General features: G+C 65.0%; 8 protein-coding genes across 9 annotated transcripts in view; 5 read left to right on the top strand and 3 right to left on the bottom strand.

Annotated features, from left to right (window-relative positions):
* HNRNPA1 (heterogeneous nuclear ribonucleoprotein A1) overlaps positions 1 to 14,866 on the top strand; it is a 39,778-nt gene extending 24,912 nt beyond the window's left edge. The window contains exon 12 of the transcript XR_009275820.1: positions 14,825 to 14,866. The gene's annotated coding sequence lies outside the window, so the exon portion shown is untranslated. The remainder of the gene's footprint in view (positions 1 to 14,824) is intronic.
* The window catches only part of ZNF385A (zinc finger protein 385A), an 18,844-nt gene extending 3,217 nt beyond the window's left edge, over positions 1 to 15,627 (bottom strand). Inside the window, 8 exon segments of the mRNA XM_058822005.1 lie at positions 7,418 to 7,511; positions 8,550 to 8,716; positions 9,777 to 9,983; positions 10,597 to 10,750; positions 12,665 to 12,760; positions 14,538 to 14,652; positions 15,247 to 15,367; positions 15,549 to 15,627. Coding sequence (XP_058677988.1) covers positions 7,418 to 7,511; positions 8,550 to 8,716; positions 9,777 to 9,983; positions 10,597 to 10,750; positions 12,665 to 12,760; positions 14,538 to 14,652; positions 15,247 to 15,367; positions 15,549 to 15,627 — 1,033 coding nt within the window.
* A 5,607-nt stretch (positions 15,628 to 21,234) lies between these two features.
* On the bottom strand, positions 21,235 to 46,172 carry ITGA5 (integrin subunit alpha 5). Its single transcript, XM_058822039.1, is given in 35 exon segments — positions 21,235 to 21,336; positions 22,438 to 22,560; positions 23,132 to 23,233; positions 25,030 to 25,143; positions 25,967 to 26,035; positions 26,874 to 27,023; positions 28,441 to 28,543; positions 29,518 to 29,598; positions 30,847 to 30,926; positions 31,722 to 31,814; positions 32,797 to 32,876; positions 32,879 to 32,955; positions 33,523 to 33,587; positions 34,181 to 34,318; positions 35,228 to 35,326; positions 35,328 to 35,398; positions 35,819 to 35,874; positions 36,321 to 36,425; positions 36,522 to 36,567; positions 37,080 to 37,212; positions 37,214 to 37,272; positions 38,278 to 38,381; positions 38,383 to 38,438; positions 38,440 to 38,491; positions 39,214 to 39,266; positions 39,591 to 39,647; positions 40,032 to 40,075; positions 40,166 to 40,210; positions 40,502 to 40,627; positions 41,082 to 41,127; positions 42,364 to 42,425; positions 43,166 to 43,292; positions 43,795 to 43,907; positions 44,882 to 45,012; positions 45,950 to 46,172. Coding segments are annotated over 35 exon segments (3,162 nt in total). The 5' UTR covers positions 46,168 to 46,172; the 3' UTR covers positions 21,235 to 21,252.
* Positions 46,173 to 58,363: 12,191 nt separating this feature from the next.
* NCKAP1L (NCK associated protein 1 like) lies at positions 58,364 to 76,517 on the top strand. Its single transcript, XM_058822132.1, has 31 exons — positions 58,364 to 58,465; positions 58,858 to 58,968; positions 59,540 to 59,632; positions 60,241 to 60,297; positions 60,373 to 60,515; positions 61,345 to 61,435; positions 61,549 to 61,686; positions 62,168 to 62,216; positions 63,087 to 63,240; positions 64,138 to 64,194; positions 64,935 to 65,031; positions 66,378 to 66,487; positions 67,159 to 67,291; positions 67,381 to 67,462; positions 67,633 to 67,691; positions 68,015 to 68,160; positions 68,656 to 68,788; positions 68,868 to 68,987; positions 69,719 to 69,858; positions 70,358 to 70,489; positions 71,223 to 71,441; positions 72,588 to 72,718; positions 72,802 to 72,899; positions 73,176 to 73,263; positions 73,362 to 73,444; positions 73,702 to 73,782; positions 73,870 to 73,963; positions 74,201 to 74,317; positions 74,866 to 74,975; positions 75,457 to 75,546; positions 76,395 to 76,517. The coding sequence occupies exons 1-31, from the start codon at positions 58,364 to 58,366 to the stop codon at positions 76,515 to 76,517; spliced, it is 3,381 nt and encodes a 1,126-aa protein (XP_058678115.1).
* Positions 76,518 to 83,304: 6,787 nt separating this feature from the next.
* PDE1B (phosphodiesterase 1B) lies at positions 83,305 to 94,009 on the top strand. Its single transcript, XM_058822093.1, has 16 exons — positions 83,305 to 83,443; positions 84,340 to 84,475; positions 87,325 to 87,438; positions 87,518 to 87,703; positions 88,292 to 88,358; positions 88,999 to 89,115; positions 89,587 to 89,727; positions 90,618 to 90,718; positions 91,395 to 91,520; positions 91,601 to 91,702; positions 91,787 to 91,907; positions 91,982 to 92,063; positions 92,163 to 92,289; positions 92,375 to 92,505; positions 93,149 to 93,259; positions 93,417 to 94,009. The coding sequence occupies exons 2-15, from the start codon at positions 84,345 to 84,347 to the stop codon at positions 93,241 to 93,243; spliced, it is 1,641 nt and encodes a 546-aa protein (XP_058678076.1). The 5' UTR covers positions 83,305 to 83,443; positions 84,340 to 84,344; the 3' UTR covers positions 93,244 to 93,259; positions 93,417 to 94,009.
* A 1,796-nt stretch (positions 94,010 to 95,805) lies between these two features.
* Positions 95,806 to 102,827, bottom strand: PPP1R1A (protein phosphatase 1 regulatory inhibitor subunit 1A). 2 transcript variants are annotated; one of them, XM_058822221.1, is made up of 7 exons: positions 102,683 to 102,827; positions 99,227 to 99,287; positions 98,342 to 98,379; positions 98,179 to 98,242; positions 97,458 to 97,607; positions 97,207 to 97,379; positions 95,806 to 96,192 (listed from the first exon to the last, which is right to left on the bottom strand). In XM_058822221.1, the coding sequence occupies exons 1-6, from the start codon at positions 102,761 to 102,763 to the stop codon at positions 97,207 to 97,209; spliced, it is 567 nt and encodes a 188-aa protein (XP_058678204.1). In that variant the 5' UTR covers positions 102,764 to 102,827; the 3' UTR covers positions 95,806 to 96,192. The 2 variants fall into 2 exon arrangements, with proteins under 2 accessions (XP_058678204.1, XP_058678203.1); XM_058822220.1 differs by having other exon boundaries at positions 95,806 to 96,167.
* Positions 102,828 to 115,588: 12,761 nt separating this feature from the next.
* LOC131569861 (cell surface glycoprotein 1-like) lies at positions 115,589 to 117,996 on the top strand. Its single transcript, XM_058822175.1, has 3 exons — positions 115,589 to 115,768; positions 115,932 to 117,152; positions 117,848 to 117,996. The coding sequence occupies exons 1-3, from the start codon at positions 115,699 to 115,701 to the stop codon at positions 117,856 to 117,858; spliced, it is 1,302 nt and encodes a 433-aa protein (XP_058678158.1). The 5' UTR covers positions 115,589 to 115,698; the 3' UTR covers positions 117,859 to 117,996.
* Positions 117,997 to 126,254: 8,258 nt separating this feature from the next.
* NEUROD4 (neuronal differentiation 4) lies at positions 126,255 to 127,238 on the top strand. Its single transcript, XM_058822176.1, has one exon. The coding sequence runs from the start codon at positions 126,255 to 126,257 to the stop codon at positions 127,236 to 127,238; it is 984 nt and encodes a 327-aa protein (XP_058678159.1).
* Positions 127,239 to 131,997: the final 4,759 nt, after the last annotated feature.

Below are 131,997 nucleotides of genomic sequence, written 5' to 3'. Positions count from 1 at the left end.
GTCACCGTCCCTGTCACCATCCCTGTCACCCTCCCTGTCACCATCCCTGTCACCGTCCCTGTCACCATCCCTGTCACCATCCCTGTCACCATCCCTGTCACCATCCCTGTCACCATCCCTGTCACCCTCCCTGTCACCATCCCTGTCACCATCCCTGTCACCCTCCCTGTCACCATCCCTGTCACCATCCCTGTCACCATCCCGTCACCATCCCTGTCACCCTCCCTGTCACCATCCCTGTCACCATCCCGTCACCATCCCGTCACTGTCACCTCTCCCTGGAGACTGTCACCCCCCAGTGCTGAGGTGTCCCCCTGTCGCCATGTCCCTGTGTCTGTGTGTCCGTCTGTCACCCCTGTCCCTGTGTCCCCGTGTCCCCCCTGTCCCCCATATCCCCCTGTCCCCCTGTCCCCGTGTCCCCATGTCCGTCTGTGTCCCCGTGTCCCCATGTCCCCATGTCCGTGTGTCTGTCTGTCACCCCTGTCCATCTGTCCCCTCTGTCCCCCTGTCCCCCTGTCCCCGTGTCCTTGTGTCCCCATGTCTGTGTGTCTGTCTGTGCCCCATGTCCGTCTGTGTCCCCGTGTCCCCATGTCCGTGTGTCCGTCTGTCCCCCTGTCCCCGTGTCCCCCTGTCCCTGTGTCCCCGTGTCCCCATGTCCGTGTGTCCCCCTGTCCCCGTGTCCCCCTGTCCCTGTGTCCCCCTGTCCCTGTGTCCCCGTGTCCCCATGTCCGTGTGTCCCCCTGTCCGTGTGTCCCCCTGTCCCCGTGTCCCCCTGTCCCTGTGTCCCCGTGTCCCCATGTCCGTGTGTCCCCCTGTCCCCGTGTCCCCCTGTCCCTGTGTCCCCGTGTCCCCATGTCCGTGTGTCCCCCTGTCCCTGTGTCCCCCTGTCCCCGTGTCCCCCTGTCCCTGTGTCCCCGTGTCCCCATGTCCGTGTGTCCGTCTGTCCCCTCAGGGTGATCCTGGAGAGCGACCCCCAGCAAGTCGTGCACCGCGTGGCCGTGCGGGTACGGGGCTGCACCGGGGGGTCTGGGGGATTTTGGGGGGATTTGGGGGGATTTGGGGATTCTGGGGGGTCCCAGGGGTCTGGGGGGTTTGGGGGGTTTCAGGGTTTTTGGGGGTGATTTGGGGTTTTTGGGGGGATTTGGGGGGACTTGGGCTTTCAGGCTTTTGGAGGGATTTGGGTTTTTTTGGGGGGGATTTGGGGTTTTGGGGTTTTTTTTTTTGGGGGGGGGGGGGGGTTGGGGGGATTTGGGGGTCTCCGGAGTTTTGGGTTTTTTTGGGGGGTTTCTGAGGGGTCTGGGGGGCACCACAGGGGGGTCCTGGGTGCCCCCCCTGCCCCAGGCACCGACTGTGTCCCCCCCCGTGTCCCCCCCTGTGTCCCCCCCTGTCCCCGCTGTCCCAGGGCGAGGACGTGCCCCTGACGGAGCAGACGGTGTCACAGGTAGGACCCCAAAACCCCCTGAGACCCCCCCAAAAAAAATCCCTGGGACCACCCCCCAAAAAAAATTCCTGGGACCCCCCCAAAACCCCCTGAGACCCCCCCAAAAAACCTCCTGGCACCCTTAAAAACCATCTGGGACCCCCCCCAAAAACACCCTGGGACTCCTCAAAACCCCCTGGGACCCCCCCCCCCCCAAAAACCCCTGGGACTCCCAAAACCCCCTGGGACCCCCCCCCAAAACCTCATGGGCCCCCCCAAACCCTAACCCAGGACCCCTGTGGACCCCCTCCAAAACCCCCCCGGGACCCCTCAAAAACCTCCTGGGACCCCCAAAACCCTCGCGGGGGTGTCCCCAGGTGTGCCCCCCATCCCCAGGTGTGCCCCCCATGTGTCTGTGCCCCCCCCAGGTGTGCCCCCATCCCCAGGTGTGCCCCCCAGGTGTGCCCCCCAATCCCCAGGTGCGCCCCCCGTCCCCAGGTGTGCCCCCCATCCCCAGGTGTGCCCCCCATGTGTCTGTGCCCCCCCAGGTGCTGCAGTCGGCGAAGGAGCAGATCAAGTGGTCACTGCTGCGATAGGGGGGGACCCCCAAAACCTCCTGGGACCCCCCCGGGACCCCCAAAAAACCTGGGGGCTCCTGGGACCCCCCCCCCCCACCCCAAAACCTCCCAGGAATCCCCCGGGACCCCCCCCAGAACACCCTGGGAGCCCCAGGAGCTCCTGGGACCCCCCCAAAAACCCCCCGGACCCCCCGTGCCCCCCAACACGCCGTGCCCCCCCAACACGCCGTGCCCCCCAACACGCCGTGCCCCCCACTCGCTGTGCTGCTGCTGCTGCTGCTCTGTGCCCGCGCCGCCCCGGGGGTCGCTGGGGGGATTTGGGGATTTTTGGGGACATTTGGGAGGATTTTGGGGGTCCCCCCCCCCCCCCCCGCCCAAGAAGGGGGCGTCCCCCGGGGTGTCCCCAAGCTGCCTGGGGGGACACAAGGGACACAAAGGGGGGGTGTGGAGCTGGGCCTGGGACACCCCTGGGGACCCCAAAACCCACCCAGGACCCACGTGGGGACCCCAAAATCCATCAGGGACCCCCTTAGAGACCCCCAAAACCCACCCAGGACCTCCCTGGGGACCCCAAAACCCACCCAGGACGCTCTTGGGGAACCCCAAAATCCATCAGGGACCCCCTTGGAGACCCCCAAACCCACCTGGGACACCCCTGGGGACCCCAAAATCCACCTGGAGACCCCCAAACCCACCCAGGACCCTCTTGGGGAACCCCAAAACCCACCTGGGACCTCCTTAGAGACCCCCAAAACCCACCCAGGACCTCCCTGGGGACCCCAAAATCCACCTGGAGATCCCCAAAACCCACCCAAGACCCACGTGGGGACCCCAAAATCCATCAGGGACCCCCTTGGAGACCCCCAAACCCACCTGGGACCTCCGTGGGGATCCCCTAAACCCACTTGGGACTGCCTTGGGGACCCCAAAATCCACTTGCAGATCCCCAAAATCCAACTGGGGACCCCGAAACTCACCCAGGACCCACGCGGGGACCCCAAAATCCATCAGGGACCCCCTTGGAGACCCCAAAACCCACCCAGGACCTCCCTGGGGACCCCAAAATCCACCTGGGGACCCCCTTACAGACCCCAAAATCCCCCTGGGGACCCCAGAACTCACCAAGACCCCCTTGGGGACCCCCAAAATCCACCTGGGACCCCCTTAGGGACCCCAAAACCCATCCAGGACCCTCTTGGGGAACCCCAAAATCCAACTGGGGACCCCAGAACTCACCAAGACCCACATGGGGACCCCCAAAATCCACCTGGGACCCCCTTGGGGATCCCCAAAATCCACCTGGGACCCCCTTGGGGACCCCCAAAATCCACCTGGGACCACCTTGGGGATCCCCAAAATCCACCTGGGACCCCCTTGGGGATCCCCAAAATCAACCTGGGACCGCCTTAGAGACCCCAAAACCCACCCAGGACCCTCTTGGGGAACCCCAAAATCCAACTGGGGACCCCAAGATCCCCCTGTGAGCCCCCCAGGACCCCCCAGACCCCCAGAGCCGGAGTCAAACCCGGTCGTTTATTGGGGTGAAGCTGGGGGGGGGACACGGGGTGGGGGGGGCAGGGGTCCCCCCAAACCCCCCCCCACCCGCTATTGCTTTGCTGAGTCACAGTTTCACTGGGGGGGGCCCCAAATTGGGGAGGGGTCAGTGCCGAGAGTGGGGGGGGGAAACCCAAAATTTGGGGGGTTCAGTGCCGGGGGGGGGCCCGAAATTTGGGGGGGGGGGGGTCAGTGCCAAGGTGGGGGATGCCCAAAAATTGGGGGGGGGGTTCAGTGCAAGGTTTGGGGGGGCTCTGGTGATAAGGGGGGGGGGGCACAGTGATAGTGGGGGGGTGCAGGATTTTGGGGTGGGGGGGTCACAGTGATGGAGGGGTCCGGGATTTTTTTTTGGGGGGGGTCACAGTGATGGGGGTTGCAGGATTTTGGGGTGGGGGGAGTGCAGGGGTTTTTTTGGGGGGGGTCACAGTGCTGGGGGGTGCAGGATATTTTTGGGGGGGTGCAGGATTTTTTTGGGGGGGTGCAAGATATTTTTTTGGGGGGGGGGTCACAGTGCTGGGAGGGGTTTCAGGGTTTTGGGGGGGGGTTCAGGATTTTGGGGGGCTGCAGGATTTTTGGGGGGGGGGCACAGTGCTTGTGGGGCTGTACCATGTGTGTGTGTATGGGGGGGGTCATTATTTACAGGGGGGGGTGCCCCGCCCCCCCCCCACGTTATTGCAATGGGCTGGGCCCAGAGAAGGGGAGGGAATGGGGGGGGGGGGCGATTTTTGGGGGGCCCCCCCGGGGCTGTGCGGGGCTCGGTGCCCTCAGTGCAAGAGGTCATGGCTTGGGGGGGCTCGGGGGGAACTTGGGGGGGGTCCCGGGGTGGATTTTGGGGGGGTCTGGGGGGGCTCCATCCCTCGAGCCGTCGCTGATTGCTGAGCAGATCCCTGAGGTGCCGGGGGGGGGGGGGGGCTTTGGGGACCCCTCCCCCATCCCGGGGGGTCCCGGGCCCCGGGGTTTGTGCGGTGGGGCCGGGGGGGGGTCCCGGGGAGGGGGGGGGCGGGGGGGGGGCTCGGTGTTTTCCTGCCAAATCTCCAAATTCCAGTTAAAAAATAAAAATAATCGCTGAGCCCGGGGGGAGGGGAGAGAATGGCTGGGGGTGTTGCTAGGAGACGGTTGCTAGGAGATGGTTGCTAGGAGATGATGGTTGCTAGGAGATTACGGTTGCTAGGAGACGTTTCCACGTGCAGCTCTGGGTGCAGGCGGTTGCCAGGTAACCGTTGCCATGGGCAGCCCTGGTTGCCAGGTAACGGTTGCCAGGGAGCCGTTGTCAGGGAATGGTTGCCATGGGCAGCCCTGGTTGCTAAGTAACCGTTGCCTGGTGACCGTCACCGGGCAGTTGCTCACTAAACGTCGCCGGGCGACGGTTGCCAGGCGGTTCCTTGTTGCCAGGTAACGGTTGCCAGGCACCGGCTGTTGTCCAGTTGTCCCGGCGGGGGGGGGGGGGTGTGTCCGGTTCCAGGATTGTCCCAAGGAATGTTCCAGGCTTTGGGGGGGCGGGGGGGGCGTTCCCAGGGGCTGTTCTGGGGGGGGGGGGGGCGGTCCCTGTGTCCGTGTGTCTGTCCCTGTGTGTGTCTGTCTGTCCCATGTCCGTGTGTCTGTCCCTGTGTCTGTGTCCGTGTGTCTGTCCCCGTGTGTGTCTGTCTGTCCCATGTCCGTGTGTCTGTCCCTGTGTCTGTGTCCGTGTGTCTGTCCCCGTGTGTGTCTGTCTGTCCCATGTCCGTGTGTCTGTCCCTGTGTCTGTGTCTGTCTGTCCCTGTGTCCGCGTGTCTGTCCCGTGTCCGTCAGTCCGTCAGTCCGGTGTGAACAGCAGCGGAGAGCGTCCCGGTCGGAGCGGTCCCGGTGCCGGGCGCAGCAGGGCTGTGTCTGTCAGTCTGTCTGTCAGTGAGTGTGTCTGTCCATCAGTCCGTCTGTCAGTCCGTCAGTCAGTGAGTGTGTCAGTCAGTCAGTCAGTGCCGTGTCCGTCAGTCCGTCTGTCAGTCAGTCTGTGAGTCCCATGTCCGTCAGTCCGTCAGTCAGTCCGTCAGTCCGTCAGTCCGTCAGTCTGTCAGTCAGTCAGTCACTGCCGTGTCCGTCAGTCAGTCAGTGTGTCAGTCAGTCAGTCCGTCAGTCCCTCCCGTGTCCGTCAGTCCGTCGGTCAGTCGGTCAGTACGGCGTGAACAGCAGGGGCGCGTGCCCGGCTCTCAGGGGTCCCGGTGCCGGGCGCAGCAGGGCGGGCGCCAGGGGGGGCGCGGGCAGCAGGGCGGGCGCGGGGGGGGCGCAGCGCCAGGGGGGGGGGCGGCGATGGCGGCGGCGGCGGCCGCGAGGGCCAGGGGGGGCGGGAGGAGCCCCCCCCCCGCCAGGGCCTTGGGCAGCTCCTTGGGGAACGGCAGCGGCGCCTGGGGGGGACGGGAACGGGAACGGTAATGGGGGGGGGGCCACGGGTACCCCCAAACAGCCCCCCGGGCACCCCCAAACAGCCCCCCGGGCACCCCCAAACAGCCCCGGTAATGGGGGGGGCCACGGATACCCCCAAACAGCCCCGGGCACCCCCAAACAGCCCCGGTAATGGGGGGGCCACGGAAACCCCAGACCCCCCCCAAACAGCCCCGGGCACCCCCAAACAGCCCCGGTAATGGGGGGGTCCCCACGGATACCCCCGGGCACCCCCGGACACCCCCATTTAGGGGGAGCCCCCATTGATACCCCAAACACCCCCAGCTCGGGGGGAGCCTCAGAACCCCCCCCAAACAGCCCCGGTACTGGGGGGGTCCCCAGTGATACCCCCAGCCCCCCCCCAAACCCCCCTACAGACCCTCCCCACCCCACAAACCCCCTTTAGACCCCCCCAGGGCCCCCCCAAACGCCCCTATGGACCCCTCAGGACCCTCCCCCAACCCCACAGACCCCCCCAAACCCCCCCATAGACACCCCAGGACCCCCCCAATCTCATAGACACATCCCAGGACCCCCCCCAGAGCCCCCCAAAACCCCACACAGACACCCCAGGACCCCCAAACCCCCCTATAGACCCCCAAACCCCACACAGACCCTTCCCCAAACCCCCCCAGTGGATCCCCAGACCCCCCAAACCCCCCATAAACCCCTCCAGACTGCCCTATAGCGCCCCCAACCCCCTATGGACCCCCCAAACCCCCCATAAACCCCTCCAGACTGCCCTATAGCGCCCCCAAACCCCCTATGGACCCCCCCAAACCCCACACAGACCCCCCAAACCCCCCATAAACCCCTCCAGACTGCCCTATAGCGCCCCCAACCCCCTATGGACCCCCCCAAACCCCACACAGACCCCCCAAACCCCCCATAAACCCCTCCAGACTGCCCTATAGCGCCCCCAAACCCCCTATGGACCCCCCAAACCCCCCATAAACCCCTCCAGACTGCCCTATAGCGCCCCCAACCCCCTATGGACCCCCAAACTCCCCTATGGACCCCCTATAGCCCCTCCAAACCCCACACAGACCCCCCAAACCCCCCTATAGCCCCCCCAAAACCCCCCTATAGACCCCCAGCCCCCCCTATAGACCCCCCAAACCCCACACAGACCCCCCCAGCCCCCCCTATAGCCCCCCCAAACCCCCCTATAGACCCCCCAAACCCCCCTATGGACCCCCCAAACCCCCCTATGGACCCCCCAAACCCCCCTATAGCCCCCCTATAGCCCCTCCAAACCCCACGCAGATCCCCCAAACCCTCCTATAGCCCCCCCAAAACCCCCTATAGACCCCCGAACCCCCCCTATAGACCCCCCAAACCCCCCTAAGGATCCCCAGACCCCCCATAAACCCCCCATAAGCCCCTCCAGACTGCCCTATAGCCCCCCCAAACCCCCCTATAGCCCCCCCAGCCCCCCGTTGCCCCCTCACCATCTCGGGGGGGCTCCGCGGTTTCTTGTGGCGCCCCAGGAGCGGGTTCGGCTTCCCGGCCACCCCGTCCCGGTGCCGGCGGCTGGAGATGTGCTGGGGGGGCACGGGGGGGTCAGCGCACCCCGAAACCGGGGGGGGGCACGGGGGGGTCTGGGGGAATTTGGGGATCACTGAGGGGGCATGGGAGGGGTCAGCGCACCCCGAAACTGGAGGGGACCCCGGGGGGAGCACGGGGGGTCAGAGCACCCTAAAATCGGGGGGGACCCCGGGGGAGGTCTGGGGGGCTTTGGGGGTCCCTGGGAAGGGCACGGGTGGGGTCAGAGCACCCCAAAACCGGGGGGTGATCCAGGTGTGGGGATGGGGGCGGTCAGAGCACCCCAAAACACGGGGGGACACAGGTGGGGGTGTCTGGGGTGGGGGTTTGGGGGCGGTTTGGGGGTCCCAGGGTCGGTTTTGGGGATCCCTGGGGGGATTTGGGGTCAGTTTGGGGGATTCCAGTGGGGATTCGGGGTCAGTTTTGGGGTTCCAGGGTCAGTTTGGAATCCCCGCTGGGATTTGGGGTCACTTTGGGGATTTGGGGTCCCGGGGGATCCCAGGCTCAGTTTGGGGGTCAGTGTGGGGTCTCCCCCCAGGATTTGGGGTCAGTTTGGGATCCAGGGGGATTTGGGGTCTCTGGGGGCTCCCAGAGGGGATTTGGGGTCAGTGTGGGGTCACTTTGGGGTCAGTGTGGGGTCACTTTGGGATTTGGGGTCACTTTGGGGTCACTTTGGGGTCCCAGCAGGATTTGGGGTCACTTTGGGATTTGGGGTCAGTGTGGGGTCAGTTTGGGAATTTGGGGTCAGTTTGGGATCACTTCGGGGTCACTTTGGGAATTTGGGGTCAGTTTGGGATTTGGGGTCACTTTGGGGTCAGTGTGGAGTCACTTTGGGGTCAGTTTGGGAATTTGGGGTCACTTTGGGATCACTTTGGGGTCCCAGCAGCATTTGGGGTCACTGTGGGGTCCCTGTGGTGTCCCTGTGGGGTCGTTTTTGAGATCTGGGGTGACCGTGGGGTCCGTTTGGGATTTGGGGTCCCCTGAGGGTCACTGTGGGGTCCCGGTGGGCTCGTTTGGGGGTTCTGGGCCCCCCGCACCTGTTTGAGCTGCAGCTCGGAGTTGAGGCGCACGTTGCAGATCTGGCAGTGGAAGGAGCGCTCGGGACCCTCGGCCGGGGGGGCGCCCCCCGAGCCCCCCCCCCGCGGGAAGGCGCGGATGGGCCCCAGCCCCGAGCGGGCCTCGAGCAGGGTCTTGTGCTTGGTGCCTGGGGGGGGACACGAGTGAACCCCAAAACTGCCACCACAACCATCCCTGGGACCCCCAAACCATCCCTGGGACCCCCAAACCATCCCTGAGACCCCAAACCATCCCTGGGACCCCCAAACCATCCCTGAGACCCCAAACCATCCCTGGGACCCCCAAACCATCCCTGAGACCCCCAAACCATCCCTGGGACCCCCAAACCATCCCTGAGACCCCAAACCATCCCTGGGACCCCCAAACCATCCCTGAGACCCCAAACCATCCCTGAGACCCCCAAAACTGCCCCATGGGCCCCAGCCCCGAGCGGGCCTCGAGCAGGGTCTTGTGCTTGGTGCCTGGCGGGGACACAGGGCTGGACCCCACGGGACCCCAAAACTGCCCCGGGACCCCCAAACCCACAGGGATCCCCCCGAGCCACCCCGATGTCCCCACAGTGTCCCCACAGTGTCCCTGATCTCCCCGGTCACCTCAATGTCCCCAATGTCTCTGACGTCCCTGGTACCCTCCCTGTCCCCAGTGTCCCCAATGTCCCCAATCTCTGTGATGTCCCGTGATGTCCCCAATGTCCCCACAGTGTCCCCAATGTCCCCAATCTCTGTGATGCCCCCAATGTCCCCACAGTGTCCCCAATGTCCCCAGTGTCCCTAATATCCCCAGTGTCCCCAATGTCCCCAATCTCTGTGATGCCCCCAATGTCCCCACAGTGTCCCCAATGTCCCCAATCTCTGTGATGTCCCCAGTGTCCCCAGTGTCCCCACAATGTCCCCAGTGTCCCCAATATCCCCAATGTCCCCAATCCCCCCAGTGTCCCCAATCTCTGTGATGTCCCCAATGCCCCCAATGTCCCCACAATGTCCCCAATGTCCCCAATGTCCCCACCTTTGTTGTGGGCCTCCAGCTGGCTCAGGGAGTTGACGGCCACCTTGCAGAGCCCGCAGTACAGGAGTGGCTGTGTCCCCAATGTCCCCAATGTCCCCAATGTCCCCAATGTCCCCAATCCCCCAATGTCCCCAATCTCTGTGATGTCCCCAGTGTCCCCACAGTGTCCCCAGTGTCCCCACCTTTGTTGTGGGCCTCCAGCTGGCTCAGGGAGTTGACGGCCACCTTGCAGAGCCCGCAGTACAGGAGCCGCTTGGCCTTCGCCCTCTCCTCCTCCTCCTCCTCCTCCTCCCGCGGCCCCCCCGGCTCTGCCCCCCCCGCGGGGGGAGGGGCGGGGGGCGAGGGGGGCCCGGGGGCTCCGGGGGCGGCGGGGGCGGGGGGCTGCTCCCCTGGGGGGGGGGGGGGGAAATGGGGTGAAATGGGGGGAAATGGGGTGAAATGGGGGGTTATGGGGGGTTATGGGGGAATTTGGGGGGGATTTAGGGGGGTTATGGGGGAATTTGGGGGGGGATTTGGGGGGGTTATGGGGGAATTTGGGGGGGGATTTGGGGGGGTTATGGGGGAATTGGGGGGTTATGGGGGCTGCTCCCTGGGGGGGGGGAATGGGGTGAAATGGGGGAATTTGGGGGGGATTTGGGAGAGATGTAGGGGGGTTATGGGGGAATTTGGGGGTTATGGGGGAATTTGGGGGGTTATGGGGGGCTGCTCCCCTGGGGGGGGGAATGGGGGGGGATTAAACAGGTATTTGGGGGGGTTATGGGGGAATTTGGGGGGGGGATTTGGGGGGGTTATGGGGGAATTTGGGGGGGGATTTGAGGGGATTTTGGGGGTTATAGGGGGATTTGGGGGTTATAGGGGGATTTGGGGGGATTTTGGGGGTGAATTAGGGGGATTTTGGGGGTGAATTCGGGGATTTGGGGGTTATAGGGGAATGTGGGGGGATTCTGGGGGTGAATTCGGGGATTTGGGGCTTACGGGGGGGCTTTGGGCCCCATCACCCACCTGGGCGCTCGGGGGGGTCCCCGCCCGGGGGGGCCGCGGGTCCGGGCGGCTCCGGGGGCTCCCCGGGGTCCCCCCCCCGGCGGGCGCGGGCGGCCTCGAGGCCCTTGAGGCGACGGGCGTGGCGATTGCCCTGGTAGTGAGCGGCGGCCTGGCTCTGGGGACAGGGACAGGGACATGGGACACAGCCGGGGACAGCCTGGGGACAGCCTGGGGACAGCCCAGTGACAGTGACACAGAGCCCCATTGCCCTGGCTCTGGGGACAGGGACAGGGACAGGGACACTGTGACACAGCCGGGGACATGGGCACAGCCCAGTGACAGTGACACAGAGCCCCACTGGCCTGGTAGTGAGCGGCGGCCTGGCTCTGGGGACAGGGACAGGGACAGGGACAGGGACACTGTGACACAGCCTGGGGACAGCCTGGGGACAGCCCAGTGACAGTGACACACAGTCCCATTGCCCTGGCTCTGGGGACAGGGACAGGGACAGGGACATGGGACACAGCCAGGGACAGCCTGGGGACAGCCCAGTGACAGTGACACAGAGCCCCATTGCCCTGGCTCTGGGGACAGGGACAGGGACACTGTGACACAGCCGGGGACATGGGACAGCCTGGGGACAGCCCAGTGACAGTGACACAGAGCCCCATTGGCCTGGTAGTGAGCGGCGGCCTGGCTCTGGGGACATGGGGACAGGGGACAGGGACAGGGACACTGTGACACAGCCGGGGACATGGGCACAGCCCAGTGACAGTGACACACAGCCCCATTGCCCTGGCTCTGGGGACAGGGACAGGGACAGGGACATGGGACACAGCCAGGGACATGGGGACAGCCTGGGGACAGCCTGGGGACAGCCTGGGGACAGCCTGGGGACACTGTGACACAGCCGGGGACATGGGGACAGCCTGGGGACAGCCCAGTGACAGTGACACACAGCCCCATTGCCCTGGTAGTGAGCGGCGGCCTGGCTCTGGGGACAGGGACAGGGACAGGGACAGGGACACTGTGACACAGCCAGGGACAGCCTGGGGACAGCCCAGTGACAGTGACACAGAGCCCCATTGCCCTGGCTCTGGGGACAGGGACAGGGACACTGTGACACAGCCGGGGGCATGGGGACAGCCTGGGGACAGCTGTGTGACAGTGACACAGCCCCATTGCCCTGGTAGTGAGCGGCGGCCTGGCTCTGGGGGGACACGGGGACACTGCCAGCGTGGGGACAGTGACACAGAGCCCAGGGACAGTGCAGGGACAGAGTGACACTGCCAGGACACGGGGACAGTGACACTGCCCTGGGACACATGTGGGGACAGTGTGACATCCCTGGGACAGTCACACACAGGGCCCGGGGACAGAGTGACACCCCCGGGACAAGGGGACAGTGTGGGGACAACGTGGGGACAGTGTGACATCCCTGGGACATGGGGACAGTGTGGGGACAGAGTGACACCCCTGGGACAAGGGGACAGTGTGGGGACAGCGTGACATCCCCAGGACATGGGGACAGTGTGGGGACAGCGTGGGGACAGTGTGACACCCCTGGGACACGGGGACACCCCCGGGACACAGCCCAGGACACTGTGACACCTTGGGGACACTGTGACACCTTGGGGACACTGGCACACCCCCGCTCACTGTGTCACCCCGTGGGGACACCCTGGGGACCCCCAAGTGCCAGCGCTCAGCACTGGGGGGTCCCCAGGGTCTGTCCCAGTTTTTTGGGGAGGGGTCCCGGGGGTCTAGCCCGGGTTTTTGGGGGGTGGTCCCAGATTTTGGGGGGTGGTCCCTGATTTTGAGGGTGGTCCCAGATTTTGGGGGGTGGTCGCTGGTTTTGGGGGGTGGTCCCAGATTTTGGGGGGTGGTCCCTGGTTTTGGGGGGTGGTCCCAGATTTTGGGGGGTGGTCCCTGGTTTTGGGGGGTGGTCCCTGGTTTTGAGGGGGTCGCGGGGGTCTAGCCCGGGTTTTTGGGGGGTGGTCCCTGGTTTTGGGGGGTGGTCCCAGATTTTGGGGGGTGGTCCCTGGTTTTGGGGGTGGTCCCTGGTTTTGGGGGGTCCCGGGGGTCCCACCTCGGAGTTGAAGCGGATCTGGCAGACGCTGCAGGCGATCACCGGGCGCCGGGGCTTGGCCAGAGCCCCCAGCCCCCCCTTGGGCAGGGCCTCCATCTGGGGAGGGGGCACAGAGGGGGGGTCGGCACCCCAAAATCACCAAAATACCCCCAAAAAACCAAAATAAACCCAAAATATCCCCCCAAAACTCCCCGTGTCCCAAAAACCCCCAAAATATCCCCCCAAAACCGCCCCCAGCCCCCCTTGGGCAGGGCCTCCATCTGGGGGGGGGCACAGAGGGGGGGTCGGCACCCCAAAATGACCCAAACCACCCCAAAATGACCCAAACCACCCCAAAATGACCCAAACCACCCCAAAATGACCCCGCAAACCCCAAAATCCCCCGAAATCGCCCCCGCTCCCGTTCCGTTCCGCAGCGCCTCAGGAATCCCGCCCTGCCCAAGCCCGGGGGACCGGGAGGGACCGGGAGGGAACCGGGACCGCCCCCACCCCCGGCTGGGGGGAATTTGGGGGTCCCGGGAGCCCCCCCGAGAGGTTTTGGGGGTCCCGGATCCCCCGCGGGTGATTTTGGGGTCCCGGGGCAGGTTCGGGGGGTCCCGATCGCACCGAGCCCCGGGGGGGGTCCCGGGGGGTCCCGGGGGGGGTCCCGACCCCTCCCGTTATTGGGGGGTGTCCCGGGGGGTTCGGGGGTCGCGCGTTCCCTGTCCCGGGGGTGATTTTGGGGGTCCCGGTGGGGTTTTGGGGGTCCCGGGGGTGATTTTGGGGGTCCCGGTGGGGTTTTGGGGGTCCCGGTGGGGTTTTGGGGGTCCCGGCACCGCCGGTTCGGGGCGGGGGGGGTGGAACGGGGGGGGGGGGGGGTCCCGGTACGGCGGCCGGGAGGGGGCGGGGCCGCTCCGTGTCCCCCCCCCACCGCCCCCGGACCCCGCGCGCCCCTCGCGGGCACCGGAGCGAAACCCCCGGAACCCCCCCGGTACCGGGACCCCCAAAAACAACCCCGGGACTCCCTAAAACAGCCCCGGGACCCCCCCCCCCGCAATCCCGAGCACCGGGACACCCAGAACCTTTCGGTACCGGGACCCCGGAACCCCCCCCGGTACCGGGACCCCCAAACACAACCCCGGGACTCCCTAAAACAGCCCCGGGACCCCCCCCCCCTATCCCGAGCACCGGCACCCACCGAACCCTCCGGTACCGGGACCCCCGAAAACAGCCCGGGACCCCCTCGGAACCTCCCTGGGACCCTGCCCGAGACCCCCCCCCATCCCAGCAGCGGCACCCCCGAACCTTTCGGTACCGAAATCCCCGAAACCCCCCGGGACGGGACCCCCGAAACAGCCCCGGGACTCCCCAGAACCCTGGCCGGGACCCTCCCGGGACCCCCTCCCCAATCCCGAGCACCGGCACCCCCGAACCCGCCGGTACCGAGACCCCCGAACCCTCCGGTACCGGGACCCCCGAACCCGCCGGTACCGAGACCCCCGAACCCTCCGGTACCGGGACCCCCGAACCCGCCGGTACCGGGACCCCCGAACCCTCCGGTACCGGCACCCCCGAACCCTCCGGTACCGGGACCCCCGAACCCTCCGGTACCGGGACCCCCGAACCCGCCGGTACCGGGACCCCCGAACCCTCCGGTACCGGCACCCCCGAACCCTCCGGTACCGGGATCCCCGAACCCGCCGGTACCGGGACCCTCGAACCCGCCGGTACCGGCACCCCCGAACCGCGGCCGGGCTCAGCCCCGCATCTCCCCCGGCCCCGCCGGTACCGGGACCCCCCGGTCCCCCCGGTTTCCCCGCGGTTCCCCCTGTCCCTCCGCGGCCCCGGGCCCGTTCCTTTGCCCGGTTCCCGCCCGGTTCCCGGCCCCGCTCACCGCGGGCAGCGGCGGCAGCAGCCGGAGCGCGGCGGCGGCGGCGGCGGCGGCGTCGGGCAGGAGGAGGCGGCCGGGGGGCGGCCCCAGCGGCGGCCCCGGGGCCCGCAGCATCGCCCTGCGCCGGGGGGGCGTCACGGGGGGCGCGGGACCCCCGAAACGGCCCCCAGGGACCCCCCCGGGGCACCCCCGGACCCTCCCCCCCGTTCCGGTCCCGGTTCCTCCGCGGGGTCCCCGGCCCGCACCGGGGGATGCGGGGGGGGGGGGCTGGGGGAGCTGCGGGACCCCCCGGGACCCCCCAGGACCCCCCGGGACCCCCCAGGAACCCCCCGGGACCCCCCAGGAACCCCCCGGGACCCTTCAGGACCCCCCGGGACCCCCCAGGACCCCCCTCCCGCCGCCCCCCGCGCGTTCCCGGGTCCCTCCCGGGGGTCCCCGCACCGGAGGATGGGGGGGTTGGGGGGTTGGGGGGGGGGGGGGCAGGTGAGCTCCTCGGGACCCCCCCCCCCCGAGGGCCTGGACCCCCAAACCCCAAAGGCCCCAAACCCCCAAAGACCCCAAATCCCAAACCCAAATCCCCCAAACCGCAACCCCCCCCAAAGCCGAGATCCCGAAAATCCGAAACCCCAAACCCCAAACGCCCAAAACCCCCCAAAGCCCCCAAAGCCCCCAGCCCCCCTCTCTGCGTTATTTGGGGGGGGGTCTCCGTTACCTGCGGGCCCCCCCGGCCGCTGTCGCGCGCGGCCCTGCGGGGCTGTCCCTGCGTGTCCCCCCCTCCCCCTCCCCCCGTGTCCCCTCCCCCCTCGGGGGCTCAGCAATGGCGGCGCTCGGAACTGGGGCACGGGGGGGGGAGGGAGGGGGCGGGGCCTCCCGCGCGTGTCGCGCCCCACGCGTGTCCCCTCCCCCCACCGCGCGTGTCCCCTCCCCCCCCGCCCCCCCCCAAACCGCGCTGTCCCCTCCCCCCCCCCCCCCACTCCCGGACCTGTCCCCCCGTTCCCCTCCCCCCGCGCTCGCTCACGTCCACGCGCGCGCGTCCCCGCGTCCGTCCGTCCGTCCGCGCGCGCGCCCCCCCCTCGCGCCCCCCCCCCCCCATCGTGCGCGTGCGCGCGGCGGGCGGGGTCGCGCACGTGTCGGGACACGCGCGCGCGGGGGCGGGGGGGGGGGGGAGGGGCGACAGGCGCACCCCGGGAGCGTGGGAACCGAGGGGGCGGGGGGGGGACCCCAAAAATCACAGAGCCCGAAAATCCTGGGAACCCAAAATTGTGAGATCCCAAAATTCAGAGAGCTCAAAACTCGGAGAACACAAAATCTGAGACCCCAAAATTGTGAGATCCCAAAATTCAGAGAGCCCAAAACTCGGTGAACACAAAATCTGAGACCCCAAAATTGTGAGATCCCAAAATTCAGAGAGCCCAAAACTCGGAGAACACAAAATCTGAGACCCCAAAATTGTGAGATCCCAAATTCAGAGTCCAAAATTCGGAGAACACAAAATCTGAGACCCCAAAATTGTGAGATCCCAAAATTCAGAGAGCCCAAAACTCGGAGAACACAAAATCTGAGACCCCAAAATTGTGAGATCCCAAAATTCGGAGAACACAAAATCTGAGACCCCAAAATTGTGAGATCCCAAAATTCAGAGAGCCCAAAACTCGGAGAACACAAAATCTGAGACCCCAAAATTGTGAGATCCCAAAATTCAGAGAGCCCAAAACTCGGAGAACACAAAATCCAGGGAACCCAAAATTCTGAGATCCCAAAATTCACACACCCCAAAAATCAGAGCCCCCCAAAAATCCAGGGACTCCAAAATTCTGAGAACACAAAATCCAGGAAACTCAAAATGCAGGGACCCCAAAATTCGGAGAACATAAAATCCAGAAATCCCAAAAATCCAGAGACCCCAAAAACCCAGAGTCCCCCAAATTCTGAGAACACAAAATCCAGGGAACACAAAACTCAGAAACTCCAAAATCCAGAGACCCCAAATTCAGAGGATCCAAAATTCAGAGACCCCAAAAATCCAGGGACCCCAAAATTCAGAGAACCTAAAATCCAGAGAACCCAAAATTTAGAGACCTGAAATTCAGAGAACGCAAAATCTAGAAACCCCAAAATCAGAGAACCCCAAACTGAGAGGCCCCGAAATCAGGGCCCCAAAAATCCAGAAATCCCCAAAATCCAGAGACCCCAATAACCCAGAGTCCCCAAAATTCTGAGAACCCAAAATCCAGGGAACTCAAAATTCAGAAACTCCAAAATTCACAGAACCCAAATTCAGAGAACCCAAAATTCACAGACCTCAAAATTCAGAGACCCCAAAATGCAGGGACCCCAAAATCCAGAGAACCCGAAATTCGGAGAGCCCAAATTCAGAGAACCCAAAATTCAGAGACCCCAAAATGCAGGGACCCCAAATATCCAGGGACCCCAAATTTTTTGAGACCCAAAATTCAGAGAACCCAACATTTAGAGACCCCAAATTCAGAGAACACAAATTCAGAAACCCCAAAATTCACAGACCCGAAAATTCAGGGAACTCAAAATTCAGAGAACACAAAATTCAGAGAATACAAAATTCAGAAACCCCAAAATTCAGAAATCCCAAAAATCCAGGGACCCCAAACCCCAGAGAACCAAAAAATCGGAGAACCCAAATTCAGGGCCCCCAAAATTCAGGACCCCCAGAGACCCCAAAAGACTTTGGGGTCTCTGAATTTTGGGTCTCTGGGGGTCTCTTTGTGGGGTCTCTGGATTTTGGGGTCTGTGAATTTTGGGTTCTCTGGATTTTGGGGTCTCTGATTTTGGGCTCACTGAATTTTGGGGTCTGTGAATTTTGGGGTCTCTGGATTTTGGGTTCTCTGGATTTTGGGGTCTGTGAATTTTGGGGTCTGTGAATTTTGGATTCTCTGGATTTTGGGTTCTCTGGATTTTGGGGTCTGTGAATTTTGGGGTCTGTGAATTTTGGATTCTCTGAATTTTGGGGTCTGTGAATTTTGGATTCTCTGGATTTTGGGGTCTCTGATTTTGGGGTCTCGGTGGTGTTTGGGGGGCCGGGGGTGTCGATGATTGGTGAATTTTCGATGAATTATCAGTGAATTATCAGTAAATTATTGATGAAATATCGGTGAATTATCCGTGAATTACCGACGAATTACCGATGAATGATCGATGAATTATTGATGAATCATTAATGAATGATTGATGACTCGGTAATTAATTATTGACACCGGACGAGTCCCGGCTGCTAATGAGGTGTAATTGAGCCCCGGCAGTGTCCGGGGCAGCGGCCGTGACCGCCGCGGTGCCACCGTGTCCCCAAGTGTGTCCCCACGTCCCTGTGTCCCCAAGTGTGTCCCCACGTCCCTGTGTCCCCAAGTGTGTCCCCAAGTGTGTCCCTTTGTCCCCATGTCCCTGTGTGTCCCCTATCCCTGTGTCCCTGTGTCCCTTTGTGCATCCCTGTGTGTGTCCCTGTGTGTGTCCCCTTGTCCCCATGTCCCCGTGTGTCCCCTTGTCACCCTGTCCCCATGTCCCCGTGTGTCCCCTATCCCTGTGTCCCTGTGTCCCTTTGTGTGTCCCTGTGTGTGTCCCCATGTCCCCGTGTGTCCCCTATGCCTGTGTCCCCCATCCCTCTGTGTGTCCCTGTGTCCCCAAATGTGTCCCTGTGTGTGTCCCCTGTCCCCGTGTCCCACTGTCCCCGTGTCCCCGTGTCTCCTCTCCCTCTGTCCCCAAGTGTGTCCCCTGTCCCTCCGTGTCCCCAAATGTGTCCCTGCGTGTGTCCGCTGTCCCCATGTCCCTGAGTGTGTCCCTGTGTCCCCCATCCCTGTGTGTGTCCCACTGTCACCGCGTCACCGCGTCCCTCTGTCTGTCCCCTGTCCCTGTGTGTGTCCCCATGTCCCTGTGTCCCTGTGTGTGTCCCACTGTCACCACCGTGTCCCTCTGTCTGTCCCCGTGTCCTCCTGTCCATGTGTGTCCCCATATCCTCATGTCCCCCTATCCTCATGTCCCCGAGTGTGTCCCCCTGTCCCCGAGTGTCCCCGAGTGTGTCCCCCTGTCCCTGAGTGTCCCCCTGTGTCCCCGAGTGTCCCCCTGTCCCTGAGTGTCCCCCTGTCCCCCCGAGTGTGTCCCCCCCCCGTTCCCAAAGGGCCCTCCCTGTCCCCAAGTGTCCCCTGGTGTGCCCGATACCCCCGCGTGTGTCCCCTGTCCCCTCGTGTCCCCTCGTGTCCCCAGGGTCCCTGTGGGTCAGACTCGTTTATTGGGGGGCCCCGAGGGCGCCCCCCCCATAATTAAATACAAACCGAAGCCACGCCCCCCCTGCCCCCCCCCCGCCATAGTGCAAACCCCCCGTGACACCGGGGACACCTTGGGGACACCTTGGGGACACCCTGGGGACACCTTGGGGACACCCTGGGGACACCCAGGGACACCCTGGGGACACCGGGGCCGGGCTGTGCCCCCAGCTCGGGGTCAGTGCAAAGTGAGGTGCCCGGGGGGGGCGGGCAGTGCAGGGAGGGGACACCGGGTGGCACCGGGTGACAGAGGGTGACGGAGGGTGGCACTGGGGGGCAGCGTCCCCGGGTCACGCTGGGACAGGGTGACGCCGTGACACCGTCCCCAGGTGCCGCCCAGGTCCTGTCCTGGGCGAGGTGACAGCGCCGGGGACACGTCCCGGTGTCACACGGGTGTCCCCAAGGTGTCCCCATGGTGTCCTGGTGTCCCCATGGTGTCCCTGTTGTGTCCTTGTAGTGTCTCTGTGTCCCCTGCAGTGTCCGTGGCGGTGGCAGCTCGGTGTCACCCATGTGCCACCAGTTCCCAGTCCTGTGGTGACAATTCCCAGTCCAGTGGTGACAGTTCCCACCGGTGGTGACAATTCCCACTGGTGACAATTCCAGGTCCAGTGGTGACAGTCCCTGGTCTGCTGGTGACAGTCCCCGCTGGTGACAATTCCTGGTTGTTCCCAGTTTGGTGTCCCCAAACCGGTGGTGGCAGCTGTGCCTTGGGGACGCGTCCTGGTGCAGCGCGGTGACAGTTCCTGGGACAGTGTCCCCAGCTCGGTGACAGTTCCTGGGACAGTGTCCCCAGCTCGGTGACAGTTCCTGGGACAGTGTCCCCAGCCTGGTGACAGTTCCTGGGACAGTGTCCCCAGCCCGGTGACAGTTCCTGGGACAGTGTCCCCAGCCTGGTGACAGTTCCTGGGACAGTGTCCCCAGCCCGGTGACAGTTCCGGGGACAGTGTCCCCAACTCGGTGACAGTTCCTGGGACAGTGTCCCCAACTTGGTGACAGTTCATGGGACAGGGTCCCCAGCCTGGTGACAGTTCCTGGGACAGTGTCCCCAACTCGGTGACAGTTCCTGGGACAGTGTCCCCAGCCCGGTGACAGTTCCGGGGACAGTGTCCCCCAACTTGGTGACAGTTCATGGGACAGGGTCCCCAGCCTGGTGACAGTTCCTGGGACAGTGTCCCCAACTCGGTGACAGTTCCGGGGACAGTGTCCCCAACTCGGTGACAGTTCCTGGGACAGTGTCCCCAACTCGGTGAACATTCAGTGACAGTGTCCCCAACTCGGTGACAGTTCATGGGACAGTGTCCCCAGCTCGGTGACAGTTCTGGGACAGTGTCCTGAGCCTGCTGACAGTGTCCCCAGCCCGGTGACAGTTCATGGGACAGTGTCCCCAACTCGGTGACATTCAGTGACAGTGTCCCTAATGCAGTGACAGTTCCTGGGACAGTGTGCCCAGCGCAGTGACAGTTCTGTGATTGTGTCCTGAGCCTGGTGACAGTTCAGTGACAGTGTCCCCAGCCCGGTGACAGTTCATGGGACAGTGTCCCCAGCCCGGTGACAGTTCTGTGTGTGGGGGTGGGCGCCGTGGGTGTCCCCAGCCGGGGGCGTGGAGTGGGGGACGTCACCGACGCGGGTGACATTGGCCATGCAGGTGACATTGGCAGTGTGGGGTCCCCAGCACTGGGGACATCCCTGGCCGTGCAGGTGACACCGCTGGTGCAGGTGACATTGTCCTTGTAGGGTCCCCAGCCGTGCAGGTGACACCGTCCTTGCGGGGGTCCCCAAGCCATGGAGTGTCCCCAAGCCGTGAGATGTCCCCAAGCCATGGGGATGTCCTGAAGCCATGGAGTGTCCCCAAGTGCGGGGATGTCCCCAGGCCGTGAGATGTCCCCAAGCCATGGAGTGTCCCCAGGCCATGGATGTCCCCAAGCCATGGAGTGTCCCCAGGCCATGGATGTCCCCAAGCCGTGAGATGTCCCCAAGCCATGAGATGTCCCCAAGCCGAGGGTGCTCCTGGGCTGTGGGGTGTCCCCAAGCCATGAGGTTGTCCCCAAGCTGAGGGTGTCCTTGGCCATGGATGTCCCCAAGCTGTGAGATGTCCCCAAGCCGTGGGATGTCCTGAAGCCATGGGGTGTCCCCAGGCCATGGATGTCCCCAGCCCGGGGTGTCCCTGTCACCGTGGGGTCCCCAGCTGTGGATGTCCCCAGCCGTGGATGTCCCCAGCTGTCACCGCAGAGTCCCCAGCACGGGGACAGGACAGGGTGTCCCTGTCACCGCAGGGTCCCCAGCCGTGGGTGTCCCCAGCTGTCACCGCAGAGTCCCCAGCACGGGGACAGGACAGGGTGTCCCTGTCACCGCAGGGTCCCCATCCCGGCTGTCCCCAGCTGTCACCGCAGGGTCCCCAGCCGTGGGTGTCCCTGTCACCGCGGGTCCCCTCAGGCCTCGGAGGCCGCCTGGGGTTTCAGCTGCGCCTTCTCCATGGCGGTGCCGTAGGGCCCCGAGCGCTTGAAGAACCCCAGCTGGGGGGGGGACGGGGACGGGGGGGGGGGGGGGTCAGGGGGACCCCGAAATGTCCCCGGGACCCCCCAGCGCCACCCCCCGTGTCCCTGTGCCCACCCCGGGCTCACCGTGTCCCCTCTGTCCCTCCCTGAAGCCCCCAGCGTGTCCCCAGTGCCCCCCAGTGCCCCCCGTGCCCCCCGAGCTCCTCATGCCCGCCTTGCAGAAGCCCCCAGACCCCTCTGACCCCCCCAAATCCCCCCAGACCCCCTGAAATGCCCCCAAATCCCCCCAGACTCCCTCATATCCCCCCAGAGTCCCCCCAAATGCCACCCAGATCCCACCCAGAGCCCCCAGCCCCACCTTGCAGAGCCCCCCCAAATCCCCTGCAGACCCCCTCAAATCCCCATCAGATCCCCCCAGCCCCACCTTGTAGAGCCCCCAGACCCCTGTGACCCCCCAAACCCCCCCCAGCCCCCCAAAATGCCCCCAGCCCCACCTTGCAGAGCCCCCCCAGCCCCCTGTGACCCCCCAAACCCCCCCAGAGCCCCCAGCCCCACCTTGCAGAGCCCCCCAGACCCCTTTGACCGCCCCCAAACCCCCCCCAGGCCCCCAAAATGCCCCCAGCCCCACCTTGCAGAGCCCCCCCAGCCCCCCCAAACCCCCCCGTTGCCCCCAGCCCCACCTTGTAGAGCCCCCAGACCCCTTTGACCCCTGTGACCCCCCCCAAACCCCCACAGAGCCCCCAGCCCCACCTTGCAGAGCCCCCCCAGACCCTCCCAGCCCCCTGTGACCCCCCCAGCCCCCCCAAACCCCCCCGTTGCCCCCAGCCCCACCTTGTAGAGCCCCCAGACCCCTTTGACCCCTGTGACCCCCCCCAAACTCCCCCCCAATGCCCCCAGCCCCACCTTGCAGAGCCCCCCCAGCCCTCTGTGACCCCCCAAACCCCCCTAGAGCCCCCAGCCCCACCTTGTAGAGCCCCCCAGACCCCTTTGACCCCTGTGACCCCCCCCCAAACCCCCCCCAATGCCCCCAGCCCCACCTTGCAGAGCCCCCCCCAGACCCTCCCAGCCCCCTGTGACCCCCCCCAGCCCCCCCAAACCCCCCGTTGCCCCCAGCCCCACCTTGTAGAGGCCGTAGCAGAGGAGGCCGAGCAGGAGCAGCCCCAGGAGCACGGCCAGGACCACCGCCCACACCGGGACCCCCCCGCCCGCCTCGGGCCGGGCCCGCGACAGCGCCGTCACCACCTGGGGACAGCGACAGCGCCACCTTGTGTCACCCCCGCGCCGCCCAGTGCCACCTGCCTCGGGGCAGGACCTCGCCAGCGCTGTCACCACCTGCCACCCCAGACCCCAGTGTCACCCGCGGTGTCACCCCAAACAGCCCCGTCCCCTCCATGTCCCCTCAGTGTCCCCAGTGTCCCCTCAGTGTCCCCAATGTCCCCTCAGTGTCCCCAGTGTCCCCTCAGTGTCCCCAATGTCCCCTCCGTGTCCCCAGTGTCCCCAATGTCCCCAGTGTCCCCAATGTCCCCAGTGTCCCCTCAGTGTCCCCAGTGTCCCCTCGGTGTCACCTGCAGGCGGTGCCGGGGGTGGCTGTGCGGCCGCACTCTGTAGGGCAGCTGTGACACCCCCAATGTCCCCAGTGTCCCCTCAGAGTCCCCAATGTCCCCATGTCCCCTCAGTGTCCCCTCGGTGTCACCTGCAGGCGGTGCCGGGGGTGGCTGTGCGGCCGCACTCTGTAGGGCAGCTGTGACACCCCCAATGTCCCCAATGTCCCCTCAGTGTCCCCTCAGTGTCCCCAGTGTCCCCTTGGTGTCACCTGCAGGCGGTGCCGGGGGTGGCTGTCCGGCCGCACTCTGTAGGGCAGCTGCAGCACGCGGAACTCGGCGTCACAGCGCAGGGACAGCGGCCACAGCTCCCGCTGGGACAGGGGACAGTGTCGGTGTCACAGGGACACACGGGGACACAGGGACACACGGGGGACAGCGTCAGTGCCACAGGGACACAGGGACAGTGTCAGTGCCACGGGGACACACAGGGGACACATGGGGACAGTGTCAGTGTCACAGGGACACACAGGGGACACACGGGGGACAGTGTCAGTGCCACAGGGACACATGGGGACACAGGGACACACGGGGGACAGCGTCAGTGCCACAGGGACACAGGGACAGTGTCAGTGTCACAGGGACATGGGGACACACAGGGGGACACACAGGGACACAGGGGACACACAGGGGACACAGGGGGACAGTGTCAGTGTCACAGGGACACACAGGGACAGTGTCAGTGTCACAGGGACACACAGGGGACACACAGGGACACACGCGGGACAGTGTCAGTGCCACGGGGACACAGGGACAGTGTCAGTGCCACAGGGACAGTGTCAGTGTCACAGGGACACACAGGGACAGTGTCAGTGTCACAGGGACACATGGGGACACACAGGGACACACGCGGGACAGTGTCAGTGCCACGGGGACACACAGGGACAGTGTCAGTGTCACAGGGACACACGGGGACACACAGGGACACACGGGGGACAGTGTCAGTGCCACGGGGACACAGGGACAGTGTCAGTGTCACAGTGCCACGGGGACACAGGGACAGTGTCAGTGTCACAGGGACATGGGGACACACAAGGACACACAGGGACACAGGGGACACACAGGGGACACACAGGGACAGTGTCAGTGTCACAGGGACACATGGGGACACACAGGGACACAGGGACAGTGTCAGTGCCACGGGGACACACGGGGACAGTGTCAGTGTCACAGGGACACACAAGGGACACGGGGACACACAGGGACACAGGGACAGTGTCAGTGCCACGGGGACACACAGGGGACACACAGGGACAGTGTGAGTGTCACAGGGACACATGGGGACACACAGGGACACAGGGACAGTGTCAGTGCCACGGGGACACACAGGGACACACAGGGACACAGGGGACACACAGGGGACACAGGGGGACAGTGTCGGTGCCACAGGGACACACAGGGACACACAGGGACACAGGGGACACACAGGGGACACAGGGGGACAGTGTCGGTGCCACAGGGACACACAGGGGACACGGGGACACACAGGGACACAGGGACAGTGTCAGTGCCACGGGGACACGTGGGGACATCCCCCCAGTGCCAATGGGACACGCAGGGCACACAGGGGACACAGAGGGGACACGGGGGACAAAGGGGACATCCCGTCAGTGCCACCGTCACTGCCACAGGGACGCACGGGGGACACCCAAGGTCCCTTCATGGGGGGTCCCGGGGGGTCCCGGGGGGTCCCAAGATTCAGGACAGGTTCCGGGGGGCTCCCAGGGACTTTGTGGGGGGTTCCCCGGGAATTTGGGGAGGGTCCCGGGACCCTGAGGGGCTCACGGTGGTCCCAGGGCTGTGTTGGGGTCCCAGGGCTGTTTTGGGGTCCCGGGGGGGGTTCGGAGGGGGGGTCCCGGGATGTTTTGGGGTCCCAGGGCTGTGTTGGGGTCCCAGGGCTATGTTGGGGTCCCAGGGCTGTGTTGGGGTCCCGGGGGGGGTTGGGAGGGGGGGTCCTGGGATGTTTTGGGGTCCCGGGGCTGTTTTGGGGTCCCGGGGGGGGTTCAGAGGGGGGGTCCTGGGATGTTTTGGGGTCCCAGGGCTGTCTTGGGGTCCCGGGGGGGGGGGGCCTGAGTGTTTTGGGGTCCCTGGGGGGGTTTTGGGGTCTCACCTGTCGCGGGGGGGGGCTCCTGATGCGGAAGCTCAGGCGCAGGGTCACGCGCTGCTGCCGCTGCAGCGCCCCCGAGGGGCAGCTCAGCCGGAAACACTCGGCCTCGGGACACACCTGGGCACAGGTGTCACCGCGGGGCACCGCGGCCACCCCCAGAGTCACCACGGCCACCCCCAGGGCCACCACAGGCCACTATGGCCACTCCCAGGGTCACCGCGGGGTCACCATGGGGCACCACGGGTCACCATTGGTCACCTCCGGTCACACCCAGGGTCACCACGGCCACCCCCAGTGTCACCACGGGCCACCGCGGGCCACCACGGCCACCCCCAGAGTCACCACGGCCACCCCCAGGGCCACCACGGGCCACCGCGGGTCACTATGGCCACTCCCGGGGTCACCGTGGGGCACCACGGGGCACCACGGGTCACCATTGGTCACCTCCGGTCACCCCCAAGCCACCCCCGTGTCACCACGGGTCACCCCCAAGCCACCCCCAGGTCATCCCTGGTCACTACTGGTCATCTTCTGTCACCCCTGGTCGCCCTCAATCGCCACTGGTCACTCCTGGGTCACCCCTTGGTCAGCCCCGGTCACCCTTGGTCACCCTTGGTCACTCCTGGGTCACTCCTGGATCACCCCTGGTCACCCCTGGTCACCCTTGGTCACCCCTGGGTCACCCCTGGTCACCCCTGGTCACCCCTGGTCACTCCTGGGTCACCCCTGGTCACCCTTGGTCACTCCTGGGTCACTCCTGGGTCATCCTTGGGTCACCCCCGGGTCACCACTGGTCACTCTTGGTCACTCTTGGTCACTCTGGTCACCCCCCCTGCCACCCCCCGGTGTCACCGCAGCGCCCCCGCCTTGGGGACACTCGGGACAGTCCCGTGGGTGTGGCAGGGGACAAGGGGACAGACAAGGGGACGGTGACACTCACCAGGCTGTCCCCGGTGTCCCCGGTGTCCCGGCGCTGCAGCACGTGGGGACCCGGGCTCTGCTCCCGCTCCTGCAATGGGGACAGGGGACAGCGCTGGGGACAGGGCTGGGGACACGGGGACAGCGCTGGGGACACGGGGACAGCGCTGGGGACAGGGCTGGGGACAGCGCTGGGGACATGGGGACAGCGCTGGGGACAGGGCTGGGGACACGGTGACAGCGCTGGGGACACGGGGACAGCGCTGGGGACAGGGCTGGGGACAGCGCTGGGGACACGGGGACAGGGCTGGGGACAGGGCTGGGGACACGGGGACAGCTCTGGGGACAGCCCTGTGCCAGCCACCCCCGGCACCTCCCAATGTCCCCAGTGCCACCCAGTGTCCCCAATGTCCCCATTGTCCCCACCGTCCCTCGTGTCCCCATTGTCCCCATTGTCCCCATTACCCCCATTGTCCCCCCTGTCCTCAATGTCCCCGCTGTCCCCAATGTTCCCATTATTCCCAGTGTCCCCATTGCCCCCATTGTCCTCCCCCATCCCCAATGTCCCCCCGGTTCCTCCTTGTCCCCATTGTCCCCATTGTCCCTATTGTCCCCATTGTCCCCATTGTCCCCGTTGCCCTCCCTGTTCCCGTTGTCCCCATTACCCCCACTGTCCCCAATGTCCCCATTACCCCCACTGTCCCCCCACTGTCCCCATTGTCCCCCCATTGTCCCCGTTGTCCCTGTTGCCCCCACTGTCCCCACTGTCCCCAATGTCTCCATTGTCCCCAATGTCCCCATTGTCCCCATTACCCCCCCTGTCCCAAATGTCCCCAATGTCCCCAATGTCCCCATTACCCCCCCTGTCCCCACCGTCCCCACTGTCCCCACTGTCCCCATTGTCCCCCCACTGTCCCCGCTGTCCCCACCAGCCCGAGGGGGTCGGTGCCGTGGCTGGCCGTGCAGTTGTGCAGCCCCTCGTGGCCGGTGACGTAGAGCAGGGGGTGGCCGCGGTGGCCCAGGGGACAGCTGAGCTCCAGCGTGCCCTGGCTGATGGCGCCGGGACCCTCGTTCACCACCTGGGGACACGGGGGGACACCGGGTCAGGACATGGGGACACAGGGTCAGGACATGGGGACACGGGGACCCCCAGGGCACTGGGACCCCCGTTCACCACCTGGGGACACGGGGACACTGGGTCAGGACATGGGGACACGGGGTGGGGACATGGGGACAAGGGGTGGGGACACCCCCGGGGCACTGGGACCCTCGTTCACCACCTGGGGACATGGAGGGACACAGGAGGGGACACGGGGTCAGGACATGGGGGGACATGGAGGGACACAGGAGGGGACACGGGGACACGGGGTGGGGACAAGGGGACCCCCAGGGCTCGGGGATGGTGGGACAGCCCTGATTTGGGGACACGGGGACCCGCAGGTGAGGGACCGGGGATCACAGGATTTGGGACATCAGGACACCCAGGGTTGGGGACATCAGGACTCCCAAGTTGGGGACATTGTGACGCCAGGGTTGGGGACACAGAGACCCTGGGATTAGGGACACAGGGACCCCAGGGCTGGGGACATTGTGACCCCGGGGTTGGGGACACAGGACCCCAGGTTGGTGACGTGGGAACCCCAGGGTTGGGCACATGGAGATCACAGGATTGAGGACACAGAGACCCCGGGGTTTGGGGACATTGTGACCCAGGGTTGGGGACACAGTGACCCTGGGATTAGGGACATAGGGACCCCAGGGTTGGGGACACAGAGACCCCGGGGTTTGGGGACACAGGGACCCCAGGTTGGGGACATAGGGACCCCAGGGTTGGGGACACAGAGATGCCCGGGGTTTGGGGACATTGTGACCCGGGCTGGGGACACAGTGACCCCAGGTTTGGTGACATTGTGACCCCCATATTGGGGACACAGAGACCCCGGGCTTGGTGACATTGTGACCCCCATATTGGGGACACAGAGACCCCGGGGTTTGGTGACATTGTGACCCCCATATTGGGGACACAGAGACCCCGGGCTTGGTGACATTGTGACCCCCATATTGGGGACACAGAGACCCCGGGCTTGGTGACATTGTGACCCCCATATTGGGGACACAGAGACCCCGGGGTTTGGGGACATTGTGACCCCCATATTGGGGACACAGAGACCCCGGGCTTGGTGACATTGTGACCCCCATATTGGGGACACAGAGACCCCGGGCTTGGTGACATTGTGACCCTATTGGGGACACAGTGACCCCAGGTTGGGGACATTGTGACCCCCATATTGGGGACACAGAGACCCCGGGGTTTGGGGACATTGTGACCCCCATATTGGGGACACAGTGACCCCAGGTTGGGGACATTGTGACCCAGGGTTGGGGACACAGTGACCCCAGGTTTGGTGACATTGTGACCCCCATATTGGGGACACAGAGACCCCGGGTTGGGGACATTGTGACCCGGGTTGGGGACAGGTGTCCGCGTGTCCCCACCTCGTAGACGTGCTCCACGGGTGGCCCCAGGTCCTGCAGCCGCTGGGGGGGGTCGGGCCCCCACCCCCCCTCGGGGATGGTGACAACGTCGGGCCGGGACACCCTGCGGGGACACCGGGGGGGGGACAGCGCTGTGTGTCACCTCCTGTCACCTCCTGTCCCCTCCTGTCACCTCCGTGTCACCTCCGTGTCACCTCCGTGTCCCCTCCTGTCCCCTCCTGTCACCTCCGTGTCACCTCTGTGTCCTCTGGGTCACCCAACCCACGGTGGACAAGGAGGGGACACTCAGAGCGTTGGGAAGATCTCAGGTGCCCTCGTGTCCCCTGCGTGTCCCCAGTGTCCCCAGGCTGTCCCCATGTCCCCTGTTGATGTCCCCATTGTCACTCACCCCAGCACGGACACCCTCATTGTCCCCATGTCCCCAGTGTCCCCAGTGTGTCCCCATGTCCCCAGTGTCCCCTGTTGGTGTCACTCACCCCAGCACGGACACCCTCGTTGTCCCCATGTCCCCAATGTCCCCAGTGTCCCCATGTCCCCTGGCTGTCCCGAGTGTCCCCAGTATGTCTCCATGTCCCCAGTGTCCCCAGTGTCCCCAGTGTCCCCAGTCGGTGTCACTCACCCCAGCACAGACACCCTCGTTGTCCCAATGTCCCCATGTCCCCAGTGTCCCCTGGCTGTCCCCAGTGTCCCCAATGTCCCCTGTCGGTGTCACTCACCCCAGCACGGACACCCTCGTTGTCCCAATGTCCCCATGTCCCCAGTGTCCCCAGTGTGTCTCCATGTCCCCAGTGTCCCCTGGCTGTCCCCAGTGTCCCCAGTGTCCCCTGTTGGTGTCACTCACCCCAGCACAGACACCCTCGTTGTCCCCATGTCCCCAATGTCCCCAGTGTCCCCTGGCTGTCCCCAGTGTCCCCAGTGTCCCCAGTGTCCCCTGTCGGTGTCACTCACCCCAGCACGGACACCCTCGTTGTCCCAATGTCCCCATGTCCCCAGTGTCCCCAGTGTGTCCCCATGTCCCCAGTGTCCCCAGTGTCCCCAGTGTGTCCCCATGTCCCCAGTGTCCCCAGTGTCACTCACCCCAGCACGGACACCCTCGTTGCCGCCCTCACCGCCAGCGCCACCGGCACCACGGCGCTCTGCGAGTTGTTGGCGTTCTTGCTGCGGGGGGGCGGGGGGGCGTCACGGCCCAGACCCCTCCCCCCAGGGACCCCCGACCCCTTTAGGGACCCCCGACCCCTTTAGGGACCCCCGACCCCATTAGGGACACCCCCAGGGACCCCCGACCCCCTTTAGGGACCCCCGACCCCTTTAGGGACCCCCGACCCCTTTAGGGACTCCCACCCACCTTGGGGACATCAACAGGGATCCCCCAACCCCTTTAGGGTCACCCCTGGGACCCCCACCCAATTTAGGGACACCCCCAGGGACCCCCCCCCCACAATTTGGGGACGTCCCCAGGGTCACGAACCCCCCCCCAAAAAACCTCTGACAGGGACCCCTCCACTCCGGGTGCCCCCCCAGCTCCTGGGACCCCCCCTTGGCTCCCCAAATTGGGGGTGCCACCCCCCCCGTGACCCCCCTAAAATGGGGGTGCCGGGACCTCTGACCCCCCCCCCCCCAAACCCCAAAACTGGAGGTGCCGGGACCCCCCTGATCCCCCCAAACTGGGGGTACCGCTCCCCCCGACCCCCCCGAGTTTGGGGTGCCCCACTGTGCCCCCCATTTTGGGGTGCCCCCCATTTTGGTGTGACGCCATTTCAGGATGCCCCCAATTTCGGGGTGTCGCCATTTCGGGGTGCCCCCATTTCAGGATGCCCCCAATTTTGGGGTGCCGCCAATTCGGGGTGCCGCCATTTCGGGGTGCCCCCCATTTTGGGGTGCCGCCATTTCAGGACGCCCCCAATTTTGGGGTGCCCCCATTTCAGGATGCCCCCATTTTGGGGTGCCCCCAATTTCGGGGTGCCCCCCATTTCAGTATGCCCCCAATTTCGGGGTGCCCCCATTTCAGGGTGCCCCCATTTCAGGATACCCCCATTTCGGGGTGCCCCCATTTTGGGGTGCCCCAATTCAGGATGCCCCCAATTTTGGGGTGCCGCCATTTCGGGGTGCCCCCCCTGTGCCCCCATTTCGGGGTGCCCCCAATTTTGGGGTGCCCCCATTTCGGGGTGCCATCATTTCAGGGTGCCCCCATTTCAGGGTGCCCCAATTTCGGGGTGCCCCCATTTCAGGGTGCCCCAATTTCGGGGTGCCCCCATTTCAGGATACCCCCATTTTGGGGTGCCCCCATTTCAGGATGCCCCCGATTTTGGGGTGCCCCCATTTCGGGGTGCTGCCATTTTGGGGTGCCCCCATTTCGGGGTGCCCCCATTTCAGGGTGCCCCCATTTCGGGGCGCCCCCAGCCCCACCTGCGGATCTGCAGCTCGAACCGGACGCTGCTGCTGTTGTCGCTCAGGTGGGGGAGGGTGAAACGCAGCCCCCCCCAAATCTGTGGGTGGGTGGGGGTCAGCCGGGACCCCCCCCCCCCCCAAACCCCCATAACCCCCCCTAATCCCCCGGAGCCCCCCAAAACCCCCAAAATCTCCCAAATCCCCCCAAAATCCACCCAGACTGCCCTGAACCCCCCAAATCCCCCCAGAACCCTCACAAATCCCCCCCCAAAAGCCCCTCCAGACCCCCCAGACCCCCACAAAACTCAAATCCCCCCCAAGCCCCTCCAAGACTCCCCCAAAACTCCCCCAAAGCCCCTCAAAACCCGCCCAGACCCCCCCCAAAACCCCCCTAAAACCCTCCCAAAGACCCCCCCAAAACCCCCACAAATCCCCCCAAAATACCCCCAAAACCCCCACAAATCCCCCAAACTCCTCCCCAGACCCCCCAAATCCCACTCCGGACTCCCCCAGACCCCCCCAAAGCCCCCAGACCCCCCCCAAAACCCTCCCAAAGAGCCCCACCAAAGTCCCCCAGCCCTCCCCAAATCCCCCCAAACCCTCACAAATGCCCCCCAAAAACGCCCCAAAAACCCATCCAGACCCCCCCCAAAACCCCCCAAATCCCCCTCCAGACCCCCCCAGACCCCCCAAATCCCCCTCCAGACCCCCCTAGATGCCCCAAAGCCCCCAGACCCCCCATAAAACCCCTCCCAAAGCCCCCCAGACCTCCCCAAATCCCGCCAAACCCTCACAAACGCTCCCCCAAAACCCCTCCAGACCCCCCCAAGAACCCCCCCAAACCCCCCCAAATCCCCCCCCAGCCCCCCCCCGAAGCCCCCAGCCCCACTCACGCTGGCCCCCGCCTTCATGGGGTTGCCCAGGTCGCAGACCAGGGGGCTCGAGCCGTTGCCCCCCCCCAGCTCGCAGCTCAGGGCAGAGAAATTCTGGGGAGGGGGACAGAGAGAAATTGGGGGGGGGGGGGTCGGGGGTCAGCGGTGGTGAGTGACCCCCCCCCCCCGGACCCCCAATTCATCCCCCCCCCCCATATCCCCAGACCACCCAAGCCCCCCCCAAATGCCCTCCCCTCAATATCTATGGCCCCCTCCCCACCCTCGGGGTGCCCCCCCTGAACCCCCAAAGCCCCCAAGCCCCCAGACCCAAATGCCTGCAGCCCCCTCCCCACCCTCGGGGTGCCCCCCTGAACCCCCAAAGCCCCCAAGCCCCCACCCCCAAATGCCTGTGACCCCCTCCCCACCTTCGGAGTGCGCCCCCAGCCCCTCCAAACCCCCAGACCCCAATACCCACGGCCCCCTCCCCATCTCCAGTGTGCCCCCCCAGTCCCTCTAAACCCCCCCAAGCCCCCCCAAGCCCCCACCCCCAAATGCCTGTGACCCCCTCCCCACCTTCGGAGTGCCTCCCCAGTCCCCCAAACCCCTCCAAACCCCCAGACCCCAATACCCACGGCCCCCTCCCCCCCCCTGGCGTATCAACACAGCCCCCCCAAGCCCCCACCCCCAAATACCTGGGACCCCCTCCCCACCCTCAGGGTGCCCCCCAGCCCCTCCAAACCCCCCCAAACCCACCCAAACTGACACCCCCCAATACCCACAGCCCCCTCCCCACCGTCACGGTATCAACCCAGGACCCCCAAGCCTCCTCCCCACCTTCAGAGTGCCCCCCCAAAACCCCTCCAAACCCCCAGACCCCAATACCCGCAGCCCCCTCCCCATCTCCAGTGCGCCCCCAGCCCCTCTAAACCCCCCCAAACCCCTCCGAACCCCCAGACCCAAATGCCTGCAGCCCCCTCCCCACCCTCTGGGTGCCTCCCCAGCCCCTCCAAACCCCCCCAAACTCCCTCAAAGCCCTCCAAACCCCCAGACCCCAACACCCGCAGCCCCCTCCCCATCCCTGGGTGCCCCCCGGTGCCCCCTCACCCCGTGGGGCCGCAGCACCCCCGAGTAGAGCGCGCCCGGGGGGGGGCGCAGGTGCAGCTCGGCCTCGTAGGCGCCCCCCTCGCCCACGTTGCGCGCCAGGAACGTCACATTGAGGGGGTTCCTGTCCCCCAGGAACACGGCCCGGCGGTCCCTGGGGACATCGGGGACATCATTGGGGACATCATTGGGGACATCCTAAACCACCCCCAGGAATGTCACATTGAGAGGGTTCCTGTCCCCTGGGGACATCGGGGACACTGGGGACATCGGGGACATCATTGGGGACATCATTGGGGACACTGGGGACATTGGGGACATCATTGGGGACATCCTAAACCACCCCCAGGAACGTCACATTGAGGGGGTTCCTGTCCCCCAGGAACACGGCCCGGCGGTCCCTGGGGACATCATTGGGGACATCATTGGGGACATCACTGGGGACATTGGGGACATCATTGGGGACATCCCCATAGCCCCCCAGGAACAGCGCCCAGTGGTCCCCGGGGACATCGGGGACATTGGGGACATTACCAGGGACATTCACAGAAACCCCCAGGGCCAGCCTGGGCACAGCCACACCTTCCTGGTCCCGCTGTGTCCCCACCCATGTCCCCCCGGTGTCCCCACCCATGTTCCCCCGGTGTCCCCACCCATGTCCCCCCGGTGTCCCCACCCATGTCCCCGGTGTCCCCACCCATGTCCCCGGTGTCCCCCTTACGCGCTGGCCTCGAGCTGCAGGTCGGGCACGCAGACGTTGTCCTCACAGTCCAGCTGGATGTGGGCCTGGGGACACGGGGACAGCACGGGGACATCAGAGGGGACAGCACGGGGGAAAACATGGGGACATCAGAGGGGACACGGGGACAGCAGAGGGGACAGCACAAGGATATCAGAGGGGACAGCATGGGGGACATCAGGGACAGCACGGGGGACAGCATGGGGGCATCAGAGGGGACAGCAGGGACAGCACGGGGACATCAGAGGGGTGATGGGGACATTGGGGACATTGGGGTGATGGCAGACATGGGGGACACAGGGACACTGGGTGGCACAGGGTGACACAGGTGACACACAGGTGACACACAGGGTGACACAAGGTGACATAGGTGACACACAGGGTGACACAGGGTGACACAGGTGACACACAGGGTGACACAGGTGACACACAGGTGACACACAGGTGACACACAGGGTGACACAGGGTGACACAGGTGACACACAGGTGACACACAGGTGACACACAGGTGCCGTACCTTGGCCTCGAGGCGCATGCGCACGGCCGGGGACAGCAGCGGGGACAGCAGGGGTGACACAGGTGACACAGGGTGACACACAGGTGACACAGGTGACACACAGGTGACACACAGGTGACATACCTTGGCCTCGAGGCGCGTGCGCGTGGCCGGGGACAGCAGCGGGGACAGTCCCGGCGGGGGAGGGGACACGGCCGGGTCCAGGGCCAGGCTCAGCGACACCGGGATGGGCGACAGCTTGTCCCGGAACTCAGACTCGTTCTGGGGACATTGGGGACACCGTGGGGACATTGGGGACATTGGGGACACTGACAGGGACAGGGACATGGGGACACCGGGATGGGCGACAGCTTGTCCCGGAACTCGGCTTCGTTCTGGGGACACTGGGGACACCATGGGGACATTGGGGACACCATGGGGAGACCATGGGGACAGCTTGTCCCGGAACTCGGACTCGTTCTGGGGACATTGGGGACACCGTGGGGACACCATGGGGACACCGGGATGGGTGACAGCTTGTCCTGGAACTCGGCTTTGTTCTGGGGACATGGGGACACCATGGGGACTCCATGGGGACAGGGAGGTGACACAAGGGACCCAGAGGTGACAAAGGGGCTACCCAGAGTGACACGGGGGTGACATGAGGGGACCCGGGGCGGTTTTGGGATATTTTGGGCTGTTTGGGGTTTTTGGGCAGTTTTTGGGGCAGTTTTGGGGCAGTTTTTGGGGCAGTTTTTGGGGTATTTTTGGGCAGTTTTTGGGGCTGGTTTTGGGGCAGTTTTTGGGGTATTTTTGGGCAGGTTTTGGGGCAGTTGTTGGGGCAGCTTTGGGGCAGTTTTGGGGCAGTTTTGGGGTATTTTGGGGCAGTTTTGGGGGCAGTTTTTGTGGTATTTTTGGGCAGTTTTTGGGGCTGGTTTTGGGGCAGTCGTTGGGGCAGTTGGAGTATTTTGGGGCAGTTTTGGGGCAGATTTTGGGGCAGTTTTGGGGGTATTTTTGGGCAGTTTTTGGGCAGTTTTGGGGCAGTTTTTGGGGTATTTTTGGGCTATTTTGGAGCAGTTGTTGGGTTTTTGAGGCAGTTTTCGGGGCGGTTTGGGGGCTATTTTCGGGGCAGTTTTTGGGGTATTTTTGCGCAGTTTTTGCGCAGTTTTGGGGGTGTCGGGGCCCCCTTACCCTGAGGAACACGGGCAGCGTGCGGCAGCGCGGGCTCCCCCCGTTGGGCACCTCCAGGCTCAGGTTCCGCGTGGGGGAGGGGGGCGCCCCCCCCCGCGCCCCCCCCCAGGAACAGCGCCCGCCGCGCCCCCCCCGGCCGGGCCCCGTCCACGCTCAGCTCCAGCGCCAGCCCTGGGGACAGCGAGGGGACACAATGGGGACACGTCAGGGACATGGCAGGCACACTGCCCTGGTGTCCCCGTCCTGTCCCCACGGCTGCTGTGCCACCCTCGGGGACATGGGGACACCATGGGGACCCGGCAGGGACAGTCCTGGGGTCCCCGTCCTGTCCCCACGGCTGCTGTGCCACCCTTGGGGACACCGCAGGGACACAGGGACACGACCGCCGGGGTGTCCCCTGGGGTGTCCCCATTTGTCCCCTCCATTGTCCCCGTCCTGCGATGTCCCCTTTGTTCTCTCCATGTCCCCTGTGCCCCCACCATTGTCCCTCCCTTGTCCCCCCCAGCATCCCCTCCCCTGTCCCCCCCAATGTCCCCCATGTCCCCCCCAGTGTCCCCCATGTCCCCCCCAGTGTCCCCCATGTCCCCTCACCGATGGGCCCGGGCAGGTGACGTCCGGAGGCGTTGAGGCAGAAGGTGACATTGATGCTGGGAGGGGACACACAGGGGTGGCACCGTGTGTCCCCTCAGTGTCCCCTCAGTGTCCCCCTCCCGGACACCCAATGACCCAGCAGTGTCCCCAGTTCCCCCTGCAGTGTCCCCAATGCCCTGTCCCCATGTCCCTGGGAATCCCAGTGTCCCTCCCAGTGTCCCCATGTCCCCTCCCGGTGTCCCCCATGTCTTCTCCACTGTCCCCGCCCTGTCCCCAGCTGTCCCTGGTGTCCCCCTGTTGTCCCTGTAGTGTCCCCTCTCTGTCCCCTCCGTGTCCCCTCTCTCTGTCCCCTGCTGTCCCCACAGCTGTCCCCGCTGTCCCCCTGTTGTCCTCACAGTGTCCCTGCAGTGTCCCCCACCGTCCCCTTGCTGTCCCCACCCTGTCCCCTCTTTATCCCCTCCCTGTCCCCTCCCTGTCCCCTCCCTGTCCCCCTGTCACCCACCAGGACACGTGGTGGCCGCTGGCCAGGGCGCAGCCGCGCTCCTCGGGGTTGAACATGGAGGGGACGATGGCCAGGGTGGCGCTGGCGTGGACAATGGGGCGGCCCCTGGGGGGGACAGGTGACAATGGGGACATTGGGGACAATGGGGACATTGGGGACAACGGGGACAACGGGGACATTGGGGACAATGGGGACACTCACCTGTAAACCACGGCCGCGTCCGCCCCGAAGGCGCCAACCAGGAGATCTGTGGGGACGGGGGGGTCACCGAGGGGACACAGGGGGACATTGGGGGGCAGGGGGACATTGGGGGGACATGGGGACAGGGACGGGGACCCAGGGGGGGACAAGGGGGAGTGACACAGGGGATGACAGAAGGTTACAGGGATGACACACAGGTGACACAGGGGTGACACAGGGGTGACACAGGGGTGACACAGGGGTGACACACGGGTGACACACAGGTGACACAGGGGTGACACATGGGGTGACACACGGGTGACACACGGGTGTCCCCGTCCCTCACCCGGGTACCCGTTGTGTGGGGGTGACAGGGGTGACACAGGGGTGACACAGGGGTGACACAGGGGTGACACAGGGGTGACACAGGGGTGACAGGGGTGACACACGGGCGTCCCCGTCCCTCACCCGGGTACCCGTTGTGTGGGGGTGACAGGGGTGACACAGGGGTGACACAGGGGTGACACAGGGGTGACAGGGGTGACACAGGGGTGACACACGGGCGTCCCCGTCCCTCACCCGGGTACCCGTTGCCGTCCAGGTCGCTGTCCCCGCGCAGCGCGGCCCCGAAGAAGTCGGGCTGGCCCCGGGGCGCTCCCGTTCCCCGCAGCACCTGCGCCGGCCGGGGCCGCAGCCCCGCGCCCCCCCCCCCGGAAGATGAACACGAGCCCCCGGCGCCCCTCGGCCCCCAGCGGGGCCCCCACGGCCACGTCTGCGCACGAGGAGGGGGGGGTCAGCGGGGGGGGCACCCCCAAAACCCTCCCGGAGCCCCATAGACCCCCCCATAACCCCCCCCCCGTGCCCCCCCATAAACCCCCTGTAAATCCCCCCAGTTTCCCCCCAATAACCTCCCACTAAACCCTTCCATAACCACCCCATAACCCCCCCCCCCAATTCCCTGTTTCCCCCCCTCTGTCCCCCCGGTACCGTTGTCTCTGTCCCGCTCCCGTTCCCCTCCCGGTACCCCCCACGCTCCCGGTCCCCTTGCCCCCCCCCGGTCCCGGTGCCCCCCCCCGTTCCGGTACCGTTGTATCCGTCCCGGTCCCGTTCCCCTCCGGGTACCATTATTTCCCCCCGGTACCATTGTAGCCCGCCCCAGGTCCGGGTCCTGTTTCCCCCCCCCCCCCGGTCCCGTTCCCTCCCCCCGGTACCATTTCCCTGCCCCGTTCCCCGTTCCGGTACTGTTGTATCTGTCCCGGTACCGTTCCCCCCCCCCCCCCCCGGTCCCGGTATCGTTGTATTCGTCCCGGTCCAGGTCCCTCCCAGTACCATTGTAGCCCCCCCCATTCCCGGTACCGTTGTTCCCCCCCGTTGCCGGTACCGTTGTATCCGTCCCGGTCCAGGTCCCTGTGCCCCCCACCCCCGTTCCCGGTACCATTGTAGCCCCCCCCGGTCCCGGTCCCGTTGTATCTGTCCCGGTCCCGTCCCCCCCCCCGGTACCATTGTCCCCCCCCCACCCCCGTTCCCGGTACCATTGTATCCCCCCCCCCGTTGCCAGTACCGTTGTATCCGTCCCGGTCCCCGTTCCCCCCCCCGTTCCCGGTACCATTGTAGCCCCCCCCCCGGTGCCGGTACCGTTGTATCCGTCCGGTCCCGTTCCCCCCCCGTTCCCGGTACCATTGTATCCCCCCCCCATTGCCAGTACCGTTGTATCCGTCCCGGTCCCGTTCCCCCCCCGTTCCCGGGTACCATTGCAGCCCCCCCCCGGTGCCGGTACCGTTGTATCCGTCCCGGTCCAGGTCGCCGAGCGCGGCGATGGCGCTGCCGAACCGCCCGAACTCGTGCGTGCCCGTGAGGGCGGCGGGGGCGGCGGGCGGGGCCCCCCCCCCGCTGCAGGTACAGGTACACGCGGCCCAGCTCCCCGCGCCCCCCCCGCGGCGCCGTTGGTACGGGCCATGAACAGCGGGGCCCCCACCAGCAGGTCCGTGAGTCTGGGGGGGCACGGGGGGGGCACACAGTGAGTTTGGGGGGGGTCACTGAGCCATTGGGGGGGGTCACTGAGCCATTTGGGGGGGGCACACGGTGAGTTTGGGGGGTACAGAGTGAGCTGGGGGGCCCCCACCAGCAGGTCTGCGAGTCTGGGGGGGCACACAGTGAATTTGGGGGGGGTCACTGAGCCATTTGGGGGGGGCATACAGTGAATTTGGGGGGGGTCACTGAGCCATTTGGGGGAGCACGGGGGGGTTCAGGGTGAGTTTAGGGGGGGCACTGAGCCATTGGGGGAGTCACTGAGTCATTTGGGGGGGTACACGGTGAGTTTGGGGGGTACAGAGAGAGCTTGGGGGGCCCCCACCAGCAGGTCCGTGAGTCTGGGGGGGCCACTGAGTGAGTCTGGGGGGGGCACTGAGCCATTTAGGGGGGGCACGGGCTGAGTTTGGGGGTGCACTGAGCACTTTTGGGGGGCACTGGGGGGGCCCCCCGAGTGACTTTTGGGGGTGAGGGAGGGGGCACAGAGCAATTTTGGGGGGCACTCCTGGGGCACGGAGCCATTTGAGGGGTCCCGGGGGGTCCCAGGGCTCCCAGGGGGGGTTCCTGGGGGTCCCGGGGGTTCCCAGGGGTGTCCCGGGGGTCTCAGGGGGGTCCCAGGGGGGTCCCGGGGGTGTCCTGGGGGTCCCAGGGGGGTCTCTATCAGGGGGTCCCGGGGGTCCCTCACCCATCGTTGTTGACATCGGTGGCGGCCACGGCGTAGCCAAAGTACGAGGCCATCTGGGGGGGGGGGGGGGGGGGAGGGGACAAAACGGGGTGAGGAGGGGCCAGAACGACACCCCCCCCCCCCCCCAAATTCTGTGTATCCCCCCCACCCTTCCATGGGGACCCCACACCCCATTTTAGAGCCCCCCCCCCCATTTGAAACCCCCTTCCCCCCTCCCTGGGTGTCCCCCCCACTCCCCACCTCGGGTCCCTTTTGGGACCCCCCAAATCCCCCCAGAATCCCCCAGGTCCCTCCCAGGACCACCCAGACCCCCCCCCCAAGACACCCCCAGGACCCCCCAAGACCCCCAAATCCCCCCCAGACCCCCCCGTCCTCACCTGCTCCCCCGAGAAGTTGTACAGGGACTTCATGTTGGTGCCATTGAGGATGGTGACCTGGGGACACCGAGGGGACACCGAGGGGACACTGAGCCAGCGGGGGGGGGGGGGACACGGGCACTGTGACCCCCCCCCAGTGTCCCCCCAATGTCCCCTTTGTGTCCCCCCCGTGTCCCCAGTGTCTTCCTTGTGTTCCCCCCTATGTCCCCTCCATGTCCCCTTTGTGTCCCCTTTGTGTCCCCTTTGTGTCCCCTTTGTGTCCCCCCGTGTCCCCTCCATGTCCCTTGTGTCCCCTTTGTGTCCCCTTTGTGTCCCCCCCGTGTCCCCAGTGTCTTCCTTGTGTTCCCCCCATGTCCCCTCCATGTCCCCTTTGTGTCCCCTTTGTGTCCCCTTTGTGTCCCCTTTGTGTCCCCTTTGTGTCCCCCCCGTGTCCCCTCTTACGTAGCCGTAGGTGAGGTTGCCCTTGGGGACACCGGCCACGAAGTCTGTTGGGGACAAAGGGACAAAGAAGGGACACTGTCAGGTGTGGCCAGGGGTGGCCGTGCCACCCTCGCGTGTCACCCGCTGTCACCCACCTTGCGTGGTGTCACCGCTGAACTCCCCGACTGTCACCGAGTAACCTGGGGGGGGGGGAGAGAGAGAGAGTGTCACCTGCGTGTCACCCATGTGGCTGTCCCCGGTGTCCCCAATGTCCCCAATGTGTCCCCAGTGTCCCCAATGTCCCCAAGTGTCACCCATGTAGCTGTCGTCGTGGCTGGGCTCCGCCTGGCGCGTCTGGAGCTGTCCCTGTGTCCCCGTGTCCCCATGTCCCCAGTGTCCCCAATGTCCCCAATGTCCCTGTGTCCCTGTGTCCCTGTGTCCCCCAGCTGTCCCCAATGTCCCCAATGTGTCCCAATGTCCCCAAGTGTCACCCATGTAGCTGTCGTCGTGGCTGGGCTCCGCCTGGCGCGTCTGGAGCTGTCCCGGCACCTCCTGGATCAGGTACTCGGGGAAGTTCCCGGCCGTGATCTGCTCCTGGGTGGCCGACATCACCTGCCCTGGGGACAGGGGACACCTCAGCATGGCTGGGGACACCGGGGACAATGGGGACACTGCCCGGGGACACCTCACACCGACATCACCTGCCCTGGGGACAGGGGACACCTCAGCATGGCTGGGGACACCGGGGATACTGCCTGGGGACACCGGGGACACCCCATCACCTGCCTTGGGGACAGGGGACACCTCAGCATGGCTGGGGACACCGGGGACACCCCATCACCTGCCCTGGGGACAGGGGACACCTCAGCACCTTTGGGGACAGGGACAGGGAAAACAGGCAGGGGACAGGGAGGGGACAGGGGACGGGGTGGGCAGTGGGGACACACAGGGGGGAGTGGGGGACAAGCAGAGGACAGGGGGACAGGTAGGGGACACACAGGGGACAGTGGGGGACACCCAGGGGACAATGGCGACACCCAGGGGACAGCCCGGGTGGGGCGGGGGTCTCACCTTGCCAGAAGAAGCTGCCGGGCCCCCCCAGGAGCACCCGCCCGGTCTGCAGAGACACCGGGACCCCCCCTCAGTGGGGCTGGACCCCCAAAATCCCCCCAAAACCAACACAGGACCCCCCCTCAGCGGGGCTGGACCCCCAAAACCCCCCCAAAACCAACACAGGACCCCCCCTCAGCGGGGCTGGACCCCCAAAACCCCCCCAAAACCAACACAGGACCCCCCCTCAGCGGGGCTGGACCCCCAAAACCCCCCCGAGATCCCCCCTGAACCCCCCTGAACCCCCCAATCCCCGAACACCCCATGAACCCCTCCCTGGACTCCTCCGAACCCGCCCGGGACCCCCCAAAAACCCCAACCCCCCCATGAATCCCCCACGAACCCCTCCAAAGCCACCCGGGACCCCCCGTGAACCCCAACAGAACCCCCCCAGGACCCCCCCAAACCCCACAGGACCCCCCGAAAAACCCCAACCTGAACCAGGAGACCCCCAAAACCCCCCCAAAACCCCCCCAAAATTCCCCCTAGGACCCCTCGAAAAACCCCAACCTGAACCAGGAGCCCCCCCAAAAACCCCCCAGAACCACCCCAAAACCCCCCCAAAATCCCCCCCAGGACCCCCCGAAAAACCCCAACCTGAACCAGGAGCCCCCCCAAAACCCCCCAGAACCACCCCAACCCCAAATTCCCCCAAAATCCCCCCCCAGGACCCCCCGAAAAACCCCAACCTGAACCAGGAGCCCCCCCAAAACCCCCCAGAACCACCCCAAAACCCCCCAAAATCCCCCCCAGGACCCCCCGAAAATCCCCAACCTGAAGCAGGAGCCCCCCCAAAAACCCCCCAGAACCACCCCAAAACCCCCCCAAAACCCCCCCAAAATCCCTCCCAGGACCCCCCGAAAATCCCCAACCTGAAGCAGGAGCCCCCCCAAAAACCCCCCAGAACCACCCCAAAACCCCCCAAAATCCCTCCCAGGACCCCCCGAAAATCCCCAACCTGAAGCAGGAGCCCCCCCAAAAACCCCCCAGAACCCCCCAGAACCACCCCAAAACCCCCCCAAAACCCCCCCAAAATCCCTCCCAGGACCCCCCGAAAAACCCCAACCTGAAGCAGGAGCCCCCCAAAAACCCCCCAGAACCCCCCAGAACCACCCCAAAACCCCCCAGAATCACCCCAAAACCCCCCCAAAAGCCCCCCAAGGACACGCCGAAAAACCCCAACCTGAACCAGGAGCCCCCCCAAAAACGCCCCCAGGACCCCCCAGGACCCCCCCAGTCCCACCTGTGTGAAGTCGGCGCTGAAGCCCCCCTGGCAATAGCCCTGCCCGGCCGCCGAGTTCAGGTCTGGGGGGACACGGGGGGGGTCAGGGGGTCCCGGGGGTGTCACCCCCTCCCCAAAGACCAGGCAGGGCTTGGGGGAACCCAAGGGGTCTGGGGGACACAGAGCTCTGGGGGTTTTGGAGAGTTTTTTGGGGGGGTTTTGGGGTGGTTTGGGGGTTTTTGGGATGTTTTGGGGTCCCACCTGAGCGGCGGGAAGGACTGGGGGTGTTGGAGGGTTTTTTGGGGGGGGTTTTGGGGCGGTTTTGGGGGTTTTTGGGGCGGTTTTGGGGTCCCACCTGAGCGGCGGGGAGGACTGGGGGTTTTGGAAGGTTTTGGTTGTTTTTTTTTTGGGGGTGTTGGATTTTGGGGTGGTTTTGGGCGTTTTTGGGGTCCCACCTGAGCGGCGGGGAGGACAGGGGGTCTTTGGGGTGTTTTGGGTGGTTTTGGGGGGGTTTAGGGCAGTTTTTGGGGTCCCACCTGAGTGGCAGGGAGGACAGGAGCTCCCGGGGGGTTTGGGGGGTTTTTGGGCAGTTTTGGGTCCCACCTGAGCAGCAGGGATGACAGGGGTTTTTGGAGTGGTTTTGGGGTGGTTTTGGGGTGGTTTTGGGTCCCACCTGAGCGGCAGGGATGACAGGGGGTTTTGGGGTGGTTTTGGGGTGTTTTTGGGGGTTTTTGGGGCAGTTTCGGGTCCCACCTGAGCGGCAGGGATGACAGGGGGTTTGGGGGTGGTTTTGGGGTGGTTTTGGGGTAGTTTCGGGTCCCACCTGAGCGGCAGGGCGCGTACTCCACGAACTTGGAGAAGTTGCCCAGGGACAGGAAGCAGGAGCCCACCGGCTCCCGCGCCCCCCCCTCCTCCTTGGGGGGGCTCCAGCTGTACAGGGGGGCGCACGCCTGGGGGGGGGCACAAAGGGGAGGGGGGCACCGCGGGGTCACCACACGGTGTGCCCGGTGTGCCCCGGTGTCCCCAGGGGTGTCCCCAATGTCACCGTACCAGGATGGAGCCGTTGTGTCCCCAATGTCCCCCATGCCCCTCCAGTGTCCCCGGTGTCCCCATACCAGGATGGAGCCGTTGTGTCCCCCCCGGTGTCCCCAGTGGTGTCCCCAATGTCCCCATTGGTGTCCCCATACCAGGATGGAGCCGTTGTGGGCCCTCACGGTGGCCCCAGTGTCCCCAATGTCCCCAATGTCCCCATTGGTGTCCCCAAGGTACCAGGATGGAGCCGTTGTGGGCCCTCACGGTGGCCCCAGTGTCCCCCCAATGTCCCCAATGTCCCCAATGTCCCCATTGGTGTCCCCAAGGTACCAGGATGGAGCCGTTGTGGGCCCTCACGGTGGCCCCAGTGTCCCCCCAATGTCCCCAATGTCCCCAATGTCCCCAATGTCCCCAAGGTACCAGGATGGAGCCGTTGTGGGCCCTCACGGTGGCCCCGAACCACTGCAGGGATTTGAACTCCACGGGCTCGGCGCCGTCGCTGCTGTTGCCCCCAAAGTCGTGGGTGCGGGTCCCTGGGGGGGGCACAGGGGTCAGGGGACCCCCAGGGACCCCCCCAGCCACCCCCACCCCCCCCCACTGTGCCCCCCAAGCCCCCCCTGGATCCCCCCCCCATCCCCAGGTTGATCATTAACGGAGCCAAGGCCATCGGGGGGTGGGGACAGCGACAGCGACAGCGACGGGGGACGGTGACACGGTGACACGGTGACACAGTGACACGGTGACACGGTGACACCGAGCTGCCCGGGGGCGTCCTGGGGGTCTCTGGGTGCCACCGCTGTGGCTCTGTCCCCTGGGGGTGTCCCCAACCCTGTCCCCACATGCCAGACCCCCTTCTTTGTCCCCATTCCTGTCCCCCGCCCACGGCCTGGGACTGTCCCTGTTCCTGGGGTTTGTCCCTGTCCCTGTTCCTGGGGGTCCTGTCCCTGTCCCTGTCCCTGTCCCCATTCCTGGGGCTCCTGACCCTGTCCCCATCCCCATTCCTGGGGCTTTGTCCCTGTTCCTGTCCCCATTCCTGGGGGTCCTGTCCCTGTCCCCATACCCTGGGAATTTGGTCCTGTCCCAGTCCCAATTTCTGGGGGTTTGTCCCTGTCCCTGTCCCTGTCCCCATTCCTGGGGCTCCTGACCCTGTCCCCATCCCCATTCCTGGGGCTTTGTCCCTGTCCCTGTCCCTGTCCCCATACCCTGGGAGTTTGGTCCTGTCCCAGTCCCAGTTTCTGGGGGTTTGTCCCTGTCCCTGTCCCCATTCCTGGACGTCCTGACCCTGTCCCTGTCCCCATCCTCGTTCCTGAGTGGAGCTGTCCCTGTCCCCATTCCCTGGGGGTCTCCAGTCCCCTCCACATGTCCCCCCCATTCCAGGTGAGTCTCATTCCCCCCTCCACGTCCCCCCAAGTCCCCGTGTCCCCAGTGCCCCCCCCCGGTGTCCCCAGGTGTCCCCGGTGTCCCCAGGTGTCCCCGGTGTCCCCAGGTGTCCCTGGTGTCCCCTCACCGATGTGGTCGAAGTCGATGGGGGCGCAGGCGCCGCCCTGGGGGGGCCAGGGGCAGTGGAACACGGCGCCCCCCTGAGTCACGTTGGGCTGGCTCGTGTTGGCCTTGGGGGCGCCCACCAGGACGCTGACACTGGGGGGGACACGGGGGGGGGGGTGGTGACACCGCGGGGACACCGCGCTTGTCACCCGCGGGGCACCGGGGGGGCCGCAAGGCCGTGCCTGGGCCCCCCCCCCCCAGATGTTCGGGACCCCCCCGGATGTTCGGGACCCCCCCAGATGTTCGGGACCCCCCCCCCCAGGTGTTCGGGATCCCCCGAGCCCCCCCCAGAGCCCCCCGGGGGCAGCTCCCGGCTCCGGTTACAGGAAACGCTCCGGGCTCGGGGCAGGGGGGCCCGGGACCCCCGGCGGGGCCGGCGCGGGGGGGACACCGGGGAACACCGGGGGGACACCGGCGGGACACGGGGGGACCGGGCTCGGCCCCGCTGGGACCCCCCGGACGGGCCGGACCCTCCCGGTTCCCGTTCCCGGCCCCGCTTCCTGCCTCCCATTCCCGGCTCCCGTCCCGGTTCCGATTCCGGTGTCCCATTCCCGTCCCCGCTGCCCCGGCCCGGTCCCCGTTCCCGCCCCGCTCCCCGGCTCCCTCAGCCCCGTCCCGCTCCCGGTCACACTTTCGGTCCCGGTTCGCACTTCCCGTTCCCGTTCCCGCCGCCCCCGCCCGTTCCCGTTGGCCCTTCCCATTCCCGGTGCCGCTGTCCCGTTCCCGTTATCCCGCTCCGGGGCCGGCCCTCCGAGCCCCGCCCCGCTCCGCGGCCGCTCCCCGTCCCACCGGGGCCGCTCCCGCTCCCGGTGCCCGGTTCCCGTCCCTCTCCCGGCCCCGTCCCTCGGTCCCTCCGTCCCTCGGTCCGTCCGTTCCCGTCCCCGCCGCCCCCGCCCCGTCCCGTCCCGGTTCCCCGCGGGCGCTCCCGGTTCCCGGCGCGGTTCCCGTCCCGGCGGTGCCGCTCCCGGTTCCCGGCTCCCGGTTCCCCGTTCCCCGCTCGGTTCCCGGTTCCCGGCCCGGTTGCCGGTACCTGCGGGGCTCGGGCAGGTAAAAGTCCAGCGCGAAGCCGAAGAAGGAGCCGGGGGCCCCGCGGAACACCACGGGCCGCGACGCCTCCAGGTTGAAGGCGGCGACCGGCGGGAGCAGCAGCGGCAGCAGCAGCGGCAGCGGCACCGGGAGCGGCACCGGCAGCGCCACGCGGGGCCCGCAGCGGCGGCGGGGCCGGGCCGGGGCCGGGGCCGGGGCCATGGCGCTCGGGGCTGCCCGGGCTCGGCGCTGCTCCCGCTCCGAGTCCCCTCGGAAAGTGCCCGGGGGGGGCCCGGGGCCGCCCCGCCCCGCCGTGACTCACCGGGGAGGAGCCTGAGCCCCGCCGGGCACCGGCACCGGCACCGGGGACACCGGGGGGAGCGGGACGCGATGGGGATAAGGGACAGGAGGGACGGGGGCACCCCGAGGGGAGCGGGGCGGAGCGGGGACAGCCCGGGGACAGAGGGGACAGCGGGCACGGGGACACCCCGGGGACACCCCGGAGACACCGGGACACGCCGAGGACAAGGGACAGAGGGGACAGCGGGCACGGGGACACCCCGGGGACACCGGGACAACCTGGAGACACCGGGACAGAAAGGGCAGGGACACCCCGGGGACACCGGGACACTCCAAGGACACCGGGACATCAGGGAATGGGACACCCAGGGGACAGCGGCACAGAAGGGAATGGGACACCCCGGGGACACCGGGACAGAAAGGACAGGGACACCCCGGGGACACCGGGACACTCCAAGGACACCGGGACACCCTGGGACAGCCCGGGGCCGTGGGGACATCAGGGATGGGGACACCTGAAGGACACCCGAGGGACATCAGGGACACCCTGAGGGCAACGGGACAGTGGGGATGGGGACACCCGAAGGGCACAGGGACGCCTTGGGACAGCGGGACACCGGAATGTGAGGGACATGAGGGACACTGGGACACAGGGATGTGAGGGACAGGGACACTGGGACATGAGGGACACTGGGATGTGAGGGACAGGGACATGAGGGACACTGGGACACTGGGACACTGGGACACCGGGGTACGGGGACACGGGGGTTTCTGGGACATTCTGGGGACACTGGAACACAGGACACCGTGTGGGGACACGAGCGGGACAGGCACAGGGGACACGGGGGGACACTGCAGGGCAGGACACGGGGGACAGGAGCGGGCCAGGCCAGGGGGTGGCAGGGCCGGGGACACCGAGGGAGGAAGGGGACAGGGCGGGGGACATGGGGCGAGGAAGGGGACACCGAGGGAGAAGGGGACACGGAGGGAGGAAGGGGACACCGAGGGAGGAAGGGGACACCGCGGGGGACGGGGGGGGGCCGGATCCCGGCGCCGCTTCCTGGAAGGGAAGAGCGGAAACGGGGCCGGGGCCGGGGCCGTTCCCACGGAGGGGTGGGACCCCCCCGGGGGGACACGGGAGGGGGGGCAGGACCCCCATGGAGGGGGGGGGACAGGACCCCCGGGGGGGGACACGGCGCTGGCACCTCCGTGGGGGCACATGAGGGGACAGTGGGACCCCCCCCCCCAGAGGGGACACGCGGGGACACGCGGGGACACCCCCGGCCCCGTGCGGGGCGCGTGGCCGCGTGTGCAAGGGGGGGGGGGGCGGGGGCGTGCGCAGGGGGCGTGCGCGGGGGTGGGAGTGTGCAAGGGGGCGGGGGGCGTGCGCAGGGGGCGCGCAGGGGCCGGGGTCGGGGGCCTCGCCCGGCAGCCGCCGCATTCCAGCGCCGCTGAGGCAACGGCGGCCGCGCAGCTGGGCCGGGCCCGGGGGGCTCCGGGGGGCTCGGGGGGACACCTGGGGACACCCCCGGGGACATCCCCGGGGACACCCCCGGGGACCCCCCAGGGCAGCGCCGGCCGTGCCCGGGGTGGGGGTGGTGGCACGGGGGGCGGGTTTGTCCCCGCTGTCCCCGCTGTCCCCGCTGTCCCCTGTGCCCGCCGTGCCCCTCTGGGGACAATGGGGACGTTTCCGTGCCCGGGGGGAAGTGGCGGGCGGGAGGGGGAACAATGCCCTGGCGCCGGGGCCTTTCCTGCCCCGCACCGGGCCCGGGCACACGCGGGCGGTGGCACCGAGATCGCGGGTGGTGACACTGGGACCGCGTGTGGTGACACTGGGACCGTGTGAACACGCGTGTGGTGACACGGTGACCGTGTGTGGTGACACTGGGACCGTGTGAACACGCGTGTGGTGACACCGTGACCGTGTGAACACGCGTGTGGTGACACGGTGACCGCGTGTGGTGACACGGTGACCGTGTGAACACGCGTGTGGTGACACGGTGACCCTGTGCTTGGTGACACGGTGACCGTGGGCAGGCGCGTGTCCTGGCTCTGTCCCCCTGTCCCCAAGTCCCTCACACCCACATCCCTCTGTCCCCACATCCCCAAATTCCCAAACCCCCAAATTCCCAATTTCCTAAACCCTCAAATCCCCACACCCCCAAGTTCCCACACCCCCGTGTCCCCAAATCCCCAAATTCCCGAATCCCCAAATTTCTGAATCCCCAAATTCCCAAATCCCTGAATCCCCATTGTCCCCCCACCCCAGGGCCCCATCCCAGGGACATCCCCCAGACCCCCCCTCCACCCCCGGGGCTGTCCCCAGTGTCCCCCAGCCCCATTTTAGGGGTTACACCCCCAGCCCCCCCCCCGAGGGTGTCCCCATTGTCCCCCAGCCCCATTTTAGGGGTTACACCCCCAGCCCCCCCCCCCCCGAGGGTGTCCCCCAGTGTCCCCCAGCCCCATTTTAGGGGTTACACCCCCAGCCCCCTCCATCCCGGGGTTGTCCCCAGTGCCCCCTCCCCTCTGTGGGCCCCCCCCCGCCCCCGTCCCGGTCCCGACGCGCCCCTGAGTCACCGGGGGGGGCCCGGGGGGGCCGGGCCTGACTCACGGGCGCCTCAGCCCCGTTTACAGCCCCGTATATAGCCCGGGACAGGGCCCCGTACATAGCCCGGGACACGGCCCCGTTTATAGCCCGTACACGGCCCGGCCGGCGGCGGGGCCACGTCACCCCCCGCGCCCCCCCGGGCCCCCCCCCCGGGGCGCCGTGACCCCCCCCGAGCGGCCGGAGCCGCGGTGTCCCCCCGGTGTCCCCTCGGTGTCCCCCCGGTGTCCCCTCGGTGTCCCCGCTCTGTCCCCCCGGTGTCCCCGGGGGGCGCGGGGGGGTCGGGGCTGGCCCGGAGCCCGGGCGGGCGCGGGGGGGGGCGCGGGGGGGGCCCCGGCATCGGCGCTTCCCAAAAAGGCGCTGGAGAAGCCGGGGGGCGGGAGCGGGGCCAGCCCGGGGGGGGGGACACGGGGGGGACACGGGGGGGACATGAGGGGACACGGGGGGGGACAGGAGGGGACACGGGGGGCGGGAGCGGGGCCAGCCCGGGGGGGGGACACCGAGGGGGGACGCGGGGGGGACATGAGGGGACACGGGGGGGGCAGGAGGGTACCCACAGTGAGTGTGAGTGTGGCTGGACGCTCTGGGGACACGTGGGGACATGGCTGTCCCCGTGTCCCCATAACCCCATGTCCCTGTGTCCCCATGTCCCCAAATCCCTGTGTCCCCATAACCCAAAATCCCCGTGTCACCGTGTCCCCACGTCCGTGTCACCGTGCCCCCATAACCCCATGTCCCCGTGTCACCATGTCCCCAAATCCCCGTGTCCCCATAACCCCAAAATCCCTGGGTCCCCATATCGCCGTGTCCCCGTATCACCATGTCCTTGTGTCCCCATGCCCCCAAATCCCTGTGTCCCCATGTCCCCATATCCTTGTGTCCTTGTGTCCCCAAATCCCCATGTCCCTGTGTCCCCATAACCCAAAATCCTTGTGTCCCCACAACCTCAAATTCCCGTGTCACCGTGTGCCCATGCCCTTGTGTCCCCATGTCCCCAAATCCCCCTGTCCCCATGTCCCCAAATTCCTGTGTCCCCACAACCCCAAATTCCCATGTCCCCATGTCCCCAAATTCCTGTGTCCCCAAATCCCCGTGTCCCTGTGTCCCCATATCCTTGTGTCACCATGTCCCCAAATTCCTGTGTCCCCACAACCCCAAATTCCCATGTCCCCATGTCCCCATGTCCCCAAATTCCTGTGTCCCCATGTCCCCAAATCCCCCTGTCCCCACAACCCCAAATCCCCGTGTCACCATGTACCCAAATCCCCGTGTCACCATGTCCCCAAATTCCTGTGTCCCCACAACCCCAAATCCCCTTGTCCCCATGTCCCCAAATTCCCGTGTCACCATGTCCCCAAATCCCCTTGTCCCCATGTCCCCAAATTCCTGTGTCCCCATGTCCCCAAATCCCCCTGTCCCCACAACCCCAAATCCCCGTGTCACCATGTCCCCAAATCCCCCTGTCCCCATAACCCCCAATTCCTGTGTCACCGTGTCATCCCTGTGTCCCCAAATCCTCATTTGGGGTCACCCCCGTGATCCAATGGGGCATTTTGGGGCCAAATCCGGGATTTTCCTGCTGAGGCAGCAGGAGGGGATTTAGGGGCGCTCCCCCCTCACTGTTTTGGTGTGAAATGTTGACTTTTGGGGTGTTCCCTGTTTTCCCCACAAATTTCTGCCTCAGGCCTCTTTTTGGGGGGGTCCCAGCAGCCCCAAAATCCGTGAGAATCCACCAAAACCCCCTCGTGTGAACCCAAAACCCCCAGAAATCCCCCCAAAACCCCTCGGGGGATTTGGGGACAGCAAAGGTGACAACGAGGGGGAGGAGGTGACAGAAATTTGGGATGGCCCCGGAACATTCCAGAACCTCCCTGCCCAGGGAATTCCCGGCCCGGGGGACGGAGAGAGGGAAAAACAAAAATCGCCATCCAAAAATGGGTGGAAAAGCGGGAGCCGCCTGTTTGTTCCCGATTTTCCAACCCCCGCCCGGATCCGCCCCGGCAGGAAAAACTCCCGGGCCAGGCCCGGGACACGCAGGGAGAGGCGGCAGAGCTGGGAAAAAACAGGGAAAAATAGGGGAAAATAGGGAAAATTGGAAAAAGCTGGAAGAAATTGGAAAAAATGGGAAGAAATTGGAAGAAGTTAGGAAAAAGTTAGGAGAAGTTAGGAAAAAGTTGGGAAAAAAATAGGAAAAATAATAGGAACAAAATAGGGAGGGAAAAAAGGGAAAAATAGGGGAGGAAAGGGAAAAAATAGGAAAAAAAAGGAAAAATAATAGGAAAATATAGGGGAAAAAAGGGGGGGAAAAAAGGAAAAAAGAGGAAAGAAAATAGGAAAACATAGGGGAAAATAGGGGGGAAAATAGGAACAAAAAAAGGGAAAATATAGGGAAATAGGGAAAAATTGGGGAAAAAAGGGAAAAATCCCGCCTGGATCTGGGTGGGATTTTTGGGGGTCCCACTCGGGGTTTAGGGTGGGATTTGGGATGGGGTGAGCGGGTAAATCCCGCTGGGAGGGTCCTGGTGGAGCTGAGGGGGGCAGAAAATCCCCCCAGAAAAGGATTTCCAGGGGATTTTGGGGGAAATTCAGCGGGATCGGGCAGGGAAGGGGCCGGGCCCGCTGCAGATGTTGGGATCGGGGCGGGGGTGGCGATCCCGATCCCGATCCCGCCCCGCAGCTGCGATCCCGGAATTTCCACAATTCCAGAACATTCCAGACACCCCCCCCCCCAGCCGGACCCAGCGGGGCGAACCCCTTGGGAAGGATAGAAAGGGACGAAAAGGGATAAAAATGAGAATTTCCCCCCCCCCCCCCCCCAAAAGGCGGGAGCGGGAGCGGGGGGTGGCGGCGGCGGAGGCGGCGGTGACACAGAAATTCCCATTTCCACTTTTTCCGCCCCAAATCCGGCGGCTCCGAGCGGAGGCAGCTCCGGCCGCGGGGGGAGGGAAAGGAGGAGGAATTTGGGGAGGGGGGGGCGGGGGATGGGTGGGGATCTCCCCCCCCATCCTGGGGGTCCCGGGGGGGGGTCCCGGGGGTGGGGACGCTCTGGGACAATTTTTGGGAAGGGTTTGAGGATTTCCAGGTGTGGGGGGGGTCGAGGTGGGGACCCCCCCTTTGTCGTCCCCCCCGCCCCCCCCCCCAGGGCGGGTCCCCTGTCCCGTTAACCCGGGCACAAAGGGGGGGGGGGGGGGACTTTGCGCAAGATGCCCCAAAATTGCCCCCCCCGAGCCCAAAATCGCGGCCGGGAGCGGCGGATCGGGGGCAAAGGGAACGGGGGCAGGGGACGGGAGGGGACAGCGGGGACAGGGACACGGGACAGGACAGGGGGTGACAGGGACACGTTGAGGGAGTGGGGACAGGACGGGGGGTGACAGGGACATGGGGGGAGCGACAGGGACACAGAGAAGGGGGTGACAGGGACAAATCCAGGGGGTGGGAACAGGACAGGGGGTGACAGGGGGACACCGGGAGGGTGACAGGGACACGTCCAGGGGAGTGGCAGGGGGACACCAGAGGGTGACAGGGACACGGGTGGGTGGCAGGGACACGGGGGGGGGGAACAGGACAGGGGGACACCGGGGTGTGACAGGGACACATCGAGGGCGTGGGGACAGGCCGAGGGGGGACAGGGACACTGTGGAGGGTGACAGGGACACGTCCAGGGGAGGGACAGAGGGACACCAGAAGGTGACAGGGACATGGGGAGGGTGGCAGGGACACATCGAGGAGGGTGGCAGGGTGACAGGGACACCAGGGATGCGACACGCCCAGCCCGCGGTGACCAGCACGAGGGAAGGGGCAGTCGAGGTGACACCCCCGGTCCCCGCATTGTCCCCGCATTGTCCCCGCACGGGGGGTGGCGCTGTCGCAGCGTCCCCGCTGTCCCCACGCGCGGTGTCCCCGCAGCTCCCGCTCTATTTTTTATTTATTTCCGGAGATATTTGACAGCCGGGGGGGGCCCCCCCGGGCCCCGCGACCCCCCGGTTTCCCCCCGCCGTCCCCGGCCGGGACCGCCCCTGCCCCGAGCGGGGTCCCGCTGTCCCCAGGCGCGGTCCCGCTGTCCCCAGGCGCGGTCCCGCTGTCCCCAGGCGCTGTCCGGCTGTCCCCAGGCGCGGTGCCGCTGTCGCCGGCCGCGGCTTCCTCAGCGCCAGCCCCTCCGGGGGCGCGGCGGGGTCGGGGCTGGGGGACACGGGGGGCGGGGGGGTCATTTGGGGTGGCCTGAGGGGGGGGACAGCCCAGTGTGGCACTCGGGGACATTCACACACCCGAGTTTGGCACTTGGGGACACAGCTGTGACACTCAGGGACATTCACACACCTGAGTGTGACACTTGGGGACACACAGACACACCTGAGTGTGGCACTTGGGGACATTCACACACCTGAGTGTGGCACTTGGGGACACACAGACACACCTGAGTGTGGCACTTGGGGACATTCACACACCCCAGTGTGGCACTTGGGGACAGTCACACACCTGGATGTGACACCTGGGGACACACGGACACAGCCGAGTGGGGCACATGGGGACACATGGACACAGCTGTGACTCTCGGGGACATTCACACACCCGACTGTGGCACTTGGGGACACACAGACACACCCCTGAGTGTGGCACTTGGGGACACTCCCACCCCTGAGTGTGGCACTTCGGCACATACAGACACAGCTGTGACACTCGAGGACATTCACACACCTGAGTGTGGCACTTGGGGACACACAGCTGTGACACTCGGGGACATTCATACACCTGAATGTGACATCTGGGGACTCTCCCACACCCGAGTGTGGCACTTGGGGACACTCCCACCCCCTAGGTGTGGCACTTGGGGACTCACAGACACAGCTGTGACACTCGGGGACATTGACACACCTGAACGTGACACCTGGGGACACCCCCACACCTGAGTTTGGCACTTGGGGACATTCACACACCCCTGGGCGTGGGTGGCACTTGGGGACACTCCCAGGTCCCTGAGTGTCCCCATCGCTGGTGCCAGCGCTGTCCCCAGGCCGTACCTGTGGCAGGGGACGGGCAGGTCCCCCTTGGTGACCTGGAGGATGAACGGGGGCGGCTCCTCCAGCTCCAGCTCGCTCAGCTCTGCACGGGGACACCGGGGGGACAACGTGGGGACAGGACGGGGACAGGATGGGGACACCGTGGGGACACCATGGAGACACCGTGGGGACAGGATGGGGACACCGTGGGGACACCATGGAGACACCGTGGGGACAGGATGGGGACAAAATGGGGACACCATGGAGACACAATGGGGACAGGATGGGGATAGGGATGGGGACACGGCGAGGACAGGATGGGAACAAAATGGGGACACGGCAGGGACACCGTGGGGACACCATGGAGACACAATGGGGACAGGATGGGGACACCGGGGGGACAACGTGGGGACAGGACGGGGACAGGATGGGGACACCGTGGGGACACCATGGAGACACCATGGGGACAGGATGGGGATAGGGATGAGGACACGGCGAGGACAGGATGGGAACAAAATGGGGACACGGCGGGGACACCGTGGGGACAGGATGGGGACATGGCAGGGACATGGTGGGGACACAGTGGGGACAAAGTCGGGACAGGACGGGGACATGGCAGGGACAAAATGGGAACATGGCGGGGACACCATGGGGACAGGGAACATGGGGACATGGTGGGGACAGGGATGGGGACAGGGTGGGGACATGGCGGGGACAGTGTGGGGACACCGTGGGGATGAAATGGGGACATGGTGGGGACATGGTGGGATCCGGTGGGGACACAATGGGGACAAAATGGGGACAGGATGGGGACACCATGGGGATACTATGGGGACACTATGGGGACAGGATGGGGACACTATGGCGACACTATGGCGACACTATGGGGACAGGATGGGGACAAAGTGGGGACACCATGGGGACAAAATAGGGACAGGGATGGGGACAGGACGGGGACACGGTGGGGACACGGTGGGGACAGGGTGGGGAAAAAATGGGGACATGGTGGGGACATGGCAGGGACAAAATGGGGACAGGGTGGGGACACCAGGGGGACACAATGGGGACAAAATGGGGACACGGTGGGGACACAACAGAGACACCATGGGGAGACCATGGAGGCATGATGGGGACACCAAGGGGGACATCATGGGGGACACCATGGGGACACGACAGGGACACAGTGGGGACACCATGGGGACACAGTGCCAGCCTGTGGGGACACAATGGGGACACCGGGGGCTCTGGGGACACGGCGGGACCCTCACCTGCGTCCCAGTCCTCCTGGCACGGGGGGGGCTGCCAGGTGTGGGCAGTCTTGGCCATGTCCTCCTCGGGGTCTGCGGGGACACAGGGGACAGCGGTGAGGGGACACAGCTGGGACACACCTGGGGACACACCTGGGGACACAGGGGACAGCGGTGAGGGGACACAGCTGGGGACACACCTGGGGGGACACACCTGGGGACACCTGCGGGCACACCTGAGGGCACACCTGAGAGCATACCTGGGCGCACCTAGGGGGACCCGGAGACACGCTTGGGGACACACCTGGGCACACCTAGGGACATCTGGGTGCACACCTGGGTGCACACCTGGGGGTACCTGGGGGCGGCACCTGGGGGGCCACACCTGAGGGCACACCTGGGGGCACCTAGGGACACCTGGGCACACGTGGGGGCACACTTGGGGGTACCTGGGCACACCTGGGGGTACCTGGGCACACGCCTGGGCACACCTGAGGGCACACCTGGGGGCACCTAGGGACACCTGGGCACATGTGGGGGCACACTTGGGGGTACCTGGGCACACCCGGGGGTACCTGGGCACACGCCTGGGCACACCTGGGGGTACCTGGGCACACCTGGGGGTACCTGGGGGGCACACCCGGGGGTCCCGGCCGTACCTGGCGGCAGCTCCAGCGGCAGTTTGTCGGGGCACGAGGCCACGTGGGCGCGCAGGAGCGCGCGCGGGACGCGGTGGCGCGCGTTGAAGGGACACGTGGCCAAGGTGCGCGACACCTGCGGGTTGTTCTGGGGACAGCGACACGGGGGGCGGGGCTAAGGGGGGGCGGGGACACCGAGCCCCGCCCTGCGCCCCAAACCTGAGCCCCCGCCGAGGACCCGCCCAGACCCCGGCCACAATTCCTGCAGAGCCCAGACCCCAATTCCTGCAGACCCCAGACCCTCAAAGACCCCAGACCCTCCCAGACCCCGACCCCAATTCCTGCAGATCCTGACCCCAATTCCCGTAGACCCCAGACCCCAATTCCCGCAGACCCCAGACCCCAAACCTCTGCAGACCCAGACCCAAATTCCCGCGGACCCAACACTCCAATTGCCACAGACCCCAGACCCTCCCAGACCCCGGCCCCAATTCCCGCAGAGCCCAGACCCTCCCAGACTCCAATTCCTGCAGACCCCAGACCCCAAACCCCTGCAGACCCCAGACCCTCACGACCTCCCTTTGGCATCTCCCGGACCCCCAAACCGACCCCTCGCAGGTGCCGAGCCCCGGCAGGTTTTGGACCCCCGGCCCCGTTCCCGCTGTCCCCCCGGGCTGTCCCCCTGTCCCCCTGTCCGTCCGTCCGGCGCTCACCTGCTGGCAGCGCACCAGGTGATAGGGCAGGCGGGACTCGCGCACCTGGTGGCTCCGGTCGTACGGGCACTGCACCACCGCGTCGGGGTCCATGCGCACCCGAGCGGCCCGACGGTACCGGGCTCGGTACCGGTTATGGCCCACCGGGCACCGTTCGGTACCGCCGGGCACCGTTCGGTACCGGTTATGTCCCACCGGGCACGGTTCTGTCCCGGTTCGGTCTCACCGGCCACAGTTTGGTCCCAGCGGTCCCGGTTCGGTCCCGGTTCGGTCCCACCACTCCTGGTTTGGTCCCGGTTCGGTCCCGGTTCGGATCTAGTTCGGTGCCACCACTCCTGGTTTGGTCCCGGTTCGGTCCCGGTTCGGATCTAGTTCGGTCCCACCACTCCCGGTTCGGTCCCGGTTCGGTCCCGGTCCGGTCCCAGCACGGTTGGCTCCGTCCCGGTCCGCTCTCACCAGTCCCGGTCCGCTCCCACCAGTGCCGGTTCCGTCCCGGTCCGCTCCCACCAGTGCCGGTTTTGCTTTACGGCAGCGCCGCCGTTACCGCGGCAACGGGCGCCGCTCCCGGGTCCTCCGAGCCGCTGGGGGCGCTGCGGCGCCGCCTGGAACGCGCGAAAAACAAAATTGGGAATTTCTCGCGTTTTGGTTGATATTTTCTGCCCCAGATGTGCAGGGTGTCTCTGCTTGCGGCTGGAGAACGAGTCTGGACTCTTCACTTTTCGGTCTTGGGGTTGTTTATTAATTCTTATCTATAAAATTTCCTTTCTGCCCAGCCAAGGTCAGCTCAGCGGGGCAGCCGCAGGAACACTGACTGCCCCCGAGGCGGTGCCGTCCTTTTATACCAAAAACTACGTGCACAATATTTACACTTAATCCCCTATACCCATCACCCATGTCAGACAGTGAACTTTTATTCTAAACCAATCCCAAAGTGCCAACGTCACAGCAGAAAATGGAGACCAAGAAGAAGAAGAAGAAAGAAGGACAGGACACCCCCAAATTCCTCCATCTTGTCCCCAAAACCCCCACACCAAAAATCCAAAAATCTGCATTTTCACCCTCTGATAATTTTATTTTTACACCGTTCAGACCTGTGTGACTTTTTGGATAAATGAGACCCGTTTGGGGATAAAAGGGACACAAAAAGGGGCACAAATGGGAGTGAATTTGGGTTCCATGGGCCCAAATAGTTTCTATATAAGGCCATGACCCCCACATAGGGCCCTGACCTCAGTATAGGGCCCTGATTGGGGTAAAATGGGCCCAGATTGGGGTCACCTGATTGGGGATAAATGGGACCCAAAAAGGAGCACAAAGGGGACCCAAAAGGGGCAGAAATTGGAGTGAATTTGGGCTCCATGGGTCCAAATTGTTCCGATATAGGGCCGTGACTCCCATATAGGGCCCTGACCCCAATATAGTGCCCTGACCCCAGTATAGGGCCCTGATTGGGGTAAAATGGGCCCAGATTGGGGTCCCCTGATTGGGCATAAATGAGACCCGTTTGGGGATAAAGGGGACCCCAAAAGGGGCACAAATGGGAGTGAATTTGGGTTCCATGGGCCCAAATTTGTTCCGATATAGGGCTGTGACCCCCATATAGGGCCATGACCCTGATATAGGGCTCAGACCCCGATATAGGGTCCAGATACCAATACAGGACCCTGAGTTGGGGCTGTCAGAGCCCCAGATGGGGCTGATGGTGGCATTGGCCACCACCCGTGTCCCCATCGCCGCTGTCCCCATCCGCGGTGTCCCCATCCGCGGTGTCCCTGCGGTGTCACGGGGCGGTGGCAGCTCCGTCACGTGTCCCCAGTGGCCCCAGCGCAGCCGGGCCCAGCCCAGGAAGGGGAAGTTGGGGTTTGGGGCCTATCTGGGGACTCTGGGGGTGCCACCGAGGCGCCACCGAGGTGCCACCATGGCCCTGCCCTCGGTGTACGGGGACAAGCTGGCCGAGAAGCTGACGCTGCTCAACGAGCGCGGTCGGGGGGTCCTCGTCAGGGTCTACAACCTCAAAAAGGTCTGGGGAGGGGTCCTGGGGGTCCCCAAACCCCCCCGGCCATGGGGAGCAGCTGAGGGGATTGGGGGGAGTGAGGGATGGGGGGATTTGGGGGATTTGGGGAGGGGGCACAGCCCAGGAGGGGATTTAGGGGGGATTTCAGGGGGTCCTGGGCAGGGAGGGGCTTGGGCAGGGGGGGTTTGGGGGGTCCCAGCCCTAAGGAGGAATTTGGGGGGTTCCAAGCTGGGGAAGGTTGGGGTAGGGTGGGGTTTGGGGGGGTCCCAGCCCGGGAGGGGTTTGGGGGGGATATTATGGGGAGGGGGTCTCATTTTCAGAGGTTTTTGGGGGTGTCCCAGCCCCAGGGAGGGGATTTTGGGGTCATTTCGGGGGGTTCTGACCCGGGGGTCCCCCAGACGTGCTCGGACCCCCGCACGCGGCCGGCGTTCCTCGGGGACAAGGCCATGGAGGCCTCGGCCAAGTTCATCCTGAAGAAATTCCCGCACCTGGACGTGCGCAGCAGCACCGTGAGCCGCTGTCCCCATTGTCCCCGTGTCCCCATTGTCACCGTGTCCCCACCCCTGTGTCCCCCCTGTCCCCACTATCCCTGCGTTCTCATTGTCACCACCCCTGTGTCACCACCCCCTTGTTCCCACCTCTGTGTCCCCACTGTCCCCGTGTCCCCATTGTCACCGTGTCCCCACCCCTGTGTCCCCCCTGTCCCCACTATCCCCATGTTCTCACTGTCCCCACCCCCACGTCCCCTGTGTCCTCTGTGTCCCAGTGTCCCCACTCCTGAGTTCCCATTGTCCCCGTGTCTCCACTGTCCCCGCCCGTGTCCCCGTGTCCCCACGGTCACTGTCACCGCTGTCCCCGTGTCCCCACCCCCCGTGGGATGTGCCACCCCCCCCTTGCGTGTCCCCTCCGTCACCCATCCCTGGGTGTCCCCCTTGTGTCACCCCCACCCTGTGTGTCCCCAGTGTCACCTCACCCTGGGTGTCCCCTTTTCTCACCCCACCCTGCTGTCCCCGTGTGTCACTGCCACCCCTCTGTCCCCGTGTGTCACCCACACCGCTGTCCCCCCCCGTGTCCCCGCAGCAGCACCTGGGCCCGGTGCACAGGGACAGAGGGGACATCGTGCGGGCGCTGGCCCCGTTCTACCAAACCTTCCTGGACGTGCTGGAGTTCCGGGTGAGCCGGAGGGGACACGGGGGACACAGGGGACACGGGGGACACTGGAGGACATGGTGGACACAGGGGATAGGGGGACAAAGGGGACATGGGAGACAGAGGGGTCACGGTGAACGCAGGGGACAGAGGAACATGGGGGACATGCGGGACACTGGGGACATCAGGGGACACAAGGGACAGGAACATGGTGGACATAGGGGATAGGGGGACACGGGGGACAAAGGGAACATGGGGGGACACGAGGGGACACAAGGGATAGGGGGACATGGGGGACACAGGGGAGAGGGGACACAGGGACAGAGGGGACAGAGGGAACACTGGGGGACACAGGGGACAAAGGGGATGGGAGGGACAAAGTTGACTCAGGGGACGGGGGACATGGGGGACAGAAGGGTCCCTCGGAGCCAGGAGGACGGAGGGGACATGGGGGATGGAGGGAGTCCCTCAGGGCTGGGGACACAGGGGACACCGGGGACACAGGGGACAGGAGGGTCCCTCAAAGCCAGGAACACAGGGGACACAGGGGACACGAGGGGCAGAGGGGACACGGGTGTCCCTCAGGGCCGGTGACACAGCAGTGACACGCCACGCTGTCCCCTTGTCCCCAGGACCACGTCTACGAGCTGCTCAACACCATCGACGCCAGCCAGTGCTTCTTCGACATCGTGAGTGCCACCCCGAGCGCCACCCTGCTCTGTCCCCGCTGTCCCCGCGCCCTGACGCTGTCCCCTCCCCTGCAGCACATCAACTACGACCTCACCAAGGGCTACCTGGACCTGGTTGTCACCTACGTGTCCCTGGTGCTGCTGCTGGCGCGCGCCGAGGAGCGGCGCCTGCTGCTGGGGCTCTACCAGTGCGCGCACGAGATGAGCCACGGCGCCAGGTGCCACCGCTGTCCCCAGGGCCACCCTGCTGTCCCCAGACTGTCCCCAGGGCCACCCTGCTGTCCCCAGGACCACCCTGCTATCCCCTGGGCTGTGTCCCCACCAGGGCTGTCCCCAGGCTGTCCCCAGGGCCACCTGCTGTCCCCTGGGCTGTGTCCCCACTCCTGCTGTCCCCAGGGCCACCCTGCTGTCCCCAGACTGTCCCCAGGGCCACCCTGCTGTCCCCAGGGCTGTGTCCCCACCGGGGCTGTCCCCAGGCTGTCCCCAGGGCCACCTGCTGTCCCCAGGGCTGTGTCTTCACTGGGGCTGTCCCCACGCTGTCCCCAGTGCCCTCCCTGCTGTCCCCAGGGCCACCCCAACTGACCCCATGCTGTCCCCAGGGCCGTGTCCCAAGCCCAGGGTTGTCCCCACTGTGTCCCCACGTCTGTGGCCTCCTTGGGGTTGTCCTGGGGTTGTCCCCACTGTGTCCCCAGTGCTGGGGCTGGCCCTGGGGCTGTCCCCACTGTGTCCCCAACACCAGGGTCGACTCTGGGGTGGTCCCCAGCGTGTCCCAGACTTGTGCCCAGTGCCAGAACCGGCCCCAGGGTTGTCCCCAACGTGTCCCCAGTGTGTCCCCAACACTGGAACCAGCCCAGGGGCTGTGCCCAGTGTGTCCCCAATGCCAGAACCGGCCCTGGCACTGTCCCCAGTGTGTTCCCAATGTGTCCCCAGTGTGTCCTCAACACTGGAACCGGCCCCGGGGCTGTCCCCAACGTGTCCCCAGCATGTCCCCAGTGCCAGAACCGGCCCCAGGGCTGTCCCCAGCGTGTCCCCAATGTGTCCCCGCAGCGAGCCCAGCTTCCCCCGGCTGGCGCAGATGGTGCTGGAGTACGAGCACCCCCTGAAGAAGCTGCCCGAGGAGTTCGGGCCCCACACCAAGGTGGGTCGGGGGTCCCCGTCCCCAGCACGGCCGTGTCCCCAGCAGTGACATCTCCCGGCAGTGCCACCCCTGGTGCCCGGCCGGTGTCCCCACTGTGCCCCCGCTGTCCCCAGGCCGTGAGCAGCGCGCTGCTGTCCCTGCGGGCCCCGTTCCTGCGGCGCTGCCGGGACGCGGAGCTGTGGCGCCAGGAGCAGCTGCTGTCCCTGCTGGGACCCGCGGGGGACATGCTGAGCCCGGTGACCAGTGACAGCGTGAGTGACACCTGTGGGGACATGGGGACATGGGGACAGGCTAAGCCCGGTGACCAGTGACAGTGTGAGTGGGGACATGGGGACATGGGGACAGGCTGAGCCTGGTGACCAGTGACAGCGTGAGTGACATGGGGACGTGGGACAGGGGGACAAGGGGACAGGCTGAGCCCGGTCACCAGTGACAGCGTGAGTGACACCTGTGGGGACATGGGGACATGGACATGGCTATGGGGTGTGGGGACATGGGGACATGGCTATGGGGACATGCTGAGCCCGGTCACCAGTGACGTGTGAGTGGGGACACGGGGACAGGCTGAGCCCAGTCACCTCTGACAGTGTGAGTGACATGGGGACATGGCACATGGGGACATGCTGAGCCTGGCCATCAGTGACAGAGTGAGTGACACAGGGACAGGGCTGTGGTGGCACAGGGGCACCGGGGGCTCGGGGCACAGTGACGCGGTGGCACTGCTGTCCCCAGATGGCCTGTGAGTACCTGTCCCTGGAGGTGATGGAGCGCTGGATCATCCGTGAGTGCTGCCACTGCCTCAGTGTCCCCAACCCCTCCCGGGCAGTGTCCCCAACCCCTCCTGGCAGTGTCCCCAACCCCTAGCGACCATTTTGGGGTCCCTGGTGTCCCTGTCGTGGGGCTGTCCCCATTTTGGGGTCCCTGTCCCCGTTTTGGGGCCCCTGTCCCCATTTTGATGTCCCTGACCCCCTGTCCCCCCCAGTGGGGTTCCTGGTGTCCCTGTCCCCATTTTGGTGTCCCTGTCGCCATTTCTGGGTCCCTGTCCCCATTTTGGGGTCCCTGTCCCCATTTCGGTGTCCCTGTCCCCGTTTTGGTGTCCCTGTCCCCGTTTGGGGGTCCCTGGTGTGCCCCTGACCCCGTGTCCCCCCCAGTGGGGTCCCTGGTGTCCCTGTCCCCATTTTGGGGTCCCTGTCCCCGTTTCGGTGTCCCCCTGACCCCGTGTCCCCCCCAGTGGGGTCCCTGGCGTGCCCGGGTGCCCTGGCTGTCCCCATTTTGGGGTTCCTGGTGTCCCTGTCCCTGTTGTGGCGTCCCTGTCCCCATTTTGGTGTCCCTGACCCTGTCCCCCCCCAGTGGGGTCCCTGGTGTCCCTGTCCTGGGGCTGTCCCCGTTTTGGTGTCCCTGTCCCCGTTTGGGGGTCCCTGTCCCCGTTTTGGGGTCCCTGTCCCCGTTTGGGGGTCCCTGGTGTGCCCCTGACCCCGTGTCCCCCCCACTGGGGTCCCTGGTGTCCCTGTCCCCATTTTGGGGTCCCTGTCCCCGTTTCGGTGTCCCCCTGACCCCGTGTCCCCCCCCAGTGGGGTCCCTGGTGTCCCTGTCCCCATTTTGGGGTCCCTGTCCCCGTTTCGGTGTCCCCCTGACCCCGTGTCCCCCCCAGTGGGGTTCCTGGCGTGCCCGGGCGCCCTGGGCACCCCCCCGTGCCAGGAGCTGTGGCGCCAGGCCCTGCGCGGGTCCCTCTTTGTGCCCCTGGTGCGCGACGAGGCCGTGGCCGTGCACAAGGTCACCGAGGAGCTGCTGGGGGGGCTCAAGGGGTGAGCGTGGGGACACGGGGGTGGCACTGCCTGGGGGGTGGCACTGCCAGGGAGGGATGGGGACACCGGGGGTGGCACTGCCAGGGGTGGCACTGCCTGGGGTGGGGACACTGCAGGTGGCACTGCCAGGGGGGTGGCACTGCCTGGGGTGGGGGACACCAGGGGTGACACTGGCAGGGGTGGGGGGGGACACTGCAGGTGGCACTGCCAGGGGGGTAGGGACACTGTGGGTGGCACTGCCAGGGGGGTGGCACTGCCTGGGATGGGGACACTGCGGGTGGCACTGCCAGGGGGGTGGCACTGCCTGGGGTGGGGACACTGCGGGTGGCACTGCCAGGGGGGTGGCACTGCCTGGGGTGGGGACACTGCCAGGGAGGGATGGGAACACCGGGGGTGGCACTGCCAGGGGGGAGAGAGCATGGGGACACTGCAGGTGGCACTGCCAGGGAGGGATGGGGACACTGCAGGTGGCACTGCTGGGGAGATGGGGACACTGTGGGTGGCACTACCAGGGGGTGGAGAAGATGGGGGACAACGGGGGGTGGCACTGCCCGGGGCGAAGGGGACAGGGACACCGATGGTGGCACTGCCCGGGGGGACAGGGACACTGAGTGACACTGCCAGGGGCGGACGGGGACACTGCGAGTGACGGTGCCCAGGGCGAGGGTGGCACTGCCTGGGGGGGTAACGATGGGGGACACCGGGAGTGGCACTGCCCGGGCAGGGGGTGGCACAGCCGGTGCCAGGGTCTGGGGGCTTCACTGGAGACACTGTGCGTGCCAGGGTGCGGCTGGGGGGTGTTCAGGGGGATTTGGTGGTGCCAGGGGGGTACCAGGGGGGCTGGGTGGTGTCCGGGCCTGGCACAGGGCGGTGCCAGCTCCAGGTGCCCCTCGCCAGGTACGGGAAGCGCGTGGCCGACGTCAAGGAGTGCCGAGAGCACGCGGCGGCGCACAGGTGCGGGGTTTGGGGGGTCCCAGGGGGGTCCTGGGGGGTCCTGGGGTCTTTGGGGGGCTGGGGGGATTGGGGCCATGGGAGATCCCAGAGCACCCCAAACCCGGGGGGTTCCTGGGGGATTTGGGGGTCCCGGGGGGTTTGGGGGTCCCGGGGGGTTTGGGACCATGGGAGATCCCAGAGCACCCCAAACCGGGGGGGTTCCTGGGGGGTTTGGGGGGGTCTCAGGGTCTTTTGGGAGCTGGGGGGTTTGGGACCATGGGAGGTCCCAGAGCACCCCAAACCCGGGGGGGTCCCTGGGGGATTTGGGGGTCCCGGGGGGTTTGGGACCATGGGAGATCCCAGAGCATCCCAAACCGGGGGGGTCCCTGGGGGATTTGGGGGTCCCGGGGGGTTTGGGACCATGGGAGATCCCAGAGCACCCCAAACCCGGGGGGGGTTCCTGGGGGGTCTCTCCCCGGTTTCACCCACATCGCCCCCTTTGCCCTTTGCTGTCCCCTGGGGGTGTCTGGGGGGGGTCTCCGGGGTGACCCCGGCCGTGACCCCCCCCTTGTCCCCATCCTGACGCCCCCAAATCCCCTCAACCCTTCCCCATCCCCATGAGACCAGCCCTGATCCCTGCGCTGGCTCCTGTCCCCTCCTCGTGTCCCCTCCGTGTCCCCTCCTGTCCCCTCCGGGTCCCCCCGACCCCAGAGACCCCCGGGGACCCCCAAACGCCCCCAAACCCCCCCCGTGCCCCCCAGCCCGGCGCTGCACCGGGGCCGCCGCTCGTTCCTGCGCGGGGCCGTGCGGGAGCTGGCGGCGCTGCTGGAGGATCAGCCCGGCCTGCTCGGACCCAAGGTGCGGATTTGGGGGGGTTTGGGGGGGTTTTGGGGGGGTTTATGGGGGATTTTGGGGGGTTTATGGGGGATTTGGGGAGTTTATGGGGGATCTGGGGGGGTTTTGGGGGGATTTTGGGGGGTTTATGGGGGATTTTGGGGGGATTTTGGCGGGTTTATGGGGGATTTTGGGGGATTTTGGGGGGTTTATTGGGGGTTTTGGGGGAATTTTGGGGGGTTTATGGGGGATTTTGGGGGTTTACGGGGGATTTGGGGGGATTTTGGGGGGTTTACGGGGGATTTGGGGGGATTTTGGGGGGTTTATGGGGGTTTTGGGGAGTTTATGGGGGATTTGGGGGGTTTACGGGGGATTTGGGGGGATTTTGGGGGGTTTATGGGGGATTTGGGGGGATTTTGGCGGGTTTATGGGGGATTTTGGGGGGATTTTGGGGGGTTTTGAGGAAGTTTTGGGGGGGTTTTGAGGAAATTTTGGGAGATACTTGGGGGGCTTAAGGGAGGGGGGGTTTGAGATGTTTAGGGGGGATTTTGAGGGGACATTTGTGAGATTTGGGGGGATTTTGGGGGGATTTCAGAGATTTGGAGGGGATTCGGGGAGATTTTGGGGGGATTTGGGGGGAATTTCAAGGGGATTTGAGAGATTTTGGGGGCATTTGAGACATTTGGGGGGATTTGGGGGGATTTTGGGAGCATTTGAGGAAAGTTGGGGGGAATTTGGGGGGATTTTTGAGGGGATTTTGGGGGGATTTGAGGAAATTTTGGGGGGATTTTGGGAAAGATTTTGGGGGGCTTAGGGGGGATTTTGAGATATTTGGGAGTGGATTTGGGGAGATTTTGGGGGCATTTTGGGAAAGATTTTGGGGGATTTAAGGGGGATTTTGAGGGGGACTTGAGGAAATTTTCGGGGCATTTTGGGAGGTTTTGGGGGGATTTTGGGAGACTTAGGGGACATTTTGGGGACACTCGAGAGATTTTGGGGGGATTTTGAGGAGCGTTTGTGAGATTTTGGGTGCATTTGGGAAATTTTTTGAGGGATTTGAGAGGTTTTGGGGAGATTCGGGGAGATTTTGGGGGGGATTTTGGGAGAGGATTTGGGAGCTTTTGGGTGGGGTTTTGAGGGGCGTTTGAGAGAATTTTGGGGGCGTTTCAGAGACTTTGGGGCTTTTTGTGAGATTTTGGAGGATTTTGAGAGATTTTAGGGGATTCGCAAAGATTTTGGGGACATTTGGGAGGGGAATTTCGGGAGATTTTGGGGGAAATTTCGGGAGATTTTGGGGGGGATTCTGGGAGGTTTTGGGGGAAATTTCGGGAGATTTTGGGGGGTCCCGACCCCCTTGCCGCCCCCCTCAGGCCCTGCTGGTGTTCGTGGCGCTGTCGCTGTGTCGCGACGAGGTGAGCTGGCTGTCGCGACATGCCGAGCACGTGACCAAGAGCAAGAACCCCGAGGACTTCAGCGACAGGTGGGGACAGGGAGGGGACCCCCCGGATTTGGGGGTGTTCAGCGATTTTTGGGGTGTTCGGGGGGCACTGGGTGGATTTTTGGGGGGGGGGGTCCTTGTGGGTTTCTGAGGACGTTCAGAGGTTTTTTTTGGGGGTGTTCGAGAGTTGTGGGGGGGTTCAGGAGATTTTGGGGGGTTCGGGGGAGCACTGGGTGGGTTCAGGAATTTTGGGGGCGTTTGGGGGGCACTGGGTGGATTTTGGGGGGTCCTTGTGGGGTTCTGAGCACGTTGAGAGGATTTGGGTGGGTTCAGGAGTTTTGGGTGTTTTCAGAAGTTTTGGGGTGATTTGGGGGGCTCGGGATTTTTGGGTGGGTTCGGGGGGCACTGGGGGGGGTTCGGGATTTTTGGGTGGGTTCGGGGGGCACTGGGGGGGTTCGAGGGCGTTCAGGGTGGGGTTCTGAGGGTGTTCAGAGATTTTGGGGGTGTTCAGGAGATTTGGGTGGGTTCGGGGGGCACTGGGGGGGTTCGAGGGCGTTCAGGGTGGGGTTCTGAGGGTGTTCAGAGATTTTGGGGGTGTTCAGGAGATTTGGGTGGGTTCGGGGGGGTTCAGGAGTTCCGGGGTCACTCGGGGGGTCCCTGCTGCCCCCCGGGGGGGTTTCGGGGGGTGTCTCTGACCGCCCCCCCCGGCGCAGCCGCCTCGCGGAGCTGCTGTTCGCGCTGGAGCAGCTGCGGGCCCTGGTGCGGCGGCACCTGTGGCTCCTGCGCCGCTACCACCGGCACTACCTGGCCCGCTTCGACGCCCTCGTGCTCAGCGACGTCATCCAGGTACCCCCTGGGGGTCCCCTGAGCCCCCCTGTGCCCCCTGAGCCCCCCTGGGAGTCCCCTGAGCCCCCTGAGCCCCCCTGTGCCCGCAGAACCTCTCGGTGTGCCCCGAGGAGGAGTCCGTGATCCTCTCGTCCTTCGTCAGCTCCCTCTCGGCTCTGGCGGCCAAGGAAGGTGCGGGTTTGTCACATCCCGGCCCGCGTTGTCCCCTCACCGTGTGGCCGGTGCCACCCCAACTCGGTGTCCCCGCTCTCCCGGGAGCTCTGGGACAATCCCGGGCCCCGGTCCCCTGTGGTGGCACTGCCACTTCCAGCCCTGTCCCCGTGTCCCCTCTGTCCCCGCAGTGGATGAGCAGGAGCAGTTTGACTTCACCGCGCTGCGCCTGGACTGGTTCCGGCTCCAGGTGCTGGCACTGTCCCTGTCCCCATGTCCCTGTCCCCATGTCCCCATGTCCCTGTCCCTGTCCCAGTCTCCACCCTTGTCCCCATCCCTGTGCCAATCCCATTCCTCCCCTGTCCCTGCTGTTCCCAAACTTGTCCCCCTGTCCCTGTCCCCACCATTGTCCCCATGTCCCTGCTGTCCCCATGTCCCCTGAGCCTGATCCCATCCCTGCTGTCCCTTTCCCTGTCCCCATCTTTGTCCCCCTGACCCTGATGCTGTCCCCATGGCTGTCCCCATGGCTGTCCCCATGTCCCTGTCCCCACGGCTGTCCCCTGGCTGTCCCAGGCCTACACGAGTGTGGCCAAGGCCGCGCTGCCGCTGAGCTCCAACGGTGACGTTGGCCGTGCCATGAGCCTGGTGGTGTTCCACACGCGCCTGCTGGACCGGCCCGAGGAGCTGCTGGACGAGACTTCCGACCTGTCCCACCTCTGGTGAGCCCCTGTCCCTGTCCCCGTCCCTGTCCCTGTCCCCGTCTCCATCCCTGTCCCCATCCCTGTCCCCTCCTGTCCCCAGTTTCTATCCCCGTCCCCTGGAGCGGATGTTCTCGGTGTCCCCTGTCCCCATCCCTGTCCCCATCTGTGTCCCTGTCCCCAGTTTCTATCCCCGTCCCCTGGAGTGGATGTTCTCAGTGTCCCCTGTCCCCATCCCTGTCCCCATCCCTGTCCCCATCCCTGTCCCTGCTGACCCTGTCCTTGTCCCCATCTGTGTCCCTGTCCCCATCTGTGTCCCTGCCCCCAGTTTCTACCCCCGTCCCCTGGAGCAGATGTTCTCAGTGTCCCTGACCCTGCTGGCCCTGTCCCTGTCCCCCTCTGTGTCCCTGTCCCCATCTGTGTCCCTGTCCCCAGTTTCTACCCCCGTCCCCTGGAGCGGATGTTCTCGGTGTCCCCTGTCCCCATCCCTGTCCCCATCTGTGTCCCTGTCCCCAGTTTCTACCCCCGTCCCCTGGAGCGGATGTTCGCGCAGACGCTGGACGAGCCGTCCATGCTGCGTTTCGCCATCGCCTTCCCCCTGCTCTGCGCCCACTTCTCGCGCTGCCAGCACCCCATGTGCCCCGAGGAGGTGGGTGACACCCTGGGGGGGGGGTTTGGGGGGTCCCCCAGCCCTGTCCCCAGCTCTGAGGGGTGCCGTGTCCCCCCAGTACCCCCAGCTGGAGGCGGCGGCGCTGGGGCTGTGCCACAAGTTCCTGGAGGAGCTGGCGCGCGTGGGCAGCGGCTGCGTCCTGGACGCCTGCGCCGAGCAGCACAACCTGAGCCAGCAGGTCTGGGGGTCTGGGGGTCTGGGGGAATCTGGGGGCGTCTGGGACCTCTGGGGGGCTCGGGGGAGTCCGGGGGGTCTGGGACTTTTAGAGGGATTGGTGACCCTTGGGGCCTTCAGGGTCTTTGGGGTCTTGGTGGCCTTTGGGGTCTCCAGGACCTTTGGGGGTCTCCAGGACTTTTGGGGGTTTCAGGACCTTTAAGGTGTAAGTGGACTTTGGGGTCTTCAGGACCTTTGGGATCTTGGTGGCCTTTGAGATCTCCAGGACCTTTGGGGTCTCCAGGACTTTTGGGGGTTTCATGATCTTTGGGGTCTTGGTGGACTTTGGGGGCTCCAGGACCTTTAGGGACTCCAGAACCTCTGGAGGCTCCAGCACCTTTGGGGGTTCACTGGCCTTTGGGGTCTCCACACCTTCAGGATCCCTCTGCCTTTTGGGGTCTCCACCACCTCGAGGTCTCCATCAGCTTGAGGATCTCTGTGGCCTTTGGGGTCTCTAGAACCTCTGGGGTCTCTGTGGCCATCAGGCTCTCCATGGCCTCTCTGTCCCCTCATCCCCCTGTCCCCACCAAACCCTCAGGATGGGGAAGTTCCTCCATGGGGGCCGAACCTGGTGGGACATGCCCTGACCCAGCCCTTGGGGATGGTGGCCTGTGGCCATGGTGGCCCTGTTTGGGGTGTCCCCATGACCCTGTCCCCATGTCCCCATGTCCCCACGCCCCTGTCCCCGCCCCGCAGCTCCTCCCCAAGCACTGTGCAGCCACCATCAGCAGAGCCCGCGTCAAGAAAACCCCGAAGCAGCTGCCACGTAAGGGGGACCCCCAAAGGGACAAACCGGGGACAGAGAGCCACCGGCGGGACCGGACCCTGACCACCAAGTGAGCGCCACCCGGGGGAGGGACTGTCCCCACGGGGTCACGGTTCTGAGGACTTTGGTGGTCTCCAGAACCTCTGGGGGCTCAGTGCCTTTGGGGGCTTCAGAACCTCGGGGGGCTCAGTGGATTTGGGGGGCTTCAGGACCTTTGGGCTCTTGGTGGCCTTTGAGGTCTTGGTGGCCTTTGGGGTCTCCAGGACCTTTGGGCTCTTGGTGGCCTCTGGGGTCTCCAGGACCTTTGGGGTCTTGGTGGCCTTTGGGGTCTTGGTGGCCTCTGGGGTCTTCAGGACCTTTGAGTTCTTGGTGGCCTTTGGGGTCTCCAGGACCTTTGGGCTCTTGGTGGCCTTTGGGGTCTTGGTGGCCTCTGGAGTCTTCAGGAGCTCACCTGAAGCCACCAGAGCTTGGGTGTGGCGTGGGGACATTGTGTGATTGTCCCGACGGGGTCACACCGTGATTGTCCCCATGGATTGTCCCCACGGGGTCACACCATGACTGTCCCCCAGCATGGACAAGCTGCACCTGACCCTGGCCGAGCTGTCCCTGAGCCTCAACCACGTCCCAAACTTCACCGTCTTCGGGCACACGGTGACACCGGCCGAGTACCTGAGCAGCCACCTGGAGGCGCGCCTGACCAAGTGGGGACACGTGGGGCTGAGTGGGACACGTGGGGCCAAGGGGACACATGGGGCTGTGGGGACACGCTGGGGACATGCCGGAGACATGCTGGGGACATGCCGGGCTGAGGGGACACGGGCAGCTGAGGGGACACACTGGGGCCACACAGGGCCAAGGGGACATGGGGGGGCTAGGGGACACGCTGGGGCCATGCTGGGGCCATGCTGGGGACACGTGGGGCCGAGGGGACATGTAGGGCTGAGGGGGCAACGTGGGGCCGAGGGGACACATTGGGGACACATGGGACTGAGGGGACACACTTTGAACACGCCGCAGACATGCCGGGGACATGTGGGACCGAGGGGACACACTGGGGACATGTAGGGCCAAGGGGACACGCCAGGGACAAGCTGGGGACACACTGGGGACATGTAGGGCCAAGGGGACACGCCAGGGACAAGCTGGGGACACACTGGGGACATGTAGGGCCAAGGGGACACGCCAGGGACAAGCTGGGGACACACTGGGGACATGTAGGGCCAAGGGGACACGCCAGGGACAAGCTGGGGACACACTGGGGACATGTAGGGCCAAGGGGACATGCTGGGTTGATGAGACACGCTGGGGACACATGGGGCCGAGGGGACACACTGGGGACACGCAGGGCTGAGAGGACACGCTGAGCACACACCGGGGACACGCAGGGCCGAGGGGACACCCTGCGCGTCCCTCACGGTCCCCATGTCCCCGCAGGGCCATCGTGGCCATGGCCGGGTACAGCCAGGCCTCGCAGGAGGTGGCGCGGCCCTCGGAGGTGCTGGCGGGGCTGGGCGCCTACATGGGGCTGGTGCAGCGCCTGGGACACCTGGTGGCCCTGGACACGGCGCGGCTGCTGCGGACGGTGCTGCTGCAGCAGAGCCACCCCCGCGACGGCAGCGGGCAGCCCACGCTGACCGCCATCTACACCGACTGGTCAGTGACACTGTGGGGACATGGGGACACGGGGACAGGGGGACATGGGGACAGGCAGCGGGCAGCCCACGCTGACCGCCATCTACACCAACTGGTCAGTGACACCGTGGGGACATGGGGACAGGGTCACCCATAGGGGCTGGGGACATGGGGACAGGGTGGCAGGGTCACTGTGGGACAGGCAGCGGGCAGCCCACGCTGACCGCCATCTACACCGACTGGTCAGTGACACTGTGGGGACATGGGGACACGGGGACAGGGGGACATGGGGACAGGCAGCGGGCAGCCCACGCTGACCGCCATCTACACCAACTGGTCAGTGACACCGTGGGGACATGGGGACACGGGGGCAGGCAGCGGGCAGCCCATGCTGACCGCCATCTACACCGACTGGTCAGTGACACCATGGAGGGGACATGGGGACAGCCGTAAAGCGCTACTGTCGTAAAGGGTGCCATAAAACGCGACTGTCGTAAAGGGTGCCGTAAAGCGCGACTGTCGTAAATACTGCCGTAAAGCGCTACTGTCGTAAAAGGTGCCAACGGAGACATGGGGACAGGGTCACTGTGACCGCCATCTACACCGACTGGTCAGTGACACCAAGGGCTGGGGACATGGGGACATGGGACAGGCAGCGAGCAGCCCACGCTGATGGCCATCTACGCCGACTGGTCAGTGACACCAATGGGGACATGGGGACATGGGGACAGGGTCACCCATAGGGGCTGGGGACAGGTCACTGTGACTGCCATCTACACCGACTGGTCAGTGACACCAATGGGGACATGGGGACATGGGGACATGGGGACATGGGGACATGGGGCAGGCAGCGGGCAGCCCACGCTGACCGCCATCTACACCGACTGGTCAGTGACACCATGGAGGGGACAGGGACGGGGTGGCAGGGTCACTGCATGGGGGGGGGGGACGGACCATGAGGACAGGGTCACCACAGGGCAGGGGGACAGGGGGACAGGGTGGTGGCAGCACGGATATGGGTGGAATTGCCATGGGTGACCTTGCCATGGCTGACATTGCTATGGGTGACAGTGCCATAGGTGACAGTCCCATAGGTGACACTGCCCAGGATGACACTGCCATAGGTGACGGGTGACAGTGCCGCAGGTGACAGCGGTGTCCCCACAGGTACCTGGAGGCGCTGCTGCGCCAGGCCAGCACCGGGGCCGTGCTCCTGTCCCCAGCCCTCCAGGCCTTCACCACGGTGCCCCGCGAGGAGCAGCCCCCGTTCAGCGCCGCCGAGTTCTCCGACGTCTCAGGTGGGCTGGGGGGGCTTGGAGGGGTGGCTGTCACCTCCTGTCCCCCCAGTGTCCCCACCTGTCCCCACCTGTCCCCTCTGCAGAGATGCGGGCGCTGGCGGAGCTCATCGGGCCCTACGGGATGAGGTTCCTGAGCGAGAACCTGATGTGGCACGTGGGGTCCCAGGTGACAGAGCTGAAGGTACGGGGACAGGGACAGCGGATGGCGACAGGGGACAGGGACAGGGGCTGGGGACAGGGGACAGGGACAGGGGCTGGGGACAGGGACAGGGGACACATCCTAGTGCCACCCCAACCCTGTACCTGCCTGCCCCTTGGAATGGTGGGAGATGCCAGGTCCCTCAATGTCCCCAGTGTCCCCAATGTCCCCACTGTCCCCACTGTCCCCAGTATCCCCAATGTCCCCAGCATCCCCAGTGTCCCCAGTGTCCCCAGTGGTGTCCCCATGTCCCCACAGAAGCTGGTGGTGGAGAACATGGACACGCTGGTGCAGCTGCGCTGCTGCCGGGCCGAGCAGAGGCCGGCGCTGCTGCCCCGCCTGAGCTGTGAGTGGCACAGGGGGTGACACAGGGGGTGACACACGGAGGGTGGCACACAGGGGTGTCACCCGTGTCACCCCGCTGTCCCCCACGTGTCCCCGCAGCGGCCGAGAACGTCCTGAAGCGCATGACCATCATCGGGGAGATCCTGAGCTTCCGCGCCATGGCCCAGCAGGGCCTGCGGGAGGTGGGACCCCCGTGGGACCCCCCCGGGGAACCCCCAGACCCTGGGACACCCCTGAGGCACCCCCAGACCCTGGGATCCCCCCCCCAGGACACCCCCAGAGCCTGGGATCCCTCCAGGACACCCATTTGGGGACCCAGGACCCCCCTCATTTGGGGACACAGGATCCCCATTTGGGGACATATGACCCCCCCATTTTGGGGTCCCAGCACCCCCCATTTGGGGCCCAGGACCCCCTGACCCCCTGCCCGCCCCCCCAGGTGTTTTCCCAGCACTGCCCGTTCCTGATGGGCCCCATCGAGTGCCTGGCGGACGTGGTGACCCCGGACACCGACATCCAGGTGGGGACAGGGACACGGGGGGGAGCTGGCATTGTGACACCGCGTGACACCGCGTGACACCGCGTGACCCTGTCCCCCTGTCCCCAGGTCACCCTGAGCATCTTCGAGCTGGCCTCGGCCGCGGGGGTCCCGTGCGAGGTGGACCCGGCGCTGGTCACGGCCCTGGCGGGGCACAGGACAGGTGCGGGGGGTCTGGGGACACCGCGGGTGGCGCTGTCACCTCCCGGGTGGTGCTGTCACCTCCAGGGTGGCGCTGTCCCCTCCTGGGTGGAGCTGTCACCGTGGGGTGGCACTGTCACCTCCCGGGTGGCACTGTCACTGCCCTGGTGGCACTGTCACAGCCCGGGTGGCGCTGTCACCTTCCGAGTGGCGCTGTCACCTCTTGGGTGGCGCTGTCACCGCGCTGTCCCCTCGGCAGAGGCCGTGTCCCCCGAGGAGGATTACAAGGTGTCCTGTCTGCTCCTGGTGTTCGTGGCCGTGTCCCTGCCCCTGCTGGCAGCTGACCCCGCGTCCCTCTACAACCCCGAGCTGGACGGTGAGGGGGGCCGTGTGCCCTGTGTCCCTTTGTGTCCCCTTTGTGTCCCCTGTGTCCCTTTGTGTCCCCATGTCCCCTGTGTCCCCATGTCCCCTGTCCGCATGTCCCTATGTCCCTAGGGTCTCTCTGTGTGTCCCCATGTCCCCCTGTCCCCAGTGTCCCCAGTGTCCCCAGTGTCCCTTGCGCCCCTGTGTCCTCATGTCCCCATGTCCCCTGTCCCCATGTCCCTGTGTGTCCCCATGTCCCTCTGTGTGTCCCCATGTCCCCATGCTGGCAGTTCTCACTGTCTCATTGTCACAGCAGAAGGTTTGGGGGGACACCACGACTGTCACCAAGGGAGGTGGCACTGTGGAGACTCTGGGTTGTCCCCAGCATTCCCGTATCCCCATCACCTTCCTGCGTCCCCAACATTTGAGTGTCCCCAACACCTTTCCGTGTCCCCAAGCCCTTCCCATGTCCCCAGCCTTCCCGAATCCCCAATTTTCCCGTGTCCCCCCCTTCACCGACTCCCACCCCGTGTCCCCCCGATGTCCCCGCGGTGTCCCCAGGCCACAACAACAACGTGCACTGCCTGGCCAAGGCCATCGTGCAGCTCTCGGCCGCGCTCTTCACCGTGCACAGCAAGAACATCGAGACGCACCTCAAGGAGTTCCTGCTGGTGAGCCTGGCATGGCACTGTCCCCTCTGGGGTGGCACTGTCCCCTCCCTGGGGCTGGCACTGTCCCTGTGCCCTCCTGGGGCTGGCACTGTCCTTGTCCCCTCTGGGCTGGCACTGTCCCCTCCTGGGGCTGGCACCTGTCCCCTCCGGGCTGGCCCTGTCCCTGACCCTGGCCCTGTCCCCACTGGGCCAGCATTGTCCCCTCTGGGCTGGCACTGCCCCTGTCCCCTCCCTGGGGCTGGCTCTGTCCCTGTGCCTTCCTCGGGGCTGGCCCTGTCCCCTCTGGGGTGGCACTGTCCCCTCCCTGGGGCTGGCCCTGTCCCCTCTGGGCTGGTTCTGTCCCTGCTCTCCTTGACTGACCCTGTCCTCGACCCTGTCCCCGCTGTCCCCAACTGTCCCCGCTGTCCCTGCTGTCCCTGTGGCTGTCCCTGCTGTCCCCCTGTCCCTGTCACTGTCCCCCCATTGTCCCCTGTGTCCCCAGCTGGCCTCCAGCAGCCTCCTGCAGCTGGCCCAGGAGCCGGACAAGGCGCGGCTGCGGAACCAGGACTCGATCGTGCTGCTGCTGCACCTGGTGGGGACATGGGGACACCTGGGGGGACACCTGGGGACACCTGGGGACACCTGATGGGGACACCTGGGGGGACACCTGGGGGGGACACCTGGGGGGACACCTGGGGACACCTGGGGACACCTGATGGGGACACCTGGGGGGACACCTGGGGGGACACCTGGGGACACCTGATGGGGACACCTGGGGGGACACCTGGGGGGACACCCGGGGACACCTGATGGGGACATGGGGACACCTGGGGGGACACCTGGGGACACCTGATGGGGACACCTGGGGACACCTGATGGGGACACCTGGGGACACCTGATGGGGACACCTGGGGGGACACCTGGGGGGGACACCTGGGGGGACACCTGGGGACACCTGATGGGGACACCTGGGAGGGACATGGGGACGCCTGGTGGAGACACCTGTGACACCTGGGGCGACAACTGGGATACGGGAGACCCCTGGGGGGGGCATGGGGGGAACCTGTGGACACCTAGGGGGGGACACCTGGGGGGGACATGAGGGGGACACCCGGGCGTGACACCTGGGGACATGGGACACCTGGGACGCCTGGCGCCCGGAGCGATTTCAATGCAAATATTGCAAATATTGCAAATATTGCAAATATTTCACCCTGAGCCGGGCCGGGGGAGCTGCAGGGGGGGTCGGCAGGAGTGGGGGGGCGCTGATGGGTCATGATGGGTGCCAATGGGCGCCGATGGGTGCCAATGGGTGCTGGTGGGTGTTTATGGGTGCCGATGGGTGCCGATGGGTGCCAATGGGCCCCGATGGGTGCCAATGGGTCCCGATGGGTGCCAATGGGTGCTGATGGGTGTTTATGGGTGCCCCCCACCCCAAAGATCGTGGCCGAGTCGTCCTTCCTGACGCTGGACATGCTGGAGAGCTGCTTCCCATACGTGCTGCTGCGCAACGCCTTCCGCCAGGTGTGCCGGGAGCCCCCCGGCCGGAACCCCCAGCACTGATCGGGACCCCCGGGACCCCCGGGACCCCCGGCCGGGCCCCCCAGCACTGACCGGGGCCCCCGGGACCCCCAGGACCCCTGGCCGGAACCCCCCGCACTGAGCAGGACCCCTGTCCGAGCAGCATCGGGACCCCCCTTGTTCCACCCCCGAGATCCCTGCCCGATCCCCGTGCCCCTCCCCAAATTCTTCAACCCACCCACCCGCCAGGACCCCCGACCCCAAATCCCCCTCTCTGTCACCCCACGACCCCCAAATCCCAAACCCTGTTCCTCCCAGGACCCCCAGATCTCCTCCCCAAATTCCCCAACTCACCCGCAGGACCCCCGACCCCAAATCCCCTCCCTGTCCCTCAAAATCCCTTCCTGGTCCCCCCCGTCCCTCCGAGACCCCCAAACTCTCCCCTCACCGCCCCCCCCCCACCACTGGCTGCCCCCACCCTGTCCCCAAGTGTCCCCAAGTGTCCCCAAGTGTCCCCAAATGTCCCCAGTTGTCCCTCGCTGTCCCCCCGCTGCCGCCGCTGCCACTAAAATCCGCTTCTCACCCCGAATTCGCCTCTCGGCCGTTATTGGGGTTGCTCCCCTTGGGACCCCCCCGGGGGCGTTCCGGGACCCTCGGGGGGCTTTGGGGCCGTCCTGGGGTGTCCGGAGATGTCCGGGGATGTCCGGGGGGGTTCAGAACGCGTCGCCCCCCCCGATTCCCCTCGGGATTTTCCCCCCGTTCCGCTCCCGCTCCCTCCCGCCGGGGCCGTGCCTCAGTTTCCCTCCCGCCGCTCGTTGCCAGCCCCGTTCCCGCTCTCCCCATGCCCCTCCGGGTATTTTATTTTAATTTATTTTATTTTATTTTATTTTATTTTATTTTATTTTATTTTATTTTATTTTATTTTATTTATTTTATTTTATTTTATTTTATTTTATTTTTAATTTTATTTTTTTAATTTTATGTTTTATTTTATTTTATTTCATTTTTTATTTTATATTTTATGTTTTATATTTTATATGTTATATTTTATATTTTATACTTTATATTTTATTTTATTTTATTTTATATTTTATATTTTATTAAATTTTATATTTTATATTTTATTTTATTTTAATTTTATATTTTATTTTATTTTATATTTTATATTTTATATTTTATATTTTATATTTTATATTTTATATTTTATATTTTATATTTTATATTTTATATTTTATATTTTATATTTTACATTTTACATTTTATATTTTATATTTTATATTTTATATTTTATATTTTATATTTTATTTTTTATTTTTGAATTTTTTTTTTTTTTAAATTTTATTTTTTTTTCCCCCCCGGGTATTTTCGGTCCCCCTCCCGTGCCCGGCTCGGTTCCCCTCCCGTTGCCATTCCGCGCACGGCGGCGGCTCCGGGATGAGTCACCGGCAGCGGCGGCAGCGCCCGCCGAGCCCCCCCCGAGGCCCCCCGCGGGACCGAGACCCCCCCCCAAAAACCCGGCCCAAAAAGCGCCCGGCAAAAATCGCGTTAAAACAAAAAAAAAAAAAAAAAGAAAAAACCAAAAAACCAAAGGAAAAATCTCCAAAAATGAAAATTAAACCCCCCATGAGCAGGAAGGGGGGAACGACCCCGGAGCGACCCCCCGCCGAAAAAAACCCAAAAACCAAAGGGAAAAAACCCCCAAAATGAAAATCAAACCTCCCCGAGCAGCGGGAGGTGCGGAACGACCCCCCCCGCCAGAAAAACCCCAAAAATAAAAGGAAAAAAAACCCAAAAATTCCAAAAACAAAAAGGAAAAAACCCCAAAAATGAAAATCAGCCTCCCCTGAGCAGGGAGGGGTGGAACGACCCCGGAGTGACACCTCCGTCAAAAAAACACCACAAACAAAAAGGAAAAAACCTCAAAAATGAAAATCAGCCCCCCCCCCCCAGAGCAGCGGAAGGTGCAGAACGACCCCCCCCGCCAAAAAACCCCCAAAATAAAAGGAAAAAACCTCAAAAATGAAAATCAAACCCCCCTGAGCAGCGAGACGACCCCAGAACGACCCCCCCCCCTGCCAAAAAACCCCAAAACCAAAAATACCCCAAAAATGAAAATCAAACCACTCTGAGCAGCGGGAGGTGCGGAATGATCCCCCCCGCCAAAAAACCCCAAAAACAAAAGGAAAAAAAAAATCCCAAAATAAAAGGAAAAACCCCCAAAAATAAAAGGAAAAAAACCCCCAAAAATAAAAGCGAAAACACCCCCAAAAATTAAAAAGAAAAACCCCCAAAACCCCCCAAAAAACCCCAAAAATTCCAAATCAGGTTCCCCCCGAGCAGCGGGAGGTGCGGAACGACCCCCCCGCCAAAAAACCCCTAAAAAACAAAAGGAAAAAAACCCAAAAATAAAAGGAAAAAAACCCCAGAAAAAGGGAAAACCCCCTCCAAAAATAAAAGAAAAAAACCCAGAAAAAGGGGGAAAAAACCCCAAAAATTCCAAATCAACCCCCCCTTGAGCAGGGAGGTGCGGAACGACCCCCCCGCCAAAAACCCCAAAAACAAAAGGAAAAAAAAATCCCAAAATAAAAGGAAAAATAAAACCAGAAAAAGGGGGAAAAACCCCCCAAAAATAAAAGGAAAAAAACCCCAGAAATAAAAGGAAAAAAAAAAAAAAAAACAGAAAAAGGGGGAAAACCCCCCCAAAAATAAAAGGAAAAAAACCCAAAAATAAAAGGAAAAAAAAAACCCAGAAAAAGGGGAAATAACCCCAAAAATAAAAGGAAAAAAACCCCAAAAATAAAAGGAAAAAAACACCAGAAAAAGGGGAAATAACCCCCAAAAATAAAAGGAAAAAAAACCCAAAAATAAAAGGAAAAAAAAACCAGACAAAGGGGGAAAAAAACCCCAAAAATAAAAGGAAAAATCCCCAAAAATTCCAAATCACCCCCCCCTTGAGCAGGGAGGTGCGGAACGACCCCCCCGCCAAAAACCCCAAAAACAAAAGGAAAAAAAACCCAGAAAAAAGGGGGAAAAAAACCCCAAAAATAAAAGGAAAAAAAACCCCAAAAATAAAAGGAAAAAAAACCCAGAAAAAGGGGAAATAACCCCAAAAATAAAAGGAAAAAAAACCCAAAAATTCCAAATGAACCCCCCCTTGAGCAGGGAGGTGCGGAACGACCCCGGAGCGACCCCCCCTGTGCCCCCCCCCGCGCTCCCCAGGGGCTCGGCCGCCCCCTCCCCGCTCCCGGCACGGCTTTAATTCCCTTTAATTCCCTTTAATTCCCTTTAATTCCATTTATTCCCATTGATTCCCGTTTATTTCGGGCTCGTCAATCACGAGCGTTCCCGACCCCCCCCCCCCCCCCCGCTTTTGTCTCGCGCGCGCCCACCCGGCCCCGCCCACGGGGCCCCCCCGGGGCCGCCCCCACCCCAAAACTCTGCCCCTCCCCCCCCCCTCCAAAGTTCCACCGTAAAAAAAGTGAAAATTCGGGGTTTTCATCAAACCCCGAAATGCGGCCGGGGAGCCCCAAAATGAGCGGGGGGGGAACCCAAAAGGAGCACAAAGAGATTTGGGGGCTCTAAGGTTGGTTTGAGGGGCCCCAAAATGAGTTGGAGACCCCCAAAAATGAGTTTTGAGACCCCCGAAATGGGTGGGAGAACCCCGAAATGAGTTTGGGGCCCCCAAAATCGCTTCAGGATCCCTGAAATCAGTGTGAGGGTCCCCCAAATCAGTTTGAGAACCCCAAAATGAGTTTGGGGCCTCAAAAATGAATTTAGGACCCCTGAAATCAGTTCAAGGATCCCCAGATCAGTTTGAGACCCCCAAAATGAGTTGGAGACCCCCAAAATGACTTTGGGACCCCTGAAATCGGTTCGAGGATCCCCAAATCGACTTGAGCAGCCCAAAATGAGTTTGGGACCCCCAAAATGAGTCTGAGACCCCTAAAACCAGTTCGAGGATCCCCAAACCAAGTTGAGAACCCCAAAATGAGTTTGGGACGCCTGAAATAAGTTTGAGGACCCCAAATCAATTTGAGAACCCCAAAATCACTTTGAGGACCCCCGAGTTTATTTGAAGACCCCAAAATGAATTTGAGACCCCTAAAATCTGTCCGAGGATGCCCAAATCAGTTTGAGAACCTCCAAATGTGTTTGAGACCCCCAAAATAATTTTGAGACCCCTGAAATCAGTTCGAGAAACCCAAAGTCACTTTGATGACCCCCAAAATCACTTTGAGGACCCCCAAAATCACATTGAGGACCCCCGAGTTTAACTGGAGACGCCTGAAATCAATTCGAGGATCCCCAAATCTGTTTGAGAAGCCCCAAATGTGTTTGAGACCCCCAAAATGAGTTGGAGACCCCTGAAATGAGTCTGGGACCCCTAAAATGAGTTCGAGAAACCCAAAATCACTTTGATGACCCCCAAAGTCACTTTGATGACCCCCAAAATCACATTGATGACCCCCAAAATCACTTTGAGGACCCCCAAAATCACATTGAGGACCCCCAAAATCACTCTGGGGCCCCCCCGAGTTTATCCGAAATGAGTCGGAGACGCCCGAAATCAGCTCGAGAACCCCAAAATCGCTTTGAGCACCCCCGAAATCCTTTTGAGGCGGGCTCGGGGGGGGCGCCCCGGGGTGGGGGCGCACCCAGGGTTGGGGGGGGGATTCACCTGGCCCCCCCCCCCATCCCCGCGGTGCCGAGGTGGGCGCTGCTCCCACCCACGGCGTTACATAAAGGCTGATGATGATCAGCGCTGCTGGGAACGTGCGGGGAGGCGGCGGGGGGGGCCCGAACCCCGAAACCCCCCCGGGGATGGCTGAGACCCCTCCCCAGTCAGCCCCGAGACCCTCCCCAGGTCAGCCATGGGGTCCCCGAACCCCGAAACCCCCCGGGGATGGCTGAGACCCCTCCCCAGACCAGTCTGAGACCCCCCCCCGGGCCGACCCCGAGGTCCTCGGACCCCAAAAATTCCCCCGGGCCCGCCCAAGACCCCTCCCAGACCATCTCTGAGACCCCCCCCCAGTCAGCCTTGAGACCCCCCCTGGGCCATCCCTCAGGTTCCTGTACCCCAAATCCCCCCCAGGCCAGCCTGAGACCCCCCCGGGCCGTCCCCATGACCCCCCCCGACCATCTGTGAGACCCCCCCGGCCAGCCCTGAGACCCCCCCGGGCCGGTCCTGAGGCCCCTGCACCCCCAAACCCCCCTGGACCGGCCCTGAGACCCCCCCGGGTCAACCCCGAGACCCCCCCAGACCATCTGTGAGACCCCCCTGGAAGGGTCCTGAGGTCCCCGCACCCCCAAACCCCCCCGGGTCAGGCTGAGACCCCCCCGGGGCGGCCCAAGACCCCCCAGACCATCTTTGAAACCCCCCCGGTGCCATCCCTGAGGTTCCCGCACCCCAAAACCCTCCCTGAACCTGCCTGAGACCCCCCCCCCAATCATCCCTGAGACCCCCCCGGACCATCTGTGAGACCCCCCCGGAACGGTCCTGAGGTCGCCGCACCCCAAAACCCCCCCTGACCTAGCCCCGAGACCCCCCCCGGGTCACCCCTGAGCCCCCCCCGGGTCAGCCCCGACACCCCCCCCGGGTCAGCCCTGAGCCCCCCCTGGGTCACCCCTGAGCCCCCCGGGTCACCCCTGAGCCCCCCGGGTCAGCCCTGAGCCCCCCCCGGGTCACCCCTGAGCCCCCCGGGTCACCCCTGAGCCCCCCGGGTCAGCCCCGACACCCCCCCCGGGTCAGCCCTGAGCCCCCCCCGGGTCACCCCTGAGCCCCCCGGGTCAGCCCTGAGCCCCCCGGGTCAGCCCCGACACCCCCCCCGGGTCAGCCCTGAGCCCCCCCCGGGTCACCCCTGAGCCCCCCGAGTCACCCCTGAGCCCCCCGGGTCAGCCCTGAGCCCCCCCCGGGTCACCCCTGAGCCCCCCCGGGTCAGCCCCGAGACCCCCCCGGGTCAGCCCTGAGCCCCCCCTGGGTCACCCCTGAGCCCCCCGGTCCAGCAGCGCCCCCGAGGGGCTCCAGGGAGGGTCTGGGGGCGCTCAGAGTGGGGGGCGGGGGGTGTGGGGGGGTCCCCTCCAGCTCCAGGTGCTCCCCCCAGCCCAGGTGAGGACCCACAATAATGGGGAGGGGGCTGCTGACCCCCCAGGGGAGGGGACAGCGGGGACACAAAGGGGACACAAAGGGACCAGCCGGGGATGGACGGGGCCGGGGGTCGCACAGGGGGGGTCGCGGGGGGCTCTGACCCCTCCCAAACCCAGGGGCGCCCCCACAACCCCCCCGGGGGTCCCGGGGCATCTCCCCTTCCCCATTTGCCCCGCGGATCCCGGGGGTCCTGACCCCCCCCCCCCCATCTTCAGGAGGTTTTGGGGTCCCCCCGGTTGGGGCACAACCCCGGGGGGATCCTGGGGGTCCCTTGGGGGGGTCCCGGGGGTCGCTCTGGGGGATCGGGGGTCCCTCTCTTCCTTGGGGGGGTCCCGGGGCATCGCCCCCTCCCCCGCGTTCCCCTGGGGGTCCCGGGGGTCTCTCGGGGGTCCCGGGGGTCCCTTGGGGGGTCCCGGGGCATCGCCCCCTCCCCCGTTCCCCCGGGGGTCTCTCGGGGGGGTTCCGGGGGTCTCTCGGGGGGGGTCCCGGGGCATCGCCCCCTCCCCCGTTCCCCCGGGGGTCCCTTGGGGGGGTCCCGGGGGTCTCTCGGGAGGGTCCCGGGGCATCGCCCCCTCCCCCGTTCCCCCGGGGGTCCCGGCGCCGCGCGGGGCTGGGCGGACCCCCCCGGTCCCGGCCCCCGCCCCCGGCTCCCCCCGCCCCGCCCCGCCCGCCGGTGCCGGTGCCGGTGCCGGGGCCGCCTCGGGGAAAGTTGCGGCGAGCCCCGGGCGGCGGAGGCAGCGCCGGCGGCCGCGGGCACCGCGAGCGGCGACACCGGGGCTGGGCGACACCGGCGGCACCGGCGGCACCGGCCGAGCATCCCCCGGTAGGAGCGCGCAGCATCCCCGGTGCCGGCGCTGCCATCCCCGCTCCTTCTCCCCCGCTTCCCTCCGGTTCTCCCTCCCCGGTTCTCCGTTCCCGGTTCTCCCACCGCGGCTCTCCATCCCCGGTTCTCCCCTCCCGGTTCCCCCATCCCCGTCCTCCGTTCCCGGCTCTCCCTCCCGGTTCTCCCCTCCCGGTTTCCCCATTCTCGGCTCTCCCTCCCGCTTCTCCGTTCCCGGCCTCTCCCTCCCGGTTCTCCCGTGCCGCCGCTCCCACCCCCGGTGCCCGGATCCATCTTGGCTCCGGTGCTGCCTGCGCAGCCGCCGGCTACCGGGGGGCGGGGGGAGGCCGGGCCGGGGGGGCGCCCGCCGGGGCTGCGGCCGCTACCGGGGCCCGCAGGAGGCACCGGAGAACGGGGCCCGGGGGCAGCTCCGGGGGTACGGGAGGCACCGGCGAACGGGGCCGGGGGAGGCGCGGGGGGTACGGGAGGGACCGGGAGGGACCGGGAGGAACCGGGAAGAAGCGGGGGCTACCGGGAGGAACCGGCGGGCTGCGGGAAGGAGCCGGGGATACCGGGAAGGAGCGGGGGCTACCGGAGGGACCGGGGGGTTACGGAAAGCACCGGGAGGGACCGGGGGCTACCGGAGGGACCGGGGGGCTACGGGAAGGAGCCGGGGGATACCGGAGGAACCGAGGGGCTACCGGAGGGACCGGGAAGGAGCCGGGGGCTACCGGAGGGACCGGGGGGCTACGGGAAGGAGCCGGGGGATACCGGAGGAACAGAGGGGCTACCGGAGGGACCGGGAAGGAGCCCAGGGGATACCAGAGGGACCGAGGGGCTACCGGGAGGTACCGGGGGGTACCGGTACCGGGGGGTACCGGCGGCTCCATCGTGCCCAGGGGCGATGGAGCCGCCGCGGAGCCTCCCGGGGCTGGAGCGGGAGCGGCCGGCGCTGGACGCGGCCGGGGGGTGCCCGTCCCCGCTGGACGCCAGGGCCGTGCCCGGCAGGAAGGTCTGGGTCAAGCTGCGGGCGCTGTGAGTGACCCCCGGCCGCGGGACCCCCACCCAGAGAGACCCCAGACCCAAAAGGGAGCCCCCAGACCCAGAGAGAGACGCCCCCAAAGAGAGAGAACCCGAACCCAAAGGGAGAGAGTCCAACCCCAAAGAGGGACCCCAGACCCCAAAGGGAGACCCCCAAACACAGAGAGAGACCCCAGACCCAAAGAGAGAGACCCTGAACCCAAAGAGAGACCCCAAACCCCAGAGGAGACCCCAGACCCAACGAGAGACCCCAGACCCCAGAGAGAGACCCCAACCCCAAAGAGAGCCCCGGGGGGACCCCCAAAGAGAGATCCCCCCAAAAGAGAGACATCCCCCCCAGAGCAGGACCCCTGAACCACAAACTGGGACCCCCAAACCCCAAACTGGGACCCCCAAACCGGGACCTTTAAACCCCAAACTGGGACCCCCAAACCCCAAACTGGGACCCCCAAACTGGGATACCTCAAACCCCAAACCGGGACCCTTGAACCGCAAATTGGGATCCCCAAACCCCAAACCGGGACCCCCAAACCGGGACCTTTAAACCCCAAATTGGGACCCCCAAGCCCCAAACCGAGACCCCTGACCCATCCGAGGATCCCACCCCAACCAAGCCCTGACCCCCCACTCTGGGCACCCCATTCCCCTCTAAGACCCTCACCCCAAAAAGCCCCCAGGGACCCTCGGGGTGTCCCCAGGGACCCTCGGGGTGTCCCCAAGCCTCCTTTGGGCCCCTTTGGGGACCGACTCGGGGTCCCCTCCCCTGGTGTGCCACTCCGGGGGTGTCACCGCGGGGTGACAGCGGCCCCGGGGTGTCCCCAGCCCTGCGGGGACAGCGCAGGTGCCGCAGGTGCCACCCCCGTGCCACCGCTGCCCTCGGGGGGGGGGTGCCGGGGGTGCCACCCCCTCACCTGTGCCAGGCGCTCACGTGCCCCGCGCCCACCTGCGGCACGTGCGGAGCCCGGGGGGGGTCCCCGTGGGGCGGGGGCGGCCCGGGGGGCGTCACGTGCGTGGGGACACGCGTGGGGACACGTGTGGGACACGGGGAGGGCACGGGCGGGGGGGGGCGCGCGCGTGGGACACACCTGGGCCGCGTGTGACACACCTGAGCGTGCCCGGGGACAAGGGGGTGACACTGTGGGGGTGACACTGTGGGGGTGACACACGCGTGTGCACGGGGGGTTGTGGCACGCCCGGGCTGTCACACGTGTGTCCCCACGTGTCGCTCCCACAGGTGCGTCCCCAAAGTGGGGGCTGTCCCCTCCTGATCCCCCCCAGTGTCCCCACCCCGCCATTCCCAGGGGTGACAGTGCCGGGGGTCCCCGAGGCCACCCTGTCACCCCTGGGGACATGGGGGTCACCAGGTGGTGGCAGGTGGCCCAGGCGGTGGCACTTAGCGGGGTGGCGCAGCCAGACCCTGTCCCTTGTCCCCACGAGTGACACGGCGGGCTCAGGGGATGGCTGTCCCCAAGGGGGGTCTCTGAGGGTCCCCACGGGGGTGGCGGGGCGCGGGAAGGTGACAATCGCCGTCCCCAAGGTCACAGCGGCGCTGGTGACGTCTGTGCCCCCCCCGGCCCCCCTCGCTGTCGCTGTCACCGTCACTGTCGCCGTGACCGGGGGACGTGGTGGCCCCTCCCCAGCGCGTGGCTCCGGTGGCTGTGGTGGCCACAGCGGTGTCCTTGTGCTGGCACGGTGGCAGCGCCCGTGTCCCCACGCTGTCACCACCCTGGGCCCCCCCCGTGCCATCTGTGCCACCCCCCGTGCCACCTGTATCACCCTGTGCCACCTGCGCCACCCCATGCCACCTGTGCCACCTATATCACCCTCTGCCACCTGTGCCACCCCATGCCAACTGTGCCGCCCCATGCCACCTGTATCACCCCATGCCACCTGTATCACCCTGTGCCACCTGTGCCACCCCATGTCGTGGTGCCATGGGCATGGCACTCCCCAGACAGGAATCTCCCAATTCCCTGTCCCCTTCCTGTGACCCCCTCCTGTCCCCAACCTGGGGGGGGCTGTCCCCACTCTCCTGGGGGAGTCAATGCCACCCTGTCCCCACCCTGGGGCTGTCCCTGGGGGTCCCTAACCCTCTGCCCCCCCCCCGCGTGCCAGGGGTCCCATCTGTCCCCGGGTGTCCCTAACTCTGTGTCCCTGCTGTCCCTGGGTGTCCCTAACCCTGTCCCCCCCATTGCTGGGGGTCCCCGCTGTCCCCTCTGTCCCTGGCTGTCCTTAACCCTGTGCCCCCCGTTCCGGGGGTCCCTAACCCTGTCCCCCCTGTCCCTGACTGTCCCTAACCCTGTCCCCCCCATGCCGGGGCTCCCTAACCCTGTCCCCCCATCCCAGGGGTGCCCCCTGTCCCTCCCTGTCCCTAATCCTGTGCCCCCCGTTCCGGGGGTCCCTAACCCTGTCCCCCCGTTTCGGGGGTGTCCCCTTGTCCCTGGCTGTCCCTGGCGGCCCCGCCCTGTTCCAGGGGTGCCCCCCATGCCTCTCCGTCCCTGGGTGTCCCTAACCCTGTCCCCCCCCATTCTGAGGGTGCCCCCCTGTCCCTAACCCCGTGACCCCATTCCGGGGGTCCCTAACCCTGTGCCCCCTGTCTCTGGTTGTCCCTAACCCTGTGCCCCCCATGCCGGGGCTCCCTAACCCTGTCCCCCCATTCCAGGGGTGCTCCCTGTCCCTCCCTGTCCCTAACGCTGTCCCACCCCATTTCGGCTGTCCCTAACCCTGTCCCCCCTGTTCCTGACTGTCCCTAACCCTGTCCCCCCATCCCGGGGGTGCCCCCTGTCCCTCCCTGTCCCTAACTCTGTCCCCCCCATGCCGGGGGCGCCCCCGGTGCCCCCCAGGCTCCGTTTCCTGCTCAAGCAGCTCGAGGCGGGCGAGGTGAACGTGGAGGAGCTGAAGCGCAACCTGGAGTACGCGGCGTCGCTGCTCGAGGCCGTGTGCATCGACGAGACCAGGTGGGCAGGGGACACCCAGGGGACACCGGGGGACAGCCGGGGGTGGGCACGGCAGCGCTGAGTGCCGCCGTGCCCCCAGGCAGGTGCTGGACACGGAGGACGAGCTGCGGGACATGGGCTCGGACGCGGCCGTGCCCTCCGAGGTGCGCGACTGGCTCGCCGCCACCTTCACGCAGCAGGCGCGGGCCAAGGGCCGCCGCGCCGAGGAGAAACCCAAATTCCGCAGCATCGTGCACGCCGTGCAGGCCGGCATCTTCGTGGAGAGGTGACAGAGGGGACGCGGGGTTGGGGACATGGCGAGGGGGGCGTTGGGGGGGACGGGGACACGGTGAGGGGGGTGTGGGGGACACGCTGAGCAAGGCACAGAGGGGACAGGGACACTCCGAGATGGGCACAGAGGGGACAGGGAGGGTGCAGAGGGGACAGGGACACACTGAGGGGGACACAGTGGGGACAAGAGGGCACAGGGGGGACGGGGACACACCAAGGAGGGCATGGGGGACACAAGGACACACTGAGCAGGGCACGGAGGGGACACAGTGGGGACAGAACTTCTTGGGAGGGATGTGACAGTATGGGAGATGAGCTGAGAGCAGAGGGGTCCCCCAAACCCAGAGACTGTCCCCAGCCCTCAGGTGGTCCCCAAAACCCAAGAGGGTCCCTAGAATCAAGGTGGATCCCCAGGGGAGCCCCGAGGGGTCCCCAGGTGTGTCCCCAGCTCTGTCCCCAGTCCCAGGGGTGTCCCCAGGGGTGTCCCCAGGGGTGTCCCCAGCCCTCAGGTGGGTCCCCAGTCCTTGGGGGTCCCCAGGGGTGTCCCAAGCCCCCCAGGCCCCCCAGCCCTGCCTCCCCCCAGGATGTTCCGCCGGATGTACACGGCCGTGGGGCCGAGCTACTCCTCCTCCGTCCTCAACTGCCTGAAGGTACCAAAAAATAACCTCCAAAAAATCCCCCCAAAAAAAAAAAACCAAGGGGGGCTGCTGGGAGCCACTGGGAGGCACTGGGAACCAATGGGAGGCACTGGGAATAACTGGGAATCGATGGGATATCAATGGGAATCAATGGGAATAACTAGGAATCAATAGGAATCAATGGGAACCAATGGGAATCAATGGGATATCAATGGAATATCAATGGAATATCAATGGAATATCTGGAAATCAATGGGAATAACTGGGAATCAATGGGAATAACTGGGAATCAATGGGATATCAATGGGATATCAATGGGATATCTGGAAATCAATGGGAATAACTGGGAATCAATGGGAATCAATGGGAATCAATGGGAATCTCTGGGAATCTCTGGGAATCAATGGAAATCTCTGGGAATTACTGGGAATTTGGGAATTAATGGGGATATCTGGGAATCAATGGGAATCATTGGGAATCAATTGGAATAACCAGGAATAAGTGGGAATAAATGGGAATAAATGGGAATTACGGACTTCACTGGGGCTTTACTGGGAATTGCTGGGCATTCCCGGAATTGCTGGGCACCCCTGGAATTCCCCGGCTCCCCCGTGTCCCCCGGTGTCCCCAGCGGTGTCCCCGTGTCCCCCAGGGCCTGGACCAGTGGTGCTTTGACGTGTTCTCGCTGCACCGCGCGGCCGAGGAGCACTCGCTGCGCACGGTGGTGTTCGAGCTCTTCACCCGCCACAACCTCAACAGCCGCTTCAAGGTGGGGATGGAGCCCCAAAACACCCAAAAAATACCCCAAAATATCCCAAAATAACCTCCACAACATCAACAACCGCTTCAAGGTGGGGATGGAGCCCCAAAACACCCCAAAAATACCCCAAAATATCCCAAAATACCCCCCACAACATCAACAGCTGCTTCAAGGTGGGAATGGAGCCCCAAAACACCCCAAAAATACCCCAAAATATCCCAAAATAACCTCCACAACATCAACAGCTGCTTCAAGGTGGGAATGGAGCCCCAAAATACCCCAAAAATACCCCCAAAATCCCCCTCACAACCTCAACAGCCGCTTCAAGCTGTGACCCAACATCCAAAATCCTCCAAAACACCCCCCAAAAAACCCCAAAACACCCCCAAAACCCACCCCGGGACCCCCCAACTCCCCTCCAGGACCCCCGAGCTGCCCCTCGGGGACTGTCCCCCCCCTGTCACCGCGATGTCCCCACAGATCCCCGGCGCGTTCCTGACGTCGCTGCTGGAGGCGCTGGAAGGCGGCTACGGAAAGTTCCGGAACCCCTACCACAACCAGGTGCACGCGGCCGACGTCACCCAGACCGTGCACTGCTTCCTGCTGCGCACCGGCATGCTGGTACGGGGACACGGGGACACGGGGACACGGGGCTGTCCCCAAGGGTGGCACCGCGCAACCCGCCTGTCCCCATGGCCCGGTGCTGCTCTTTGCCATGGGAATGTCCCCAGGGTGGCACCGGGGACACGCATGGGTGGCACCTGGAATGGGTCTGTGCACAGTTGTCACATGTGGGGTGGCACCTGGCACATGTCTGTGCCAATTGTCCCCATCTGGCTGTCACAAATGGGGTGGCACCTTGCACGTCTGTGCCCCACTGTCCCCAGCACAATTGTCACATGTCTGGTGGCACCTGGCACACATCTGTGCCCCACTGTCCCTACAGCTGTAACATGGTGACACCTGGCACACATCTGTGCCCCATTGTCCCCAGCACAACTGTCACATGTGTGGTGGCACCTGGCATATGTCTGTGCCCCACTGTCCCCATCCGGCTGTCACAAATGGGGTGGCACCTGGCATATGTCTGTGCCCCACTGTCCCTACACAGTTGTCACATGCCTGGTGGCGCCTGGCACACATCTGTGCCCCACTGTCCCCATCTGACTGTCACATGTGGGATGGCACCTGGCGCGCATGCTGCCCGTTGTCCCCACGTGGTTGTCACGGCACACCTGGGGTGTCACACTCATGGTGGAGGTGGCCCTGTCCCCATCCTTGTCCCTGACTCGCTTTCCCTGTCCCATCCCCGTCCCTGTCCCCATCCCTGTCCCTGTCCCTGTCCCTGTCCCTGTCCCTGTCACCGTCCCTGTCCCTGTCCCCGTCCCTGTCCCCGCCCTTGTCCCTGTCCCTGTCCCTGTCCCTGTCACCGTCCCTGTCCCTGTCACCGTCCCTGTCCCTGTCCCTGTCACCGTCCCTGTCCCTGTCCCTGTCACCGTCCCTGTCCCCAGCACTGCCTGTCCGAGATCGAGCTCCTGGCCATCGTCTTCGCCGCCGCCATCCACGACTTCGAGCACACGGGGACAACAAACAGCTTCCACATCCAGACCAAGTGAGGGCACGGGGACGGGGACACGGCATGGCATGGGTTGCACAGCATGGCACAGGGACACGGCATGGCACAGATGGCATGGCATGGCAGGGATAGAGCATGGCACTGGGACACAGCGTGACATGGGGGACATGGCATGGCACAGGGACATGGCACAGCATGGTGACACAGCACAGTAGGGGTGGCATGCCACAGGTGACACAGCACGGCGTGAGTGGCACAGCATGGCATGGGGGACATGGCGTGGCACAGGTGTCACAGCATGGCATGGGTGGCACAGCACAGGTGGCACAACAGACATGGCATAGCATGGCACAGCATGGGTAGCACAATATGGCATGGCACAGGTGGCACAGGATGGCATGGGTGACACGGCAGATGTAGCACAGCATGGCACACCTGACACAGCATGGCACAGCATGGCACAGGTGACATGGCATGGCACAGGTGACACGGCATGGCTTGGGTGGCACAGTGTGGGTGGCACGGCATGTCCCAGGCATGGCTGCAGAGCCATCCTGGGGACACCATGGTGACACCTGCGGAACGCTCATGGCCACCAACCCAGCTGGGACACAGCCGTGCTGCCACCCAGGGCCACCCCTTGCTGCGGGGGCCCTGTCCCCGTGCCCAGTGTCCCCACGGTGTCCCTGTGGTGTCCCCGTGGTGTCCCCAGGTCGGACACGGCCATCCTGTACAACGACCGCTCGGTGCTGGAGAACCACCACATCAGCGCCGTGTTCCGCCTGATGCAGGACGAGGAGCTCAACATCTTCGTCAACCTCACCAAGGACGAGTTCGCGTAAGGTCCCCTCGCTGCCCCCTCGCTGTCCCCACCCTGTCCCCTCGCTGTCCCTGACCGTGTCCCCTCTGTCCCCTCAGCGAGCTGCGGGCGCTGGTCATCGAGATGGTCCTGGCCACCGACATGTCCTGCCACTTCCAGCAGGTCAAGTCCATGAAGACGGCGCTGCAGCAGCTGGAGAGGTGGGTGGGGGCGGTGGCCAGCGCCAGGTGTGTCCCCAGGGGTGGCGGGGTGGCTCTGGGGACAATCCGGCCTCTTGTCCCCAGGCTGGACAAGGCCAAGGTGCTGTCGCTGCTGCTGCACGCGGCCGACATCAGCCACCCCACCAAGCAGTGGGCGGTGCACAGCCGCTGGACCAAGGCGCTCATGGAGGAGTTCTTCCGGCAGGTAGGGCCGGGGCCGGGCGGGGGGACGCGGGGGACACCCCGTGGGGACACCACGGATGTCCCTTGCCTTGCCAGGGGGACAAGGAGGCCGAGCTGGGGCTGCCCTTCTCGCCCCTCTGCGACCGCACCTCCACGCTGGTGGCCCAGTCGCAGATCGGTGAGTGCGGGCGAGGTCCCATCCCCGTCCTGTCCCCTCGCTGTCCCCACGCTGTCCCCGGTGTGTCCCCAGCAGCGCCATGTCCCCTCCTGTCCCCAGGGTTCATCGACTTCATCGTGGAGCCGACGTTCTCGGTGCTCACCGACGTGGCCGAGAAGTTGGTGACGCCGTTGCCCGAGGACGGCTCCAAGGCCAAGGGCAACCCCGCGGCCACCCAGCAGCCCAGGTGGGCGTCCCTGTCCCCAAGGTTCGTGCCCTGCGGTGGCAGTGGTGGCCCTGGCCCGCTGCCAGCTGTCCCCGTTGTCCCCCAGCTCGCAGTGGCGGCAGCCGTCCCTGGATGAGCACCTGGAGGACATCAAGGCCGACCTGGCCGGGTTCCGCTCCACCTGGACCAAGCACATCCAGGAGAACAAGCAGAAGTGGAAGGAGAGGGCGGCCAGCGGTAGGGGACGGCCACCACGGCCATTATGCGCCACCATGGCCACTACAGCCACCACATCCACCATGGCCACTACGGCCACCAATGGCCACCATGGCCACCAAGGCCCCCATGACCACTATAGCCACCATGGCCACCACAGCCATTATGGGTCACCACGGCAAGTATGGCCATTATGGGCCACTACAGCCACCATGGCCACTATGGTCACCACGGCCATCACAGACATTATGGGTCACCACGGCTATCACAGCCATTATGGCCACCATGGCCACTATGGCCACCATGGCCATTACGGGCCACCACAACCACCACATTCACCATGGCCACCATGGCCACTACAGCCAACATGGTCACTACAGCCACTATGACCACCAATGGCCACCATGGCCACCATGGTCACTACAGCCACCATGACCACCAATGGCCACCATGGTCACTACAGCCACCAATGGCCACCACGGCCACTGAGGAGGGGCTGGGGACCACCACAAACTGCTCAGGGCCAGCTGTGTCCCAGTGTCCTCAGACTAGGAGGTGACACAAGCGCGGTGCAGGTGGCACAACCTGGACTGCGTGGGGAGGTGGCCCTGGGGGGGGACACGAGTTCTGGGGTGTCCCCGGTGACCCTGCCCGTGTCCCCCAGGCATCACCAACCAGGCGTCCATCGATGAGCTGTCCCCGTGCGAGGAGCCCGCGGCCACCACCGGGACACACAGCGAGAACGGGGACGTGGATTAGCGGGGGGAGGAGCCAGGTGGGGACACCGGGAAAGGGGCGGGGACACCGGGAGAGGGAGGAGTCGATGGGAAAGGGGTGGGGACACCGGGAAAGGGGCGGGGACACCGGGAAAAGCGAGGTGGAGACCCCAGGAGTGGGCTGGGGACACCGCGGTGACTGTCCCCTCCCAGCAGGTCCCTGTCCAGCTGAGTGACACCGTCTCAGTGACACCGTCTTGTCTTCGATGCCATCGAGTTCAGAACCATCTGTGCCAGGAGCCCCCGGGGCCGGGCTCGGATCGGTGTCGCCCCTGTGCCAGGCCTGGTGTCACCGCCATGCCAGGCTTGGTGTCACCCCTGTGCCAGGCTTGGTGTCACCCCTGTGCCAGGCTTGGTGTCACCACTGTGCCATGATCGGTGTCACCCCTGTGCCAGGCCCGGTGTCACCGCCATGCCAGGACTGGTGTGACCGCTGTGCCAGGCCTGGTGTCACCGCCGTGCCAGGAGCCCCCCGGGCTGTCCCCTCTGTCCCAGTGTCACCGGTCCCTCACTGCCACCCCTGGCCCCCCACACCGGCCTCAGTCCTTTGGGATTTTTAAAAACGCTTTTCCTGCTCGGGAGGGGCTGGGGCGGGGACGGTGGCACTGGGGACAGCTGGGGAGACACGCTGGGGACATCCGTGGGGACATGTTGGGGACAGCCAGGGGGACAGATCCCCTCGGGGTCTGGCTGGTGCCACCGTGAGGGTGGCACTGTGCCCTGTCCCCATCCAGCCCGGGGACAGGAGAGGGGACAGGAACAGGAACAAGAGAGGGGACAAGAATGGGGACAAGGACAGGGACAGGGATGGGGACGGGGACAGGAGAGGGGACAAGGACAGGAGGGACAGGGACAGGGACAGGGACAGGGACAGGGACAGGGACAGGGACAGGGAGGTCCCATCCAGAGTGGCGGGGGTGGCACTGGGGACAGGGACGGATCCCTCTCTGGTGTCCCCCCAGCTCTGGTGTGTCCCTGGAATGTCCCCGGTTCCTGCAACATCCCGGGAGTGCTCGGGAATGCTGGGAATCTTTGGGAATGTTCCGGAATGTTCCAGAATGCTCCCACGTCCTGGTCCGGCCACCCCCTCCAGCTCCAGTGAGCCCCGGGAACCCCGGAATGCTTGGGGAATCCATGGTTCCAATCTCAGATCCGGGAATACTCCAGAATCCTGGATCTAGGCTTGGAATCTTCCAGAATCCTGGTTTTGGCCTTGGGAATGTCCCAGGATCCCAAATCCAGCCTTGGGATCTTCCAAGGGAAGACACCAAACTGAGTTTCAGGAATGTTCCAGAATCATGGATCCAGCCCTGGGAATGCTCCAGAATCGTGGATCTGGCCCCGGGAATGTTCCAGGATCCCAGATTCAGGAATGTTCCAGAATCCTGGATCCACCCGCGAGAATGTTCCAGAATCCCGGATCTGGGAATGTTCCAGAATCCAGGATCCAGCCCAGGAATGTTCCAGATCCCAGATCCACCCTCAGAATGTTCAAGAATCCTGGATCTGGGAATGTTCCAGAATCCCGGATCCACCCTTGGGAACGTTCCGGAACCCCGGACCCACTGCCCCCCCCCGAGCACCGCCCGCCCTCCCGGATTCCCGGGATGCCCCGCCCCCCCCGGGAATGTTCGGGAATGTCCCGGGAATGCTCAGGAATGTTCGGGAACGCCCGGACCCCCCCCCAGCCCCCGGCCCCTCCCACTCCGGCCCTGGCCCCGCCCCCCGTGTTTGTATTTTTGTACCCCGTGTCCCCCCCGTGTCCCCGCCGTGTCCCCGCCGTGTCCCCGCCGTGTCCCCCCCTCGGTCACCGCTGGCAGAGCTCCGCCCCCCCCCCCCCGCATGTGTCTCCCCCGCTCCGCCGCCGCTAACGAGCAATTAATTATTAATTAATGAGTTAATTAATAAACGCCGCCGTCGCCACCACCACGGCCGCGCTCCGGCCATTGGGGAGGGGTGGGAAAATGAGGGGGTGGAATTTGGGGAGGGGGCGGAATTTGGGCGTGGGGGCGGCCCCAAGGGGGGTCCTGGAGCCCCCCCCCGTATCCAAAATGGGGTCCTGACCCCACCCCAGCATCCAAACTGGGTCTGGGGTCCCCCCAGTATCCAGAAGGGGGTCCTGGAATCCCCCCCACCCAACCCAAAATGGGGTCCTGACCCCACCCCAGCACCCCAAAAAGGGTCTGGGGTCCCCCCAACACCTATGGGGGGGTCCTGGAGCCCTCTCAACCCCCAAAAGGGGGTCCTGGAGCCCCCACCAAGGACCCAAAATAGGGGTCCCGACCCCCACCCCAGCACCCAAAGGGATTTTGACCCCCCCCAGGCCCAAAATTGGTTCGGACCCCCCCACTCATAAGGGGTCCCCCCCCACCCCCGGCGCGGCCCAAGCAGGAGGCGGGGGGGGAAAGGATCCCTTTAATTCCGGCTGTGGGGGGGGGTCCCTGCACCCCCCCGTGTCCCTGTCCCCCTCCCACCCGTGTCCGTGCACACGCGAGTGTCCCTGTCCCCTCCCGTGTCCCCTCCCGTGTCCCCTCCCCGTGTCCAGGTGTCCCCTCCAGGTGTGCACAGGTGCGGGGGGGGCCCGAGGGTGGCAGTGATTGTGGGGGGGGGTCTGCTCAGTGTCCCCAGTGTCACCTGCCCTGGGGACCCCCGGGGGTGGCAGTGATGGGGGGGGCACGCAGGGTGTCACTCAGTGTCCCCGGTGTCACCCAAGGGTGGCAGTGCGGGTTGGGGGGGCTGTGTGGCAGGTGTCATCTGCCCCGAGGTCCCCAGGGGGAGGGGACCTGCCCGTCAGAGTAAAATAAAATTAAATAAAATAAATAAAAAAATCCCAAAAGAATTCTGGGCGGCCCCAAAATCTTAGAAAACGGAATAAAAAAAATCTGCGCTGGCGTCCGGCGGCCACACCTGGGGACAAGGGACAGGGACAGCGCTGGGGACAGGGGAGGGGACACCCCTGTCACTGCGCCAGCAGGGCCACCTTGACCCTGGCACTGCCCCAGTGACATCCCAGTGACAACCCAGTGCCACCCCAGTGATGTCTCAGTGACATCCCAGTGTCCCTGTGCCATATCCCAGTGCCCCCCAGGTGTCCCAGTGCCACCCCAGTGTCCCAGCCTTGTGTCACACTGCCCCAGTCTGGTGTCCCAGTGCCACCCTCGTGTCCCAACACCATATCCCTGTGCCCTCCAATGTCCCAGTTCTGTGTCCCAGTGCCACCCTAGTGCCACAGTACCATGTCCCTGTGCCCTCCAATGTCCCAGCCCAGTGTCCCCAATGTCCCCTAGTGTTCCCAGGTGTCCCCAGTGCCCCAATGTCCCCAATGCCCCCAGTGCTCTCAGTGTCCCCAATGCTCCCCAATGCCCCCCAATGTCCCCAATGCCCCCAATGCCCTCAATGCCCCCAATGTCCCTCAGTGTCCCCAGTGCCCCCAATGTCCCCAATGCCCCCAGTGCTCTCAGTGTCCCCAATGCCCCCCAATGCCCCCCAATGCCCCCAATGCCCGCAGTGTCCCCAATGCCCCCAATGCCCCCAATGTCCCTCAGTGTCCCCAGTGCCCCCCAATGCCCCCCAATGCCCCCAGTGCCCTCAGTGTCCCCAATGCCCCCCAATGTCCCCAATGCCCCCAATGTCCCTCAGTGTCCCCAATGTCCCCAATGCCCCCAATGCCCTCAATGCCCCCAATGTCCCTCGGTGTCCCCAGTGCCCCCAATGTCCCCACTGTCTGCAGCACCCCCAATGTCCCCAGTGCCCCCCAGTGTCCCAGTGTCCCCAATGTCCCCAGTGCCCCCAGCCCCCCCAATGCCTCTAGTGCCCCCAATGCCCCCAATGTCCCCACTGTCTCCAGCACCCCCAGTGTCCCCAGTGCCCTTAGCACCCACAGTGTCCCCATTGTCCCCAATGCCCCCGGTGCCCCCAGTGTGTCCCCAGTGTCCCCAGGCCGTACCTAGTGGCCGCTGCCCGCGCTGTCCCCAGGCTCTATATGGGTCCCGTCCTCAGCCCGGCTGCGCCGCACGGCCCCGGGGGTCCCGGCCCGAGGGGTCCCCGCTTGGGGGGTCCCGGCCTGGGGGGTCCCGGCCCGAGGGGTCCCCGCTTGGGGGGTCCCATCTCCGGGGGTCCCTGTGGGTGCCACAGCACAGGGGTGACCTCAGCGCCACTCAGTGCCCCCCAGTGCCCCCCCCAGTGCCCCCCACTCACGGTGGCCGGGCGGGGCCGGGCCGGGGCTGTGCCGGTGCTCTGGCTCGGTGTCCCCGCCGCGGTGACAGCGGGCGGTGGCCGCCACCTCGTCGTCGTCGTCGCCGCCCTGCGCCTGCTTGCACAGGTGATGCTCCACCATCATCTGCAGCTCTGCCGGGCAGGGAGCGGCGCTGGGGGGGCGCGGGGGGGGCCCTGGTGACCGTCCCCACCCTCCCGGCGACACCGCCCGCGTGGCCTCGTGGTGGCCTCGTGGGGGCCTCGTGGTGGCGGGGACTGAGGCCAGTGTGGGGTGGGGACACCCAGCCACCCATAAACCACGGTGCTGGGGGGGCTGTCACCCCTCTGTGGTCCCCCCGTGTCCCCTCAAGGCCCTCTCGTGTTCCTCCGTGTCTCCCCATGTCCACTCGTGTCCCCCCCCGTGCCCCCCTCGTGTCCCCACCCGTGTCCCCCCGTGTCCCCTCAAGTCCCTCTCCTGTCACCCCCGTGTCACCCCATGTCCACTCATGTCTCCCCATGTCCCCTCATGTCCACTTGTGTCCCCCTGTGTCCCCTCGTGTCTCCTTATGTCCTCCCGTGTCCCCTCATGTCCTCCCATGTCCCCTTGCGTCCCCCCCTCATGTCCCCCCATGTCCCTCTCATGTCCCCTCATGTCCCACTCATGTCCCTCTCATGTCTCTGTGACCCCCCCGTGTCCCCCCATGTCCCCCATGTCCCCCTGTACCTTTCATGGTGGGGGTGCTGCGGGACACCTTCTTCCTCTGCCGGGGGGACATGGCCAGGCCGGACTGGCGTGGGGGACACGGGGGAGGCTCAGGGGGGCTCTCCCCACTTTGGGGGGGGGTCCCCTGGGGGTCCCCACAGCCCCCCTGGGCAGCGCCACCTACCTTCAGCAGGGGGTTGGGCAGCCGGTCCTCGTCGATCTCTGGGGGGGGCAGGAGGTCAATGAGGGGTGGGGGGGCTCATCCTGCACCCCCCGAGGTCAATGAGGGGTGGGGGGGCCCATCCCGAACCCCCCGAGGTCACTGGGTGTGGGGGGGCTCATCCCGAACCCCCCGAGGTCAATGAGGGGTGGGGGGGCTCATCCTGCACCCCCCGAGGTCAATGAGGGGTGGGGGGGCTCATCCTGCACCCCCCGAGGTCACTGGGTGTGGGGGGGCTCATCCTGCACCCCCCGAGGTCAATGAGGGTGGGGGGGCTCATCCTGCACCCCCCGAAGTCAATGAGGGTGGGGGGGCTCATCCTGCACCCCCCGAGGTCAATGAGGGGTGGGGGGGCTCATCCCGAACCCCCCGAGGTCAATGAGGGGTGGGGGGTCCATCCTGAACCCCCTGAGGTCACTGGGGGAGGGGGGGGGGCCGTCCTGCACCCCCCAATGTCCACCCGGCCCCTCTGGGGGTCTCTGTGCCCCGGGGGTGTCATGGGGACAGTGCCACCACCCCCACCCCCACCATTGTCACACGGATTGGGGGCCCCACCCCCCATGAGTGGGGGTCCTGATATCAGGGAGGGGGGTCCTGGAATTTACGGGGGGGGGCTGAGCATCATGTGGGGGTCACTGAGCATTTTTGGGGGGGTCCCTCAGAAGGTGAAGGGGTCCCTGAGTCATTTTGGGGGTCCCTGAGTGCCATTAGGGGGTCCCTGAGCACGCTGGGGGGTGTCCTGAGCATATTTGGGGTCCCTGAGTGTCATTAAGGGGGTCCCTGAGCAGTTTGGGGGGTCCCTGGGTGGGCTGGGGCCGGGGGGGACGCGGGGACACCGCTGGGACCCACCTGGGGACGATTGGTCACTGCTCAGGACAAGGTTGGCCGGGGTCGGGCGGCGCCTCCGGATCTGGGGGGACACAAGAGAAAAGTGGGACCCCCAGATAGGAACTGGGACCCCCAGACTGGAACTGGGACCATCAGACATGAAACTGGGACCCCCAGACTGGAACTGGGACCCCTGAACAGGGAACTGGGACCCCCAGAGATAGAACTGGGACCCCCAGATAGGAACTGGGACCCGCAGAGATAGAACTGGGACCCCCAGACTGGAACTGGGACCCCCAGACTGGAACTGGGACCCCCAGATAGGAACTGGGACCATGAGACATGAAACTGGGACCCCTGAACAGGGAACTGGGACCCCCAGATAGGAACTGGGACCCCTGAACAGGGAACTGGGACCACCAGACTGGAACTGGGACCCCCAGAGATAGAACTGGGACCCCCAGACGTGCCCCACTGGCCCTGTGCCCACCGTGTCACTGTCCCCAGGGCAGTGGTGGCCCTGTGCCCACCGTGTCACCGTGCCCAGGGCGGTGGCGGCCCCGTGGGGACAGGAGCTGGACGGACACACGGACACACACGTGGCTTTTCCATCACGGAGCTAATTATACCCGGCGGCGGGAAACGCGTGGGGACAGACGTGGGGACAGACGTGGGGACAGACGTGGGGACAGACACGGGGACAGACACGGGGACAGACACGGGGACACCGGGCGGGCCCTGCCCTTCCTGTGCGGCCCTGCCCTTGCCCAAGGTCACCCGGAGCCGCTCCGGCCGCACGGCCGCTGCCCTTTGGTGGCCGCGGTGGGGACAGCGGGGCCGTGGGGACAATGGGGACAATGGGGACGGCAGCGGTGACAGTGGGGACGGCGGCGGTGACAATGGGGACGGCGGCGGTGACAATGGGGACAGGCCGACCCCGCGCCCCCTTTCCCCGCTGACCCAGTAACTGAGCGCCTCCCACACGCGGCTTTCCCAGCGAGGATTCCCTAATGAGGCGGGCTGCCTAATGAGATGCTGATGAGATGCTAATGAGGCGGGCGAGCGGCCGGGAGCCCCCCCCGCCCCTCCCGGCCCCTGCCCCCCCCCCCCCGGCCCCAGCGCATCCTCCCGTGCCGGCCCCGTTGCCATGGAAACGCGGCTGGATGTGAACCGGGATTAACGGGAACCGGGAATCGCCGCCGACCCCCCCGAGCCCCCCAATTCGGGATCGGGGTCCCCTCAGCCCCCCGCGACGGGGCTGGGCGGGTTTGGGGTCCCCCCCCAAGCCCCCGCAGCTCCGGGAGGGACCCCGAGAATCCGCGACCCCCCCCCCCCGGGACGCCGCAGCCCCTCCGGAGCCTCCCGAGGGTGCGGGGCGAGGCCGAGCCCCCCCCGTGCGACCCCCGGGGCGGGGATGGGGAGGGGGCAGCGGTGGCACCTGCTCAAGGTGACCCGGGTGGGGCCGGGACCCCCGGCTGAGCCCCCCGCCCTCATTCCGGGGGGATCCCGGGGCGGGGATGCGCTGGTCCTACCCCCCCCACGCTCCTTCCTTCCCTCCCTCCTCCTCCTCCTCCTCCTCCTCCTCCATCCCCCATCCCTCCATCCCCGCTCCCTCCCGCCGCTATTTTTAGATCAATCTCCAGCATCGATTAAGGAGCGCGGCGGATCCGGGGGCGGCCGGGACGGGGCCGATACCGGGAGAGGGCACCGGGCACCGGGAGCGGGCACCGGGAGCGGGCACAGGGTGGTACCGGGAGGGGCCCGGCCCGGCCCGGCTTGAATCGGCCGGGCAAAACCCACCCGGGATGGTCCCCGAGGCCTCGGGGGGACTTGGGGACACGGGCAGAGGGGCAGGACAAAGGCCTGGGCTGGGCCTGGCACTCAGGGGGGCAAATAGGGGGCAAAAAGGGGGGAAACAGAGGAGAAAACAGGGGGCAAATAAGGGGGAAAATAGGGGAGAAACAGGGGGAAAATAGGGGGGCAAATAGGGGGCAAATAAGGGGGAAAATAGGGGACAAATAGGGGGGCAAACAGGGGGGAAATGGGGGGCAAACAGGGGGGGAACTAGGGGCAAATAGGGCGCAAACGGGGGAAAATAGGGGGCAAATATGGGGGCAAACAGGGGGGAAAACGGGGGGGAAGCAGGGGGGAAAACAAGAGGGGAACAGGGGGGAAACGGGGGCAAACAGGGGGCGAAGAGGGGGGCAAACAGGGGGGCAAACAGGGGGCGAAGAGGGGGAAACAGGGGGGAGAACAAGAGGGAAACAGGGGGGGCTCGGCTGGGCTGGGGGTCAGGGGCTGCCGGCTGTGGGGGGACACGGGGGGCACAAGGTCCTTGGGGAGGGTGGGGCTGGGCGGATTTGGGGACAACCCCGCAGGACACGGGGACACCGCGGTGCCACACGGAGAGGGTGGCACGGCGAGCCCCCCTCACTGCGAGGGGCACCCCAGAAAGACGAGCAGGGAGGGGACATCGTTGGTGTCACCTGCTGCCACCGCACGGGGCCGGGGTCACCCCCACCCACCCCTGAGAGGCGCCGGGTGAGACCCCCGGGAGGGGAAACTGAGGCAGGGCAGGGCAGGGGGTGCCCGGGGCTGGGCAGTGCCCGAGGGGACGGGGACGGGGCTGGGGGTGCCCCTTGATGGGTGCTGGGGGGCTCGTGCCCCCTCCCCGCTCTCCCTTTCCCTCCTGGGGACCCCCCAAACTCTCCCCCTCCATCCTGGGGACCCCCCAAACTCTCCCCCTCCATCCTGGGGACCCCCAGCTCTGCTCCTCCATCCTGGGGACCCCCGAACTCTCCCCGTCCATCCTGGGGACCCCACGCTGCTGCCCCCGAGCCGCGTGGTGCCCCCACATGGGCACATTCGGTGACATCGCCCCCTCTCCATTGGCACCGGGGGGCTCCTGGCCCCCCACCCCCAGGACCCCCGGCTGGGGGGGCACGGCAGGGACCCCCCCTCTTCTCCTCACCCCCTTCAAGCCGCCGTGAGCGATGTGGGGCCGAGGGGTCCCCGCTGACCCCCGGGGAGGTGGCAGGAGGGGCTGGGGGTCCCCGGCCGTGTCCCCGCGGGGTCACCCCGAGCGCGGGGCCGTGCTGGGACCGGCCCTGACCGGAGAAGGGCCTGGGGGGTCCCGGAGGGTCCCGGGGCTCCCGGGGGTCCCGGTGGCGTCGCGCAGAGCGGGCACATGGCCCTGGCACCGTCCCCCCGCCGCCCCACGGCCCCGCGGGGACAGCGGCGGGTGGCCCCGGCACCGGGGGCCGCTCCCTCGTGTCGCCGCTGTCCCCGCGTCACCCCCGGCCTGGCGGTGCCACCCTCGGCCGGGCCGTGATCCCCGGAGCCGCCCGGAGCCCCCCGGAGCCCCCCGGAGCCCCCCGGAGCCCCCCCGGCTCGCTGCTCCGCGCGGCCCCGCGGCCCCCCCGTGTCCCCCCGGTGTTCCCCCGGTGTCCCCCCGGTGTCCCCGCGGTGTCCCCGCACCTGCTCGGCCGCCTCCGGGTCCAGGTGCGGCTCCAGCAGCGGGACCGTGAACTGGATCTTGCGGGGGCTGTTGGGCTCCATCGCGGGCGCGGCGGCTCCGGCGGCTCCGGCGGCTCCGAGCGGCCCCGCCCCGGCCCCGCCCCGGCCCCGCCCCGGCCCCGCCCCGAGGAGGCCACGCCTCGCCCCGGGCCCCGCGCGCGGGACGCGGGGATGGACAACGGGACACGGGGACGGGGCTTGGGACACCGGGACGGACACGGGGACAGACACAGGGACAGACACAGGGACACGGGGACAGACACGGGGACAGGCACAGGGACACGGGGACAGACACGGGGACATGAGGAGAGACAGAGGGACATGAGGAGGGACACACGGACAGAGTCAGGAGAGTGGGACAGACACAGGGACACTGGGACAGACACAGGGACAGACAGACACAGGGACACGAGGAGGGACACAGGGACGCACGCATGGACGGACCCTGGGACACGGGGACAGACAAACAGACACAAGGATGGATTCCAGGCTGCAGGGACAGACGTGCGGACAGAGCCAAGATGAGGGGACAGACTAGAGAGAGACACGGGGACAGACACAGGGACACAGGACTGGATACAGGGAGAGAGCTGGGACAGGAGGACAGACACACGGATGGACCCTGGGACACAGGGACAGACAAACAAACACAAGGACAGACTCAGGGACACTGGGACAGATATGGGGGCATGAGGACGGACAAACAGGCCTTGGGACAGACACACAGACCGTGGGAGGGACATGGGACAGGGACAGGGACAGCAATGGGACAGGGACAGGGACAGCAATGGGACAGGGACAGGGACAGGGACAGGGACAGGGACAGGGACAGGGACAGGATCCCCCCCCCAGCACCAGGACAAGGGGACAAGGCCAGCGCTTGGGGACCGTCCCAGCAGAGCCTGGACACCCCAAAACCCCCAAAAAGGCCAATTTAGGACAGGGTGGGCTGGGGGCATCCCCAACCCTCTTTCCTGGTGAGGAGAGCAGGGGGTGTCCCCACAGCCCCATGTCCCCCCCTCCAAGTGACACTCCCAGGGCTTTGGGGGGGTTTGGGGCATGGGGCCGGGTGGGGGGCGAGGCTGTGGGACTGGGGAGGTTCTGGGCCAGGGAATTCAGGGCTGGGGGGTTATGAGTTCGGGGCCGGGGGGGTTCCGAGCCGGGGGCGTTCGGGGCTGGGGGGTTCTGGGCATGGGGCCGGGGGGGGTCCGGGCCGGGGGCGTTCGGGGCCGGGGGGTTTCGGGTGTGGGACTGGGAGGGTTTCTGGGCCGGGGGGTTGTGAGTTCGGGGCCGGGGCTGTTGGGGCCGGGGGGTTTCGGGGCCGGGGAGGTTCGGGGTTCGGGGCCGGGGGGGTTGTGACTGCGGGGCTGGGGTGTTTCGGGTCCGGGGTTTTCGGGGCAGGGGGGGTTCGCGGTTGGGTCCGGGGGCGTTTCGGGCCCGGCGCCCCCCCCGGCGCAGCCCTGAGCGCGTGTCCCATCACTTATTCATGGAGCCGGAGCCCGGGCGGCTGCCGGGATCCGCCGGCAGGAATCCGCTAAGTAGGTCAGGCGGGGGGGGGCCCCGGGGGGGCCGCCCGAGCCCCGCTCTGCCCCCCCCCGCCAGCCCCGGGGGTCCCGAGGGGGCACCGGGGCAACCCCCGGGTGCCGGGGGTCCGATAAAGGTGATGCTGGTTTTGGGGAGGGGGGAGGCAAATGAACCCCCCCCTCAAAGTCCGGCGTGACGCCCCCAGCCCCATCCCGGGGCTCGCAGGGAATTTTGGGTGGGAGAGACCCCCCACAACCCCCCCTCAGCCCCCCTGAGGGAACGGGAATGGGGTGAGGGGGTACCGGGGGGGTTGTGCTGAACCGGGACCCCCCCCGCCCGAGGCTGCCAATGGCCACGCCCTGGTGGCACCGCGGGTCCCTCGGCCGTGCTTGGGTGACAGCCTTGGGGACAGCCTTGGGGACAGCTTTGGGACACCCTTGGGACACCGTTGGGACACCTTTAGAGACATCCCTGGAGGCATCCTTTGGGACATCCTTGGGGCACCTTCAGGGACATCCCTGAGGACATCCCTGGGGATATCATTGGGGACATCCTTTGGGACATCCTTGGGACCCCCTTGGGGACATTCTTGGGGCCAGCCGTGTCCGAGATGTGACGGCGGGGACAGGACGGGGCCGTTCTCCTGCTCCCAGCCCGGAGCGGGGCTGGTGAGGGGCGAGGCCGGAGGGATCTGTCCAGGGTGGTGTCTGTCCTTCCTGGGAACATGTCTGTCCGTCCTGGGGGATCTGTCCATCCTTCCAGGGCTATTCCCATCCTCCCCAGGAATATTTCCATCCTTACCAGAGGCATTGCTGTCCTTCCAGAGCTCTTTCCATCCTTCCCAGAAATATTCCCGGTCTCCCCGGGGTTATTCCTGTTCTCCCATGGTTATTCCTGTTCTCCCAGGGTTATTCCCGTTCTCCCAGGGTTATTCCCGCCCTCCCCGGGGTTATTCCTGTTCTCCCCGGGGTTATTCCCGTTCTCCCAGGGATGTTCCCGGTCTCCCCGGGGTTATTCCTGTTCTCCCCGGGGTTATTCCCGTTCTCCCAGGGATGTTCCCGGTCTCCCCGGGGTTATTCCCGTTCTCCCAGGGTTATTCCCGTTCTCCCCGGGGTTATTCCCGTTCTCCCAGAGATGTTCCCGTTCTCCCCAGGGATGTTCCCGTCCCCCCCCCTCCCCGGTTCCTCCCCCCGTTCCCGGCCCGGCCTGAAGGATCGCTTAATTCGGGGCTTTATCCACTTTAAACACTCCCGGGCTAAAAATATCCCGAGGCGCGGGCGCGGCGCTGCCGGCCCGGAGCTGCTGGAGCTGCTTTGCCTTTTTTGACGGGATCGGGATCGCGGCTGGGGCAGCGCTCGGGTCACCGTCACTGTCACCGTCACTGTCACGGGTGGCACCCGAGCCTCGGGGACGCGGCCCTGGGGACCGGCTGAGGTACTGGGGTGTGCGGGTGCTGGGGATTCCAGATTCTGGGGATTCCAGATTCTGGGGATTTCTGATCCTGGGGATTCCAGATTCTGGGAATTCCAGATCCTGGGGATTCCAAATCCTGGGGATTCCAGATCCTGGGGATTCCAGATTCTGGAGGTTCCAGATCCTGGGGATTTCTGATCCTGGGGATTCCAGATCCGGGGGATTTCAGATCCTGCGAATTCTAGATCCTGCGAATTCCAGATCCTGGGTATTTCTGATCCTGGGGATTCCAGATCCTGGAGATTCCAGATCCTGGAGATTCCAGATCCTGGGAATTTCTGATCCTGGAGATTCCAAATCCTGGGGTTTCCACATTCTGGAGATTCCAGATTCTGGAGATTCCAGATTCTGGGGATTCCTGATCCTGGAGATTCCTGGTCCTGGGGATTCCAGATTCTGGAGATTTCTGATCCTGGGAATTCCAGATTCTGGAGATTCCAGAGTGTGGGGATTCCTGATCCTGGGCATTCCAGATCTTGGGGATTCCAAATCCTGAGGATTCCAGTTCCTGGAGATTCTCGATTATGGGGGAATCCAACTCTTGGGGTCCCCAAATCCTAGGAATTCTGGCTCCTGGGAATTTCAGCTCCAGGGAATTCCAGCTCCTGGAGATCCCAGCTTGTTGAGATTCCAGCTCCTGGTAATTCCAGCTCCTTGGGCACCCATTGGAATGGAAGAGGGGCCAGGGCTGGCGCCTCAGTGGCCGTGAGGTGAGTGCCGTGCCCACGCTGGGGGTGTCCCCGTCACCCTGTGCTGTCCCCACGCTGGGGGTGTCCCCGTCACCCTGTGCTGCCCCCCTTGGAAAACAACCGCCAGGGAAAGCCCCTCCTTGTCCTCCCCCAAACCCGGAGTGGGTTCACCATCACCCCCTTCCCTTGGGAAGGTCGGGGACCCTTTGGGAAAGTTTGGGATATCTTGGGACAATCAGGGACATTTTGGGAAGGTTGGGGACACCTTGGGAAGGTTGGGGACCCTAAAGGAAGGTTGGGGACCCTAAAGGAAGGTTGAGGACCATTTGGGAAAACTTGTGACCCTTTGGGAAAGTTGGGGACACCTTGAGACAATCAGGGACTCTTTGGGAATATTGGGGACATCTTGGGAGGGTTGGGGACCCTTTGGGAAGGTTGGGACACTTCAGGAAGATCAGGGACCCTTTGGGAAGGTTGGGACACCTTGGGGAGGTTGGAGACTCTCCGGGAAGAAGATCAGGGGCCCTTTGGGAAGGTTGGGGACCCTTTGGGAGGGTTGGGGACACCTTGGGACAATCAGGGACCCTTTGGGAAGGTTGGAGACTCTTTGGGAAGATCAGAGGCCCTTTAGGAAGATTAGGGACCCTTTGGGAGGGTTGGGGACACCTTGGGACAATCAGGGACACCTTGGGACAATCAGGGACCCTTTGGGAAGACCAGAGACCCCCTCAGGAGGGCCGGGGACTCCTCGGGCGGTGCCAGGGGGTGCCCGGGCTGCCCTCAGGAGCTTTTCCCACGGCGCTGGCGGATGTGGGGCGACGTTTGAGATCTGGGCTGTTGATTTTTTTTTTTTAATTTCCTCTTCCAAGCCGATGAGTTTCCTCCCGCTGCGCTGACGACGGATGGGGGCCGGGCGGGGCCGGGGGGGGCAGGAGGAGGCGGCGGCGGCTGCCCACGGGGCCTGGAGGGGCACGGGGAGGTGCCCACGCACCCCTGGAACCGGTCAGTGTGAGGGGTGTGGGACAGGGGATTTGGGATGGGCACAGGGAGCTGCCCGTGCACCCCTGGAAAGGGTCAGTGTGAGGGGGCTGGGATTTGGGGATTTGGGATTTGGGGTTTGGGATTTGGGGATTTGGGATGGGCACAGGGAGGTGCCCACACACCCCTGGAGCCAGTCAGTGCTGAGTGGTTTGAGATATTGGGGATTTGGGATTGGGGATTTGGGGATTTGGGATTGAGGAATTTGGGATTTGGGGATTTGGGATGGGGGAGAGCTGCCCACCCATCCCTGGAGCGGGTCAGTGCTGAGGGGGCTGGGATTTGGGATTTTGGCATTTGGGGATTTGGGGATTTTGGGATTTGGGGAGCTGCCCACCCACTGCCCCAAGCCCACCCCAGGATGTCCCAAGCCCACCCTGTCCCTGCCCGTGGAACCCCCGGTCCCTCACATCCCTCCTGCCCCCCAGGGACCCCCCCGGCCATGGAGGGACCCTCGGTGCTTGGGCCCTGCTCGTGGCAGAGGCGCCGCGCGTGGGCCCGGCACAGCCGGGGCTGCTGCAGCCCCGAGGGCGAGCGGGACCAGGAGGAGGAGGAAGAGGAGGAGGAGGAGGAGGAGGAAGAGGAGGAGGAGGCGGCGGCCGCTGTCCCCTGGGAGCCACCAGAGCCGGACCGCGCTGTCCTGGAAGGTCAGGGCCACCTTGGGGTGGGGGGGACCCTGGGCTGGGTCCCCTCAGGGCCTTTGTGTCCCCTGGGCTGTGTCCCCTCCCTGTGTCCCCTCCCTGTGTCCCCTCACTGCTCTGTGTCCCCCCAGGACGTCTCTGCTGCAGGGTCCGGACGCGGCTGCAGGACTGCGGGTGAGGGGGGACACTGGGGGGTCACTGGGGGTCACAGCCCCTCCCTGGGTATTTGGGGAGGGGGCGAGGCTCTGGCTTGGAGCTGCACATGGTGGGGGTGGGACAGACACCGCGATGTCCCCAGGGCTGTGGGGTGGTGGCACCGTCCCCCTGCACCGCCTTGGGGGTCTCACGGGGGTCTGGGGTCCCTGTGGTTGGGGATGTGCTGAGGAGACCCAGTGTCCCTTCCAGTGTCCCCTCCGGTGTCCCCTCTCTTGTCCCCTTCCCGCACAGGGCTCTGCAGGACCGGCACGTGAGCCCTGGTGACAGCACGGCCTCCGGTGTCCCCTCCGGTGTCCCCAGCAGCTCCAGGTAGGGTCGGGGCTCTCGAGGGATCGATGCCACCCCGGTGTCCCCACTTGGGGGATCGGTGTCACCCTGGTGTCGCCAGTCGGGGGATCGGTGTCCCCCCCGGTGTCACCCCGTGGGGAATCGGTGTCCCCCCGGTGTCCCCTGGCGGGGCTGAGGCGGCGCTGTCGCTGTCCCCTCTCCCGCAGCGTGGCCGCGGTGCTGGCCTGGTGGCACTCGCAGTCTGACGCCGAGGAGATCCTGCTCGCCCTGGGCTTCGTGGGCAGCGAGCCGGGGGCGGCGTCGCGGGTCCCCCCCCGCTTCTTCTCGGGCCCGTCCCGCGCCAGCGGCATCGACCTCGGGCTCTTCCTGCGGGCCCAGGCGCGGCGCCTGCAGCTGGAGGATCCGGGCCTGCGGCTGGCCAGTGCGTGACACGCTGTCCCCAGTGTCCCCAATGTCCCCCTGTCCCCGCTGTCCCCTTCAGGGGCCCTTGGAAGGGGATGGGAAACGCTCCCGTGCCTCAGTTTCCTCGGGCGGGAATTGGGGATCACCCCGAAGCCCTTGAGCTGTGCACCAGCTGCTCCTATCAGCAGTGGGAAATGGCTGCTGTGCCTCAGTTTCCCCGGGCGGGAATCGGGGATCCCCCCGAGCCCCCCGAGCTGTGGGGTGGGACTCACTACCCGCTGCTATCAGCAGTGGGAAATGGCTGCCGTGCCTCAGTTTCCCCGGGCGGGAATCGGGGATCCCCCCGAGCCCCCCGAGCTGTGCACTAACTGCTCCCATCGGGGTGGGAAATGGCTGCGGTGCCTCAGTTTCCCCAGGCAGGAGCTGTGGGGACCCTCCCAGTCCCCCCTCCTTTGCCCCCTGAGCCCCCGATGTCGCCCCCAGGTCGCTTCCAGCAGTTCCAGGCCCTGGCCGCCACGGCCGACGCTTTCTTCTGCCTCTACTCGCACGTGTCGCGGACCCCCCTGCAGCGCATCGCCCCCGCCCCGCCCTGTCGCGACATCCCCGACAGCGCCGGGCGGCGCCTGAAGCGCGCGGTGTCCTCGCTGTGCCTCTACACGGGGAGGGGACACGGCGGTGACACCCCCCGGGGGGAGACCCCCGGCCCGGGCGGGACCCCCGAGGGCTGGCGAGGGGACGGCGACACGGACACGGTGTGCCCGAGGCCACCCCGAGCGGGGACAGCTTGGGGACACCCCGAGCGCTGCTGTCCCCACGGCCGGGGGGTCTGGGGGCGCGGGGGGGGACTCAGGGGACCCTCGGGGCGATGTCACCGCGTCCTGCAGGGGGGCGGGCACTGCCCAGAGACCCCCGGGGCTGCGACCCCCGGGCCAGCCCGGCCTCGGCTCTCGGTGTCACCCGGGGGACACCGCGAGGGCCGGGGGACACCGCGCTGGGAGGGTCCCCGAGCCCCCCGAGCCCCCCGAGCCCCCCGGAGCGGCTGAGTCCTTCGAGCTGGAGGAGGTGAGGAGGAGGAGGAGGAGGAGGAGGATGAGGATGAGGATGAGGATGAGGGGGAGGATGAGGATGAGGATGGGGGAGAGGATGAAGATGAGGATGAGGATGAGGAAGAGGAAGAGGAAGAGGATGAGGAAGAGGAAGAGGAAGAGGAAGAGGAAGAGGAAGAGGAAGAGGAAGAGGAAGAGGACGAGGACGAGGAGGATGAGGATGAGGATGAGGATGAGGATGAGGACGAGGACGAGGACGAGGACGAGGAGGATGAGGATGAGGATGAGGATGAGGATGAGGATGAGGATGAGGATGAGGATGGGGGGATGAGGATGAGGATGAGGATGAGGATGAGGATGAGGAGGATGAGGATGAGGATGAGGATGAAGATGAGGATGAGGATGAGGATGAGGGGGAGGATGAGGATGAGGATGGGGGAGAGGATGAAGGTGAGGATGAGGATGAGGATGAGGATGAGGATGAGGATGGGGGGATGAGGATGAGGATGAGGATGAGGAGGATGAGGATGAAGATGAGGATGAGGATGAGGATGAGGGGGAGGATGAGGATGAGGATGAGGATGAGGGGGAGGATGAGGATGATGAGGAGGGGAGGAAGGCCCCCGCGGCCGGCGCGGGGAAGGAGCTGGAGCGGGAAATGTCCCCGGAGCCCCTCAGGCTTTTAAGGTTTAAATGATTCAGAGCCGGGGCGGGGCCGGGGGCAGCGGGGTCACCTCCCCCCCCCCCCGGGCACGGCACGCACGGGCCCGGCCGGGTCACGCGTGGGGACACGAGGAGGGGCCACTGTCACCTTTGTCACGGCAGCGGTGACAGCTGAGCCCCGCAGCCACCCCCGCAGGTGCCGAGCGAGGAGGAGGAGGATGACGGTGATGACGAGGATGACGATGATGATGATGATGATGATGAGGATGATGATGATGATCCCGAGGAAGCCACCCGGTCCCCCCATCCCTTTATCAGGAGTGAGCTGGGGTCTCCCCCACCCTCCTGGGGGGCACGGGCTGCCCGGTGCCAGCGTGTCCTCCCCGTGTCCCTGCAATGTCCCCATTGTGTCCCTACTGTGTCCCCACTGTGTCTCCCCCATGTCCCCCCGTGTCCCAACCGTGTCCCCACCATGTCCCCACCATGTCCCCGCCATGTCCCCGCCATGTCCCCGCCATGTCCCTGCCATGTCCCCATTGTGTCCCCATCGTGTCCCCTCTGTGTCCCCCCCCGTGTCCTCACCGTGCCCCCCCCCGTGTCCCCACTGTGTCCCCCCCGTGTCCCCACTGTGTCCCCACCGTGTCCCCCTCGTGTCCCTGCCCTGTCCCCACCATGTCCCCTCATGTCCCCCCTGTCCCCGCAGGCTCCCTGCTCCACGGGCGCTCGGACAGCAGCGGCTTTGGGGAGGAGCCGCTCCCGACTCTGTGACCCGAGGCCACCTCAGGAGGACGTGTGACCTCAGCCGGGCGTCCCACGGACCTTTTGGACACGCGTGTGACACGTGTGCGTGTGCGGTGTGCGTGTGTGTGTGCGCACGTGTGGGTGTTTGGCACAGAAAAACCTCCGGACTCGGGATTTTGCCCCATTTTTTGTCCCTCCCTTGTCCCCCAGCCCTGTGGCTCGGGGCCTGCAGTGGGGACATGTCCCCAACCCTTGAGGATGTGTCCCCAACCGTCGGGGACATGTCTCCAACCCTCAGGGACGTGTCCCCAACCCTCGGGGACGTGTCCCCAACCCTTGGGGAGGTGTCCCCAACCCTCGGGGACGTGTCCCCAGCCCTAGGGGACATCACTTGCACTTTGGTTGGTTGCACTAGAGGGGAGTGGGGACCCAATAAAGTCCCCCAAGGGATGGCGGTGGCTGTGTCCTTGCTGGGGGGGGTGGGACCATCCCTGCCCGGGGACAGCTCCAGTGTCACCCCAGGGGCCACCACGGTCCCTTTGTGGCCTGGCTGTCGTGAAGGAGCCACCAGGGTCCCTTTGTCACTGGGCTGTCGTGAAGGAGCCACCAGGGTCCCTTTGTCCCCAGGCTGTCGCTGTCCCCGCCCTGGCCACCCCCGGGACCCTCGGTGTGCCAGGGCTGCAGCTCCTGGGAAAGGGAAATCCCGGGAGCACCAACAGCCCCGGGGCTTCCCCGTGGAGAGCGGCCAGGCCGGGATCAGCCGGGATTATCCCCGAGGCCCCTCCGGCACCGGGGCCGATCCCAGATCCCGGGGGGAGGCTCCATCCCACCTGGGCTGCATCCCCAAACCGGGGGAGGATGGTCCTGTCCCACCTGGGCTGCCCCAGGATGGACCTGGCTGCTCTGGGATTCACCCGGGACAGTGTGAGGGACCCCAGACTGGTGCCAGCCCCACCCCGGTTCCCATTCCCTGCCCTGGCTCTGCTCGGCTCCAGCTCGGACCAAAAATAAACCCGGGATTAGCAGGGAGAGCCTGGAGGGGCCGTGGGCACACCTGGGAGAGCCTCGGTGGGCAGAGCTGAGCTCTGGGACCACCCCAGTGCATGTCACCAACCTCTGGGGGTGCCACCAACCCCTGGGGATGTCACCAACCCCTGAGGGTGCCACCAACCCCTGGCAGATGTCACCAAGCCCTGGGGATGTCACTCAGCCCTGGTAGACATCACCAACCCCTGGGAATGCCACCAACCCCTGGCAGATGTCACCAACCCTTGGCAGATGTCACTCAGCCCTGGTAGACATCACCAACCCCTGGTGTATGTCACCAACCCCTGGCAGATGTCACCAACCCCTGAGGATGCCACCCATCCCTGGGGGATGTCACCAACCTCTGGGACACCCAGGGCCGGTCCCATCCCACCCGGAACCAGGCTGGGACAGGGTTGGCAGGGTTGGGGACACGCTGGGACATCTTCCTCCAGCTCTCCATGGAGGGATCAGCAGCTCCAGCACATTTCATGGACACCTCGGAGCCCGTGGTGCTTCCCAGGAGGGTTTTAGGGGGATTTTGGTGCCGTTTAGGATTAATTAATCTGCTGGGATGGGGAAGTTCTGGGTGCTGGAGCAGCACAAAGAGGTTCCTCTTGCCGTGAGGGCGTTTGGAGATTAATTAATTAATCCTCCCTGCTCCAGGATTCCAATTCCATGCTGAGGGCTCTGGCTCTGCCTCCCGGATCTGGCTGCCCCAAATCCCTGCCCGGGGCAGGGCTGGGCTCTCCTCACCCTCCTGTTCCCACCGGGAATGAACGGGGCTCTCTGAGCCACCAGGAACAGGCAGGAAGGTGGCACAAATCCTCCCTCGGGCGCTGGCACGATGGAAAGCACCCAGGATCCATCCCCCGGCTCGGCAGCCAAGAGGAAGGACGTGGCCAAGCCGTGGGAGCCGCTTCCCACGGGAGCAGGAGCTGCTGGGGGGGCAGGGAGGGAGTGGGGGGAGCCGTGTCCTACATTCGGGGCTGCCTTTGGTGCAGCGTGGTCTCCGCTCCCGCTGGCACCGCCACGTCCAGGCCCATCCAGCCCCGATTCCATCCCCACGGGCACCATGTCCTGCCCCACGCCTGTCCACAGCCATCCCCAATTCCATCCCCAATGCCATCCCCATTCACACCCAGTGCCATCCATCCCCATCCCTATTCCACATCCATCCCCAGTTCCATCCCCTCTCCATCCCCGTTCCTGTCCACATCCAGCCCCAATTTCACCCCCAATTCCGTCCCCATGGGCACCACATCCTGCCCCATCCCTGTCCACAGCCATCCCCTCTCCATCCCTGTTGCTGATCACATCCAGCCCCAATCCCATCCCCATCCACACTCATCCCCAATTCCATCCCCATCCACACTCATCCCCAATTCCATCCTCATGCCCAATCCCATTCCCAATTCCATGCCCATTCCCAGCCCCACCCGTCCCCAATCCCATCCTCAATTCCATCCCCATCCCCATCCCCAATCCCATTCCCAATTTCATGCACATCCAGCCCCATCCTTACCTCATCCATACCCAATCCCATCCCCAGTTCAATCCCCAATCCCATCCCCAATCCCATCCCCAATTCCATCCCCATTCCCATCCCCATTCCCAATTCCATCCCCCATCCCATTCCTCACCCCATTCCCACCCCACACCCACCCTGCAGGACCCGGAGCCTCTCCCAGGACACATCCCTGAATCCCTCATCCCTCAGAGCTGCCGCCAATCAATCAATCAATCAATCATTCCCTGAACTCCGCCTAAGCCTTTTCCCGAGCCGGGCTCAGCCGAGCGCGTCCCGCTGTGAGCGGGGCCGGCCTCGCTCGGCTGCTCCCGGCCCGGAGCCCGGCCCGGCCCCGGCCCCGCTCGGGAATTGTTCTCCAGCAGCGCCGGGGATGATTCATCCTCATTTCCCGTGGGGCAGACTCGGCCCGCCGTGTCCTGGCACAGACCCAGCCCATGGTCACTCTGTGTCCTGGCATGGACCCAGTCCGTGGTCACTTTGTGTCCTGGCACAGACCCAGCCCGTGGTCACTCTGTGTCCTGGCATGGACCCAGCCCATGGTCACTCTGTGTCCTGGCATGGACCCAGTCCGTGGTCACTTTGTGTCCTGGCACAGACCCAGCCCGTGGTCACTCTGTGTCCTGGCATGGACCCAGTCCGTGGTCACTTTGTGTCCTGGCACAGACCCAGTCCGTGGTCACTTTGTGTCCTGGCATGGACCCAGCCCGTGGTCACTTTGTGTCCTGGCACAGACCCAGCCCGTGGTCACTCTGTGTCCTGGCCATGTCCAGTCTGTGGTCACTCTGTGTCCTGGCACGGACCCAACCCGTGGTCACTCTGTTCTGGTCATGTCCAGCCTGTGTTCACTCCCTGTCCTGCCCGTGTCCTGCCCATGGTCATTCCATGTCCTGCCCGTGTCCAGCCCATGGTCATTCCATGTCCTTGCTGTGTCCAGCCTGTGCTCATTCTGTGTCCTGGCCGTGGTCATTCCATGTCCTGCCCATGTCCAGCCCATGGTCACTCTGTGCCCTTGTTGTGTCCAGCCTGTGGTTACTCTGCCCTGGCCATGTCCAGCCTGTGGTCATTCCATGTCCCGGCCATGTCCAGCCCATGGTCACTCCCTGTCCTGGCTGTGTCCAGCCCATGGTCACTCCCTGTCCTGGCTGTACGTCCTCCATGTCCCCCCATCCCGTGTCCCTCCATCCCTCCATGTCCCCAAATGTCCCCTCCTGTCCTTTTCCCATCAGGTGCCTGGAACCCAGTGCTGGAGAGTGGGTGGGCCTGGGAGGGTGTGTGGGGTCACCAGGGGTGCCCTGGGGGGCTCTGGGGTGCTCTGGGACACCCTGGGGTGCTCTGGGGTGCCCTGGGGTGCACTGAGACCCTGGGGTGCACTGAGACCCTGTTCAATGAGATCCACGGAGCTCTGGTGGGGTCAGGAACTGCCCCGGGCTGGGGCTGGGCTGGCCCGGGGGGGCCGCGGGGCTAATCCGGGCTAATCCCGCCCTGGCACGGGCACCTGCCCACACCTGGAAAATCCCCACGTGCCCGAGCCCTGCCCCGGCCCCTTCATAAGGGGCAGAGCCCCCGGTGCCGGCTCATCCCCGGCTCTCCCGGCTGTGATCCCGCCCGGTCCCGGCTCATCCCCGGCTCTCCCGGCTGTGATCCCGCCCGGTCCCGGCTCATCCCCGGCTCTCCCGCCGCCTCCCGATCCGGTCCCGGAATGGCCGCGATGCTGAAGCTCTGGGCAGCGCTGCTGCTGGCCGGGCTCGCCGGCAGCCTGGCCACTGCCCGTGAGCTGGGGACACGGGGTGGTGTTGGGGCGGCACCGGGCGGGTTCTGGTGGGTGCAGGAGGGAGGTCAGAGTGCCCAGGGTGTCCCCAAACAGGGGAGGGGTCCCGGGGCTCCGGACCCCCGCCCAGGTGGGCGATGCCACCTCTCCTGTTCCTCCCGCAGGCCCCGTGGAGGAACCGAGTTCAGAAGGGCTTGGGCTCCTGGGGGAGCTCAGCAAGCTGCTGGACCCCCATGTGGAACCCCATGAGCTGCTGGACCCCAGTGAGGAACCCCTGGAGCTGCTGGACCCCGAGGAGGAACCCGAGGAGAAACCACAGGAGCTGCTGGGACTGCTGGACCCCGAGGAGGAACCCGAGGAGAAACCCCAGGAGCTGCTGGGGCTGCTGGATCCCGAGGAGGAACCCGAGGAGAAACCACAGGAGCTGCTGGGACTGCTGGACCCCGAGGAGGAACCCGAGGAGAAACCCCAGGAGCTGCTGGATCCCGAAGAAGAACCCGAGGAGAAACCCCAGGAGCTGCTGGGACTGCTGGACCCCGAGGAGGAACCTGAGGAGGTGGAGGAGCTTGAGGTGATCCCTCTAGGGCCTAAGGAACCTGAGGAGAGCCCTGAGGAATCCGAGGATCCTGAGGAGAGCCCGGAAGAGTCTGAGGATCCTGAAGAGAGTCCTGAAGAGTCTGAGGAACCTGAGGAGAGCCCGGAGGAGTCTGAGGAACCCGAAGCGAGTCCTGAAGAATCTGAGGATCCTGAAGAGAGTCCTGAAGAATCTGAGGATCCTGAAGAGAGTCCTGAAGAGTCTGAGGATCCTGAAGAGAGTCCTGAAGAGTCTGAGGATCGCGAGGAGAGCCCGGAGGAGTCTGAGGATCGCGAAGAGAGCCCCGAAGAATCTGAGGAACCTGAAGCGAGTCCTGAAGAGTCAGAAGATCCCGAAGAGAGCCCGGAGGAATCTGAGGAACCTGAGGAGAGTCCTGAAGAGTCTGAGGATCCCGAAGCAAGCCCGGAGGAGTCTGAGGATCGCGAAGAGAGCCCCGAGGAATCCGAGGAACCCGAAGAGAGCCCCGAAGAATCCGAGGATCGCGAAGAGAGCCCCGAAGAATCCAAGGAACCCGAAGCGAGTCCTGAAGAATCCGAGGATCCTGAAGAGAGCTCTGAGGAATCCGAGGAATCCGAAGAGAGCTCTGAAGAGTCGGAAGATCCCGAAGAGAGCCCGGAGGAATCTGGGGATTCTGAAGAGAGCCCGGAGGAATCAGAGGATCCTGAGGAGAGCCCAGAGGAGTCTGAAGATCCTGAGGAGAGCCCAGAGGAGTCTGAGGATCCTGAAGTGGGCTCTGAGTCGGAGGACGTCAGCGTGGATGCCCTGGTGGAACTGGCAACCAAACTGGCAGGTTCGCAAGCCCCCCCTAAAGCCCCCAAACCCCCAAGGGAAGGGCAGATCTGGTTTGGGACCCCCTAAAACCCCTGAACCCCCCAGGGAAGGGCAGATCTTGTTTGGGACCCCCTAAATCCTCTCAAACCCCCAGGGAAGGGCAGATCTTCGGGTTCTGTCTCTGTTCCAAGGTGGGGTTGGTGCGGCCGGGTCAGTTCGTTGCCGAGGGTTGGGAACGATCCCAAATCCCTGTCCTGGCTCCGAGGGGGAGGGAACGGGCGGGTCTGACCCCCCCAGGCACAGACGGAGCCGGGACAGGGGACGGTGACACTGTCAGGATGTCGCACGGGGCTCAGGACATGCTGGGCACCAGGGCCACCGCTCTGGGCGTGCTGGGGACCCTGAGGAGGGGGCGAGGAGCCCCTCGGGGTGCTGGAGACCCCCGGTTTTGCCCCCGCAGAGGCGCAGGGAGCCGAGAAGAACGAGGGGGCCCTGTCTCATCTCATGGACGCGATTAACTGGCTGGTGAACCGTCTGAGCAACCTCGTCTTCGGGTGCGCACGGGGGCTCGGGCAGCTGCCCCGAGGTCAGCGCCCCCAAAACGGCCCCCGGCCCCTCCCCGCGCCTCGGGGGGTGGGGGGCGGCTGGGGGGGTCCCAAGGTGGGACGGGGGGGGCTGGGCCGGGGCTCAGCTGTGCTGTTTTCTCTTTTCCAGGTGAGAAATGAGCGACGCGAGCGCTCCCCCAGGGCCGGGGCACGGATCCCGCTGTCCCCGCTGAGCTCCCGGCTCGTCCCGAGGCTTTCCCCGCTCCAGGCACCCCCACCCCGCCCCGCACATCCCAAATAAAGCCGATCCCAAACGCTGCCCCTGTGTCCTGCCGGCTCTCCTGGGGATGGAGGGAAATGGGGCTGGGGTCCAGAACACTCAAACCAGGACCCTCCCCCCCCCATCCCGGTGCCCCTTTTGGGGTCTTCAGCTGTGCCCTCCACCCTCATGCAGCCCGGAGACCCTCTAGGGATGGGGGACCCTCCAGCTGTGCCCAGCTGTGCCCCTGGGCCCTGCAGACCCCCTGCCCTGTCCCCAAACTCCCCGTCCCTCAGGAGCTGGGCCCGGCCCTCATTGAGGAGGGGTCTCCCAGGGTGGGCAGGGGCAGCTCGGGGTCCCCACGGGGGTCCCCAGCTCAGGGTGGGTGGGTCGGGGGGACACCCGGGTCCCCTCTGCCCCTCCTGTCCTTGTCCCTTTTCCATCTCTCCTCACTGCGGGGGTGACCCCCGGCCTTGGGGGGGGTGGGGGTCCCAGACCATCCCCGGGGACCCCCCGGTCCCATCCCCCCGTCACGGGGGCCGGGGTTGGATTGGCAGCTCCGACACCCCCCGGGGGGGGGGGCGGGGGGCCGCGGTTTCCATGGCGACGGCGATGAGGTGGCAGCTCCGTGGGAAGCGGCAGATCGGGGGATGGAGGGGGGGGGGGAAGCAGCTCTGGGGGGATTTTGGGAGCCTTGGGAGCTCCCGAGAGACCCCCGAGACCCCCCGGGATCAGCCCGGTCCTGGTTCTGTGAGTTCTTGGGGTTGTTCCCCCCAAAAAAACCCCACAGGGACACGCGGCTGAACTGGTGCCCACTGGTTTCCAGTTTGGGAGCCCAGTAAGGGTCGTGTGGTTCTGTTTCCACTGCCTGGTCACCCCAATGGAACTGGTGCCCACTGGTTTCCAGTTTGGACACCTGGTTCTGTTTCCACTCCCTGGTCACCCCCAGCTCTCTCAGCTCTCCAAGGTTGGAGAAACACCTGAAATTTCTGATTTTCCCTCAATAAATCCCCTCTAGGAACAAACGCAGCCCCTCCCCGTGCAGGGAAATGCCTCATCGCGGTGTGAAGAGCTGCCTCATCCTCACCCTCCTCCTCCTCCTCTCTGGCTGACATCTCACCGCGCCTCCTCCCACCGCTGCCGGGCAGCTTTTTTACCCAAACCCGGCGTTTTTTGGGCCGTTTTTCCAGGGAAAGGCGCCCGGTGCCAGCTCTGGGATGCGGAGCCGGCCCCGGGACGCGGAGGGGGCGGAAAATGAATTCGGTGCGAGCTCCCGGTGCAGGTGAGAGAATTCACAGCTTCTCAGAAATCTGCTTTTCCGGCTGCCTCGGTTGGGGATTTTTTTCTGGTTTTTTTCCCCAGGAAAAGCTCGCAGAGAGCAGGGCCGGGCTCGGCTGTCCCCACGGAGGTGGCACAAGGCGCTGTCATTGTCCCCCGAGGGGGAATCGAGCGGGATTTGGGGCTCCGGCTGCTGGGACACACCCGGGTGGGTGTGCAAATGTCACCTGCGGCCACCTGGGCTGTGGCGCTGTCCCCAGATCCCGGGAATTGACCCCAAATAAAGGACGGAGCAGAAAAACCGATCGCACCCCTTTGGGATCAGCAGGGTGGTGACATCATCCAGGTGACGGTCATGACGTCACCCAGGTGACGTCATCCAGGTGACGCCATCAGCTGCCAGGTGGTGACATCCAAACACGTGACCTCCTGTAGGCTCCTGGGGTGTCCCTGCATGGAGTGGTGGCACCAAAACGCCCCAGTAAAGGGAATGGGGGACACTGGGGACACTGGGGGGGCTCAGGTCCAGCCCCCACCCCGCACCTCCGAGGCCAGGGAAGGTATGGATGGATGGGTGGATGGATGGATGGATGGATGGATGATGGATGGATGGATGATGGATCCATGGATGGGCAGACGGACGGATGGACGGACGGATGGATGATGGATGGTTGGATGGATGGATCCATGGATCCATGGATCCATGGATCCATGGACGGACGGACGGACAGATGGATGGATGATGGATGGTTGGATGGATGGATGGATGGATGGATGATGGATGGTTGGATGGATGGATGGATGGATGGACGGACGGACGGATGGATGGATGGGGTGGGGGTGATTCTGGGGGTCCCTCGGGAGGAGCAGAGACACAGAGCACCCCGGGATGTCCCCTCCATCCCCGATCCCCTCGGGAGCCCCCCCGGATCAGCCGCAATGCGAATCCCGGAGCCGCAGCCTCAGCCAGGACCCAACTCAGAGCAGCCGCGCTCGGAGCAACAGATCCTAATTAATTTCGGTTCATCGAGTAATTAATGGATTTGCCTGGGAAGAGCCAGGAAATCCCTGATCCCTGCACGGAGAGCCGGGGGTCCCACGGGGGTCCCCGGGATCTCTGCCCGAGCCCCCCGATCCCATCCCGGTGTCCGCAGCCGGTCCGGGCCCCCCGTCCCCATCCCCATCCCCATCCCCATCCCCATCCCCATCCCGGGGGATTCTCCCGGCCCTGGCACCGATCCCCGCTCCCTCCGGGAACGCCGGCGCCGCTCCACGCCTGGGCCGCGGCCAGGCTGGCCCAGGTGTCGCCGCGGGCCCCGGGGACAGCCGGGGCCGTTCCGGGGGGGTTCGGCGGCCCCGGCTGCGGAGCCGCGGGACAGGGGCGGCAGCTGGGCGAGGACGCTGCCAAACGGGCAAAGCCGTGCCCGCAGCTCAACATCTGGGGCCCGCGGTCGCCGTCCAGCCAGCAGTGCCCCCGCCTGTGCCAAGGCCGCTTCCTCCTCCTCCTCTTCCTCCTCCTCCGCGGCTGGGGAGGAACATTTCCATGGCCTGGGAATGTCGCGATAGGAGGAACCGGTCCCAAGAAGAGGGGACCCCCCTGTGGGGATCCCTCGGGGGTTTGAGGGGTGCTCGTGGCTCCACACAGCAGAGGGAGCACCCTGGGGTGGCACCCAGGGGTGCGGGGTGCGCCTGTCCCAGTGTCCTGGGACCCAAGGGCTGTGCTGTGTCCCCGGTCCTGGGACCCCAAATCCCCTCAGCACCCCAAATCCTGACTGTCCAAATCCCCTCAACACCCCAAATCCTGACTTTCCAAATCCCCCCAGCACCCCAAATCCTGACTCTCCAAACCCCCCCCGGCAGTGCTGAACCCCAAATCCTCTGAGCACCCCAAATCCTGACTCTCCAAATCCTCTCAGCACCTCAAATCCTGACTCTCCAAATCCCCCCAGCACCCCAAATCCTGACTCTCCAAACCCCCCCCCGGCAGTGCCGAACCCCAAATCCCGACTCCCCCAACCCTCTCGAGCCCCCCCTCCCGCGGATCCCAGCCTGGACAATCCCGGCTCCCCCAAATCCCCGCGGCCGCCGGGGTGGGGGCGCTGGGGACCCCCCGAACGGGCCGGGGGGGGCTCGGCTGCTGAGGGCTGCGGCCAGCAGAGGTCAGCTCCGAACCGGGGATGCGGGAGCCGCTGGCGTGCGGATCCGTGCGCGGTTCCCGGTCTGATTCCATGTTATTCCCTGTGTGATTCCATGGGCGGCTCTGTGGGTGATTTCCTGTCTGATTCCATGTGATTTCCATGCGAGATTCCATGTGCAATTCCCGATCTGACTTCATGTGATTCCATGGGTGATCCCTGTGATTCCATGGCTGATTCTGTGTGAGATTCCCCGTCTGATTTCATGTGATTCCCTGTGTGATTCCCTGTGTGATTCCCTGTGTGAATCCATGTGTAATTCCTAATCTGATTTAATTTCATTCCCTGTGTGATTCCCTGTGTGATTCCATGTGCAATTCCCAATCTGATTTCATGTGATTCCATGTGAGATTCCCTGTGATTCCATGGATAATCCCTGTGATTCCATGGATGATTCCCACTCTGACTCCCTGTGTGACTCCCTGTATGCTGCCGCCTCCCCTTGGGGGGTGACACGAGGGACCCCAGCCCATCCAGGACCTTCCACAAGCCAAGTCCCAGCAGGAAATATTCCCTCTGGGGGGTTCCCAGCAGGAAAAGTCCCTCTGGAGGGGCTCTGCTCAAAAAAAATTTCATTTTTCCCTGCCCCTTTCTCGGGGGATGTGCACTCTCCCCTCCTTCCCAGTTCTGGGGAACTGGAACAGGAAAATGGGGAAGGGGAACCTCAGGAAGGGAAACTGAGGCAGGAACTGTTCCAGACGCTCACCCCGCACCTCTCAGGCGCTCCCCACTCTGGCACCCAGGTTTGGGGGGGTCAGGATGTCCCTTCCTTGTGTCCCCAGCCCCTGACGTGTCCCTTCTCCAGCACCATCATTTCCACAATTTCCCCCGGGATTGGCAAATTCCCCCCAGTTCCGGGAGCCCGCGGTTGGATCGCCCAGGATGGGGTTTGGAGACCCCAAAACCCCAAAACTCAGCCGAGGGGGACCCCGGGGACAGCGTCCCTTTGTCCCCTCCCGCGGGTGCCACCATCGCTCAAAGTGACAAGCGCGGTCAGCGAGCGCTGGCCGCAGCCCCCCGCCCTCGCCGAGCCCGGGGCCCCCCAGCCCCTCATTTCTCCCTAATTGCATTCCCCAGTGTTATGCAAATGAGGCGGCCCGGGCGCAGCTGCCGGGATTAAATTAGACCCCGTTAATACGCGCTAATTGCGCTTCCGCGCGGGCCCAGGAATTCCAGCCGGGCCAAGGGGCCTTTCCCGATATTTACCCTGGAAATTTTCCTCCCTTCCAGACCATGAGGCCTTTCCCGATATTTACCCTGGAAATTTTCCTCCCTTCCAGGTCGCGGGGTTTTTCCCGATATTTACCCTGGAAATTTTCCTCGCTTCCCGACCGCGGCCCCGTGGGCAACCCCGGCCCTGGGCATGGGTGACACGGGTGGCACTTCCCTGGGGGGACCCCCAGCGACCACCTGGGCAGGGCTGGGGGGGCTGGGACTGTTCCTGGGGGTGGGAGAGGAAGGGGAAAGAGAAAGGGAAAGGGAAGGAAAGGAAAGGAAAGGAAAGGAAAGGAAAGGAAAGGAAAGGAAAGGAAAGGAAAGGAAAGGAAAGGAAAGGAAAGGAAAGGAAAGGAAAGGAAAGGAAAGGAAGAAAGGAAGGAGAAGGGGAGAAATGAAGGGAAGAGAAGAGAAGAGAAGAGAAGAGAAGAGGATAAGGGAAAGGGAAAGGGGAAAAAGAAAGGAAGGAGAAGGGAAGAGGATAAAGGACAGGGGAAAGGGAAAAAGAAAGGAAGGGGAAAGGGAAGGGGAAGGGGGAAAAGAAAGGAAGGAGAAGGGGGTAAGGGGAGGGAATAAGGGCAGAGGAGGCGACGAAGGAAGGGACGGGAAGGGACGGGAACATCTTTGCCGAGCGTTCCGGGGGGGCCGCGGCCGCCGTAACCCCAACAGTTGCGGTGCCCCCTCACAAAGGGCCGGGGGCCGCAGTGCCCCTCGCAGACAATGCCCCGCGCCCCCCGGGGGTCCCGCGGCCCCGGGGGAGCCCGGCCCGTGTCCCCCCTTCCCCGGGGCGCCCACCGGGCCCTTTGTGCGGGTGCCGGGACCTGTTGGAGCCATCTGTCAGGGGGGGCCCGCAACAGGCAGATTTATCGGCCGCAATCTGTTCGTGCCGCCCGCGCCGCGCGCCGGGAAGGGAGCCCGGAGCCCGCTAATGAATTAATTAGTATTCCCCGTAATCCCGGCCTGCCGCCGCGGGGCCGAGCGCTGCCGGGCACTGCGGAAGGGTCCCGCGGGGCTGGCGGGGGTTTGGAGAGCAGCGGATGGATGAGGAGGGGGTCAGGGGGAGGATTTTGGGGGTGCCATCGCTGTCCCCCACTTCCAGCTCCTGTCACAACGGGGGGGGATCCCAAATAACCAGGGGTGTCCCCAAGCCCCCTCACCCGGGGGTCCGCAATAACCGGGGGTGTCCCCAAGTCCCCATCCAGGGGTCCTCAAGTGCCCCGAGTCCCCCATCCAGGGGTCCCCAAGATACCACCCAGGGGTTCCCAATAACCGGGGGTATCCCCAAGCCCCCCATCCACGGATTCCCAATAACCGGGGTTGTCCCCGGGTCTCCATCCAAGGGTCCCCAATAACCGGGGGTGTCCCCAAGCCCCCTCACCCGGGGGTCCCCAATAACCGCGGATGTCCCCGAGTCCCCATCCAGGGGTCCCCAAGATCCCACCCAGGGGTTCCCAATAACGCGGGGTGTCCCCGAGTCCCCACCCAGGAGTTCCCAATAACCGGGGGTGTCCCCAAGTTCCCATCCAGGAGTCCCCAAGATCCCAACCAAGGGTCCCCAAGAGCCAGGGGTGTCCCCAAGCCCCTCACCCAGGGGTCCCCAATAACCGGGCGTGTCCCCAACCCAGGGTCCGCAATAACCGGGGCTGTCCCCCCGCCACTCCCCAGCCCCGGGGCGCTCGGGCTCTGCCGCGGGGGTCCCGGTGGGGCGGCGGGGGGAGCCGGGCCCGGTCACTCCGCCCCGTGGGAGGAGCCACGCGGGAGCCGCGGCCGGGCAGGAGCCGCGGGCAGCGCGGAGCTCTCAAAACCGCCCGAGCGCGGAGCCGCCGGTGCCCGGTGCGCTCCCGGTGCGCTCCCCGGGCTGACCCCGCCATGTCCCCGGGCGAGTAACACAAGCGACAGCGGGGACTCGCTGTGGTGCCCAGGTAAGGGCGGACCGGGATCCCCGGGATGCCGTACCCGGCTCCGGCGGTGCCCCCAACGGGGCTCCGCGGCCGCTCGGTGCCCCCGGTACCCCCGGGGGGCTCTGTCCGATGGAGGAGCGGCAGGACCCCGGTCTGGGTGAGGGTTTGAACGGCCGGGGATGCGGGGAGAGGGGCGGGATGGGGTCACAGCCGCTCCCCCGGTACCCGCTGGGGACGGAGCCGCGGTCCCGGGGCCGGGGCGGGGGGACACAGAGAGGGTTCGGTGACCCCCGGGCCGGCGGGGCTGGGGTCTCGTTGGGGATGGTGGTGAAGGAAGTGATTTCCTAGGGCAATTCCCTCTTTGTGTAATTTCCTTTTTTTTTTTTTTTTTTTAATTTTAAAATCAATATTCTGTAGAAAGAAAGCAAAATCCCCTTAAAAATCCCAGCGGGACTTCCAAAGGGAGAACTTTCCCTGGAAATGCCGGGCGGGGCGGGGGGCCCCTGGAGAAGGGAACCCCAAACCCGGGATGGATCCCGGGAGCAGCGAGGAGCGGGAAGACCCCCGAGGATGGGGGGAAAGGGATCCCCGGCTGCAGCCTCGGGGGGTTTTGGGGCAAATCTGCGGGGGTTTGGGTCAGATCTGCAGCATTTTGGAGCAGATCTCACCGGGGCCATCCCTTCACCCCAAAACCGATCCTTCCCCACCCTCATCCCGCCCGATTTCCCATCCTCGGCCAGACCCCCGGTGCTCCGCCAGGAGTTAATTGGGGCCGCGTGGTCCTTTGGGGATAGGACAGCAATTAACACCCTAATCCCGCCCGGGAGCCCCATCACGCATATTAAAAGTGGGATTTTCCGCGTGGGATGCTCGGGAAAGGGGAGCAGCACTTGCAGCAAAGCTGCTTAGGGGCTAAAGCTTTATGGAATGAGCCACGGGCGGTGATGGGATTTGGGGGGGCCGATTAACGGCGACCCGGGGCTGCAAGGGGGGCTCGGGGAAGGAAAATCTCCCACCGGGAATGGCCAGCCCCCTTTTGTCACCCCCAATGTGACAGTCGGGGTGGGGAGTGTGACAAGAAGGGATTCAGGAGAGGGAATAACCCCGAAATGGGATGGTTGGAAGCTCTGGGAACGGTGCTGGAGCTCAGGGAGAGGCGTCAGCATCCCCCAGATAAAACCTGCTGGAAATTGAGAGGGAAATAGGTGGGGAAAAGGAATCCATGGGTGGGAAAAAGGAATCCATGGGTGGGAAAAAGGAATCCATAGGTGGAGAAAAGGAATCAATAGGTGGGATAAAGGAATCCAAAATGTGCTGGAAATTGAGAGGGAAATAGGTGGAAGAGAGGAATCCATAGGTGGGAAAAAGGAATCCATAGGTGAAGAAAAGGAATCCATGGGTGGAAAAATTGAATCCATGGGTGGGAAAAAGGAATCTAAAATCTGATGGAAATTGAGAGGGAAATAGGTGGGGAAAAGGAATCCATAGATGGAGAAAAGGAATCCATAGGTGGAAAAACGGAATCCATAGGTGGAAAAACGGAATCCAAAATCCGCTGGAAATTGAGAGGGAAATAGGTGGGGAAAAGGAATCCATAGGTGGAAAAAAGGAATCCACAGGTACTGGGAGTGGGCAGAAAGTGCTGCTGTGTCTGGAGAGAGATTTTCCCACCGTGCTGAGGATTCTCCCTCCGGGACCCGTCCCCACGTCCCCGTCCCTCCCTTGCAGATGCCCCAGAGCTGCGCCAAGCCCTCGGACATGGCCGAGCTCGTCAGCAGCCAGGCCTGGATGGGCGAAATGCCGGCAGCCAAGGAGCTGAAGGAGCAGGGGGACGCCAGGAGCGCTCCCTTCGCGCTGCTGCCCGCCCTGCCTGAGGAGCGCGACAGCGCAGAGGAGGAGGAGGAGGAGGAAGAGGACAGCGAGAAGCCCAAGAGGAGGGGCCCGAAGAAGAAGAAGATGACCAAGGCCAGGCTGGAGCGGTTCCGGGCACGGAGGGTCAAGGCCAACGCCCGGGAGCGCACGCGGATGCACGGCCTGAACGACGCCCTGGACAACCTGCGCCGGGTCATGCCCTGCTACTCCAAAACGCAGAAGCTCTCCAAGATCGAGACGCTGCGGCTGGCCAGGAACTACATCTGGGCCCTGTCCGAGGTGCTGGAGAGCGGGCAGACGCCCGAGGGCAAGAGCTTCGTGGAGATGCTGTGCAAGGGGCTCTCACAGCCCACCAGCAACCTGGTGGCCGGCTGCCTGCAGCTGGGCGCGCAGCCGCTCTTCCTGGAGAAGCAGGAGGAGAAGCCGTGCGAGCCGGGCCTGCCCGGCCACTCCTTCGGCTACCAGGGGCTGCCCAGCCCTCCCTACGGCTCCATGGAGTCCCACCTGCTGCACCTGAAGCCGCCGGCCTTCAAGAGCCTGGTGGAGGCTTCGTTCGGGAGCCACCCCTCTGACTGCTCCACGCCGCCCTACGAGGGGCCCCTGACGCCGCCCCTGAGCATCAGCGGCAACTTCTCCCTGAAGCAGGACGGCTCCCCCGAGCTGGACAAGCCCTACCCCTTCATGGGCCACTACCCGTCGGTGGGCCTGGCCGCGGCCCACGGGCACGGCTCGCACTTCCAGGGCTCCGTGCCCCGCTACGAGATCCCGCTGGACGTCGCCTTCGAGTCCTTCCCGCCCCACGCGGCCGGGGCCCAGCTCGGCGCCATCTTCAACGAGTAGCGGGGCTGGACGCGGGTTTGGGGCAGGGAGATGTGCCCAGGATGGACCCGGCATCTCTGCAGGACGCGGTGCTGAGGTGGCAGTGCCACCGCTGCTGTCCCAGCTGTCCCCAGGAGCCACAGGAACCGTTCCGGACTGCTGCGTCCCCCGGAGATGCTCCCAAAGGTGTTTCTGCCTCCAGGACATCCATCCTGACATCAAATCCAGCCCTTGCATTGTCCATCCTCTCCCTGTCCCCCTCTGGTGTGGGGACACTGCCCCTCCTGCCCCTTGGGGTGGCCATTGTCCCTTCCCCACATGGGATCATGGATTTCCCAGTGCTGCAGTGGGAAACCAGCACGGAAATTCCCACCCCAGGGAGAACCTCATCCTTCTGCTGTCATGGATGGGGGGACAATGTCTGGGGATGGGCGGACAATGTCCAGGGATGGACAGACAGTGTCCAGGGATGGGGGGACACTGGGGATGGAAGGACAAGGTCCAGGATGGAGGGACAGACAGTGTCCAGGATGGAGGGACAGCATTCAGGGACAGTGTCCATTGCCCTGTGTTGGTGGCCCATCATCCATGCTCATCCCAGTCCCTTACTGGGGTCATCATGGTCCAGCCAGGCCCTGTGGCCATTCCCTCCTGCTGATCCCTGCCAGAATCCCAGCGGGATTGGGATCCCACTGATCCTTCCCAGAATCCCAATTTTATTGGGATCCCACTGGTCTGGATGGGATCCCACTGATTCTTCCCAGAATCTCAGTTTCACTGGGATTCCACTGATCCTTCCCAGAATCCCTACAGGATTGGGATGCCACTGATCTGGATGGGATCCTGCTGTTCTTTCCCAGAATCCCAATTTCATTGGGATCCCACTGATCTGGATGGGATCCCACTGATCCTTCCCAGAATCCAAATTTCATTGGGATCCCGCTGATCTGGATGGGATCCTGCCAATCCCTCCCAGAATCCCAACGGGATTGGGATCCCACTGATCTGGATGGGATCCCACTGATCTGGACAGGATCCTGCTGATCCTTCCCAGAATCCAAATTTCATTGGGATCTCACTGCTCTGGACAGGATCCCGCTGATCCCTCCGAGAATCCCAATTTCATCGGGATCCCACTAATCTGGATGGGATCCGAGAGATCTGGATGGAATCCCACTGATGCAGAATCCCACCTGGAGCAGGAGCCCCCCACCCTTCTCCCTTCCAGGGTCTCTCCTCTGGGTGCACAACATCCCCTCCCCTGCTCCAAGTCCTGAGCGCCAACAAAAACCTGTTTTAATTCCTGCTTTATTTATTAATTACCGTGTGTGAGGAGTCCTAATTTATTTCCTCCCATTTTCCATGGAAATCTGGGATGCGCCCAAGGATTTTCCCCCTCTGCCCTCCAGGCTCGCAGTGGGAATTCCCTGCCTGGAGCCCTCGTGGTTTTTGCCGTGCTGGTGCTCCAGGGTTATTTATTAGCCATTATTTATTTAATTTATTTCCCTCACCACCTGATTTTTTTTTTTTTTTTTTTTTTTTTTGCTGGTGATATTTCCCCCAGTATTTCCATATTTAATGCCAAACTCCGTATTTAACGGCCGTTCCATGGATTTGGGATCCTGCCAACAGCTCCCAACTCCTCTGTGCGTTTTGAGACGAGCAATAACTTTTAAATGCTATGCAACGATTTTATTTTGTTTTTTCAAAGAAAATCCAGGCAACTATTTTTGATGTCCCACTGGCCTCGCCTGCCCCATTGGCCAAATCTCCCTGGTTTTGTATAAAGTTGGGAATTTGGAGATGATTTGAGGTCCTTGCCCAGCCCCGGATCCTGGGGTTTCTTCCCTTTTGTACTGAAAATGTTTTATCCTTTTGTAAAGAAAGCAGATTTGGGGTTTTTAGCTCAAATAAAGTCGTGGTCTTGTTCCAAGCGGCTTCCTGGGGGCTGTTGTTTCATTTTTGGGGGGTTGGGGTGAGGGTGGGGGGCTGCCAGAGCATCCGAGCCCCCTGTGCTGGGGTCCAGATGGGATCCCTGACCTTGAAGTGGGGCTCTGTGGGGTTGGGGGGATTTGGGGTACCAGGAATGGGGCAGAGCAGAACCCTGGGGGTCCCACGGCTGATTTGGGGTACCAGGAATGGGGGTTCAGGACAGCCCTGGGGGTCCCACGGCTGATTTGGGGTACCAGGAATGGGGGTTCAGGACAGCCCTGGGGGTACCAGGGGTATCTGGGGTCTCAGGAATGGGGCAGAGCACAGTCCTGGGGGTCCCAGAATTGATTTGGGGTACCAGGAATGGGGGTGCAGGACAGCCCTGGGAGCACAGGGACATTCTGGGGAGCTGAAATTTGTCCCAAAAGCCTCACGGAAGGGACGCGGCCGTCCTGACTTCACCCCATCTCCCCTCCCCGCGTCCCCCCCCGTCCCTCCCCAGCTGCGCCCCGACCCCTCGGCAGCGTCTGGCGGCCGTGGGGGCGCGTCCCCCCCCGTGTCCCCTCTCACGGGGACCCCGCTCGTGTCCCTCCCCGCTGTCCCCGCTGTCCCCCGGCCCCGCGCCGGCTGTGCCGGGGCCCGGGGGAGCCGCCGCCGCTCGGCCCCGCAAGCTGCGCCCGCCTCGGGCTGAGGGCGGGGGGCTCTCCGGGGGCCCCCGCAGCTGCAGCCGGGCCGGGGGGGCCCTGCGGGGCCGGGAACGGGCGGGGGGACAGCGGGAGGAAACTCGTGTGTCCCCAGAAAAAGGGATTTGGGGACAGGGATGGGGATGCACAGAGCAGGGGTGGAACTGCCTGGGATGGACTTCGTGTGTCCCCCAAAAAAAGGGATTTAGGGACGGGGATGGGGATGCGCAGAGCGGGGGTGGAAGTGCCTGGGATGGATCTGCCTGGGATGGACCTCGTGTGTCCCCCAAAAAAAGGGATTTGGGGACAGGGACGGGGATGCGCAGAGCAGGGGTGGAACTGCCTGGGATGGACCTCGTGTGTCCCCAGAAAAAGGGATTTAGGGACGGGGATGGGGATGCACAGGGCGGGGGTGGAACTGCCGGGGATGGATCTGCCTGGGATGGACCTCGTGTGTCCCCAGAAAAGGGATTTGGGGACAGGGATGGGGATGCACAGCGCGGGGGTGGAACTGCCGGGGATGGATCTGCCCGGGATGGACCTCGTGTGTCCCCCAAAAAAAGGGATTTAGGGACGGGGACGGGGATGGGGATGTGCAGAGCGGGGGTGGAACTGCCTGGGATGGACCTCGTGTGTCCCCCAAAAAAAGGGATTTAGGGACGGCGATGGGGATGCACAGCGCGGGGGTGGAACTGCCGGGGATGGGTTTACCTGGGATGGGTTTATCTGGGAGGGGGCTCGGCCTGCCCCGCTCCAGGAGAAGTGGGGGGGACACGGGACACCAAGGTGTCACCCGGCCGCGTGGGCAAGGAGGGACACGAACAGGGGACACCAAACAGGGCTGTGACACAAACCCTGGGCTGTGACAAAACCAGGGGGCTGTGACACGAACAGGGGGCTGGGACACGAACAGGGGGCAGGGACACAAACCCCGGAATGTGACACAAACAGGGGGCTGTGACAGAAACCCCGGGATGTGACAAAAACCCCGGAATGTGACACAAACAGGGGGCTGGGACAGAAACCCCGGGCTGGGACACCCCTGTGAGCCTCCCCACGCACCCACAGCTCCATGTCGGGCACCCCCACGCCCCCTTGTCCCCCCGCGACGCCATCGGGACCCCTCCCCAGTGATGCCCCGGGAGCCCCGGGCTGGGCACAGCGGTCTCTGCCCGCCGGGCCCAGGGTCCAGCTGTGCCCCGGCCCCTGTGCCGCTGGCCGGGGGCCAAGCCCCGCTCTGTGCCAGCTCCCCCGGGCACGTGTGCGCCCTCGCAGCAGCCTCGGCCCGTGCCAGCAGGGCAGGAGCCGTGCCAGGCCCGCGCTGCCAGGGCACAGCTGGCCCTCGGATTGCGTGGGGAGGGGGCGCGGAGCACCCTGGGGTGGGGCTGTCCCCGTGTCCCCACAGGACACCAGGGCAGGGGGTGGCACTGCTGAGGAGCTGAGGGTGGGTGCGCTCACTGTGCCCAGCCCGGGGGTCGTGGGGAGGGTCCCTCATCCCCTCTGGGTGTCCCTGGACACCCCACAGCCCCTCCAGGGGTTCCACAGGTGGGGCAGGGGTTGGGGGGCGGCTTCTCCTCCATCCCACCTGGGCAATTCTTGGGAGGGGCATTGGGGGGTCCAGCCTGACCCACAGAGGGGACACCCTGCTCCATGGAGGGGACATTGACCCATGAAGGGACACCCTGACCCATGCAGGGGACGCTGACCCATAGAGGGACATCCTGAGCCATGGAGGGACATCCTGCTCCATAGAGGGGACACTGACCCATGGAGGGACATCCTGACCCATGCAGGGGACACCCTGACCCATGCAAGGGACATTGACTCATGGAGGGACACCCTGACCCGTGGAAGGACTCCCTGACCCCCAGAGGGGACTCCCTGTCCCCCCTCCCCCATTTGGGACCATCCCCCAGCCCCGGGGGTCTCATCTCAGGCTCGCCCTGGTTTCCCCGGCAGGGTGGGGCTGCCCAGGGCTGGATAATTGCTAAGCCCCCCTAAAGCCCGGCTTTCAGGGCTGTAATTCTGATATTTGTCTGTAATCTGATAACACCGCCCGCCACGAGCTCCTAATGTGGCCGGCTCGGGAAACCGCGCGGATTTTCCCGCTAAGCCGGGAGATCGGGCTCGGGGCTCTCGACTTAATCGTCTTTTCCCCGTGGGGA

This window comes from Ammospiza caudacuta, chromosome 31, assembly GCF_027887145.1.
Source record: "Ammospiza caudacuta isolate bAmmCau1 chromosome 31, bAmmCau1.pri, whole genome shotgun sequence".
Classification (NCBI taxonomy): Eukaryota; Metazoa; Chordata; class Aves; order Passeriformes; family Passerellidae; genus Ammospiza; species Ammospiza caudacuta.
The sequence above is the reverse complement of the archived record's forward strand: the minus strand, read 5'-3'. Positions and strand labels throughout refer to the sequence as shown.

Coding starts and splice junctions, on each gene's coding strand:
- NCKAP1L (XM_058822132.1), top strand. CDS start 58,364: ATGGCCCTGCCCTCGGTGTACGGGGACAAGCTGGCCGAGAAGCTGACG. Junction 73,783..73,869: donor CCCCGGACACCGACATCCAG/GTGGGGACAGGG, acceptor CCCTGTCCCCAG/GTCACCCTGAGCATCTTCGA. Junction 75,547..76,394: donor TCGTGCTGCTGCTGCACCTG/GTGGGGACATGG, acceptor CCCACCCCAAAG/ATCGTGGCCGAGTCGTCCTT.
- PDE1B (XM_058822093.1), top strand. CDS start 84,345: ATGGAGCCGCCGCGGAGCCTCCCGGGGCTGGAGCGGGAGCGGCCGGCG. Junction 84,476..87,324: donor TGGGTCAAGCTGCGGGCGCT/GTGAGTGACCCC, acceptor GGTGCCCCCCAG/GCTCCGTTTCCTGCTCAAGC. Junction 92,290..92,374: donor GCGGCCACCCAGCAGCCCAG/GTGGGCGTCCCT, acceptor GTTGTCCCCCAG/CTCGCAGTGGCGGCAGCCGT.
- PPP1R1A (XM_058822221.1), bottom strand. CDS start 102,763: ATGGAGCCCAACAGCCCCCGCAAGATCCAGTTCACGGTCCCGCTGCTG. Junction 98,243..98,341: donor TGCCCAACCCCCTGCTGAAG/GTAGGTGGCGCT, acceptor CCCCCACGCCAG/TCCGGCCTGGCCATGTCCCC. Junction 97,380..97,457: donor CCCGGCCCCGCCCGGCCACC/GTGAGTGGGGGG, acceptor TGGCACCCACAG/GGACCCCCGGAGATGGGACC.
- LOC131569861 (XM_058822175.1), top strand. CDS start 115,699: ATGGCCGCGATGCTGAAGCTCTGGGCAGCGCTGCTGCTGGCCGGGCTC. Junction 115,769..115,931: donor CGGCAGCCTGGCCACTGCCC/GTGAGCTGGGGA, acceptor TTCCTCCCGCAG/GCCCCGTGGAGGAACCGAGT.
- NEUROD4 (XM_058822176.1), top strand. CDS start 126,255: ATGCCCCAGAGCTGCGCCAAGCCCTCGGACATGGCCGAGCTCGTCAGC.